The following is a 132,899-nucleotide window of genomic DNA, read 5'->3' as shown; positions in this document are numbered from 1 at the left end:
TTTTTTAAAAAATTAACAGCTTACATCACTATTTTCAGCATCAACATTTGTGTCATGGTCCACATTAGTCTGTGCCTCCATAGTTCTCTCTACAATTGGAGATCTCTGGGACGCCTATAATTAGCACTGAAAATTAGTACTTAAATAATGAGTGTTATGCTGGTAATGACTATATATTTATGCATGCATCACTTACAAAATCAACCTCAACATGTCCAAATGCTCCAAACTCCTTTATCTCAGCGACTAGTCGCCGCTTAATCAAATCATCAATCCATGCCAATGCTGGGGGCACTATAATGGGGACTTGGACTGAAGGAATTTGGAATTTAATGACATAATGCAGCTGCATAATAAATACAAACATCAACAAGCAAATGTTAGTTAGTTGTGCAATAAAATTATATAAAAAAATGGAAGACAAATACTGAATAAGTTCACTACCTGTAGAAATAAAACGCAGCCATGTACCCAAGAGGTGTTAGACTGTTGATATCGCCTAATTCCCTCAACCAGTTGGTCAAGCACAAACTGGGCCCAATTAACGTCATTTCGAAATCCATCCTCATGGATGGTATGCCACAAGTTACGACAACCATTGAGCCTAGACGTGGGGGCCAACAATATGGCACATGCGTAGAATATGAATGCTCTACGGAACTCCTCGCCTACAGGTAAGTTGAGGAGTTTCTCCTCGCATGCCCGAATAGTCCCAAATGGATGCTTTGATGATGTAAAGGTCACCTGCAGAATCCGCCCTTCTGTTGAGAGGCCGAAAATGAGGCCAACATTGGTGGCTATAACAGGATAGTGTTTTTGGGCTGAGAACTCTATCCGTCTAAATCCAACATTGAAATGTTGGATTAGAAAGATACAGATGTTGTGGTGCACCTCTGTGCAGTTTAATTTCAATAGACCTCCAAATTGGAGGTCTCTTATGGCTTGTATTTTTTCCTCTGGTAAACGGTTGTAGATTTTTTTAAATCTTGTAGTTGAACATCGTGTAAACATTGATGGGCCTTGCATGCAATGTTTGACAACATGGCCATGTTAGGAAAAACAACATCATTGCAGTTGGTAATGCAAAAAATAAGTGAAAAAGTAAATATGTCATTTCTCATAGTTACAAAGACTTGTCTGCTTGTATTTAGAAATAATATACAGTAGGGTAAGACATGAGATGGAATTGGGTGCTATTGACAGTGAGATATCCTGTAAGAGGGAGGATTGTCAATTTATGAATAAGCCTATATAGAATAGACAATAACAGTAAAATTGTACAGAATAGACTATAAAAGAACAAAAATAAATCTGGGAATATTACATGATATATAAAAGAAGGAAATCAAGTCAATTTATGGAAATAAATTGACTAATTCTATTAGAGAAAGAAACCGTCAACAAATCAATGAATAATCCTATTTAATTCCCATTTAGATTGTAAGACAACTTGATAGAACCAAAATCCTTGGTAATGAAATTGTGATCTTCAACAACAACGAACAAATGGAGTAAACAGAAAATGCTATGGAAAAACAGACTTCTTTCATTGCCTTAACATGGTTACAATAAAATGCTTAAGAATGTGGAAATAAAAGCTTACTAACTCAAAGGTTTTTTCTTCATATTCCCTCGCACACACTGGGTTTTGTGTCAAGAATCATCTTTACAATAATTGTATTCCCCCAAGTGTTTTCCACTATACCTAACAATATGTTGGCTGCTAAGGGCCTTGCACTCATGGATGTGAGCAAGGGAAAAAACTCAAAGAGATATCTTTGTTTTCCCTATTCTTTTCATTCTTCTGACTATTTAAAAGGGGTCCAACCTGCTCCTTTTGATACTTCTGACAGACACAAAATCTAGAGGAACTGCTAAAGCAAGCACTTTGCTACTGCCATTGAACATGGACAAGGTTTGGAATCCAAGCTTCTGTTGAGAGTATTCCCATCTGGTAATTACTATCATTCAAGAATTGTACACTATCTTTTGATACCATGAATCATGTGTTCGGTCGAAGTTCATTCATACCTAAGTTGTTAGATGAGTGAGGATCCATGGGAAAATAAATGAAAACTAGGACTCTTAATCTAAACTTGTGAAAGTTTTGAGGCCTGAATCTGATTCACTGGGCATAATAATCTAAAATTTTCAGAATAGAGGAAGTGATCATTTCAAATTAGGTACTGATACAGTATGAAATGCTACTACATAATTTTTTGTAGAATAGTAAAAAAAGAGTATCTTTCCCCTTGAAAACAAGAATAGATAAGGTGAATCCATGAGTCTTGGAGAATTAAATGAATGAAAAGGAGTTTGGAAACCGTGAACTCCAATTGGCAGATGTCCAATACAACAAGAACATCAACTAAGATAAGAAACATTAAGCATAGTTTCAAATAAAGGTTATGACACTGCTTGTTACACTTGAAACTTCATCAACAGTTCTCCTTCATTACCACAACAGTTTAAGTAGCATTAAGTTATGTTTTATGCCAATGCATCAGTCTTAAAACCAAAACATAGTTCACAATATACACTTATAACATCCTACTTAATTACAAGTTTTTTGTTTGCCTAAGAAATCAAAATTTTAATATCAGGCAGGACTCAACTAGAGTTTCAACAACTTGGCTGCATACCCATTTACAAATGCCAAATTATCAGATATTTGAGAATATTCTGAGGCTTTAATTTCAAGACTTAAACTTCAAGAATTACAAAAATCTTTAGAGATATAGGACTTCATTATTTGGACAATCTTTACAACAACAATAATAATCATCATCATCATGAAGATTGATGTTTCAATTCTAACGTTTCAGTCAGTTCATGCACCAAATCTTGTATCAGTTTCACATGGAGCCAACCTATTCATCCACATTCACATTTGGTTGAGCAGGATATTGGTCTAATGCATTAAAATACTGCCCTAAAAGAATAATTTCTGCCTTATCGCCCTGGAATCCCAATTATGTAATTGAATTTTTTTAAGGTACAAGTCAAGAAAACTTCTGTAAGGAATTACAATCATATGTGCCAGATTTTCACAGAGAGCACCATTTCATCTGTTTTAAAGGCTGGATATACAGTTGAGAGAATTAAAGTGCGTTTGGAAATGTTTTTTCTCAAAGTGTAATTAAATAAAAAGTTTTCCTTTCTCATAGATTAAAAACATAAAATATGAATTTTTTTATAAAATGGAAACCACTATTTGGGGTGGGTAAGAATAGCTTAGAGATTGTATGCAATAAAAATCATGAAGTTAGCTCAAAATGGGAATGAAATATTCATTCCATTCTAGAGTATTAAGTGTAACCAAATATTGAAATGAATCTTTATTAAGATTTTTTGGATACCATTCCATTCTCAGCAAAGGAACAGTCTTATTAATTCTAAAGTAAGTGTTAAGTACCTAGAGGAGAACAAAAATAATATAAAAGGAAAAAATTTTAAGAAAATAAATTGTAAACATTTATTTATCTTATTTTCCCTGATTTTCTTAGCAATAAAAAAAGAAACAATTTTATAAAGTCAGAAACATAAAATATGAAATTAATAAAATTGAAAACATTATTTAGAGGTGGAATGAGAAAAACTTAGAGATGTTGATGAAATAAAAATAATGAAATACATTAACATAAAATTGGAATGAAAGACTTAGTTCAACCTATTAAAGTGCAACAAAGATTAGAATGAATCTTCATTACCATTCTATAATTAGGAAACAAACACAAGACGAACTGAATCAAGCAACATCAACCATCCATTGCTTTGATTTCCAAAAACTAGAAATCTGAGATTCACCCAAGAAAGTGTAAGAAGTGATTTGAAGTAAATAGAAATCTTTAGTGCCAGTTAGAAGGTGAGGCTACTAGATTAGCAATAATCTCTATATCTGAGCAGCTCTTGACAGTGAATCGAAGTTGAGCGTAAAAAATAACTCTTGGTCCGTATAGAAAATCAAATTTCATTTTTCTCACTCAAATAAGTCAAACAAAGGCCAAAGAGGAAAATAAACACAATCAAATTTCATTTATTTAGAGATTAAAAATTTGGGGAAAAAGACTCACTTCCTAGGGTTATTTATCATTAGTCTCTGACATGCAATTCTGATTCGAGTATGGCAATGAGTTCGGTGAGCGAGTTGGTTGTTCATCAGCAATCTAGTTGTTGACTCAGCTCCTAAGGTTTTATGCCTTTGGAAAAAGAGTTCAATGGCCATCACTAGCAACGTCTCTCAACATTGAGGGTTGAGAAGAGTGAATAGAAGAAAAATGCCAAACAATTAGTAAGAAAACAAAATCACAAGTCATTTGAAGATTCTCACCAGTGGGTTCTCAACAGTTTGAAGTAAGGAAGTGGCTCTTAGTGGGTTATTGGCAGTCCGAAGTCAGCGGCAGAGGTAGTGGTTATACAGTAGCTCTATTGAGCCATTTATAATAGCAGCTCATTTCTTCTCCTAACTATAAGAGCTCTTATAGCAACAACCTATTTCTTCCCTCAATTATAAGACCTTTTATAGCAGTAGTTATTTCTTCCCCTAGCAATAATGTTGCTTTGGTTGTGGATTTTGCCCAATTAAAACTAAGTCATTATATCTTACATTTCTTATAGTGTAATATAGATCATTTATATATAGATCTAGGAATTAGATAAGTAAATCCTTGTGGAGACCACCTAACTGCTATTCATGTTCACTAGTTCTTTTTTAGTAAATTCACTTTTTATTTTGAGTGCTAAGGACTATGATCAGTTAAAAATCAAAGTAAAACCTGAAATTGAAGTGTAAAATTGATTTTTCAAACAAATTTCAAAAGTAAACCTTGAGCAAAGTGTTGTAATTGGAAATAGTAATCAAAACATTTGAAATTTTCTTCTAATTGTTGTGATAATTTCACTCAAAAACAAACCAAAAAAAAATAAAATTGGCATATTGCATGTGTCTTCTAAAGGGGGACAACTTGTCCTCATAATCTTGCTTTAAAAAATGGGTTGAATACCAGTGTAACAAAAAGCTAATCAAGGGATACTTAGATTGCTTCATAATAAAACATCATAGCAACTTAAAAGTCAAACAATTGTTTTCTTGGATGTTGTTTGATAGTTTAACAAACCATAAGAAAGTTGAAAAAAATATAGTAGTTTTTTTTTTTTTTGCTCTTTTCTTTGTGTCAAGTTGTAATTTAAGTGTAACCTAAGTAAAGAAATGGAAAACTAAAATTATTTGGTGAAGCATTACACTAGGTAAGGAAGTTCATTTTGACTTAAAACTTTTCTAGGTTTTATAAAATATGGTTTGAGGTGACACAACCGAACATACTTTGAGTATATCCATTAGCATTAATCCTATCCCCATCACCATTCCTACCACAACACCTCTCTTTATCCCTTCCTCTACTCTCATCCCTCCTCCTAGACAACATGGTTTTTACCTATCCCCGCAGTTGTATAGCGAAGACTATTAGATCCCTAAAGCATAATTTTATATGGTGTTAATGAACCACATTTTCCATATTACCAAATTGTACACAAATATTACCCGACAACTTACAAAGCTGATAGAATAATATTGAATAAATAAATGTTGAATTGTTAAAATATTATATTAGAAAACTTTCCAACATAACTGATATATGGTAACTATAACAAAGGAGATGAAGAAATCACTTAAATTTCATGCATAATATATATATATATATATATATATATATATATATATATATATATATATATATATATATATAAATGAAAATGAAAATTTCATAAAATGATTTCAGATTATATATAAATAAGGGAGTCTTTTGTTCACACCAATTCAAATATGTAAAATATCATAAAATGAAATTTTACCCATTTTGATACCAACATGCATTTTGATTTATGTTCTCATAATACATTAAAATTGCATGACTATAGATTATAAGTTCTTGTGGCACTCTACCAGAGAAGCCAAAACCTCTCAAATAGTATGTTGGCAACAGAAGAATGCAAAAAACAACAAAGATAAGCAAACATGATGAACCATACCGAGATTGGGAGTGAATTGGTAGCAGAACCATCTAGGCCATTACCAGCCATTGTTAATATTATAACTGCATCATTGGGCATAGAAAAGTAGAATGTTATGCACAGCTAAACTGACCAAGTGAATAACTAGACAGCAAGTATAGTACAATACTATGAAAGTTTAGCTAAGTGACATGAAAATGCACGCATCCAATGATGTGAGTAAGACATACTTAAAATAGGGAAGTGAAAGTATACATCAAGCTAAAGGATACCACATTGAAAGTGCAATTTCAAATTAAATTAGTAATGAAAGCAACTCCAAATAATGAAAATTAAAAAGTAGTGCATTGTGTCTATAATAAGGACAATACATAACATCCAAAAGCAAAAACCCCATGACCATAAAGCAAATAATGGAACAATGAGTGATCGTTGACTCATGCCCAATTGGTGTCTCAGCTGATTTGTGTTCAGCTGGTGCTCCTTGATTGAGGAAGTGATCAACAAAATTTATACCTATAACACCATACACTAGGGTAGCAAATACAAAGCTACTATAGTATAGTGGCTCTAGGATCGTTCACTGGGAATGATTAACAAGCAATCAAGGATACCAATTCCAAGTGAATTGGTCTTGTTTCATTTCACGGTTAACTTAAGAAATAAAACACAAAATTTGATTGGTAAAGGTTAAGACTTAAACTAACTAACTTAACAGAAGTTTGGAATAATTTAGGAAGAAAAGCATTCCTTGGAGATTTAGGTTCACTGGGGTGGTTCCTCATGCAAAAGACACGGCTCTGGTCAGATGGTTCATTTCCTCGCATTAGAGACTCAACTTATAGTCAATTCTCTAACCGGTGATGTACAGAGACTCCTTCAATTAGATTTCACTTTAATTCTCTCACTAATGCAACTTGCAATGGTTCATGCCTCTCACGAGCACTTACCATTCAAGGTGATCTTTAACCTTGGACTTCCCTTCACAAACTCGCAAGAGATAACTAATGGATGTCTCCTAGGAGTCCAAAAGCTTACCAAGTGTTGGTAATTCTAGAAAATCCTACCTTGAAGTCACCTACCAGAGGCTCGCAAGGGGTAAACTAGTGCATTTCCACGGTTGGAAATCACTTGCCTTACCAAGTGTTGGCCTAGGTGACTCCAACGTGTTTTAAGTTAACTAAAAACATTGAAATCACTAAAGGATTTCACTTCCTCTTCATTACTAGCTAAAACCACAGAGCTTTGCATTTTTGCACTTGGAACCTTCCCCGGCAACCTTAGCTCCAAGGAATTGGAGGTTTAGTTACTCATTCTCTGGGGAAAACTCCTCAGAGAATTCATAACTTAGAAATAAAATGAAAATACAAAGTGAGAAGGTAAGGCAGTAGAAAGAAAAGACCTTTACTTGCTTACCCAAATGTTTTACAGAAGGAACTCCTCTCCGAGAACAGGCTCCCGAGAGGTATATATATCAAACCAATATAAAACTAATTATTACATAGATATTTGGTCTTTTTACTAACTTAAAAACTAAGGAATCATGTAATTGGTGGTTTACAAGGAGTATTTTGGGATTTAGACAACAAAAATCTAATGGAAAATATCTCCCAATGTCAGTAGCAAGCTTCGGGAGGCTTCAGGAGCCATTTCGCAGGAGAAAAGTGGTGTCTGCGAAATTTCGCAGACACCCAAGAGGGCTGCGAAATATTTTCGCAACACCAAGCTATCTTCACCAGGCTGCAAAGTTGGCTTCCACCTTGAGGTTTCCAGCTCCCTTCTCGCGGCATGGTTCGTGCATCGTCAGAAGGAGAAACACCTTACTGTACAAAAGTGTTGCGAAATTCTCGCAACAAAAGGCTGATTCCGCAACACTTTAGAGTGACTGGCTTGTAATGGCTGCAACTTCTTCGTTTCAACTCCGAATCGCGCACCGTTTGAAACATTAGATTGTTGACTTCCTGAGATTTGAAATGGTATATAGCATGCATCATTTGGACTTCAGAAAGTGCTCCAAAAGTGGCTGCTACGACTGTCATCAAGAATAGGCTTTATGGCAGATTCTCTTTGCTTTTTCTCCTTGCAATCCGGATTCACTCTTGGCAATTGAATTCTAAGCTTTGCCCAAGATTCCTCATAGCTCTCCTCAGTCTTGACTTGCTTTGGTGATCAATATACTATCAAAAACACCAAAACTTACACAAAGTGATCAAAATTGCTTTAAATGATCCTTAACATGCCAATTGAGTTAAAAGGCCTAAACTACTACTCAAAAGTGATAAAAAGGATTAATTAAAGGCTATCAAATAGCACTTTTTGAGTAGTAATCAATCGTACACAAAATGAAAACCTTACAAGCAAAGAAATGAACATGTCACGACAATGGATTATTACATTTAGACCGATTGTGACCTATGTCATTACATCGAGAGCAATGAATAGCTCTCTTATGGCTAAATTATGACTCAATACGCCTTTGTCGAGGTCTTCCTGGAAGACGTCTCATTTGCGGGGGTTGGAGACTAGGAAATACGTTGCCTCGGCCATCTTGCAAAGTCCCAACCTCACAAACTTTAGGCATGTTGTGTGTTGATAATGGTTGAAACTGACCCGAGTAAATCAAATGTTAGGTGGAGACTTTAAAACATGGGTCGATATAGTCATACACATCGTGTCTTAATGTGCGGATCACAGCACATACATGTGGACATGGCAACCTGGACATTTTCCATGTTAGACATGTACACTTATGTTGCTGCATATCCATAACCAAATAAACCTCTCCAGTAAAAACCTTGAACGTCCCACCCAAATAGGGCATCACAGTAATCGGAGCAAACCTCATGATATTTGACATTAGTTTTTCCTCTGTTTTGGGTCCAACCACGCTCTTCCACTTATCTGTACCACGCATATGGGTGTCCAACATGGCTATAAGCTTATCCATGTGCATCAACAACAACGTATAAATTGTTTGGTGTCGTTCCTCTCTTAAGCATGCATTGAAGGACTCTGCAATATTAGTTTTCATTTTATCCCAACGTTTTTTAAGGAACTTTGACATCGCCCAATGCTCCGGACTATTCTCCGCAACCCACCTTGCTAGGTCGGCATTAAAACGCACAAGTTTTTCAAACGCCTCATTGTAGTCTATATCCAACCGAGCATATGCAATGTTGTCTAAAAGCAATAAAGCATCTTCTTTCCTTTTCTTTCCCCTAATGTTTTGCCTATTGAAAAAGCTAGAAAAGTTCTCTTTCACAAGTCGATAACAATAGGCATAATTTTCTACCCCAAACAACTCCAAAACACTACGCAATATCCCTTGATGTCTATCTGATATAATAATTACTTCTTGACCATCTAGGATCCCCTTCAATTTCTCCAAGAACCAATACCAGTCCTCATAATTTTCTGAACCAACCACACCCATGGCTAGAGGGAACATTCCATCATCTGCATCATATGCAATGGCAAACAAAAGAGCTCCTTTGTATGAACCATTTAGGTGGCAAGAATCAATAGCCAATACAAGTCGACACCCCATGGTGAACCCTTGAATTGAAAATGCATGGGCAATGAACAATTGCTTGAAGTGACCTTCATGAGAAGTGTACTCGACAATAGTTTCGGGGTTAATTTCCCTTAACCTATGGCATAACCAAGGCAAAAACACGTAGGACGCACGTGGAGATCCATATAAGCGCTCTTTTGCCTTCTCTTTAAGATGCCATGCTTGGTTATAAGTCAATTGAACTCCATGATCACGTTCAAAATCCTTGCAAATTTGTCGGGGAATGTATTCTTGAATTGTTCTAAACATATCTTCAACAACAACATCACCTCTCTTTGAAGAAACCCTCACCTTAGATGAACACTCATCTTGAGCTATATGATTATGATTAACTTGGTAAGTATACACTCGCAATATTTCATTTCCTTCAACAGCATGAGCTATTATTTTCCAAGGACAACCCTGAACCGAACATTTTACGGACATATGAGTAAGTGAATTTTTCTTGTACTTGTATTGAAACCTTCCAGCTAATGACATTTGGTATATTGCATTCCAAAACTCATCTGCATTTTTAAATGTATGTCTGGAACCTAATATTGCCTCACGAAACCGATTCAATTCCAAAGGGGTGTACTCACTATCTGCACAACGCGATGCAAAGCCTCTTGATAACATCATAGTATTAGGACTTGCATCGCATGATGCATTAGACGAAGGAAATGTAGGAGGTGGACCTCTGCATTTACATTCATAACCAAAATTAGACTACATAATGCGTAAAAATTGATATTCAGAAATTTTTAAATAGACATCCAAGTGAAAGCGCATTACCCAAATGCCAATTGTGTATTCGGTATATTTGCCTCAATGGCTTCCACACAGGGGTGACTCTACTATGTACACATTTGCAAAGTCATCACTGTGGGAAACCACGTTATCCAAGTCATCCTCATCTTTTAAATCTTGGATGATTCTAGGGTTAAACTTGAGGGTGTAGTGCATCCTCCTCATATGAAGGGAAATGTTGAATTTTTCTAAGACTTTGTGAGTGAATTCTTCAAATGTCATTCCTTTATAAATGTGAATACCTTTGCTTTTTCCACCAACATATTCCCAAAGGCCATCATTTTTTTGGACAAGTTTGCCTCCCACGAAAATATAACAGTATATTCTATTTGTGGCATCCATCAACCTATTGAAATAAAACACAAATTTATATTGTTGAACAAACAATAATGCATATTCAATGTGATCTTAAAAGTTTTTTCATCTCACGATATACTATGTTCCCATACGAAAAAGTTATATTTTTAAAAATGTATATACAAACAAATGTAACTTTAGCATGTCTTAAAGAATAATTTATGTTACTCCTTTTGATTATTCTAACCATTGTCAACAGTAATATTATTTTAAGATAGGCACTAATAAACAAACGGTGAGTTGAACTAAGATATGAAGACCCAACTTCTCTCTTCTCTTGGGGAGTGGTAAATACTACCTAACCTAAACAAAACTAAAAATAATAATAAAAATAAAAATAAAAAATTAGAAATGTAAAACTGAAATGGAAATTAAAATATTGAAATTAATAGATTAAAAAAAATCATTAAATTAAAAACTAAGAAAGGCTATAAAAGGAAAAAAAAAAATGAAAGATTACAACTAAAAACTATGTTACTTCTACTCCTACTTCTAAAAACAAATCTTTAACTTATTTTCCCTATCATTCTCCTTTACTTATATATTCATAGTTCACATTTTTATAAGCAAAAACCTCTCTCTCCAACTACTTTAGTGCTACCCAATTTGACACTATTGCTTACCTATGCTAATAATCTAATCGTGTCAGTACTTGGAACTTTAAGACAGAACATCACAACAATATCTAGTAAAGTAGGAGGATTTTGTGTCCAATTCGACATAATACTCCAGAACATATATATATACACCAAAAACATTGGAATTATGGAACTATAAGACATTCAATAGGAAATAATCCCCCACGTTTTATTAAGCTCTGACCTATACTTACACTAGGTAGAAAACAAATTCTCATTCTCACTCAAACCCTTAGACAATTTCTGTTGGCACTACTATATCAGACATGCCTACAAACTTATTCAAAGAGAATGGAGATATTTAAATATTGATTATAAAGCGTTGCTTTGCAAAATAATATGAAGAGATAATAGCCTAAAAAATGCAACAAATACAGAATTCTCTTCTAAACTATCATGTCCTACTTTAGATGATTCATACAAAACCATAAACAATAGTTTAACACATTTAAGGTTTAAGGGTAAAAAAAACTAATAGATAAAAAGAGATAAATCTGTTACTTGTGCCTACATCTCAAGCCAAGGCACCATAAGAAAACTTTAGGGGGTCTTTTAGGTTTTCCATTCCCCCTTTCCATTTTTCCTCTCTCAGTTTTCTAGCAACCAATTAAACAATTATAAATTTTTTTCAAGTATATATGACAATTTTTCACAAATATTTTTTGAATTTAAAATATACAAATAGCATGAAAAAAAATCTAAAAAAAATTACAAAAATAAAATCAAATCAATTAAGCCATGAATCATGAGTTGCAGGTAAAGTGCATTTTCTGTATTCTCAAGGCTTAAAGAAAAAATTATGATTCAAAAAATTTCCTTCTTTTTCTCATTATTTTCTCAGCATCCGAATAATGGTAGCAAACCAAGAAGTCAATTATTGAATGGGAACAGTAACTTGAACTCCAGAGATCAAGTTGAACACAGTTTAGAGATTTGGACTAAGAAAATCTAGGCCGAGATTTAGGCAATCCACTTAACCTCAAATATGCAACAAGAGACACCCAATTGAAATCGAGAGCTTATTCAAATTTTCGAGAAAGACGAATGCGAGAAAAAAATGAAAGAGGCGCAGAGATTGAGATGCAAGCGATGGAGGAACTCGGGAGGAAAAGAAGAAAACGACTTCTAGGCTTGAAATGCTGAAGAGATAGCAAAATTAGGGCAAAATTCCAACTTGGATTTTTTTGTTTATTATTTTTTTTTCATAATCAACAAAGGTTATTTTTGTAATTAATAAAAGTGCATATCCTTCTTTTTAATTTTGACACTTCCTATAGGTTTTCAGCTTAAATGGGTTAGTTATATGGACCTTCTCTTAATTTTTGGGCCCAGTTGGGCCCAAAACACAATTCTCCCATAATAAAATTGTTTTTCTTATTTTTTTTAAATTCTTTAATATTTTTTTCTTTATTGGTGCTTACTAGGAACCCAACATGGTTTTAGGAATTTATGAACTTTACCCTTCTTATTCAAAATTTAATTATCTAATCCTAATATTGCTAACCTTCTTTTCTATTTTTAGTAACACAAACCCCTAAATGTCATCCCAAAAAAATTTAAATTTTGAATGTGAAGAATAAAAAAAATTGAATTTTATCAAAGGACATAATGTAAAAATAAATTATTTTTATTTTTATTCTAATAAATAATTTTGATATAAAAATAAAATAGATTTATCATTCTCATTTTCTATTTTTAGTGTTTCAAATATATCCTCTAAGCATAAAAAATTTAAAATATAAATATGTCAATATAAAAAGCCCTTATATTTTGAACTATTTAGCATTTGACCCCTTAAATTCTAAAACTTAATAAATTTAGTTTCATTTTATTGCTATACAACATGATTCAATAATATTGAACTACCTAAATTTAGAAAATATGAATTTGAAAAAGAAAATTATAAATAGTTATTTTATGTTCAAAAATATTTTATCATTATAAAATATTAGAGAGAGTTCAATCTCATTGGTCAAATTTTACTAGAAGAATACTAACAAAATATCAATATCTTGAAAGATAATTTATTTATTTTTAGATCCTCATATTTTATATATATATCTTAATGTAAATCAATTTTTAATTGATTTTTTTTTTCATTTTCACTGCTTTTAACGCATGTAAAAAAAACAATATATTTTTTATAAAATAAATTATAAATTATTTTATTTTTAGTATAATTTAAATTTTAAAAAAGTTAAAAACATATATATTAAATGAGGTGGGCAAGTATAAGAATAGATAAATAAATGAGATGGGTCAACATGGGGTGGCCTATCATGAACCCCTCATTGTCAGCCTTAGTGGAACTGTCTCGGGCCATGGATTGCCTTAATTGTTGCATGCAAATGTCCGACGCGTCTTAATAGTTGTGCACTTTATCAACATGAATGCCCTTTCTTCGAATTGTCTTAAAACATAGAGAAGGAGTTTAACATGTATGTGAACAAGAGAGTAATAAAACTATAAGATGTATTTTAACGTCATGAAGACGGTGGATCCAAAATAAATAATATTTGCACAATATCGACGAATCATAATTGATAGTGTCAAAGTCAATTCTTAACTTAGACGGTGCAAAGTTGAGCACATTATGAGTTGTAGGGCAACGAGATTGTTATGCCCATTAAACTATTATCACCTTGATCATGACATACAAAACACATTATCCTGGTGTGTGTCGATTTATACATTCATGATGTTAGCCTATAAGCTCCCTCATTCAACCCATAACATGTGTACTAGTCACTTAGCTAGTGAGCCGCCCCTAATACACTTCTTAAAGTCGTAAAAATAATGAACCCAAAATTACATCATTTAACTAATTTCATATAAGTCATGAAAAGTGGTGTTAAAGTCAATCTTCAATTGGATCAATCAAATTTCTTAACATATCCACCTATTTTTGTTATTTTAAATAAACTTTACATATGAAAATACCCAAATAATCATTTTCTTCAATATCTACTAACTCACCATCCAAAACCCTAACCCTATTTCTTCTTGTTTTCAATTTTTTTTTCCTTCATTTACCTTCACTTCATGTTCCTTTTCAATTTTGTGTCTCGTTGGTTTTTTTTTTTTTTTTTTCACTTTAAAATGAAAAAAGGTCTAGGTAGAGAAATGAAGGAAAAGAAAAAAAATAGGATTAAGATTTTAGGTAAAAAGATGGTATTTTGGGTATTTCACTTATAAATATGTATTTTTTAAACTCACTTATAAAGTTTATTTTAAGAAAAGAAAAAAGGATATATTTAAAGAGATTTGGTGGATACATTAAAAATTTCTTTTATTATTGAAAGCGATGGTATTTTGGGTATTTCACTTATAAATTTATTTATTTATTTTAAAAACCAAGTAATAACTCATGAAGTTTATTTAAAAAAAGGCCAAAAAATGTGGATATATTAAAAGAGATTTGGAGGATCCATTAAAAAAATATTTTATTAATATTATTATTATTATTATTATTATTATTATTAATTTTTTAATTACATGTTGGATTTTGCTGCTTCCACAAAATACTGGAGCGGTAAGCTTCACCGCCTTGCTCTCACGCTACTTGGTCCCTGCAATTTTTTAGGGTTTATGAGAGTTTCTGTAAAACCCTAAGTGCCCAATTCTAAACTTAATTCTCCAAATTCACCTTGTTCCATGACCTCTTTGTCTTCCTCATAAAACCCTAACCCTAATTGTTACCTCGCAATGACGAAGGTGTACGGAACCGGCGCTTACGACTTCAAGCGCCACAGAGTCGCCGAGTACCCAGTTGACTCAACCACCCAAGTCACGGACCCCAAAACTGGCTCAGCTCTCCCCAACTCCATCACTCTTCTCGAAATCCAGCGTGATAGACTCACCAAGATAGCAGAAGCCAACTGGTCCAAAGCCGGCGACGGCTCGAAGCCCATAAAGCCGTTCGACCCTAATCTGGTGAAGGAGATTTACGAGACGGAGCTGGTGGTCTTAGGCGGACGCAAAACAGTGCCATTGCAGAGGGTTATGATTTTGGAAGTGAGTCAGTATCTGGAGAATTATTTGTGGCCTAATTTTGATCCTGAAACGGTGTCGTTTGAGCATGTGATGTCTATGATACTCATGGTGAACGAGAAGGTACGGACTTTGCTCTGGTTTCGAAATTTTTAGGTCTGTTTAGTTGCTACGAAAGGTAGGAAAACATGATAAGATGGAGGTTGTGAATTTATATGCTTGGTTCTTTCAAACAAACAAAACCAGCAATCTTTTAAGGCTTTTTTTTTTTTGTTTTGTTTTTAATTTTTGGTTGGGACGTGTCATTGTTTGGTTTCTGAGAAAATGTGGAGAAAGGAATACGGGGAAGTAAAGATATTGGAATATTTGCTCTGACGGTGATGGAAAATGAAAAATGTTGCTATAAGAGGGAAGTAGTTCTTTTAGGTTATTTTTGTTAGGGAGAAAACAGAGGGGAAGAAATAGGAAATAACGATTAGAGCATTAGGTTTTTTCTTAGGTACTTACTGAGAATATGGAATATGAAAAATGAAAAACTAGAAGTGGAATATTGTGGGTACTTTTCTTATGTTGGTTTAATTATGCTCTGCTTGGTTTTTGAGAAACTAGAAATATGCAATTTATGAATTGCTTCCCTTTAATTTGCAGTTTCGAGAGAATGTAGCTGCTTGGGTTTGCTTTTATGATAGGAAGGATGTGTTCAAGGCGTTCATTGAGAAGGTTCTTCGGCTCAAGGAGCAGGTTTGTCTCCTGTTTCTTTGGTTTACTTATTAGTTAGAGGAAACAGTTTCTTCTTTTGTTTCAACAGTACTGGAATTACTACATTGCTGCAAATAATTGCCAAAACTGAGTGACAGTGCAGTGTAACACTAACTAATAGGAAGTCTTCTGTTGATGTGTACTTTACAACTAAAACAGAATTTCCCTGGTAACAGTAGTGCGAAAGACATTAATGTTGTATTAAAACACAGCAACATTAGTGCTCTTGTTAGGTTAAATCATTCAGAGAATTGACCCATTTGTGAATTTGGCTTTTCCTTGTTGGTTTTTTTTTTCTTCTTGTTTTTTTTTTTGTGCCTAAGTTGTGTCACCTGACTACTTAATGAAACTTAATCAAGCAAAGCACCTTGTCATGATCCCCTTGAGGCTTGGCTGAAGCGGTGAAGGGTTGGGGGGGTTTGTGGGAGATTCCAGATTCAAGTTCAAATGGGGAAAAAACATTGTCATGATGCTTTTCTTTTGTAAACTGGTAATTCTGGCTCCTTAATGTACTTATCTTGTTGTTATACCAATCGATTTATGCTTTTATCATAGATGCACTCAAAATAGACTTTTCAAATTTGTTGTCACACCAGTATTTTTCTATGATTAGTGTAGCCATCTTCACATTCCTATGCCCTCTAGAATTTCCATTTTGATTTGCTAATTTTAAGATTAACTCTAGATAGCCTTAATCTTATATATAGTCATGCAACTTTTGGTTTAAATCTGTAATCATTTATAAGATTGCCACTACACCATCATTTACGGACTTCTATTTACTGTTAATGGTGCAATCCTATATGAGTTTTGCAAGGTGAAAATTTTCTCTGAAAGCACTAAGGCTCAGACCAGTAAACATTGCATGTGGAAAGAAGGATGTATGATGTATCATTTAAATTCCTAAATAATTTTGAGTTCCTTAAATAGCTGAAAACATAGATCCTCAAAGGGACAATTTCTTCATCAATGATACTCTAAAGAGCAATTCTTGACCTTATTGTACAAACCTAGAATACTCTTGGGTGATAGCTTTCCATGGAGAGCAATAAGTAAATCTTAAGTGACCCCGACCTGTGTTTGGTATTAAATTCTGAATGAAAAAAAATGTAATTAACTGGAATTGAAGTGAAAGAGATCAAATTTCATTTCCTTCATCTTGTTTGACATGATAGAATTGAGATGAAATGAAAATAACTCACTTCCCCTTGTTTGGTATGTAACAGAAATGAAATGAAAATAACTCACTTCCCTTGTATAGTGCGGCTCTCTGTGATAGGTTATCACATTTGAATTTCACATGTCTCATTGATCTAAAATGCACAATATCTTATTCTTATTTGGAATAAATAATTGAATTATGTATAATGTCACAAAATCGAGTCTATAAATCATATGAAGAAGATTCTTTAAAAAAAAAAAAAAATCATGTGAAGAAGATCATCAATTGAACTTTTCCTTTTTTGCCACTAAAATAGATGTCCTGGGTGTGTTCAATGGTCTGCAATATTATATGGGACTTATTTATTTATTTATTTTTTGCATATAAAGTGACAAAGCTCCATAAATGATGGAACACTTGCATAATATACGTATTCACGCTGTTTGTCTCTCTTTCTCCATCTCTCTCTCTATTTATCGATATTTCTTGCTCTTATATCCCCTATGGGAAATGTAGGATATTTTTTTCAATTTCTTAGGATGGCTAGAGAGCTTCTTGTATGATGGTATGGTAGAGGTTTTGAAAAGTGCATTGAAATGTGATGAAAATAAGACATGGCCCTTTTGTCTATATTGATACATTTAAAGGGAGTGCAATAGAAGAATTTTTAGACAGGAGTTTCTTTGTTTTGATTTTGCCTTTTGGTGCCCTTGTATGCAACCCTTGTACCTTGGTGCACTTTTTGATAGGCGGTTCATATATCATTTTTGCTTTCTTATGAGAGAAAAATTCATTTAGAGAGGAGTTATCCAACTAGTTGTAGAAAGAGTTTTTCCTAAAAGCTTTTATGATCGATTGTGATTTGATGAGGGCTTGATCTTTCCTTTTTTTTTTTTTTTTCTTTTTATTTATTTATTTAGACTTTTGGGGTTTTATTCCTTTGTTTGTTTGTTTTTTCTATACACCTTCTCTACAAAAAGGGAGAAAAATCTTGTTACTATTCCAACCATATTGCCTGATGAAATGGTTTGGTGCTTATTTAATATTTGAAGCGGAAGTGGTATATTACTAAATTTCCTATCTTGTGGGTTGTTAGGGAAGGAGCTTAAGGATAGCAGAGAAGACCAATTACTTGCTTTTCATGATTAATGCCTTTCAGGTATGGTGAAAGAGGTTTAGTGGATGTATTTAGTTATTAGTATCACATATTTATTGTATGTTTTGTCTATATCAATTATTTGATTGCTAGGTCCATCCATATAAAATTTGATGATTATATTCAAATGTTTTTTTGATAGGTGAAAATGGTTGTATTACAAGCGCCTTACAAAGGGCGTGCAAAAGTAAACATGATGTATACAAGGCACCTAAGGCAAAACAAATAGGAAAACGTGTTCGACAACTAGAAGATAAAAAACAATTTTCTATTCTTAAAAACATAAAATAAGGTGTTTTCAGAGAACATTATTAATTGTTTTCGGTTGTTTTTACTTGTTTTTGATGATTGTTTTAAAAAATAATTATACAAATATGGAGAATGATTAAAAATAAAGTACTGCATATAAAGTTATTTTTAAAGCATATTTAAAAACATAAAAAACGAGTTAAAAATATTTCAGGTTTCCAAACATACATTTGTTCAACTAAATGTCAAAGAATAATTTTTAAAAACTGTTCTAAGAAATCATTTTTTAGAACGGTTTTTGAAAACAGATTCCAAAATGGCCCTTAAACGTCTACTTGAGAAGCATATTCTTCATGGTAGCTAGAATCACCCATCTTTGACCAAAGATTGATAAAAGAAACGATCATAGCTCCCATACCCTTGCATGGTGAATCAAAAAGTGGTCAACAAACTCTTCACTTGATTTACATAGATTACAACTATTAACCATTGTCCACCCCCTCATCATCAACAAGTCTATAGTTGAGATCTTCCCTCATACGGATTCCCAATTGGAAAAACAAGATCTCATACGAGCTTGCAAATCAAAATTGTTGACAATGAAGGCTAATAAATTAGGTAAAGAAAGACTTACCCAATAATCCTAAAGGGCTTTGATATCAATAGATTCGAATTGACTTTCTTTGTATTCATTGAGAAACATAGTTTTACAATATATATAGACTGCAGCATCTGAGGTAGGTTACTAGAAAACAAAACTACAATAATATGCAACTGATATCTAAAAGGAAAGTTAACTAAGTAAAAGAAATAGTGAATGATACAGTTAGGAGACAAACAAAATCCACAAAATCAGCTTATGATAAGAACAGAAAACATTTGACTTTCTAAATATGATCCACAAAATCTGTGTTACATGTAGATGAATTTGACTTTCTCAACAATTTTTATTTTATTTTGTTCTTCCTGATGGTCAGCTAATTTTGGCGAAGTACGTGAGATCTTCTTTTTTGTTAGTTCATTATTTCATTTTTAAATTGAAAACTTTTTGTAACAGAGTTTGGAAGATGAGATTGTGAGTGAGACTGTCCTGAGCTTAGCAAGTTTGCAGTCCTGGCTTAGTCTGTCATATGGTCGGTTTCAGGTAGGGTCTTTATGCTTGTTTTTTTTTTTCTCTGCCTTCAAAGTAGAAGAAATTATTTTTAGACATTTTCTTTTGAATGGTGTATGATTTGCTTGTCTTATTTGTAGATGGAGCTTTGTCTTAATACAGATTTGATCAAGAAATGGAAAAGGATGATTAAAAGAGAGGCTAAAGAGGTCATGAAACGAGGAGAGCCTTTTGACCCCTCAACTATGCTTGAAGCAAAGTTTTTGAGAAACATCATTGAAGAGTTTCTGGAGGTACCTTTCTTGCTAAACTAAAAGGGAGTTGTTTGGGCTATTATCTTAAGTACACTAGATTTCAAAAAGTTGTTCCATCATGTTTTCTTATGTTACCAGGTATTAGATTCCAAGGTTTTTTCCTATAGCCATGGTGATGATGAAGATAATGAACTTGTTGATGCTAATGGTTTTGAAAAAGTTAATGATGCCTGCATTCTGTACTGTGAGAGATTTATGGAATTTCTTATTGATTTGCTGAGCCAATTGCCGACAAGAAGGTATAATTGTGTGCCCAAATTTTGATCTTCTATTCTAGCTTTTCTAGTTGGCAAATTCTATTTTTATTTAATTTCAGTCAAATCCATTGGCATGGATGGTAAGTTTGGTTTTAATTGGATATAAGCCTATAGTATGAAAAAAACGGTAACACCTTGTCTTTTTCCTTTTTTCCCTTTTCTTTTCTTTCCTATAACATTGTGTAGCCCAGATGCTTAGTTTTCAAATTTGTAGTAGAAGTAGAAATAATAGGTGCTATGTTGCTTTGTTATACAATTTGTGATCTTAAATTCATGTCAGGAATTGGCTTTTTGCCTCTGTACAATATCCTTTTTACCAGGAAATGAATACATTAAATCTTATCCAATTTACCCATTTTGACTAAAGGCCATTAACTCTAAAACTGAAAACAGGAAATGCTAAACTAATAATCATAGGCCTTGTCAATGTCCAAGGTAGAAATCACACTGGACCTCAAACTTTTGACTTTTCAGGCAAATTGCCCATTGCCAAGGAGTATGGTTCGCATAATTTGCGTACCCTTCAAAAAGCTTTTTGGTACTCAGAAGTCACATTGTGTACAACTTTTTTGAGCTTATATTCCAGAATCTTTGCCAATAGCTTGAACAAACTGTCAACAAACTGATAAATCTAAAATATTTAATTGTTTCCTACCACCTTTCTTAGTGATCAGCACCAGGAATGTTGTGTTCAAACTCCTCTTAGAAGTACCATGAGAGTAGAACTCATGCAAAAAATCCGGAATATGTCTGAACAACACCCCAACAGTTTTGTCAAATAGCTTGGGTAAATCCATCTGTGCATGGAGCTTTGTCCCCAATGAACTCATCAAGTGCCTTCAAACTTTATCTTTACAGAATGGCTTTTCCAAACCACTGCTGTCCTCTCCCCCCAGCAACTTGAACCCCCCTCTCAATTCCAATCCTCTTCCTTGGCTCAAAAGAAAGCCACTTGAAGATATAAACAGTTACCTTCTTCAACTTGGCCTCATCAGAACACCAAGAGCCCTCAATCCTCATTTGGCCCATGAAGTTGAATTTTCTATGGAGCATGGACCTCCCTCTAAAAAAATCGGGTGTTTCTACTTACTTCCCTCAGATAAAGGGCATGAGATTTTTGTCTCCAAGATGTTTCTTCCATCACAGCCGGCCTGTTGTGTTTTTGGATTCTTGAATTTCTGGTTTCCTGCTTATGAAGAGATAATCCACCCTTTCTTTCTTTTGCGTCTCATGTTCTTATGGAGTCCAAAGCACCAACGTTGTGGGTAGCAATATTACCAAATACTTCCTTGTTCATTGCATCATATCCTTTTTAAGAGCTTCCAGGCCACTCTCTCCAGGTTTGCTTGCAAAGCATGCATCATGGCATGAGCTGCGACATGATATCATGGTATAGGCTATGGCACGAGTCATGGCACAAATTATGACATGGGCTATCGCACAAGTCATGGACAAGTTGTGGCATGTGTCACACATCACGACAAGGGTCATGAGTGTTTTAAAAGACTATCGAGGCTTACGCCTTGAGGCGAGGCTCTACAAATTAGCCTTGAGGTCATGCTCTATGAATTAGGCTTGAGGCTATAGCCTTAGTTAGGGTAATTGAGGCTTAAGCCTCACCTTGTCGAGGCTTACAACTTCAAGGCTATAGCCTCAAGGTTGTTGAGGCCTAAACCTTTTGTGGGGTTTTATTAGACATTTTTATTAAAGGTTTAAACCTTGATATTCAATGAATTTTAACGGGTTCTATCATCTATACTTTTGTGGGCTTTTGATATACATTTCATGAATTCTGTATTCTCAACTTGCTGAAACCTTTAATGAAACAAGGGCTTAATTGATTTCCTATATACCCTTGTCTAATCTCATAAATAATTATTATCTTATCATTGATAGATAGATAAGAAAAATTACCATTGCAATTGGTGGGTGAAAAATAATGGGTGAATATTGACACTAATGGGGACCTTAGAGGATCCTACTAGACAGTAATGTTGAAAATTTATTTGATGAAACCATGAGAACTAAATTTTATAAAAGAGAAACATGAACTAAATTAGAAACTATAAATAATGACAATAATTAATTTTATCATTATAAAGTTTATGCCTTTTTTATTATTCAATTTTCTTTTGACTTTATGATTATTTTTTTGTTTTGATTTTTTGATAATTTTATTAGTTGAGACCTCATTCTGCTTTGAGGCTTACATCTTGTCTCATTTTGGCAAAACTCCTCAAGACTGCCTTTAGCCTTTTAAAATCATTAGTCACACATTATGACATGAGTGGTGGCACCCATCATGGTATATGGCAGACTCCCTAGGTCATAGCTACACTACCAATCAGCAACTAACTCCTTGAACCCTTCCTCCTTAAGCTGTATGTTCTCAAATCTGAAGGGACCTTTTCCTTCTCTCAAGCCTCCAGCATCAAGAGGATAGGGTAATGAGCCTTGGCAGAATGCCCTGACTCACATTGGAAACTGATCTTCCAAATCTAAAGAAAGAAGCAAACGATCAAGACGAGACAGAACTTGACCATCTTGGCCACCATTCTAGGTAAATACCCTGCCAACCAAGTGGGAGATCAATCAAATTGCAATCCTCAATGAAGTTATTTTGAAGACAGGGTGCCACCATTATTGTGGTCATGGGGGAACGTGCTTCTTATTAAAGTGCCCTCCAATGCACGATGGTCATCCCACAGCCTTCTAATAGCTCTTTAACTCTTAAAAGAGATAGAACTTTCTTTCAGAATCCTGGTCATAAACACCTGAAAAAAAACCCAACAAACACCATCTTCACAGTTTCTGAACCTTCATGTAGAGAGAAAACCCCTGTTTCCGTCTCCAACATCTCCAAAAGAAAGCCTCTGTTTCCATCTCCAACATCTCCAAAATTCTGCTCCCAGAAAACTGCTAGACTTTCTGATGCCCCCTTGCATCAACAGCTCCACTTCACCAACACACTCCCAACTTCTGATCACCTCAGTTGACATGAACTCTTTAGTTTCTTTCTATTGAAATTGAAATTTTGTAGGGGTTCCTTTTCCATCTTTCAAAATTTCTAGTTTCTTTCTCCATGAAACTGCTTATCCAATTTCATTTTTCACCATGTGTTTCTATCCCTGAGCAGCATCTATTAGACAAAAGTCTGAAAGAATTTGATGTTTGTTTGAGATTAGACCATTAAAATGTGATTTATTTTATTTTATTTTATTTTCTGTCTTATTTGATATGTAATCTTTTTTGATACATAACATGGGGCTTCCACCTTCCCACTGCAATCCCTTGCTGCTTGAGCCAAGAGTTGTTATTTTGGTTCTTTTTCTTTGTTTCTTCAATTAAAATTGATATTGATACTATGTGAGCCTGTTAGAGAATGATATTGATGAATGTCATTATCTTTTAACTACTTTTTGCAATAGACATGCATTTCACATTTCTATGCTTATGGTCTTTATCTATATATTTCTCAATATGTGAAAAAGCATGTGATACGTGATATGATACATAAAGGATCTCTTTAACACTGTTTGCGCATTGTCATGAGGTTTGGGGAAAATTTATTGTGTCCATCCAGTTAGCCGAAAAAATTTCCATTAGAAATATATTTTGTGAAAACAAAGATGCATGCATAAGACAAATTTTAGATGAATCACCTGAAATTGTGAAGGGATGGTTGCTGTCCCTTTTCTCCCTTCCTTTTGGAAATGGTAAACATTCCTGAGGATTCATTTGTGATTTGATTGATTTAGTTGTTGCCACAAGTTATTAAATGCTTTCATACTAACAAAAAATGGGATGTTTCCTGTATGCAATGATCAAGGGATGCTTACTGTCCTTCTTCTCCCTTCTCTCTCTTAATATTCAGGTTTCTTTTGGTTTTTTATTCCTTTTTCTCATTTTCATACAGATATCTGAGACCTATTGTATCGGATGTGGCTGTGGTTGCCAAATGCCATTTGAGTGCTCTTTATACTCATGAAAAGGGGAAACTCTTTGCACAATTGGTTGACTTGCTTCAGTTCTATGAAGGTTTTGAGATTAATGATCATGTAGGAACACAACTGAATGATGATGAGGTGCTTCAGTCTCATTATGATCGTCTCCAGTCTTTCCAGTTACTTGCGTTTAAGAAGATTCCCAAGGTATGTTCATTATTAGGAGTTATTTACAAAGATATTCACTTGAAAAGAGCTGCTCCTTGATTAATATATATATATATATATATATATATTTTCATTTTAATTTGTGTCTCAATAGCCATTTCTCATTGGTCCTTGTAGTTGCGAGAACTTGCACTGGCCAATATTGGTGGAATTCACAGGCGTGCTGATCTCTCAAAGAGGTTGTCTGTACTTTCTCCTGAAGAGTTAAAAGACTTGGTCTGCTGTAAGGTCTGTAAACTGACTGATTGACTGGTTTGATTTAAAGTGCTAACAGTTTGGAATCAGATCCTTCTGTTTTGCTGTAATAGATCCTTTATTGTTCATTAATATAGGTGTTTTTTAGCTATGATTCAAAATTGATTTTTATTAACCTTGCTATGCTTGTATTTTCTAGCATTTTTTTCTTGATTATTTCATTCTGAGGTCCTCATTTATGTGCAGTGTGTAACTATTGCAAATGTATTCTATTGCTGAATGATTACTCTTTCAAGAATTGATTCTCTTCTCTCTTAAACTAATTATGGGCATGGTATCCATGTTATTAAAAAATATAGGGGGCGTGTACTCTCATGCTTGTATTCTCGTACCTAAACATATATAAACCTTGTCCAGTCGCTCAATATGTTCCATTATCGAAAGACTAAACAACTTGTAAAAGCACAATGGTAAGTAGGTACACAATGTAGTTTTCTTGCAAGTGGTGTATGGACAACTTTGTCCGGAGTGCATGGTTTTGTTTGGTGATTGACATACTAGGAAGGGTGTATGAGTCACCAGAATCTAGTTTACTCTTTTGTCATCTATGTTATTGGTTGGTTCCAAGAATTTGATTTTGGGATTTAAGTGGTGGTCTAAGTTCTAATATTGGGACTCTTTCTTGGAAGGGCATTGGGTTATTCATACCCCAGTTTTTGCACTTTGAGAAGATAAGATGTTTGTTTGATAATTGATAGTGGGTAGGACTTCCTTAAAAATGTGCTTAGAGAATCTCCAATGTTTTTTTTTTTTTTAATTTAGCAGTGTGATCTCCAAGTTATAGAATACTTTTGTAGAGGGTAGACAAACTCTAAATGCGGTACTAATAGCAAATGAGACCATAGATTCTATGCTGAAGAGCAATGCATGTGGAGTCTGTGTAAGTTAGGCATTGAAAAGGCGTATGACCTGTTAATTAGAATTTCTTGATCTCAGTTCTTGAAAAGATGAATTTTGGTTGGAAATGGGTAGGATGGAATAAAAGGTGCTATCCTTTGCAAGGTTTTCAATGATTGTTAATAGCACCCCTTAGGGTTTCTTCCAAAGCTCTAGAGGTTTGAGACAAGGGAACCCTTTGTCTCCCTATTTATTTGTTGTTATAATGGAGGACCTTAGATGTCTCCTTAAGAGAGCTAAGGGGGGTGGTTATCTTACGAGAGTTAGGGTGAGGAAGACAGGTGGTAGAGGGGAAGAGGTGTCCCATTTGTTGTTTACAGATGAAATTCTTGTTTTTTGTGAGGCTTCCTAAGATCAAATGGTTCATTTAATGTGGTTGCTCATGTGGTTTGAAGCTTTATTGTGGTTGAAAATTAATCGGGATAAGTGTGAGCCGATTCCAATTGGTAGAGTAGATCATGGTGAGGAGTTGGTCTTGGAGTTAGGGTGTAAAGAAGGCAAACTTCCATCTACTTACCTAGGTTTGTCTCTGGGTGCTCCCTTTAGATCAATGGCAATCTAGAATGGGGTGGAAGAAAGGTTTTGTAAAAGACTCAATGTGGAAAAAGCAATACATCTCTAAATGGGGGAGGCTTAAGTTGATCAAAAGTACTTCCTATATATATATATATTTATCTTTAATAGTATTCCAAGGAAAGTCAAATTGAGGCTAGAGAAAATTCAAAAGGATTTCCTTTAGGGAGGTGGTGCATTGGAGAAAAAGATGCATCTTGTGAAGTGGTTGATAGTGTCCATGGAGAAGAGTAAAAAGAAGGAAAAAAAAGAGGGGGAGGGTGCGCAGTTAGGGGTTAGACGCCTTTCTTTGTTGAACAAGGCGCTTTTGTGTAAATGGAATTGGCGATATCCAACTAAAAGAGAAGCTTTTTGGAATCAAGTCATTAATGGAAAATATGGGGGAGGAAGAGGAAGGAGGATGGTCTTGTGAAGTGAGAGTTGGGTATGGGGTTAGGCTTTGGAAATCTATTAGTAAAGAGTGGAATAGCTTCTACTATAGTTTTTCATTTGTGGTGGCCTATGGGTGGAGAGTGAAGTTTTGGAAGGATAAATGGTGTAGGGATAAATCTTTGTATGTTTCATTTCCTTCTTTATATGCCTTAGTTGTTTCAAAGATGCATGGGTTGTGGATCTATGGGTTTAGACAGGGGAGAGAGGTCATTGGAATCCTTATTTTTCTAGATCTTTAAATGATTGAGAATTGGATAATGTAGAAGATTTATTTTCAAGGTTACAAGGAGAGATGGTTGATAGCGTGGGGGAAGACAAGGTGGTGTGGATGAACTTCAGAAACAACAAGTTCTCAGTTAAGTATTTATATATCACATTGGAACCAAGGGATCGATTTCCCTTCCAATGAATGTAATTTGGAACTCTCTAGTGCCTTCTAAAGTAACATTTTTTTTTTTTACATGAGAGGCTAGTTTGGGAAAGGTTTTGACAATAGACCAGCTTCAGAAAAGAGGGTGGTCTTTGGTCAATAAATGTTTTCTTTATAATGACGAGTAAGAATCCAAAGATCACATCCTCCTCCACTGTGTCAAGGCCAAGGTCCTTTGGCTGTTGTTATTTGCTCTTTGTGGTATTTATTAGGTGCAAGATGCTACTATTAAAGAGACTCTTTGAGGGTGGCATGGTCCCTTTGTGGGTAAAAGACGCAAGATTTAGAGAGCAGCTCCTTTGTGCATCTTTTGGACTGTATGGATAGAAAGGAATCAAAGGTCATTTTCTAATGAGGAGCATTTAGATTAGGATTTTATTTTATTTTTGATAGATAAACACCCAAGGATAAATTAGATAAAGGGTGCTTGAAAGGCGACTCAGAGCATACAAGGAGTATACAAGCGTCGCCTAAAAACAGGAAACAAAAGGGACAAGCACTCACCGGCCCTCAACAAGAGATTAGGATTTGAAGAACTCTTTTCTTAGAAATGTTTATTCATGGGTGAAGATGTACATAGATGTAGGTTCTATGCCTTTATTCAATTTTATAGATTGGTTGGGTTTTTGCAAAGGGGAGGGAGATGTTTTTTGTGTTCTCTCTTATTCAATGTTCTTTTAGGTGCTATTTGTATATGTCCTATGTACTTTGCTGCGTTATCTTTTGGCCTTTTTTTTTTTTAATAAATATATTTGCATTATTTGCTTATAAAAGAAAGGTCTAGTTATGAATTGTGTCACAAAATCTTCTGTGAAATTGCTGGCTATCATGATTTGTTTTTTAATTTTTCCTTTTGCTTTTCTTCCTCCCCCCACCTTCTCATCTCTGCCTCCTTCTGTCCCTTTGTTCTTATGTTCATGTATGTGAATTTATAGTTGTAACATATGAACTCAGCATATTTAAATTCTCTTGGTTGACACTTTTCCCTTCTTTCAGCTAAAATTGGTGTCAAGGGAAGATCCCTGGTCAGAAAGGGTTGATTTTCTTATTGAAGTCATGGTATCCTTTTTCGAGAAGCAACAGTCTCAAAAAGAAGCTATAAATGCTCTTCCACTCTATCCGAATGAGCAGATCATGTGGGATGAAAGCCTTGTACCAAGTATCAACTACTCTGGGGAAGGGTGTCTGGCTCTCCCAAAACTTAATCTACAATTTCTAACGCTTCACGATTATCTTCTGAGAAATTTCAATCTCTTCCGCCTTGAATCAACATATGAGATTCGTGAAGATATTCAGGAGGCTGTACCCCATCTCCTTGCCTACATCAATCATGAAGGAGAAACCGCTTTTCGTGGTTGGTCAAGGATGGCTGTGCCAATTAGAGAATTTAAAATTACTGAAGTTAAGCAACCAAACATTGGAGAAGTCAAGCCATCATCTGTGACTGCAGAAGTTACTTTCAGTATTTCCAGTTATAAAGCACGAATAAGATCAGAATGGAATGCCCTTAAAGAGCATGATGTTTTGTTTTTACTCTCCATTCGTCCTTCCTTTGAACCATTAAGTGCGGAAGAAGCTGCAAAGGCTAGTGTGCCCCAAAGGCTTGGTCTTCAATTTGTACGTGGATGTGAAGTTATTGAGATCCGTGATGAGGAAGGAACTCTTATGAATGATTTCTCTGGGAGAATTAAACGGGATGAATGGAAGCCTCCAAAAGGTGAACTGAGAACTGTGACTGTTGCTTTAGATACAGCACAATATCACATGGATGTCAGTGATATTGCAGAGAAAGATGCAGAAGACGTGTATGGGACATTCAATATATTGATGAGGAGGAAACCCAAGGAAAACAATTTCAAAGCCATTTTGGAATCTATAAGAGATCTTATGAATGAAACTTGTATTGTTCCTGATTGGTTGCACAACATATTTCTCGGTTATGGCAATCCTTCTGCAGCTCAGTGGACTAATATGCCCGATCTTCTTGAGACAGTGGATTTCAAAGATACTTTTCTTGATGTGGACCATCTGAGAGAGTGTTTTTCAGATTATCAGGTTGATATTATTTTGACATCTTTATTTTGTAAAATTACTTATATTTGTTTATATCTTCCACAGTTTCATGAACTGTAAATGGTAATCTTATACCTTTTTACTGTATTTCTTTAGGTTCAATTCATAAATTCAGATGGTACTGAAAATTTGCATCCAAGGCCCCCTTTTCGAATTAGGCTCCCCAGAATGCTGAAAGGAAACATCCATGCTCTTCCAGGGAATAAGAAGTCCTCTACAGCTTCAATGAATGATGTCAGTAAGGCAGATGATGGTTCTGAGCGAGAAAAGCTAATTGTTGAGGCATATATTCCTCCTGACCCAGGTCCTTATCCTCAAGATCAGCCCAAACAGAACTCTGTCAGATTTACGCCCACACAGGTGCAAGACTACTCTTTTATCCATGATATTTGCTTCATATATTTTGAAGGGATTTTATTTTCCGTGTATATTTGTGTTTTGTTATTTTTTGGTGTCTTTCCTTGCACATTTCTTGTAGTTGGTTGGAATTAGCTTTAAATTTTAATCTACTCAAATCAGTGATGCCTTCAACTATTTGGGTTAGCATCTGCAGTTTCTATTTTGAATCTTGTTAAACTTTAGTCATTTATTAGGAATTTCCTCATTCTGTATAATACCATAATTCCCATACAGTATTCTTGTTTTCTAAAGTGAATATTCTGCACATTGTATTTTTGTACCCTCTATATGATTAGAGGTACAAAAATTCTGCACTAGAGTTAGAGTTTGCTTGTTTTTACTTTGTATTTTCTTGTATTTGATTCCTTGTAGTTTTGTTTTTCTTTGGTGGGAGGATTCCTCATCCTTCTCTTGTACTTCCTTTTTATCAATACATCCCTTTGTCGTTTCCTATCAAAAAAAAAATAAAAATGATTAGAATTCATAAAATTTTTTTGTTCTTACCAAAAGAGGGAGAGGAAAAAAATAAAAATGCCATGCTATGGTTTCTTTTAAATGAATTAAAATCACACTTTTATTTTATTTTATTGTAGGTATCTGACTGTTCTTGTTTTGGCTTTGCTTCTAGTAAATAGTAGAGTTTATTGAAGTTGGAGAGGGAAAGAGGGTGTGAAGCAACCCCATGGCTGCTACACCAGAACAACTCAGATAGTAAACTGGAAACCACCATGACAGTCAAATTAGGGCCTAGAAATACAAACCAGCTCCTTATGAGAGACAGCTAAACTGACCAAAAAGTGCTATCTTCTCAATCATGATAAACTCCTGCTAACTCCTCAAAAAGACTAAACATAAAAACCTATCAAACATGAGAAAAAAATTATATTTGAAGATAAGTGCGTTATAATTTCTGTTAAGACAATCTGCTAATTATTCCTTATCTAAAGTCTGATTGGTTATTTACTTATAAGGTTTAAAAGAAGTTGTTCTGGACTCTGGTCACTTTCTTCAGGTCTGTCCTCTGTATGATCGAACCCACAGGTACTGTATTGGGATTTCTTTGAAGAATAGGACCTAAATCATTAGTCCTCTTGTGTGTTAAATTAGTCTTTTACAATGTAAGGAACTAAAGAAAGAACTTTTCAGTGTGTTACCAGAGGGAATTTTTTTTTTTATTCTTTTTTTGTTTTCAATATTACTGAATAAGGTTGCTGGATGATATTGTGGTTTAAACATTTTGATTAGATTGTACTTGATTGTCTATTATATGTAGAAACAGTTGCAAATGGGTGATGATATATTGCACAAATATATATTTTTTGATAGGCAAATAATAAAATTGTTTTTTTTTTTTTTTATAGGTAAATAAATGCATGTATTAGAAATGCCTAGATATGGCGAAAACAGTATACACGACGTATGCACTAAACGCCCAAAAAAAGGGGCAGTCAAAAGACAAAAGAGCCAATCCCTTGCTTAACAAACAACCAATCTATAAAGTCAACCTAAGACAAAGTGTAACCCTCTATATACACCCTAGCCCAATTCACAAAATTATACAAAAAAGAATATTTGATAGCTTGTTCGGCCCGTTCGACATCGTTGAGCGCTCTCCCATTCCTTTTCCTCCATAAAGTCCACATTAGGCATAAAAGGGGCAGCCCTCCACGCCTTCTACCTTTTTTTTACCCCTAGAAGCTCCATTCCACCCAAGCAAGTTCCCCCTCATGGTGGTATGTGAAACCCAATGTAGACAGAAAAGGGAGGTGGTGTGTACTCAAAAGGAGAAAGGGGGTCTAGGTATACGGAAGATTGATCTCCTTAACAAGGCCTTGTTGGGTAAGTGGATCTGGAGGTTTGCCTTTGAAAAGGATATTCTTTGGAAGAAAGTGATCGGGGTGAAGTATGGCCAAGAGGGCTTTGGTTGGCGGACTAATGAAGCTCGCAGGGCGTTTGGAGTGGGAGTGTGGAAGGAGATTTTGAAGGAGGCAGATTGGTGCTGGGATAACATGATGTTTAAGGTGGGTAAGGGGACTAAGGTCAAGTTCTGGACTGATCATTGGTGTGGTAACGCGACGCTGTCCCGAAATTTCCCTTAGTTATTTGCCTTGGTGGTCCATAGGAATGCAATGGTTAACGATGTGTGGGACTCTACCCTTGGTCAAAGGGGTTGGAATCTCAGATTTGCTAGAGATTCTAATGATTGGGAGCTGGATCTAATAGGAGCTATGTTTAATATGCTGAGGGACTTCAAGATCTCCCAAGAAGAGGACCCAGTGCTATGGAAAGGTGGGGGTCAAGGCACTTTTGGGGTTAGGGATGCTTACAGCCTGTTGGGTCCTCCCAATGCCCTCGCCTTCCCGAATAAATACATTTGGGTGGACAAGGTCCCAATTAAAGCTGATTTTTTTGCTTGGGAGGTTACGTGGGGGAAGATTCTCACCTTGGATAGACTTAAAAAATGAGGGTGACAGTTTCCTAATTGCTGTTTTTTGTGTGGCTGTGAAGAGGAAAATGTAAATCACATTCTTTTACACTGTATAGTGGTCAGGGTTCTCTGGGAAATTGTTCTTGCATTGTTTGGGGTTCATTGGGTGTTTCCAGAGATAGTCAAAGAGGTGTTACTTAGTTAGAGGGGCCCTTTTGTGGGGAGAAAGAGGAAAAAAATCTGGTATTCCATCCCGTTGTGTATTTTTTGGACGGTATAGAAGGAAAGAAATAGATTAGCTTTTAGGAGGGGTTCTTTAGATATACAAAAACTCAAAAATTCTTTTGTTTGTAACTTGTGGAGTTGGGCTAGGGTGTATATGGGAGAGGAGTCCTCTTCGCTTTTAGTCTTTTTGGAGTGGCTTGCGGCTACTTAAGGGCTGGTGAGGCTGCTTGTTTTTTTGTTTTTGGGTTAGGCTGCGTTGTATACTCCTTGTATGCTTTATGACTTTTTGCCCTTTAATATAATTTGTGCTCATTTATTAAAAAAAAAATGTAGACAGAAAAGGGAGAAGATTAGATTCCACAACATTCTAGCCTTGTTACAAAATAGAAAATGATGGTCATTGGTTTCCTTATCTTCTTTACACAAGAAACATCTATTTGGCAAATAATAAAATTGTATAAACAATCGCTAAAGGAACAATGTACCAAAGTACACAAAACATATATAATGTACGCCAGAAGACAACCAAAAAAGAGAACACAAAAAAACTCCCTCCCTTGGAGAGAATGCAACAAATCAACAAAATTGATTAGTGTACAACTTCACCCACACGAAAAAAATAACTAAAAGAACTTTCAAACCCTTATTTGAGTGCTCCTCATGATGAAACAAAGAAGGATGTAATCAACGGATTGTTCTTCAATTTTACAAAAAAAACATCTATTAGCCAACAACTATCCTCTCCTGAAGTTTATCTAGGGTCAACACCTTTCCTCAACTAGCTTCCAACATGAAGAAACTTGCTTTAAATGGTACCTATGGATGCCAAATTACACCCATCAAGAAGGGAATCGAAGCCCCTTGTTCCAAGATAACATATAACGATTTTTCAGAAAAATTATCATTCCTTGAATCCATTCATGCCACCTTTTCCTCCCCTCACTATTCATTGACATTTTTTGAAACTTGGAAAATAATTCTTTTACAATGTCTAACTCCCAATCATTCAAATGTTTAGAAAAACAAGAGTTTCAATGACCCTCTTGTGCGGTCCCATAAATTTGCCACCCAAGCTTCTTTTGATGTTGGCTAAGGCATATAAAGATGAGAAAGATATTAACAAGGACTCATATCCACACCATTTAGCTTTCCAAAACTTTGCCCTCCTTCCATTACTCTCAAAAAGGAAGTTCTACTATAAAAAGTATCTCAATCCTTCCTAATAACTTTCCATAGCATGATCCCATACCCATCTCTTACTTCACAAGACCGTCACCCTCCATCTTTTTCCCTTGCTTCCCACCCAAAAGAATCGATCACTAGTTATGACCTGTTTCCAAAAAGCTTCCCTTTTACTTGCGTATTGCGAACTCCACTTGCAAAAAAGAACTTTATTAAGTGAAAAAAGACATCTCATGCCTAATCCTCCCCTACCATTCTTTGTGCAGACAATCAACCACTTTTCGAGGTGCAATTTTTTTTCCAGAGCCTCGCCTTCTAAGGAGAAATCTCTTTAAATCTTTTCAAGCCTCAATCTAACTTTCCTTGGAATGCTAAACAAAGCCAAGTGTGTGGGTTGATTGGATGATGTGCTTCTGCTTAACATAAGCTTTCTCCTTTATGGATATCTTGTCTTTTTCACATTGACAACCTTTTGTGAAACCACTCTTCCATCACATCCTAGGCTGCTACTGATCTAAAAGGTGCACTTAAGGAATGGCCCATGTAAGTAGACAGAAGCTCTCCTACTCTACACCCTAGTTCCAAGGCCAACTTCACTACATTCTTCACCCTTTCAATTGGAATCAACTTGATCTTTTCTAAGTTCATTTTTAGCCCTAACATGGTTTTAGACAACATTAGCCACCGACTTAACTAGACTATTTAATCTTGGGAAGCCTAAAAAACGAGAGTATCATCAGCAAGCAACAAATGAGACACCTCTTCCCTTTCACCATTTCTCCCCCTCATCCTTACTCTCAAGAGGTAACTTCCCTTTCTGGTCCTCTTAAGGAGACAATTAAGGGCCTCCATTGCCACTACAAATACATAGGGAGATAGAAGGTCCCCTTGCCTGACCCTTTGATTTTGGAACAAACTAAAAAGGCTGTAATTAACAATCACATAAAACTTTGCAAAAGTTGTGCACCATTTAATCCAACCTATCCATTTTTTTAAATCAAACTTCATCTTTTTAAGAACTGATAGCAAGAACTTCCAGTTGACATGATCATAAATATATTGCATAAATATTGATGAAATCATACTTATATTAGTGGTAAATTTCTACTTTTGTATGATCTTGATATCCTTTCACTTGGAAGTCGGCAACACTTTAGCCTGAAAGAAAGTGTCATGGAATTGGAAGTTTGTGCGATTATTGCAAAGGAAGTACCACAACACTAGATGTCCTGTGACGAATTTCTTTGTAAACATTGGAAACAAGGGGATGTTTTAGTTAAAACTGTTTTAATTCTATTTCTGATTTCTATTCAACATAGATGTTGGTGTTTGTGTGAATATAGCTAGCCAGCTAGCATGTCTTTTTTTTTTTTTTTGATAGATGAAGACAACTTGAATTGATAAGATGCCAAAACAGGGGGCGCACCCTACGTATACAGGCAGTATACAAAGAGAGCCAAAACAAGGCTATAAAAAGAAAGAAAAAACCTAGAGAGGTAAAAAGCTAGCCAACATATCAATCACCCAAAAAATTCAGAAAAAAGAGAGTCTAAATCCAAAAATTGTTGAGACCACTTTAGAAGAGATTGGAAAAAGAGGTTTCTCGAGCAAGGATCTGACATCCCTTCCTCTTGGAACGTTTTTCGGTTTCATTCTCCCCAAATACACCAAAAAAGACAAATAGACGCCAATCTCCAAACTGCTCTCCTCTTCTTCTCTAGTCCCTTAACTTTCCATTCCAGAAGCAGATTTCTCACTGAGGCCGGGAATACCCACACTAGACCAAAAGAAGATAGTAACAAAGTCCATAACTCCTTTGTCTTACCACAATGAATCAGAATGTGGTCCACCGATTCCTCATTGTCTTTACGAAGGTTGCACCTGTTGACCATGGGCCAACCCCTCTTCATTAACATGTCTACTATTAAAATTTTTCCCCAAATTGCTTCCCATGCAAAAAAACGAGTTCTAAGAGGGGCATACAAACCCCAAATCTCTTTGGCTGAAAATAAAAGGCTATTCTCAGCCCTTAAAGACCTATAATACAATTTGACATTAAGCTTTCCCCTCCTCTCAATCTTCCAAACTAAGGAATCCTCCCCTTCTTGAACCTTTACTGCAGAAATATGTTCCAAAAAATGAGTAACCTCCTCCAATTCCCAATCTTGGAAAGATCTTCTACAGTGCGCCTCCCAACCCCCGCCTCCACCTCCTTGTCTCCCCCAAAGGTCAGCTACTGCAGCAGAATTATGGGTTGCAATTCTAAGCGGCAAAGGGAAAAGATCCTTCAGCTTAGAATCCCCACCCAAATGTCCCACCAAAATCTCGTGAGTCTAGCATGTCTTGTGGACCACAGTTTATAGATTGTGAAAGCTACATTTTTTAATGGGAGGGAAAATGTTCATTGCTATTGACTCTGTCTTTTTGACTATTTACCTTAATGTCTCTGCTATGCAGATTGGAGCAATCAGTTCAGGTATTCAGCCAGGCTTAACAATGGTTGTGGGTCCACCTGGTACAGGAAAGACTGACACTGCTGTGCAGATCTTGAATGTTCTTTATCACAATTGCCCTTCTCAGAGAACATTAATAATCACTCATTCAAATCAGGCTTTGAATGATCTTTTTGAGAAGATAATGCAGGTATGAGGCATGAAGTTTAATTACTTGAATATGATATTGTTTTTTTTTACAATTGAAGAAGAAACTTTTAATGCTCCTCCAGTTACAATCAAGTTCCTGAAGCATTTATATGTTTACTATGTCAGAGGGATGTGCCCGCTCGCTATCTTCTTCGACTGGGCCAAGGAGAACAAGAACTTGCAACTGATCTTGACTTCAGCCGTCAAGGACGTGTTAATGCTATGCTTGTTCGACGGTTGGAACTACTTAGTGAAGTAGAAAGGCTTGCAAGATCTCTCCAGCTTCCTGAGGATGTAGGTTATACTTGTGAAACTGCTGGATATTTTTGGTTGCTTCATGTCTATTCACACTGGGAACAGTTCCTTGCTGCTTGTTCTGGTAATGAGGACAAACCAACATTTGTTCAAGATCGTTTTCCCTTCAAGGAGTTCTTTTCCAACACTCCTCAGCCAGTTTTCACGGGTGAATCCTTTGAGAAAGACATGCGTGCAGCAAAGGGTTGCTTTCGCCATCTTAAAACCATGTTCCAAGAACTTGAAGAGTGTAGGGCATTTGAATTGCTCAAGTCAACAGCTGATCGAGCAAATTATCTAATGACGAAGCAAGCAAAAATTGTGGCGATGACTTGCACCCATGCTGCTTTGAAGAGAAAAGATTTTCTTCAGTTAGGGTTCAAGTATGACAACTTGTTGATGGAAGAAAGTGCACAAATATTAGAGATTGAAACTTTCATTCCAATGTTGCTTCAAAGACAGGAAGATGGGTATGCACGGCTTAAACGCTGCATATTGATTGGTGATCATCACCAGTTGCCTCCTGTTGTCAAGAATATGGCTTTCCAAAAGTATAGTCACATGGATCAAAGTCTGTTTACCAGGTTTGTCCGTCTAGGTATTCCATATATTGAGCTTAATGCCCAGGGTAGAGCCAGGCCAAGTATTGCTCAACTTTACAATTGGAGGTACAGAGAACTGGGGGACCTTCCATATGTAAAGGAGGCGGATATTTTCCATAAAGCAAATGCTGGATTCTCCTATGATTATCAGTTAGTGGATGTCCCTGATTACCTTGGGAAAGGTGAAACTGCCCCTTCTCCTTGGTTCTATCAAAATGAGGGAGAGGCTGAATATGTTGTCAGTGTCTATATGTATATGCGGTTACTAGGGTACCCTGCAAGTAAGATATCCATCCTGACAACTTACAATGGCCAGAAACTGCTGATACGTGATGTTATCAACAGACGATGCGTTCCATATGATTTCATAGGTCCTCCCAGTAAGGTAAATTATTGAGATGGGTGTACACTTTCTAAATTTAAATTTGTAGTAATCATCAATTTCGTGGCTTAGGCTATTCACTCATTCAGGTTTTGCGACATATGCTTTTTTAATGAATGGCAGAATTGTAGTTGGAATTGCCAATTGAAAATCCCACTTATGAGATCTCCTTGTTTGCACAACTGCAAACCTGATTGAATTAGCCTACCCATCCATGTTGAATTACTTTCTGCTCATCATTAAATATTTGACTACCTTATGGTGGGTTCTTCTGCACAGTTTGAAGAAAGGCCAAGATGAGCTTTGTTGGGTTCCACTGATGGTGTTCTGACTTTATTTAGCTTGTGTACAGTACTAGGGCAGTAGAATCTGCTGGCACCATTTCCTGTGCATTCCTTTATTTTCAATAAGGGCATGTGTCATGGCTATAATCACAGATCACTTATTTGATTGTTTTTTTCTTTACAGGTTACTACAGTAGATAAGTTTCAAGGTCAGCAAAATGATTTTATCTTACTGTCTCTTGTTCGTACTCGCTTCGTGGGTCACCTTCGTGATGTTAGAAGACTGGTTGTTGCCATGTCCCGTGCTCGACTTGGTCTCTATGTGTTTTGCCGTCGCTTTCTGTTTGAACAATGCTATGAACTGCAGCCTACATTTCAACTTCTGCTTCAAAGACCAGACCATCTTGCCCTAAATTTGAATGAAACCACATCATTTACAGATCGTCATGTTGCAGATCCTGGATTAGTCCAGCTTGTCAGTAGTGTTGAAGAGATGAGTGGCATTGTTAATTTCAAAATGCATCAGGTGTATCAGGTATGCCTTTCTTGACTTCATGGTTATTGAATAAGTTTGGAATTTGGGCATGTTGGGAGCAAAGTTTGTTTGAAAGTTCACCTGCTAGTAAGATTAAGTTTAGCTTAGCTTTTTTGGTGGGTAGCAGTATGTTGAAAATCACATTCCATTTTGGGCTAGAAATTTGAAAGGCTTCAGAGGGATCATTGTCCAAGGTAAATGCAAGGAAGCTCAACCTTGAGGCCTAAATTTGAGGCTACCCCTAGGTGTACAGTTCTTGTTAGCTATGTGCCTCAAACCTTTGAACTTGCCTTGTGATTGAACGTATGTGCGGGCTACTAAAAGTCTTCGATGAATTGACATTTTGAATGAGTTTCATGTTGACTTTGTGGCTTTCAAAAAGTTCTTGGAGATTCAAATGGATAATTTGTTTATTGAGCTTAGATTGAATTGTTGAGGTTGAGGAAACATAATGTGGTAGAAAATGCACTCAGTACACTCAGTACATAGATCCTACTTTATATTTTCCTCTGGGTACCCTTTCATTTCCTATATTTCTGATTTTATGCTTAAATAAATTGGATAAATTATGATACTGATATAGTGATATGTTTTATTGCTTTATGCCTTGCCTCACATGCCAAAAAGTTTTCTCACTTGTCTTTAAAAATTCTGAGTTGAAGTGAGGCCTATAGTCATGTGCTTCAACAACAGAGGATTGTTCTTAAAAATTGTGTTGCTTATAAGGTTTCCTTATGCCCCAAATGTAAGGCAGGCCTTGCCTCATGTATTAATCAGGTCTCGGGGGTGGTTTGAGTTTTAGTCTTCTGGTTCCTTCATTTTATACTACGAGGATCTCTGACTGGTGAATTAAAACATCTTACCCATGAAATATAATCCATTCCTGCATCCTGGAGTTGATCCATCCTAGGAGAAACTTCTCAGCTCCCTTCTCAAGTGAAATATGATTTTGCTTTTGATGTCTTGTATCTTTCTTTAGTCTGAACTTCCTTTTATCAGAAGGCTTTGAATTTCATTTGTCTGGTTTCAAATGCCTTTCTATTCTTCATCACTCTGAAAGCACAAGGCAATGCTTGCTTTTGTACAATGTATCAGTTGTTGATGGGAACACGTGTCAATAAGTATAATCTTATAATCTTCCATGCTTGTTGTTTACTTTCCAATCTGTTTGTTTCGTTTGTCTTCTTTTTTTGTTTTCATTTTTCACTTTTTTCAAGTGAATCTATCATTCTTATTTTGGTTTTAGCTGAATTTAGAACTATTGTTTTAACCATATCTTGCATGAAAACTTCAAAATATAAATGTTTTGTAGGATTTTGGTTTGGATTGATCATGGTTTTTTATGTGTTAATGGCATTCACCAAAATAAAATCTGACGTGGATTTCTTTTGGTTATGAATACAACATTGTCAAATCTTTGTCTATTTGTGAATGATGTGATTAGAACTTCTCTATACTCTTATTAGCCTCTAGTAATAAATGGATACAAATGTGGGAGTGAAGCTAATCCCATTCTTTAGAGGAAGCCAATCCAAGCTTTGTCTAACTTTCATTCATATTAGATCAGGCTACAGGCCAAGGTTATTGAGAATTTATAGAATTTATGCTCAATTTAGATGCCTTATGGGTGCCTGTGCCTAATGGATGGCCTTATACCTTGTAATATTTTTTGTTACCTTTATTATTTACTGAATCTCTGAAGTTATACAACTGGTCTTTCCTTGATCCTAGGCACGGGTAATGGGCCATCAATTTGATCAGTTTTCAGCTTATTCTGGACAAGTAGCACCATCCCTGGGTGGATGGGAGGAGCAAAAAAGCCAGCGGGATTCAACATCCCAACACCAGCCCATGGGCACCGATATGCCTGCCAATTCACATGATGCAAATGGCATCTTGCCTCCTGAAAGCAAACCAGAGGAAGCTACAGAAATGGAAGTCCTTGAAAACGGTCAGGATGGGGATTTATCACCAGAGAACAATTTGAAGGAAAACACAGATATGGATGGCGACAGAGGTGCACCACTCCAAAACAGGTCGATTGATGAGAACAAAATGGAGTAGAATGGGTTGAGCTCGGGAGAACAATTATTTTCACAATGTGTAATTGTTCAGGATTTTGGGCCCCAATGCATCTAGTTATTGGATGATGCTAATTAATGCATCTAGTCTTTGAACTACTTAGGTGGTAAACGAGAACAGACAGTCCTTTCCAATCGTCGGTTGAAGGCATCAGGGCCGAGAGTTTTGAAGGTAGTTTCCAATTTCATCTTGTGGGAAAGCAAAGAAAAGGGAAGCGTCATTTATACATGTTATGGCTGTGCTTAAAGAATGACAAATGGAAGATCAACATTCATCTTCATGAAAGAGATGAAAGTTAGCAGCCATGTTACTGATCCATTACGAGAAATCTTGTAATATTAGAACTCTGACTGAACTTTTTGCAAGTTGGAGTTAAAAGCAGCCTCCTTATTTTATAACCCATAACAGAATTGCTAGGGGAATGTACATGCGAGCATCATATTCAGTATGTATTTTCTTCTCTTTTGTGCAATTCAGGAAAACTGATTGCTGAATCTTTGCTTTGGCAGATCAGAAGATGTTTGAATGTAGAATTCTGGCTATTCTACTCTTGTTAAAAATACTCATCCAAGAATTTTTAAGGCTTTCATTGGGCACTGACTTGTTAATGTAACTGGTTCTTGATTAATTGGAATAGCAGTAATGGCTGTTGTTGCCTCAATGCAGCCGGATCTTTTCAATGTGATCCATCTCTTTAAAATGAAAATTCAATCATTGGTTCTGAGAAGACGGGATTAACAGTCAAATCTGTATCAATTTGACAGGGAGAGAGAACAAAATTGGAAAAATAAACAATAAACTATCTGAATCAATTTGAGGGAGAAGAAAAAAAAAAAAAAAAAATTCCCAATGAACAAAACGTACGGCTCCCATCACCAAGTAACAGAACAACATCGTTTTGTTTGAATTTGGTGATATTGTGATACATAATTTCTCCCAAGAGGATGTCGGGGTCTTTCTTTGTCAAGTGGTTCGAGTGATGGAGGCACATTTGATCTGAGCGTGTTTCAGTTGCAACTGGACCCAGGCAAGCTCACCAATAGACGAAAAGATAGCCCTCACAAAATTGATCTAGCAATAAGAGTTGAATTCGGTTGATCTGTAAGAATTAAAATGAGGAAATGAAACACAAGGTTTGCAGCTGCTATCCTCATAAAAACATAATGAGACAGAAGGTGTGAAATTCACCTACAGTTTGATTCAATCCCCAAGAAACTTCCGTTTCTTTGTCGTGTTCATGTATGGTCTGATGACCCATTCAATCTGGGCTTCACTCTGATCCATTGTTCCCAACTTAATCTGCAGCATCATGAACATTTTATGAGAGAAACCAAAGATAGTCAAATGTTCTAGCACTAAGATCCTCCATATAGTAGCCAAGTTATCAAACCACAAAGGAAAAACGTTTGTGACAGAACTCATCATTAGACACTAACCTTGATTAGTGCAGGGCCACTAACCTAATTTTGGGCTTTTGAAGAAGATATTGACTTCTCCGACCAAGCTATAGCTTCCACATTACAGTTACTCACATGGTGCACAAAACTATCCTCAGAAATATTCAAGCCAAGATATAAATTCACTTTCAAGTGCAATTTAGTCTGACTAATCATTGTATTAGGCATTAAAAGAATGGAACTCCATCATAAAGTTGACCTACAAATGACATCTGCACACTTGAACCAAGTTGATAAGACAACATCCTTCAAGGTAGAACATTTTAGCCTGACCATACCTATGGGCCGAAGATAATCCATCCACAAAAACCATCTGACACCTAAAAGAAAACATTTACTACAAATTGAAACCAAATCCCCTAAAGATGGGATCTATGGGGATGCCTTCAGGCCCTATAGCAACTGATCCCCAGAACATCCTGGAAATTGTTCTTTTATTTCATTTACTAAAGTGAAGCCAAGAGATTGATTCTATTCCTGATGTTCCCAGGATCCTCTAAGAACTTACAATCTTGCCCAATTGATGCAACAAATGATTGTGAAAAAGGCAGACCTCCAGCACATATACTGCTCCAATGTTTTAAAAGGGTTTTGTCTTATGAAAAGCATTTAATTCCACTCAATTTTTACTACTATATGCTAATCACATGGTTTATTAGCTTCAGCATTAAATTTCTGAAGAAAACTATAAAAAATACAGCAAAGGGAATATTTAACATCAAGGTTTCTACGATGTTCTTAAAATGAAAATTGATGGCATGAATTTGGTAGGAACTGATAGACACAAACCGAAGTAATACATGAATATATCACAGGTAGCTTTTATTGGAAAGTAATGAGGGGATTAAGGAAAAGAAAATTCATTTGATCAATATCATGTAACCAAACATAGGGTGAATTTGTAATACCAAAAAGCAAAACTAGTTTCACCTAATAAGAGGGCATATCTCTTGACAACAATACCAAAGAATAAATCAAGCAACAGTGCAAAATGAACTAAACATCCTGTTACCTGATAAAGCCGCAATTCAAAACGAGGACCAACCTCCTTCAGCTCAATCGACTTGGGACCTCCACGTTTTTCATAGACATGATGCCTGCACACTCACAAAATGTTAATACATGATAAAGATAGACATGTAAATTTGTTCAGAAAAGAGTAGGATGCACATGGAGCAATTTATTTATTTATTTTTAATTATCATTAGCATAAAAGAAATGTCATGTGCAATTGTTCTGGTTCATTAGACAATATGGTATCCTCTAGAAATTTGGCTAGTTTAAATAACTTTTATATTGTTTGACCGCTACAAAATACAAGTACCTTGAGAACAATTTTTTTTGAACCTACAGGTGGGAGGTTAGGGAAAAAGGAAAATACAGAGGATATCTTAAGTAAAAGTATCTGGATGGTGGTACATTGTATGGATCAAGGTTATAAAATGTGGAAAGGATTGTTAAAAAGAAGTCTACAGTACTTCATCCGGATCCTTTTTTCTTGAATGATGAATTAAAAAGAGAAAAGGGCCAAAGGTAAATAGCATACAACACAAGCATCTATAAAAGAATTCAACAATGAACTGACCTGAATGAGACATAATCAGACTGATTCGCAAATGTGATGATCCGTTTGGTGTCTGGCTTGGGCACTGGAAAGAGATGCTTTAAAATGTTTGCTGTCCTTTCACCAAGCTATCAAACCAAAAATTAAATCTAAAATGGTCAATGTATAACCAACTATTGATAAATCAAGATCACAACATGAACATGAAAGGAAATCAATAAATAATGTTAAATGCATGAATTGCATGAATATAATTTACATTTCAGAAAGAATGGTGAAGACTCACATGATATATAATATTATACATACATACATACATATATATACATATATTTATTTATTTATTTATTTAAAAAAAGGAGAAGAATATGATCCCTCATCCATAGCTATCACTACCCACTGATATTGCCACTGATCATGTAGGAAATGAGCTAAGAACTTCCAATTCAGAGAAGGAAATAGAATTATGAACTTTACCTTGGTTGAGAAGTTGTTTAGAATCAAGTGTGGGTAAGCCTCGGACATTTTTCCAATGGCTTTCTTGTCCTTAATGTCATGTCTTGTAACCTAGATGTAAACAATGAGCTTTAAATTTGTGTCTATGACAAGGAAAAGGTTGAAAAGACACCATATGGAATCAAACTACTTACCACATTGAGCAAACCAAAGTAAGCAGTTGGACCAAAAGGTAGGTGGCTTATAATTATCCCATCGGGCACACCACGATGCTCATGAACCAACACAACATCTGTAAAATCATGTGCCCTGCAAGTTTCAATAATTTCAGAAATAACCTGCAAAGGAAGAGAATTCAGAAACATCATTCCACAATAATCATTCAACTCCAGCTCAAAATACACTTTTATCAATAACCATTTAAACAAATGCTGCCATTGATCAGCATATTTTTTTACCTTTTTTCTTCAGTAACCAGCCCATCAAGGCAATCTTAATATTGCTTGTTACCTTTTAGAGTTAAAAATGAGAACAGAAGTATAGTTTATATTGAATAGTTAAAACTAGAACTTATATCATATAACAAATATGTTCTTTCAAGATGTTCAAGGATTGCACACTGAAAACAGGATCATCCTTTGTTCGTCTTCACTTGTTGGTATGACTACTCTTTTCATGTTTGGCATCCGAATTTGGATCTTCTCTGTCTAAAAATCAAAAGGCTAGAACTGCTGTATTCCTTTAAATCTTATAGCAACTCATCATACATATGCTATGTTTAAGTTTAAGTCAGAGAGAGTGGATCATTGCTTTGGAGAGACATCTGTGAACCCATTTAGACAATGTTGGTCAATGGAGGGTAGGGGAGCCAGTGGCATCAGGATTTTTTTGCTTTTATTTTACATTTTTATAAGTGAAAGTGGATGCTCTTTCATTGTGAGTCAGCAAATGATTTGTTTAGTTGGCGAAGAATTACAGAGCTTTTTTCTCCATGTTTATGTGCTTCCAAGAAAAAAAAAAACAAGAGACAAATTCAGTGGTTTGGCTTGACAATAACAAACATCTCATTGTCAATTTTTTCTCACTATTACTTCACAGGTTTGGAGGGATCACCTTGCTCAGATTATATTTCTACAAGCAAAATATATACCTAGGAAGACTTAGGACAGCTAAAAATTTAACAACACAAGGATGCAAAATTGTAAAAGCACCTGGTTTTTGGGATCAAACTGCATTTAATTCTCTAGCCAGATTAATAGAAGAATTAATAAAAATGTCTACTGGCCTAAAATTTTGTGAAAATATTAAAATCATGACCCAGTTTTTGAATTTAGACCAACTTTGTCAAATAAGTTCCTCCACATTCCATTTAAGATGCTGGTTTCAGTGATACTACTACTTGTTAGCCATAAGTAGTAGAATTTCAAAGCCACAGCCAGGGTTATGAGTAGGTTTATCAAGTCAAAATTTTCATAGGTTTTTTTTTTTAAAAAAAATACAAACATTGGATTTAGAAAATATGCAAATTTCAAATTTGTAGATCAAAATGCACACATCTAGAAATCTAAACCTCAATTCTGTATAAGATTTACGAAAAAGGAAAAAGCTGGATAAGTAGGTAACAGGAATGAAATACACACTTGAGAATTAGTCAGTTGCACAAATAGCTAAAAGGGCCTAAGCCAAAGAACAAAGAGAAGAAAAAAAAAAGAACAAAAGAGCCACCTGACCACCACGATTCATTCGTTGCGCATTAGGAAATACGAACTTAAGTTCCTGCAACAATTCGTTATATGGATGTAAGCATAACTAACTAAAGGGTGCATCCATAAGAAAAGAGAACTAAGCAGGTGGGTCAACCTTTACAAATTGTGTAAGAGGAGCACTTGGATTCCTGGATGTGGTCAGCAAGATTTTAGGATCTTTTTCTGTTGCATTTGCATATTCATCGTCTATATGCGACCTTGGTACTAAATCCCAAAGAAACAAACATTATGAGCAACAAATAAATAAATAAATAAATAAATAAATAATGAAGAAGAAAAAAACATATAAGACTTGAGTCTTGTAGAAGAAGATTTAAGGGAAAAGCCCAGAATGCTTAATATCACTAGATATTATTTATTAATTGGTCAAATTGGCCAAAATCCCAAAAAAATAAAATAAAATAAAAGAATACAATCTGTTCCAGCAGAACCCAAGTGGTTTTTACATAAAACCTAGTTTCAGCAATTCTCAATTCTCAAATCAATTTAAATTGGCTTTCCAACTGTGTATTGAAATTACAAACACTCCCCAAATTGACGCAATTTAAACTTGCGAAACCAATGAATAACCCTCAACCTCCTAATACTTGGAATCTTCCACCTCCAAATTTTCCGTTCAGCAATTTTCCCAGCTGGCAAACAGAGTTGGGAAAAACATAAAAATAAAACAAAGACATACCAGCTGTTTGTTCGTCTTCGAGGTCAATTTCTTGGCGAAGCGCGGCCTCTTCATTCCTGAGCTCAGTGGGAATCGGTTTCCCCTCTGGCACAAAACAAAGACACGTGAATTGAATGAGAAAATTGCGAATAAGAATGGATTTAATGAAAAAACCGAAATCTTTCTTTCTATTAACCTTCTAAGGCTTCTTTGATTTTTCGTTTTTTCTCGTAAAGCAAACGCTCTTTGCCCTCCAAGCTTTTTCTGTAGATGTACTCTCTTCTCAATCTAATGTTCCTGCGCAACATCTTCCCAGAACCCTAAACCTTTGCTAAAACCCTAACCCTAAACCCCTAAATCCCACAAAAGCGAAAAGAAGAAATCGGTTTTAGGTTAAAGATACTGGGTCGGGTCAAAGATCCTAATATCATTGATCCGGCCTTGAACGGAAAGACCGGCGGTTGGATTGGCCTTTTTCCGACTGAGTAGAAGCCCAACCCACCATTGATGGTTGGTGGGGGAAAGCCCGGACCCCAACATGAGGCTTAGTTCAGGCCCTGCCTTCGGTCCCCTTCCATAAGTATTGAAAAATCCATAAACTATAACCTGTAATATGACCACCTTGCTACTGATGGTTGCTATCTCGAAGTTGCAAACTAAAAATCAAATAATAATTCTTTTAATTTTTTAAAAGTAAAATAATGTAATATAAGTAAAATAAATTATAAATAAAAGAATTTTCTTCTATTTTAATTTATTTTTTCATATTAAAATATTATACATATTTTATTTATTCATAATTTAAGTTTAAAAATATCAAAGATGAAAAATAAATATTATGATTTTTAATTTCTTAATATATATATTAAAATATTATATTTATTTTAAATTTTAATAATATATAAATGATATATTTATGATATCATCAGTTCGACTACGATTCAACTATTGATATAACTATTTAACTATGAATTGATAATTTTTATAGTCCAATGATTAGTTTGATTATATAAATATTACCAATTATAAATTATCAAATTCAGACTTCAATATGTTTTTATGTTTTATTTTTAAAAACTAAAATTAAAATTACCAAACATACATAGGTCAGAAAATTATAAAAATGAAATTTGATTAAAGATTTTGTGTACCCTTTTTCAAAGCCAGTGTGAAATAATAATGAAATTTTTGGAAAGAAGTTAAATGATTATGCCAATAATATAAGAAATCATAATTTTCTTTTTCCATGTCCTTCCAACCTCCCCAATAAACATATTACAAGCATTAATTAGAAATTAAGTAATAGTATCACGATACATTTCAAATAAAATACAAGAAGAAACACATAACTTGGACTAGATTATTTTTTAAATTTTCTCTTATTGTATAAACATGAGGAAATGCCACTCATATAATTCCATAATAACACTAACATGGGATAGATTTTTTTGCTATACCAAGTTCAACCTATCCTTGTTAGGATAGGTTCCGTAAAATCTAAACAAGGTAAAAGGGGTTTCCAAAAGCCAAAGAAGCACCTTATAGCCAGTGTTGCAGTTTTGCTTTGAAATGGTAAAGCACTTAGCAACATAGGCAATGAATGAGCGAGGTAGTCATAGGATGAGTCGTTTTGCTTGTTCTATTGCTCTTTCTTCTAGCCCTTCTGATGGGTCCAAGCTTCAAAATGTTCTAGACAATCTCAACTAGCTACACCTTTGGGTTGCTACCCTCTTTGATTGGGTATCAATTGCACGGATGCCCCCATTTGCTCTTTTCATACTCATGTGGATCAATGGTTTGATGAGCTTTACCATCGAGCTCAACACATAAATGGTCGGTCGATATCCATCTCAAATCGGATTGGTTTACAAGCCAATTCCAGTTTTACTCCCTAGCCACCTACCAATCTTGGTTTTTAAACATTTTTTAGTTATTTTGTGGATAATTTCTAGTGTAGTGGTGTTTGGTTATTGAAGTTGTGTTGGCTTAATTTTTCTATTGTTGCTTTGGTCTAGATTTATTTTGATTTTATTTATACTCAGATACCATTCATTACTTATGAATATCTTTGCTTTATTCTATCCCTTATGAATTTATTACATCTATTTTATTCTTTGTCATTTTTGCGACAAAAAAGGGAGACATGTTTGCATGATTGGCATTATTTTCTTCTTGATATGATAGATCATGATCATATACATCTATGGTTATGTTCTTTTTCTCACACAATGCTTTACTTGGGTATTTGTTTTGTATGTGTTTGCAGATCATAGTGTTGTTCATTTTTAGATGTTGTATGGTCATTGCTTTCGAGTTTGTGGATGTTTAGTTTAGACGAGTGCCATTGAGGGATTTTCTATACTTTATTTGAGAGGATTGAGGAGTTTATGTAATTTGTATTTTGTCACAAAATTGTCAAAATGGAAGATTGTTAATGTATCAGGCTACTTAGTTTAAACTTGGCTTAGGACTTTTCTAGATTATCATGTCTTAGTCTCTATTGAAGATTCAAAGTTGTTGAATGATCAAACGAAATGACACAAAGTATAGAGAGGTCCTAGAAAGGCTAATTGAGATTGATCATGGCATAAAGTGGAAGTTAAACATTAATTAAGCAAAAAATGTTTTTAAAATTGATTTTAGAGATTGCACGAACACTCAAGCATTCCTCCTAGCATTCAACCGCATCTTGGAGTGCTTAAGTGCTTCTTAGAGCACTCAAGTGCTTGAGCTAGAATTCTAATTCCATATTTTTTAAAGTTGTTTTTTTTTTTTTTTTTTTGAAAACTTCTAGATTTTGTCCACGACGATTTTTCCTTATAAATACCATGCTAAAAAGGGTTTTGCTCTTTGATGCAAATTAACTTTGAAAAAACCAAAGTACTAACCTTCCAAAATTATTAGAAGTTGGTTTTCTCATTCCTTGAGTTTGTGAGAGAGATATATATCCCCTTAGTCATTGAGGTAGTCTACTATGTGCATGTATGGTGTTGTATCGCAAACATGAAGACTAGTATATTTGTATACTTTTCATTCAATAGTGATTTATATTTTGTGATCTCTTATCTCATGATTTTTACATTGGTCTAGTCTCCAAGAGGCTATGTTAGTGGTTTTTCACATAAAAATCATGGTGTTTTGTGCAACCGGTTTCTCTTCCACTTCCCTAAATATTAAAGTGGAATTAAAAATAAAAATTTGAGTTAAAAAGAAGTAAATACTAATTTAAGCCCTCTAGGTATTTCATAATTAAGGTCTATAAACTTCATTTTTAATTATATTTTATTAACTTTCATATGTTTACAATAAAATCAAATATGAGAAAAATTATTTTTCATATTTTATTTTATTTTATTTTTAACATTTTCTCATAATCAAATATAATGCTAGTAAACAACATGAAAAAAAATTAATTTCCAAGTCATCCATGACAATGGCTCCACCTACTACATTTGAGTCAAATGAATTTAAAACTAAAAATGTTAAATTTCATTTGCTAACTCATTTTATTCACATGAAAATTGGTTACCAAATATTTCAATTGACTCAATCATTTTATGCCTTCTTAATGAATTGACATAAGTTCAAATGTATAAAAAGCCCAATGTCATGGGTTGGAATCTGATTATAGAACTCATAAAAAATATTGCCCTAGAAAGGTAGGTTTATTTAAAACTAAAATAAAATAAAAAAAGAAGAAATGCACTCATCATGCAATTGCTAAGATTTCTATGCCTCTCCAAAAATGGATGTTATTTTATTAGATGTCAAGGCTATGTTCGGTTATTGAAAATTTTGAAAGAAAATAAAAATAAAATAAAAAGAAGATTTTAAAATATTATATTGTATAAATATTTTATAATTTAAAAAAAATATATTATTTAAATAAAAAATCCCGGTAATCTTTTAGGTTTTAATGCAAAGCCCAGCCCAAGAGGTCTCTTAGTGAATTATGCCCCGGATCCACACGCTGCAATGGAACACGTGGACATGTCAGAGATTTGTCGCCCTCTTTATTCTTATGTTCGCCCGAAGTAGGATTCATGATATTAATTTTTAAGAAAAATTTCATAACAGAAAACTCATCTAAAGGACTTCAACTTTGGACTTCCAAGACAAGACATGGCATAGGGCCTTTACAAACAAAAGTATTTTTATTTTCAAATATAAATAGTATTGATTTTTAATTTATTTATTTATATATATTTTAAACTTTTTATAATTATTTTTAATTTAATAATATATAAACTATATAATTATGATATCACTTATTTGATCATCATTCAAACATTGGTTCCATTATTTCAAACACCAATTCCATTATTGAATCATGAAACAACCCATTGGGTAGCCCAATTGGTCAAGACGAACATTAGAAAGTGTGGTGTCAATAAGCGACACATGATCTTGGATTTGAATTCTGTCATAGATAATTGTTATGGTCAGCATCCTAAGATTTGAATCCCCCGTAGAGAGTTTTAAGGGTTCGGCCATGAAAGGTTTCTTGGTTATTAATTGAAACAACAACTTTTCCAATTCAATTAGTAGTGGTACACATTTCTAATTTCAAACTTTATTTATTCTCATCTCCACATGATTTTTCCCTAATGGAGATCAGGCATTGTGATTTCTGGGGAAAAATACCTGAAAATTTTGTGCTATGAACATATCAATCCTAGTAACAATTTAGGCTTAGTTTAATTAAGTTGGTGTTAGGAAGATTTTCCCTGAAAGAGGGTTAGCATCTCACAAGCAGTTGGAAGTCATTTTCAATGAGAAAAATATCTGTGAGTTCAAGAACTGACTGGTTCTAATTCAAAATCGACATGGAGAAACTATCAGTGTCACCATCAATACAATAATGTGATAGGCATTGGCTTTTTATGCAGTTATCAAAGAAAATCAGTGGCCAAACCAACTAGAACAATAAATCAGCTCACAAGTAAATACAGAGATTCTCAGCTACACCTACCTGCTAGTTTTAAGGGAATCGAAACTCCTGTTCTTTGGGGTGGTCATAGAATTAAAGCTCTAAAACCTACAGTGGATTTCCAGATCATTAAAAATGACACAATCCAATGAGAAAAAGAACATATAAATTTATCCCACAGCAAAACTATCATAATTCAATTTAACATCCAAATGATGAAATACTCAGCTCCGGTATAAGTAGTTATATAAGCAATGTGTGTGTCTGATTCTTCCATCAGTTGCTTTCAACAGCCTTTATGGGGTTATATAAACAACACAAATCCATGCAAGAATGAAAAATAGTTTACCTCAACAATGTTATCATCCAAATGGTCAGACTATTGAACTCAACAATGCCCATTTTTCGGATTTCATGAAGTGTCATTTTCAGTGCCTTGTCTTTGCTGTGCACAGAGCTTCTAGTGTGAATATGAACACCATTAGATAGATTTTCTTCACTTTTTTAGTGGGGTTTATCCCTAAACTTCCAGTCTTTGAACAATAGTGGAAAAGGGTATATATTCTGATCACCTGGTTTAGAGTTCTACATTCCTTTCCTAGTATTAAAATTCCATGTGTTCTTTATCTTATCTTGGTTTTCTCCATAGAAGCACCCAACTAAAAGGCAACAACCAGCAGTATTCTTCTCTTTTACTGAGTCTTAACTGTTCAATACAAAGTCTACAACTTTTTTTTCTCATACAAGCTCAAGATCAAATACTTTCACCAGGTGTTCTGGATCTAGAAATAATTGAGATTGTTGAGTTTTTATTTGTTTTATTTTTGGTGAGATCAGAACAACAGCAAAGCTCATTATGAAATTTCCGAAACAAAGAAAAGAAAAAGAAACAGACCTCTCATATGACAAATAGTAAAAGAAAAAACACTTCCCAGAAACCAGGGACAGTTTTTGACAAAACATGCCATTAAGGTTTTTTTATTTGCTCTTATCATAGCCAGGGAATATCTCAGGATTCAAGCTTGCAAGTCAAAAATGAAAGTTATAAACCTCCAATCAACTAACAGAACTATTTTCCAATCAAACAATATTTAGAATCAAAGCATCAGAACAACAATTACTGAACTCAAGTGCTTAGATCCTTTTGTCCTAGCAAGCTAATCAACATCCTAATTGATCTTTTGTGCCTCTTAAGCCACTAGATACCATGGCAAAGTACTACTCTTTTTTTAATCAAGGAATCCATTTTATGAGCCATCATGTTTGCCATAATGAGCTTATATTCTGATTCTAAGGTGTGTAGCAAATGAAGAGAAGCTGGCTCAAGCATGAGCCAACACAAATCAACCAGAAAGAAAAACTATATACTGGAATTCCTTCATCCAATTGCATGTGTATATGTGTACACAAAAGGGCAAAGAGATTGTCAATAGCGTGGGAAGATATAGCTAAAAGGAGCTTCTGAAAGACAAAGAAGAAGTACCTTTAGAGCCAGTGCTCTTGCTTTCAAATGACCAAGAAGTTAGTGACACAGGCAAAGGCTGAGACTGCCACCAAAGTTTCGCCACCTGAAACAAACCCAGAGACAGGGGAAACAGGTATCTCTCCCTCCATATGCAGGCAGAATAAATAATTTCTTAATTTTAATCGAGTGTTTGAACTCAATTCAACCTTACTTACAGCATCTGGAACAGGAATGAAGAACTGTTGTCCACATAAATCAAAGAAAGGACAGTGAGGCTTCATTGAAGGATGGTACATCTGTTTTCTTCACTGATAATCTTCTTGTTGTCACTATTATTTTTCAATCCCCATAGGGTCTGTTTCCAATAAATTTGATGCAGCATAAGTAAACAAATAATTCTTTCTTTATTTCTTTTGTTCTGGCCCTCATCATTGTCCATTTTCCTACCAAGTCCTATGAAAAAGCTATCTTTCACATAATCCAATTATTTCAGACAGCATTATATTGTTTTTAGGGTGTTTATTTAAAAGTTGTAAATCATGTCACTGTTGCAGCCTCTTCACTTTGTGTTGCTGTTGGCTCTGTGAAGCTTGCTTTTAATGGAACCAGATGACAGCGACAAGAAGGCAGCAGTTCCATTCAAAGGCCTCAACTTACACTTTCAACCACTTGCTATGTCATTTCTCCACTGTTGATTTTCTAATGTTAAATTTTGTATGTGATCTATAATTCTACAAGTAGTATGCGAATTTTTTTTTGTTATTTTTTTAGCTCTTTTTTATCTCAAATTTCTGTTTAGTTTGATAATAAGCTTACATTCATCCAATGTTCTCACTTCTCAAATCAATTCTACAAAGATGATAGGAGAAAACACACACATAGATAACTATTCAAAGTACAATAACCACACACACACACACATGTATACAACACATAGATAGCTAGTCAAAGTACAATAACCCAATTTCACTTACATCACACTTCACATACATGTATACAACACATAGATAGCTAGTCAAAGTACAATAACCCAATTTCACTAATGTCACACTTCAGCCAACCTCAAAGATAGTCCCAATCATGCTAGGACAATATGCATATTATAGGGTTTATACTCACAAAATGAGAAAGTCAATCTATTTACCCTTTGAAAGAATGCGAAAAAATAAGGCAGGGAACATTTCATGAAACTCCATACAGCATAAACTATTGCTTAGTCATAAGGGCAAGTCATTTTATATTATTTTTACAGTTCAGTTAGATTCAACTTATCGAGAAAAAGAGAAATTTCCAGTAAATATAAAGAAAGAAAAACAAAAATTAAAAACATAAAAAAATAACATTGTTACTTACAGACGTAAAATTTTAAAAGAACAGCAGTACAGCATAACCTCCACCCTGGTTATCTGTTTTCTCTTTGAAATTACAGTGCACACAATCAATGGAAAGTTACCTTACACAGGTGAAAATTCACCCAAAAAAACAAGAGGCATAAGGTGGATGGGGACATGGGGGTTTGTGCGTTGTGGCGATGCTGTGTGGGGATGATTTACATGCCAATGGCTAGCCTTGTCACAGTCAAATCTAAAATATGGCTCTACTCAATTTGTGATTGATATACCAGGAATTTGAGGAAGAAGAATTCTTCATCACGATCTTCATCTTCCATTCTTTATTCTTACAATATCAAAACCACTTCATGTGCATCCATATTATTGTTTCTTTTATACACATCAGGTGTTGTGGATTCTCATGGCTCATCCACTAAATCACACAATACAAACAGAGGAACGGAAAAAACGTATATCAAAAGGTATCTGAAAAACAATGTAAGTATTACATGCACAAGGTTGCTTACTTGATATGAACTGTCTCAAAAGTAACTAGATTGGGCTTGCAAGAGCTCAAGTTGTGCCAGTAACTTAGCAATTGTTGATTTCAATTTGGGATCACCCTTCTGTGCCAGATCAATGAGCACTACCTGAGCAGATTCACCATACTGTACCCTGTGAGCCTCAACCCTAAAAATCCTCTCTAGTATCCATAGTGCCTTTTCTTGAGCTTTGACAGTCCCCAATTCCAAAACCTTTATAATAGGCTGAGTGCCTGATATTTTGGTAATGCGATTGATTCCATGTTCCCAAATTTCATCCTGGGCAAGAGTTGCAAGAGCATTGAGAGCAGCTTCATCTGCTTCTCTCTCATCACCTTCCAAGATTTGGACCAAGGGAGAAATAGCACCTGCCTTAAGTAAACAAAATGTACTTTTGACAAAGCAGAAACCATCATGAATTTCACAATATGCATCGACAGAAGGAGGAACACAAAACCATCTCGATGATCTGGACTTCCGAAGAGATAATGAATTCTGTGACAGCTGAGCTAGTGAAGTTGCAGCTCTACATTTAGCAACTGGTGATCCACTTGAAAGCAACTTCACAAGCAAAGGTATTACTCCATGTTCTGCTGAAAAAATTTGCAATTTCTTATCAGAAGGAACTGTAAACCGAATGAATACACCTGCAATGCTCTCCACTAACCAGCAGGTTGTGGGTGTGGAAGTTGCAGGGAAGGAACTCATTATGGAGACCAAAATTGGCAACAAATTTGCCCTCTTAAGAGTATCTGTTGCTTTTTTGTCATTAACTGGGAGATTGCTCAGTATGCCAACAGCAGCAGCCTTTTCACTATCAGAAGTTGATAATGAGATAATATTTACAATAATATTGAGATGGGTCTCACTGAGCTGCTCTGTGAACTCTGCTGGTAAATATTTGGAGAGAGTGTATAGTAAATTCAAAGCACCAGTTCTGGTCTTAGTGTTGGTTTCACTCAGGAAAGGGAGGAGAAGCTGAATTGCACCATTTTCCTTCATTTTATTTCTGACTTTGGACGCACTGGAATGAGCAGCGATGCTATTCAGTGCCTGTAAGAGGTGATATTGAATTACAGGACTGGACAGGTTTAGAAGTGAGAGCATTTGTTGAGCCACGTCTTGGTTGACAAGAATAGATTCGGACTGAGCTATCCTTGCCAGAATAGCAGATGCTGGCTCCCGAAGTGTCATGAGCACAGATGTGACAGAGAAAAGGAGCTGAAGCAAAGTAACTACAATCCCTGAACTGATCAAACGTTGGATGTTCTCAGTCAACATGGACAAATTTTGCAATGCGCTTAAAGCAGATAACTTGGATTCAAGCTTCCCAGCATTAAACATTTTCACAAGGGGTTCAATTGCCCCATCTTTGCCAAGGGAACCTCTGCTTTGATCTGTGAGCTCCATTCTTGAAAGTGCTGTTGCCATGAGAATTTTACTCATGTCAGAACCTGCAGACATGGTAAAGGAAAATTTAATCACACTTGACAATAAGAATTTCCTGAGTTCAGAACACCGTGAGACCTTTTAGATTAGAGTGCCACTAGAGGGTCAAATTGTTAAAATCAAATTGCTAAAGGTGAAAGATAGAGAAATCAAAATAACATATACCTAATCGGCCTTGAAAACGACTACACATCTTTAATAAAGATTTGTGGTTTATTAATTAAAATCACTACATATTTACAAACACTTTCTCTGGTTATGTAAAATCACACAAGCTAAAAAAAAGGCAATATGCTATCAAATCTACCAGTCAAGCTCCAACTTCATCACCATGATCAGCAAAACACATCAAGTCAAATAGTTTTCTGTGAGCATACAACCTCTCAATCTATTGAGTCTGTGCTTTTGCCACTGTTTGCTTTCCTTCTTGGTTTCAAACAAAAATAAAATAAAATAAAATGAATGAAATACCACTTAAAAAAAAATAAAAAATAAAAAAAAATTGAAGAAAGGAATAAGGGCTCATTTTCTTAGGTCATCCACACCTTAAGATCAAAGATACACCATGCTCGGTACATCGACCCCACCATATATTGTGGTTCAATCAACAGAGAATAGACACCAACCACTAATCCCAAATGTCGTGAATTTTGAGGTTTATATGCAATATCAAAGTTTCATGTAACTAAATCCACAAATTCATTTGCAATGACAAACTAGGACACTAAATTGGCAATGGAATCATAAAATAATTAATACACATCAAAAGGAGGGGAAAAAAAAGGCAAAAGTAAAGGAAAAAGAGATTCAGTCATTATAGTCACCTTCCTTTAAGTAATGCACTAATGGCTTAAAGTATCCAGCCTCAGCCATATGAAGAGCATTCTGAGTATTACTAGATAATGCGCTTAACAACTTCCCTGCATCACGTGAAGCAACTGGATCTTCTCCATTAAGAATCGCAACCAACATGACAATACACCCTTGAATTCTACCAATCCGCCTATGAACTGCAGGAAGGTCTGAGAGGTCAAGCAACAGTCCCACAGCCTCCCTCCGCTCCTCGACATCCCGAGTCAAAGATTTCACAATGGTTGACAATGAATTTGGGTCTGCCAACTTCTCCTACACATTACCTGAAAATGTAAGATCAACAACAACATTGGAAATATAATCATCAGAATTGGAATGTCATATACCTTGTTTTTAGCATTCTCCACAAGGTTGCGCAACATTTGAATTATAGTCAACCTATTGTTTGGCTTGCTCGAACCCAATCTATTGGATAGGATTAGAATAACCCCTTCATCGTTAATCCATTCATCATCCACCATTTGGTCCCTAATGAGTGACCTCAATCCCGAAAGTGCGAATTTGAATTCGTCATCATTACCATACTTCAATTGTAGCACAACATCATCGATGTCAAGATTGATAATCTCCTCCTTTATCTCTTCTATCTCCTCCACCTCCGCCACCTCCTCCACTATCTCGTCTTCTACTCCGAACTCATTTACAGATTCTGTTTCGCGATCATACTCAGATTCTTCGCGGTCGGGGCTCGAGCTCGTATCAAATTTTGCATTCATCTCCTCCACCATCTCGTCTTCTACTCCGAACTCATTTACAAATTCTTTTTCGCGATCAAACTCAGGTTCTTCACGATCGGGGATGGAGCTCGTATCAAATTTTGCCTTCATCATTTCCTTATGCAATGCTCCAATCTTTTCTTTAACATCTACTGACAAAAAATCAAGACTAGCAGACAGAACGAGGCCCAGAGATCGCCCCAGACCTCGAGTCAATTCCTCGATTTGCTTAACCGATATTTTGGGGTTAAGGCTTTTCATCAAACCCCTAGCTCGACCAAGCTCTTTCTCCAGCGACTCCACCGCTTCTCTAATCGAAGGCGTGTCCATGACCTTGTTCTCCCTCAAATCATCGAGAATCGGTCCGAATTTCGCGACCAGAGATGCAAATTCAGCCAAAATTTCCTGCTCCGTCTCAGAGTCCTTTGACAGAGACGCAACCTCGCCGGCCGACGCCTGTCGCTCCGCCAACAGCTCCGAGAACGTCTTAGTTCTACTCCCCATGCTGTGAAGATTACAAGCTTTACTTTCTCACAAAACACCAAGAACCGAACCACAGAGAGACGAAATTTGCAGCCGTGGAAGCAGCACTAAAGACCAAGAAAAAAAGAAGAAGAAAAATGAGAAGTCAACAAAGAAGAAGAAAAATGAGGTGAAAGACGACCGAAGTTGAGTATTTTTCTCGGGAACCAAACAGACAAAAACGAGAATAAATCTAGACAGAAGACTGAGGGAAAGTGGGAGCCAATATTTTCTTCTTGGTTTAAAGACTTTGAAGATAGGTTGGGTTGAATTTGAAGAGAATGGGAGTATGATAGATTCTAGGGGCATTTCGGGGGATTTGTCGTGTTTCTGCGTTCTTTCTTTCGTTCTCATTCTTCTCTGTGGAGAAGACGAAGTCAAAGCTCACACGCTTGTTTATATCCGCCTCTTTTATATTCATTTATTTTTATTTATTTAGTTTTATTTATCGGCTCTCTCTTTCAAGCGTCGGCTTTGAAAGTGATTTGGGGACGGCTCCTGCCTGTTTGAGTCAACGCTATTTAAATTATTATTATAAGCTTTTTAATCCTTTTAAAAAATATTTTAATTTATTGAGATGTTTGCATGTTTTATGTGTTTTATTTTCACAATAAACCAAAATTAAAGTTAAAATTGTTAAACCTTGAAGAGAGATAAATTTTGAGGTTGAGAAGTTTGACGAAAGAAACGATCTTCATTTATAAAGTGTTAAGATGTTATCTTGTTGCTTCGATGGGGCTTATATGAAGCACAAAAATATAAAGAGGTTCGATCAGTAATGATGTCTTAAGAATAGAATCATGAACTTATGAGCATACAAAAAAAAGCTATTTTGTTATGCTCGGATAATAAATAAGGTACTTCATGAAATTGTAAAAAATGGATATAACTACCACAAAGCTAGAAAATCTATAGATGATCATGGTTGTTTAATCTCTTTATGAAATAAGATGGTCTATCCCTTGAAGGCCACCTTATCCGTTCAATAGACTGATTATAAATTTAAAAAATATTAATGTTAGAATTTATAATAAGAACAAGTTATAACATTGATGTGGTATTGTCAAATTCTTATTGTTACTTTATGAATGACAAGATATATTCTAGAGATTCTTTTTTCATGGCGGATATTAAGGCAACCCTAAAGTCAAAGACGAGGAAATAAAATGAAGTTACAAATAGAAAAGAAAGCTTGAATACAGATTTGGCAACTAGAGGAGAAACATGATAGGAAAAAATGAAAAGAAAGGTTGATCTAGATCTGAATCAAAATCCAAGGGAAACAAGTGTTTCAATATCACAAAGAAAAACATTATGTAAGAAATTGTTCAAAATATAAAGAAAAAGAAAAAGAAAAAAGCTTCTACTATTGGTAATGCAATAGTCGTCAAGGAAAATTTCGATACTACAAATGTTCTTTTAGTTACTATCAATACTCGGATGATGGGTGGATCCTTGATTTAGGGTAATCTTATAATCATATGCCTCCCAACACAAATTGGTTTAGTACTTACAAACTTATAGATAATGATCAAAAGATTTTTATGAGAGAAACAATATTGCTTACAAGGTCATTGGGATAGACACAAATAGATGGCATTGTGAAGACATTGATTAATATAAGACATGCTCTAGAGTTGAAGAAAAAATTGATTTCTTTAGGTATACATGACTCCAGTGGATCCATGCACATATAAAATTGTTGAGAAGTTATGAGTATTAATGTTAGCCTTAGAAAGCAAGGTTAGACTAAAAATATTTATCATTATTAATAAAATATAAATTTTTTCCACACATTATTATTTTGATGTTTACTTATTTTAACTATTGATATTATGAGTATTTGCTCAATCAAGTTGTATTGTACATAGTCTGGGTGTATGAATGGTTATACACAAGATACAAATAACAAGTTTCCCATGACTTGATAAGTAGTTCATGGTTGTTCATGAGTTTGGACAATTTCGTAGAAGTCGTAGTATATTACCCTTTTAATTGAAGCACTTATCTTGGGCATTAGAATTGCATTCCAAGGTGAATATGCTACTAGATATTGGTTGTTAATTCAACAATGGGTTATAGACATTTTTCTTCGTAAACACCATGATATCTTTATACCGAAAAAGTTGTATCTCTTCAAATAATTCAAAGGTTAATGATCATATTTAAATCATGACCATAACAATTTCATTAAGTTGAAATATGACATTTATCCTTTTGGATATGATATCAAGTGACCATACAAAAGGTAGACTTCACTCGAGGAGAATTAAGATGTAATCTAAGTAGTTTATGATAATATTTAATTTAGATTATGAATATTAGTTCATGGAAAACATCATACAATGACATAGTAGGTCATGAACTATGATTTATACTTTAATTATCATAGTCCAATTAATCTTCTTTAGTCAGTTTTTTTGTCGTAACCCTAGCCTCTATATAAGTACTTTTGTGCTTTAAATTAGAGGGAACACATGAGAGCACTCTCAAGGTTATATTTAGTTCCCGAAAAATATTAAAGAAAGAAAAAAAATATCGAAAAAAATGATTTTATCATACTCGGTTGTCTTACAAAAAATACCAGCGAAAATTAAATATGATTAAAACTAGTTAGAAAGTTGTGTGTTTTCAATTATTTAATTTTTTAATCAATGAGTTAAAATAAATCAATCAAAATTTATAATTATTCTCCTTTTATTTATAATTATTTTTAATTTCTAATAAATCAATCAAAATTTTCATATTTTATTATAAAATACCTATTAAAAGTAGTTTGGCCTTTTCATTGTCATTGTAATAAAATTTTATACCCTGTCCCTTGATTAATTTCCTCATTCGACCGTTAATTAAATTATTATTATTATTATTATTATTATAATGCATGCAGCCAAAGGCGGTTACGCAGGGCAAGGGCAACAGTGCCACGTTCCCACCAAGGGTGGCAACCCCTCCCTCACTCTCTCTCCATCTGCTTCTTCTTTTTCTTCCCCTTCGTCTTCTTTTAACTTCTTCGCAGGGATGAACGCCCAAAGCTTATTCGCCTCAGCGGCTATCAACATAGGATTAGCATTGATCACCATCTTCCTCTTCTCCATACTGAAGAAACAGCCCTCTAACGCCCCCATCTACTACTCTCGCCGCCTCTCCCACCGCCACCCCATCCCCTCCCACCACCACCACCACAACTGGTGCTGCTCCACTCTTCTCCGCTTTCTTCCCTCGGTTTCTTGGATTCCCCAAGCCTTCCGGGTGTCGGAAGATGAGATTCTTCACACCAGTGGACTCGATGCTCTCGTCGTCATCAGACTCTTCAAATTCGGGTCTTTCTTTCTTTTATTACTTTTGTTATTATAATCGGCTCTTGTTTTTGATGATCTTTTTTTCTTTTTTGATATGAATTGGGATTGCTTTGGAATGGGAATTTTTTTGTTCTGGGTTTTTTTCGTTGGTGGCTTTGAAATGTGAAAGTAGAGAGAGATACTTATGGAAATATAGGGAAAAGGCCAAGTTAAGAGATGGTTTTGATTTGGGTGTTTGGTGGATTCGACACTGCAGAGATTTTCTGTTTTTTTTTTTTTTTTTTTTTTTTTTTTTTCTAAAAAAAAAAAAGAATTGCAAAAATCACTACCCTCCTTACAACCCATGTCAATTTACAAATCCTAACTATGTCTAAAAATTGATGGAAAAATCATAGGATACTTTTTTGTGGGCATCAACATCAGTTTTCATATGCTATATCCATTGTTTGTACATGGTCAACCTGTCCGCATACTCGAAAATTGGGGCGTAATTTATGGTTGACTTTTTTAACAGAAGTTTAGGATTGAAAGTGCACAGGTGATTTCCTAATTTACAAATAATAATAATAATAAATAAATAAAATGAAAATGAGACAATAAAATGAAATAAAATGTGTTTTTTCTTGGGCAACTTTGACTTCAAAAAATGAGTTTTGGAATTAAGGTTTAGAAAATGTTGGACCTGTTTGGAAACGATAGTTTTTTGTTCTCTAAAATAAAAAATATAGAAAACATATTTAATAACTAAAAACTGTTGTTTTCTATTTTTTGTTCTTAAGAACAAAAAAACATGATATTTTCAGATAATTTCTTTTAATTGTTTTTTATTGTATATTAATATGTAGAATGATTAAAAATAAAACACTAGATATAAAAATTATTTTTAAAACATATTTAAAAATATTAAAAATAAATTAAAAACATTTTATGTTTTTAAACAAACTTTTATTTTACAAAAATTAGAGAGTAGTTTTCAATAACTATTTTTTAGAATTGTTATTGAAAATTGTTACCAAATTATTCTTCTACTAAGTGGAATTTATTGGAAGAAATATTATATCCATTAGGAATGACAAACAGTGAGAAGAATTCATTTGAAGCATTCATGCTAATTTTGGGAAGGCCTTTTTATATTTTTAGTTAGGGTTTCACCTAAATAACCAATGGGCTAGCGATGGATTAGTAATCTCTAAAACTTAAATTTTCATTGGTTTTTTGTTGAGCCATTTCTAAGTTCTCGATTCTTTTGATATACTTCTTAACTTGTATATAAAATATTATAACTCTTACATAAAAGTGTTATCAAAATTAGTGTAGACTTATCGAATAGGAGGATTAGGAAGTTTAAACTTTTGAAGTATTAAAAAACTTTTAAGACCTCAATTTTTTAAGGTAAGTCTTAATATTTTACATAGAAGTTATGATCATTTTTTTATTTTTTAAAAACAGAAAACAAAAAATGTATCTAATCGAAACCCAAACTTTTTGTTTAATATGTTGCATAGCACGTCATGACTTCTATAGGTCTTGAGTTTGTCTATTTGTTCTCCACTTATTTCTTTGTGATCCGCAGTTTATTTTTTGTCTCTCCTTGCTAAGCTTTTGTGTTAAATTGATAGCTTTGTAACGGGACACTGTTAGAAAGATGTCTTTTAAGTATGCTTTTTCCTAAAAATTGAGTTTTGTTCTTTTCCCTTCTATATCTTAGGAGGCCACACTGCTACAGAGGAGAGATGACTCCATTTAGTTCCTAAGAAATGGAATGATACCCTTGTCATGATCATATAGTAGAGTTAATGAGCACACAAACAATTTGCAATACATTGTGCACTGGTTTGTGAATAATGCTCTTAAAAGTTTTTCATTCATTTTGCAGCATCAATTTCTTTGTGGCATGTTCTCTTGTGGGATTGCTGGTTCTTCTCCCACTCAATTATACCAGTCCTGGTGGACCATATAAGAGTTCACATTCCATGGATTCTTTTACAATATCTAATATCAGTAGAGGCTCTAACCGGTAAGGCAATCTCATTTTCCATGAGGAATTTCAAGTGTAATATCAAAACATTATGTGCAGCATGTGACTTACCATATGTTCCAGTTCTTTCCACTTAAGTTTTTAATGACCATCCTGTTTAAGAGTAGTGGTATGGGCATCACAATTTTATCTAGCTGTTGATTATAATCTAGGGATATAAAAATGTTGTGTATGTTATTTCTATGTCTAAAGAAAGGGTATGTAAAATATTTTCGATCCACACTGATTTCTATGAACTTTTGAAATTTTTAGGATATGAAAGTTTAGACTGTTGTAGGGTTGAATTAAATCAATGAAGGATTATAAGCTCGATCTATTGTCATGCTATCTCTTCTGAAATGACTCATTTTATTGCTTCTTGTACTTATTTTCACAGTTGAGAGGTTCAATAGTGATTGTTTTCTTAGGGAGTTGGCCTAACAAAGGCAAACTCCATATATTGCAGGAGTGAAGCCTTGGTTCTGAAGAGAGGGGTCCTTGTAGCCATTTGATAGTTGCAGCTCATGTTACCAACACTGATAACATTTCCAGACCAACATCAATAATGTTTCCAATACCATCACCCTCTCCTCCATGCCCTATCCTGTTGTTTCCAGTGTTGGTAGGTCTCCATCACTGACGAGGATTTTCATTTTTACAGAATTTTGAGGATTGTCGGTTCAATAGAATGTCGAATTAGTTCATCCTGTGGTGGTCCATTAATACAAACATTCTGCCAAATCCTTAGATGAGCATGCTTACTATCTTTCCCTTTCTTAATTCACCTACATAAAAGAATGTAGATGAGTCTCACTGTTTTTGTTTGGCCAATTACCATTTAGAAGAACATACTTGAAGTGATTAACTGCCCTGGAATTATCATTTATCTGTTTTCAATCCCTTAATTTTACTGCATTTTGTGGAGATCGATGTTGCACCAGATTATGTTTGGAAAGCAAGTGATAAATTACTTCTTCAGGAACTTGTGGCAATGGAATAATATCTTAGGTTACTTCCCCATCATTTATCTAGAATGAGGATGGTCTAAATAGTGGTATACAAACTGCAAGCAATATATCCAAAAAGATAAGGCCTCCTTTCGTATGCTATCTTGCCTTAAACAGAAATCTGAGTGGTGGTTTATAATCATGCTGTATATCATGCACATATACATGCATATAAATATGCAAGATGGTACATGTTTATCAGATTATGATGATATTTTCTTCTTTGATTGAGCTCATGAAATGCCTGTTGTATTCTAATTTATTCTTGTCTTAAACCCAGAAAGCCTATCAACTCAAGAGTACTTACCATGTTTTTTCCTGCTCCACAGGCTTTGGGTTCATTTTTCATGCCTATGCTTGATATCATTCTATGGATTGTACCTGCTATATAAGGTATTTTGCACTCAATTCTTTCCGGTACACAAAAATTTCAAGAAGCATTTATGACATATTTTCTTGTCTGTTTAAATACACAAACAGATCATCAATGTAATGTTGGGTTACTGAAATTCACATTTATGCAACTGTTTCACTACAAACTACATGGTGAATTAAACAAGGATGAAATCTATTGTGGTTCTAGTTATACATTGTGATACAGATAGAAGATATTGAAGAATCTAGAATCCTAGATGCTGTCATTCACTTATTTGATCTGCTCTCAAGCTTGTTTTCTTACTGTTACTCCTAGCCTTTTAAACCAAATCATCGTGTGTCTGCAATATGATAATTTCTCAACTCCAGTCTGCAAAAGATCATATCTATCTTACATGGATTCATTATGATGCACAGCAGTCATCTCTGAATGATACACTATGTTCTGTTCCATTACAGCACCAAGAATTTGATTTTCAGACATTGATATAATCTAATGGTTTGGTCATTTTAATTGAATTCTATTACACAAAAATATATTTCATATGTGGTTTTTTCGAAAATTATGCTAAAGATGTGCATATGATAAGTATGCTGTATGAAAGGGAAGAAAGTTTCCTGGTTTGCAGAAGTGAAGGAATATGACCTTACTATAAAGATTGTCAGTGTGGGAAGACTGAAGTACTTTTTCCTCTGTAATCATTTCTGGTTTGAAATATGAGCCAGCATATTTTTCTGCAATATGGGAACAATGGAACACAGCTTCAGTGTGCCACAGAACCATGGAACTGTGAGAGAAATAATATCAATCAACTCCCTGTATTCTTTTCTCTATATTATCTGTATATTATCTTTGAATGGCTTAGTTAAAACAGAGTAGAAGTATCGAGTTCTTAGACTTCGCATCTTCTTAATATTCTCTTTGCTATTCCATTGCACTTCAGTCATTGCAAGATGCAACCATTTGATCTGCAGGAATACAATGAGATATTGGCGAAAAGAACTCAACAACTTCAAAACATTAGGCATCAACCTGCTCAGTTCACTGTTCTGGTTCGAGAAATTCCCCTCTGCAGTGAGCACAAAACTAGTGGGTGTTCTGTAGATCATTTCTTCTCTAAACACTATCCATATGCATATCACTCTTATCAAATGTTATATGATGCGACAGACCTCGAGCAATTGTTGGTAAGGATCTACTGAGCCAGAATTCGCTGGTACCCCAATATATGCATTAGAGTTTCATTACTTTTGTGTGAAAATTATTTTTATGGTTTCACTCTGTTAAAATTATTTCCTTGTACATGCATCTTATGTCACTTTCACAGGCAAAAATATATTGGTAAAAAATTCAAGAATGTATAAAACTAAAAAATTCTTTTATCAACACATGTCACATAAAGATGTAACCTTCCTGGATCTTAGTGGAATTGAAAATGTTGTTTGGGGAAACAGGAGTAGAAAAGAGATATTTTAAAATGATTTTGGATTGATCATTTCTTCTGCTTCTTTTGGCAAAATCGTTATGAAGGCAACTATTTTATTGCTGATGCTATGATGCCCATATATATTTGGAATTGTGGCTTCTCCAGATCATTGATATTTTTTACCATCTCAGACTATAGCCATATGGATACCTGTTAAGTGAACGACAGTGTTTCCTTTTGTTTATCTTAAAATTTCCATGGACCCCATGAATTCTTCTATTAGCATATACAGAAAGAACTGGATCAAATTTTATCTAATTTGCAGGGAAGGCTCAGAGTCTGTGCTAAGTAGCGATGTCAATGCCTTAATGCTAAGATGTGGATCATGCATGGCACATGTTATGAACTTGATCAATATATTTAACATCTCATACCGATGGAACAAGCTAAGTTAAAACCAATAATCTTCTACATCAAGTTAACTACCGATATTATGTTTAGATTTGGCTTCCAATTATATCTTCTATCCACAGAATCCATGTGGGTATTTGCCTTTCTATTTTTACTGGTCGGAAAATCAAGACTAATATGATTGTGCCATGCTTTAGTAGACATACACTCTGCCTCACATCATATTCATCTTTCTTTTGGCTTTCTTACGGCTATTTGGGGTAACTTCTGATTAGTTGGAATGCTCTCTGCTTCACATCATATTCTTATGTCATATGGCTATTTGGGGTAACATCTGGTTATACTTTTTTTTTTTCTTTCTCTATTTTTTTTTCATCTTTTTAGGAGTTGCCTGTTGCTTTTGTTACTTTCAAGTCCCGATGGGGTGCTGCACTAGCAGCACAGAGTCAGCAGCACCCACATCCACTATTGTGGATCACAGAAATGGCTCCAGAGCCAAGGGATGTCTTATGGAAGAACTTGGCTACTTCATACAGATATCTGCCACTTCAGAACCTTCTTGTTTTTATTGCTGCATCACTTCTTACAATATTCTTTGCTATCCCAGTCACTGCAGTTCAAGGAATAGCAAAATTTGAAAAGTTAAGGAAATGGTTTCCTCCTGCCATGGCCTTACAGTTGATGTAAGGATTAACTTTTCTCGTTCATATTGTAAATTTTTAGGTATTGTGTATATTTTGGAATCTGTCTTGTTTTTAGCACCAAAACTTTAATTTCTTTTTCCTACGGTTGATTCATTAGCAATTGATCACTATACTACATGGGTGATATCTCATTAGGTTGACATAATCAGATGCCACTGATTTTGGTATTTACAGGATGGGGCTGTACTGATAAGGAGCCAAAGCCTAATATGCAGCTCTATCATTGATTTAGGATGAGATTTCTTCTAAATGCCTGTCTTTTTGTTTTCTGTATATGAGCATACTGATGAATTCATTATAACTTATTGCCATTTTCTTTCTAGAAATAAGCATTTTACCAAATAAAAAATGAGGGAAGAGAAACCAATTTAGATTATTTACAAAGACAGAGACAAGTACAAAACCAAGATCCAACACCCTTAGAATCTAACATCCAAAACAAACCCAATATGCACTTCCTTGAGACTGAGATGCTACAAAAAGCTAAGTAAAGAGAAGGCATCACTTGCTTTATGTATTTTTTTCTTTTCTACTTTTATCTTTCTTTAGACAAGGTGCTTCAATTTCCAGTGGTATATATTCTTTGAACCGAGTACTCAAGATGTTCTCTCAGTTTTTAGAGGAAAATGTTTACACAATTATCATAACTTGAAGCCTCAAAGTTGTATGAATTTATTTTGGTGCTTAGGTTTTGATGTATGCATTTGTCCTTTTCTTAATGATGCATCTTATGGTTCCCTTGGTTTTTGTCTGACATATCAACTGTCCTACAGACCAGGATTGCGCTCTGTTGTGACAGGATATCTTCCAAGTGCAGTTCTCAAAGGATTTATATATATTGTGCCCTTTGCCATGCTTGGAATGGCTAAGCTAGCAGGCTGTGTCTCGGGGAGCAAGCAGGAGATAAAATGTTGCAGCATGGTTTTCTATTTTTTGGTGGGAAATGTATTCTTCTTGAGCTTGTTATCAGGGTCTTTACTTGATGAAATTGGAGAATCTTTCTCTAATCCTAAGAATTTTCCTAGTCATCTTGCAAGTGCTGTCTCGGCTCAAGTAAGCTTGGTTCATATTTCTCAATTCTCCTGAAAAATTATCAGTTTTTTATTGCATGTATCATTTGAAAAGAAATTTATCCCTGCTGACAAAAGATTTTCATTTAGAAAAGGGCCTTACAGATCTTAATGATATTTGTTTGTTAGGCAGATTTCTTTATGACATACATCTTGACAGATGGGCTGTCAGGATTTTCTTTGGAGGTTCTTCAACCTGGCTTACTCATTTGGGATTTCATCAAATCACACACATACTCCCGTGGGAAGGAGAAAGTTCCTTATCTTTATTCAATGCCCTACTTCCGAGTTATTCCATTCGTCTCTCTCTCAATACTGATTGGCATGGTATATGCAGTAGTTGCACCATTGCTGCTACCATTTCTTATTGGCTACTTCTTTTTTGGCTATGCCGTGTACGTCAACCAGGTTTACACTCTCAACTTTGTCCTATCAAATGAAAATGTTGCACAAGATTTCTTTTATAGCATTATTGTTGTGAATGCATATTATTAAGTGCAATCAAAATGATTTCAGAGGAAGCAATATGAGTTTTGGCTGGGGGGTTGAGGTGGGAAAAAGAATCCTTTTTTTTTTTTCTTTTTTTTTCTTTTTTCATTTTTTTTTTCTTTTTCCTGCCTTTATTCTTCATCTGTGAACTTGAACTTATTAAAACTGGGAAATCCCTATTGGCCTAGTTTCTGTATGAGGATGGACTCCTTGTATACCCGAAAAATTGAGTAATTAACTAAACTAAATTTTGTTGTTTTAGTGTTTTTCTTGATTAACAATATGAGCTTCTTGGCTTTGATATTTAAAAACAGTTATGTAGTGGATGAGAATTCTAGTTTGCTCTATATCGAGAACCGTTTTTATGTTGGACAGTTAAAAGGAAAGGAAAGGAAAGGACAATGCTTAATTTTACTTAAAAATGGATTCCTTGCTCAAGATGTTTTAGGCGTTGTTTTTTCCTTTTTCCTTTGCCCCTTTCTTTATGAACTTGAAACAGAGTAGAAATATCTTCAGTGAGACTCACCCTGAGAATGAGGTCCCATAAAACTGATCAAGAAGTAGATGTTCATTAAGGAATGTTCTCAAATCCAGTCTTGTAGAAATTCATTATATCAGTGAAAACCATATTAAGGGGCTTGGAGGAGGAATACTGTCTGCCTCAATTGATGTCCTAAAATTTTCTGCTGTCACAAATTCTGTCATAAGGCTCCATTGCATTTGGAACTAGCAGAGACCATTTCAATGCTGTTAAAAAGATACTAATTTTTCCTTGTTTAAAATCTGAAAACTGCCTTTTTGAACCTGTGAAAAGTCATCCCCTTCTTGAGAGGATCCTAGTTATTGTCTAAGCCTTAAGTTAGATGAAATAGATCTACATTTGTGTGTTTTAACTTTTAAAGGAACTCGATTGATATAAAATTTTCATTTATTTCTTTGACATACAATGTACAGATTAAGTCATATATTGAACTTATAGATAGTTTCATGAAAACCGTTCTTTTTTAGTGCTTAGGATGCATATACACCTCAGAATCAATTAAACTATCTACTAAATGACCTTTATTTGCGAAGTTCAAAAGATTTTTGCATGTGGACAGCAGATTCTTCCATTTTATTGATAATCTGCATACTAACTACTTTTTGATAAGTAAAAATGTATTAAAACAACTAACAAAATAATGTATAGTGAGACAAATTGTTTACCAAGTAGCAAGTTCTCGGGTTGATCCCTCATAGAATTGCATACTTCCTATTGCTATAGCATCCTCTTTAATTTACTAGTTCTGTGTTCTTTCATTTTCATTAACACATTTTCTTTCACATACTACCTTGCAGATTCAAGATGTATATGAGACTGTTTACGAGTCGTGTGGACAATATTGGCCATACATTCATCACTATATTCTTGTTGCAATCGTCCTTATGCAAATAACAATGATTGGTCTCTTTGGGTTGAAGTCAAAACCGGCTGCAGCCATTTCCACAATACCACTCCTCTTGTTTACTATATTGTTCAATGAGTACTGCAAGATCCGTTTCCTTCCTACATTTTACCGTTGCTCTATCCAGGTAGATTTTGATTCATGCACTTTTTATTTGATCAATGGATTAGGATGCGAGGTATATATTAAAATTGCATCATAAAGGAAAAGAAATTATCACTTTGTTATGGATCAAATATTTGCTTCTGCTTTCTTTTGTGCTTTTGATGCCATTCATGTATTTCCATTTGCCTATCAGACTGCAGTTTCAACACAAGATTATATCCATTGAGCCTCACAGACCACATATGGATTATTTCTACTCAGTCTGTGTGAACTTTACTTCTCTAATCCACTTTTCTCTGTGTGTGTTTCTCACAGTTGGTCCCAGGCAGGGAGAAAGGGGTAGGATTATAGTATCATGGTCAAACCTCGCATGGACATGGACATGGACCCTAAAGCTCTAATCCTGTGTTTGTGGCATGTCTTAGAAGCAGGGTGTTGCATCAACCCCCAAGTGGAGTGAGAAATTAGCAAGAATTAGAGCATTTATCAGGAACATACATGGTTATGGGGAGAAACAGAAAAGGATTCCCATAATACAGGCAAGGACAGGCAAAAAAGCTAGTGAAAAAGAGTAGGCTTCCTTGGCAACTTGTAACATAGGACATCGATAAATAAAAGGGATACAGTTGGAAGATGCAGTAATTAGGAGAATTGACAGGGTTTATCGATATAACACACAATATGTGATTAGTGATACTGAATGAAAGAACATATTTGGAAATTGAAAGAAAGCTAGGTGCTATCCGAATGACACTTAAGCAATCAGGCATCCAAGAATTGGGAGTTGAAACCCAATGGAAGAACCATGAAGGAATAAAAGGAAAATAGTGTTTTGATAATGAAAGTGTTCTTGAAAGGAGATGGGATTTATGTTGAGCTGTTAGTTGGAGGTGGTCAACTATGGAGGATGCAACTGTGTCCAAATTTAAGGGAGAATGGAGTGGAGTGAAAGATAGGAGGGGATTTGAGAGAGTGGTAGGGCATCTTGTATGTAAAGCTTACTTGTGAGATATTCTCAAATTTAGAGAGGATCTTGAGAACCTGGGAGAACGTTTCTTTCCATTCTTCCTTTTTTCTCTGGTAGGAAATGGAATTTTTTGCATGGCTCCAAATAGGTAACTCCCTCCCATGTTGATTATCATATAGTGATATGGAAGCTTCTAGTGATGACATTTATCCCATAGGTACTACTATGCCTTCCTCTCATTCCCTCCAAAATAGGCTTGTCAATTCCCTTGCAACACTGAAGACCAAGACCCTCAAATCAGTCACAAAGTACTAGATGGTGGCAAGTTTAGTCCTCGGTTAGCCTCGTGATTTCTCTCCTTCTCTCGGTCTTCGAGTTTTATATTATTATTGATCGTAGTGTATCCAATGTACCACCCTGTTCTATATCTTCTATGTGATTCCTTTTCCTTCTTCAAAATGTGAATTAGATATCTCAAATTTGAGCTACTCACATTATTTCCAAAACATTAGTTATTATATGGTGGGCTACATGTGTTACAATTTGCTGGCATCCAAATCTCTAGGGTTTGTGTGATATCATGTTATGCCTTTATTTCTTTGCTAACAATTATGCATGACAGGATCACTTCTCTGTATTGCTATTTTCTTTTCATGTCTTCCTTTTTGTATGACAATCGGTTATCTGTTATTCATGTAACCGAATCCTACTCTGAATCTTCTTCCCTTGAAATATCATCCTCATTTGATGATCGAAAAAGAATTTGGAGTACTATCATATTTGCCCATTTAGTGGTCCCATATCCTCCATTGAACACTTTTGATAAATCACCTAGCCTGCCAAACCGTGTAAATAGTATCAATTTGGGGATTTATAGTCTTTGGATGACCTTAGACCTTTTACCCCTCTCCGATTATACTAATTAAACAGTGTTTTGTTTCCTCCTTTTTGTTTTCCGAATGAACACCTCAATGCAAAGAGTCTTATCCACGTTATTGAAGTGCTTTTCTAAAAAGCACTATAAGTGATTTTTAAACTTTTTAAAAGTATTTTTTAAATTTTACTCGATACTTGATTTTTTTTTTTTTTTTAAATATTATGTTAGAAGTACTTTCTAAAAGCATTGTCAAACAAACTCTTAGAATCAGTCTGGTTCATACTCGAGAATTTAATGCCATGTGCTGTGTTTTTACTTACAGCCTTGTTTGGATTACTTTTGTGTGGTCAGAATGCTATGGAAAATGATGAACTTGATGAGAAGAATGGGCTGCTGGAAGTAAACTATGAGAATGCGCATAATGCATACTGCAGATCCTTCTTGCAGCCGCAGGTGAGCTCCCCACCAGAATCAAGCTCCATGCAGCCATTGGTCTCTTCAACATGATTTTTCAGCTCAGGATCATCTAAGTTTCACTTTCCATTTTATTCTTTTGAAGATTTAGTTATAATCTTGCTGTAAAATATACCATTAACATTCCTTAATTTCCACGCAGCTCTTTAGTGAAAAGGTCTGTTAGGAGAAAGGATTAAGCCATATTAGCCAATATTCAATCTACAATCCTATTTATATCATGATCTGGAAAATTTGTTGTAGAATTTCTTATTTCATGTTCATTGGACCATCACTGGATGGTAGAAAGAACGAAGAAATTTCGGAATCTTAGATAATCCATGTGATACTGTCTCGTCTTCACGGATGTTACAAGTGAGACAATGTAAAAGACATTCATAAACTTAAGAAGTATCTTAAGCGGTACGAGAGTGTTAAGTATAATAAATGCCACCACATTAATTATAATAAATGTTAATTAAGTATTATTTATGATTTCTATTAATACTTATTAATGGAAATCATTAATGTTATTTATGAGTTCCATTAATATCTATTAATGAGAATATTAATGGAAGTCATTTGGAAAGCTTATAAAAGGGTTTTCCATCCTGTAATATGTATCCCTAAGCAAGAAAAAAATTTCTCTCTTTCTTTCATTCTCTTTGTCTTTCATTTTCTCAACTCTCTTCTATGATTCCTTCTTCTCATTATATATATATTGTTAAAGTAAGATATATTTTATCTTTACTACTTTGATTTACATTACATTTATCCTTGTTTTACAATACTTTTAGATTTTATATTGTTTGTTTTTCTACTTTATCATGACTTATTATAAATTTTTTGTTGAATTAAAAAAAATAGTTAAAAAAGAGTTTAAATAATTAAATATTATCAAACATGTTTTTCATGTTTGAGGAAAAAAAAGAATGCAAAAAAAAAATGACTTTTTCATATTTGGTTTTTTATAAAAAAAAAATATAAAAAAAATAGATATAATTAAAACTAGGTAAAAATTTATGTATTTTTAAATTATTTAATCTTTATATTGATGAATTAAAATAAGTAAATTGAGTTTGAAGTAATAAATAAAAATAATTTATCGATTTTTATTTATTTATTATTTTTTCTTTATATTTTCCTTCATTTACATTTTCCCTCAAATTTTATAGGAACCAAATATAGCTTTAGATTATTTGTAGTCAAAATAAATGCATCGTGACACTCTTTAGCAATTTTGAACTTCAAATTATTAAATTTAGAATATAATTAAGAAAGCAAAAGAACAAAAATTTTGAAAGAAAACACCAAAAATAAAAATGAAAATAAAGAAAAAAATAAAGTCATTAAATTATTTTTATATGTCAATTAAAATTCATTTTATTTATTTTAACTTTTTATATAAAATCTGATAATATAAAATATTTAATTATATTTTATTTTCTTTCATATTTTTTATAATGAAATCAAATTCGAGTCCCAATCAAACATAATATAAACATTTTGAAAGTAAGATACATTCAACTCAACCACTTGTAGAAATAACAGATTCCATTATTGATAGTGAAAAAATGTTATAAAATCCAAAAATTCAGCATTGGTTGTGGGCTTGTGGTTCAAAATCTTTTGGTCTCAATGCTATTTTTAGAACACAAAAGACGATATAAAGAGACACCCTTCAACCTCCATCCTCACCAAGGTAATCTTCATCCTTCCTCTTTCTAATTTTCAGGGAAGGATGGAAGAAAATACCTTCGTGTCGTTGTTTCTTTCTCTTGTGCTTCTTCAGCTCTGTATAAAATCTCAATCTCAGCTTGTACCTGCCCTTCATATATTCGGAGACTCCGCGGTTGATGTCGGCAATAGTATTTACTTGAACACGTCCTTCCGAGCCGATTTTGCTCCCTACGGCATCGATTTCGTTGTTGGGCAAACTGGGCGATTCTCAAATGGTGTCTCGATCACCGATGTCTTAGGTAAAGATAAAGACGTAGCAGAAGTCGAGAACTCTTTTTTAATCTCAATAAGATTAGATTGAACATCTGAATGACAAATTCTTAAATATGTGCAGGTACGGCACTTGGGGTAGACCTTGCGTATCCCATTGTCAATGGCACCAACACGATTAATTTCCTCTATAACAAAAACCAAGCTTTCAATTATGCTTATGGAACAGCAGGCATTCTTCCCGAGACAGGAGAGGCAACGGTAAGAAAAATTACTCTGGCATGACATTGTTGTCATTAGGACAAAATAGGAATAATAATATGGACGTACATTTTCATGCAGGGAGAGACATTGAGCTTGGGGCAACAAGTTGGATTGTTCAAGCAGACAGTAGAGATCTACTTGCCTCAACAATTCAAGAGCTCACAAGAAATCTCACGGTACATTTCCAACTCCTTGTTCGTGGTCTTCACCGGCAGCAACGATTACATCCACAATTATCTTCAACCCAGTCAGTACAACAGCAGTCGCCAATACAATGACGAAAAATTCGCTGATCTCCTGGTAACAGAATATGGAAATCAGCTGTCGGTAAGCAATTCTATCCGCCACCTTCACCATGACTAATTAACAGACGTTTCTCCCATCCTCATTAAACCCAAATACTTTCTTTCAAACCTAAGGCTATGTTTGCTCCACCGAAAAGTTGAAGGAAAATGAAAATAAAGAAGAAAGATAAAATAATAAGAAAATACATACATTTTTAATTAATTTTAATTTTTTTAAATATTTTTTACAGTAAAATCACGAGAAAATCATTTTTTTAACCTTTTTTTTATAGTATTTTTTGAAACAAAACATAGTCTAATACTTTTTTCGATCTTTACTAACCCTAAGAGTATGTTTGGTTCTCCAAAAAATTGAGGGAAAATGGTAGGAAAAGAAAATAAAGAGGAAAAATTAAATAATATGAAAATGCATAAATTTCTAATTAATTTTAATTATAATTAATTTTTTTTGATATTTTTCATAATAAAATCAAATATGAGAAAATCATTTTCTTTTAACTTTTTTTTTTATAATACTTTCTAAAACAAAATATAGCCTAATACTTTCTCCGATTTTCACTAAACCCTAAGGCTCTATTTGGTTCTTCGAAAAATTAAGGGAGAATGGCAGGAAAAGAAAATAGGAAGGAAAGATTAAATAATATGACAATCCATAAATTTCTAATTAATTTTAATTATATTTGATTTTCTTTAATATTTTTCATAGTAAAATCAAACAATTTTCCTTTCACTTCTTTTTTTTTTTCTTTATAGTACTTTCCAAAACAAAACACAACCTAATACTTTCTTCGATCTTCACTAAACCCTAAGATTATGTTTGGTTCTTTGAAAAATTGAGGGAAAATGGTAGGAAAAGAAAATAGGGAGAAAAGATTAAATAATATGAATGCACAAGTTTTTAATTAATTTTAATTATATTTTATTTCCTTTTATATTTTTCATGGTAAAATCAAATATGAACAAATAATTTTTTTTAACATAATTTTTTTAGTTTATATTATTTTTTGAAACAAAACATAACCTAATACTTTCTCCAATCTTCACTAAACCCTAATACCGGCTTCAGGAATTACACACTTTGGGGGCAAGAAGAATGGTCGTGTTCGAGATTCCTCCGCTCGGCTGCTACCCCATTGTGCTTGAACGCATCAAATCCAACACCAGATGCGTGGAAAACGTTAATAACATGGTAACCATTTTCAATGACAAGCTGGGAGCTAAGGTGAAAGAGCTGAGCTCCACATTGAAAGATACAACTATTATTCTTGCCAAAACCTATGAACTTGTCTACGATATGATCAACAATTCTTCCACCTACGGTAATACATCCATCTCTATATCCTTCTTTTGCTTTCTATAGTGAAAAATTCCCACAAACAGTCAGTAATGGGATGGTGTTTTTGTTATGAAAAAGGGTTGGAGGAGGCAGCAAAGCCATGCTGTGTAGTTGGGAAAGATGGAAGTGGGCTGTGTGTTCCCGAGAAGACTCCATGTGAGAAGAGAAACACAACTTTGTTTTGGGATCAAGCCCACATCAGTGAAGCAGCGAATACGATTATTGCTGTCAAAGCTTTCAATGGTTCGGGCCTCAGCACGCCAGCAAACATTGTTGATGCTATTAAGTCTGCTAAATCTACTCCTACTGCACACAATGGGACTGGCCCAAACTCTGTGTCATATTTGAACATCTTGCTAGTTTTGGCCTTCTTTGTTGTATTATCATATTTGTAACAAGTTCATGGTTCTGGCAATAAATAAACATTCCATTGGAGTCTCCTAATTAAATTGCTCTTTGCAACCTAAGTTTGAAATTCATATCAAACATAGTTGTATCGTGGCTATATCTTCGGTTTGAATTTCGTATTTTTGCTTAGGAAAATCCTTAACTTAGATACTGGCATATAGCAACAGAATCATTGATTTCATAATGTTCTTTATGGTAACACAACACTCAATACACAAGTACAAGAACACAAGAGATGATGAAAAAGAAAAACCCCCACAAAAAAAAAGGACAAGAAAAGGATTCATCAAAACCAACTTTGGGTCACTTAATTATTTCCTTACTTTTCACTCTCCTCTTGCAATCAAAGTAAGCAAGAAATCCTTATAGTTCCCATTGACTGCATCTTCAATCTTCTTTGACAGTGAAACTCCATACTTCTTTTGGTACTCTTCTTTGATTTCCTTCATATCATCATCAGCTCGAGTCACAATTACTCGAGTAAGAGCTTCTTTAGCATGCTCATCAGCGTCATTTTGAAAGGCCGCACCCAAAACCTGAGAAAAATCGATATAGGGACAAGTAAATAAACAAAGGAAGTCATCTAAGAGCTTGGAGGTATATCTTTGTAACCCCATTAAGCAGTTCATCTTACCTTAGAGAAGTAGGTTTGGGGAGTACATAGGCATTGCATGGTCTCATCCAAGCTTAACTCATCATCAAGATCCTAAAGAAAACCTTGGTTCGTTAAACTTAGGAAGTAAAGGTATGACTTCATTCTATTGTTTGTTATTCCATTTTGATCTCATACCTCATCAATGTTCTTGCCATTGATCTCTTTGTAGTGTTTGAATATGGCCTTGAGATGGGGCTTGCTCCTTGTTGTTAGTATCCTCACTACCTCTTCATCTTCAATGGGATTCTTTTTATCAGCATTTTTTATGGCAGCAAAAAGTGTTTTGGCCTCGGATTTTGCAATCTCTTCGTTAACCTTTGGCCCTTCATATCGATATGAGCTCACCAATCCTACCAAGAGCTGTTCAATGCACAAGACAATCTTTGTTAGACGCTATTTCTTGCTTATAACATGGAATTAAGGAATTGATTAGTTTTAATTTGTGACATCCTACATTATCTAAGAGAGAAGTTCTTGACACTTGCAAGATTGACTCAATCAATTTATGTAGATGCATTTATTTGCCCAGAAGGTTAACAACTCAAAGCAAATAATATCTTCATACAGAATGAAAATGATGTCTCATATAGAATGGCAACGGGACGGGTTTGGGACTGGTCGCCCCCATCCTAATCCCGCCCCATTGGATTTCTATGCTGGGTCTTTGAATGGGCTTTGTACTGCAATAGGTTCTTGAGCCCGTAAGTGTTAGGCTTGACCAAACGTTTAAAACTATGATGTCCCAACTCCAAACAGGTAAATTAGGTTGGGCCTAACGTTATGACCCATAAGATGATTGGCAATGCAATTTTGTGGCCCAACCCATCATGATTTTAGTAAAAAGGAAAAAAATGCTGACCTTACGACAAGAGTCGTTGATATGGTAGGCAACATCTTCCTCAATGGAGTGATCAAAGAGGGAGTGGTAGGCCCGACGAGCACCTAATAATTGTTCAGATGATCTGGTGCTTGCGACCTCTATGATAACAGCATAGGCCTGCGGGCCCTTCACCAATGCTTCCTTCATCAAGCGAGCATCTCTTTCCCAAGGATGCATGGTCCATAGCACCACCGCATTCTGATCATCATATATTTCACTCTCAACAATCATTAGATATCATATTAAATTTTAAATTTCAACCCCTTAATATGTATGATTAAATCTCAATTATTAAATAAAAATATAAAGAAATAAAATTATTTGTGGATCCTATCATAGTAGGAAAGGTATAAAAAAATGAATTATTTATGACCCGTATCATATTCCCGAAAGATACTTTTAATATGTATTAAAATATTATTATCAATTAGATGACGTCTCGTACATATTTTTAGGTCACATAGATTTATATCTAAGTTTCATTTATTTATATTTTTTATATTTTGATCTCATTTTTTATATCATTATTTCGATAGAAAAAAAATTGAGGCTATCGACTCAGATAATATGAAAAAAAATTAAGATAAAACCTAATAATAAAAAAAAACCCATGTAAAAGCTATTAATCTTTATAATGATTTTTGCATATAAATCTACTAATTTTCATATTTACCATACTAAAAAAAATCTAAGAAAATAAACATTATTTGGAATAATTCAATATTCCACTTTTGTAAATACCAATAAATGTACAAAATTTAGAAGAAGAAGAAAGAAAGGACAACTATACCTTAAGACGTAGGAATTCATGCTTTAAAAAAGCAACATGGCGATCATCCCACTTCTCAAAAAGGCGATCATCTTGTGTGAAAAATTGAGGACACCCCTTTCTATATGATTTTCTATCATCTTGGTGCCATTTTCCCAATATTGATATCATTGATTTCTCATCCACTCCAAATCCTATAAAATAATAATAATTAAATACAATTTTATATTTAAAGAAACTTTAAAAAAATAAAAAATAAAATTTGAGAGAGAAAACTTATATAATTATATAAATTATTAACTGGCAAAAAACTTTAAAAAGAAATAATATTTTCAGCATGATGATATTAAAAGGAATGGAGATGAGAAAATAGCTGGGAAATTAGGGAAGGAAGAGGGTTTTGAAGGGAGGATTTTTTTATAAAAAAAAAAAAAAAGAAAAGAAGAAGAAGAAGAAGAAATATATTGAATTGTGGAAATTATTAATTGAAATAATTTTTTTAAAAAATATTATTTGTAAAATGGTGAGATTAAAAGAAGTGAAAATGATAGAAAAGAAAATGCAGGAAAATGGGGAAGAAAAAGGGACTTTTTTTTTCTTTTTCTTTTTTTTAACAAAAACAGCTACATTAATTTTTTGTGGAGTATATTAACCAAAAAAAGGTGAAATAATAAAAATTTGGGAAAAATCAAATTGAGCTGAACAAAGAATTACTAATTATAAAAATTCAGAAAATAAAATAATAAAAAAATTATTAGAAAAAATAAAAAGTGAAGAGATAGAACCTGAAAAAGACTTTGTGAGAGCTTGGAACTCATGAGAGAGAGCCATGATTTTTCTGTTCTGTGCTGAAGAGAGAGATGAGAAGGACAGGCCTTCTCTGATGTTCAATATTTATATGAATCCATGGGGATGTGTTTGTCATTTAAAAAGTCAAGGGGGTATTTTTGGCAATTTAAATAGGTATAATCAGTTAAAATGACACTTTCACCCTTTTGGATATTAATATGATTTCCTTTCCACAAAGATTTTAAAAATATAAAATGTAACATCCACATCAATAATTATAAATAATTAAAATAAATAATGCTACCTTCATTGTTAAAGAATAAAACATTTCAATATAAATGTAAATGTGTCGAGTAAAGGTACATAACATCAAAAATAAATTAATAAAACCTACCGATCTGAGGTTGGTCACGTTCATTTCTTTGTATTTAAACATACATTAGATTATACGTTTTTTCTAATAGTAATTACTTTTAAAAGAATTGGTAGATTTTCTAAAACCATTTAAGAAATAAGACTTATCTTAATAATGTTATATTTTAGTTTTAAAATATTATCTCAATCATAATAGATAATTAAAATGGGATTTCTTCTTAGATTTTTTTACACTATTTTCGGGTTTTTGGAAAATTTAAGAGAAAATGTAAGAAAAATAAAAGACAATTAAAAATATGTTTAAAAGTATTTTTTTGTATTATTTTAAATTTATTTAATTTATTTTAGCTTTTTGTATGAAACTTAAATATTTAAAAAAACTATAAATTTTTAACCAACAACTAATTATTAGTTACATGAAAAAATATGTATTATTTTTATAAATAAAAACTTTTATTGTAAATTTTGTATTTTGATTAAACATATGAATAATTAATATTGATTATTTCTAAATTCATTAATGTAACTTTAATTATTATTATTACTAGGGCAAGATAATTCAAGAAATAATTATAAGGGAGTTATAAATAATGAAAAATAATAAAATAAGTCAATTAAAATAAATTAACGTTTTTATTAATAATAAATTTTCATATTAATAAAATTGAGTAGAGTTCAGTTAGTGGTGATTTTAAAAAACGTTTTTAATATTTTTAATACTAAATTTTTTTTTTTTATTTTTCATATATTACCAAACGCAGTACATTAATTAACAAATAAGTTAAAGGAAAGATGGTTTAAAGGCCAAATTTATTTATGAGTAGTTATTATACCATTTATTTCAAAGAAGTCCATACATCTTAGCTTATTTGCATCAATTCCCCTCTTTTATCTTATTTTATGCTCATTCCCTCACTTGTGTTTTTCATCCATATGCCCCACATGACAAAGCAATATAAAATCTTATCCAATTCGAAGATTGAATTTACCAAAATGCCCATATGACAATCAAAGAGAAAAGATAGGAGGAATATGACATAATTTTATTCTCACGCGCGTGAAAAATGTGATGCCTATAATATATGATTGAATTAGACATCATGAAGGGCTCTAGCCAGCTCTAATATTTAATTTGGACCAACTATATGAAAAAAAAAAAAAAAAAATTCACACCAAGAGATCTTGCTCCTTGTGATTTGGATTAGTTGAAACCCATCTATGATTTCAGATTATTAAATAAGTTTAAAATTGATAATATATATATAATATTCGATAATTATTTTTCACAGGATACATGTTATTGTAATATATCGATGGAGTGTTTATAATCGTAGTCAATACAAATTTAATAATAATGTTCACCGATATTACTTTCTTAGGAAGATGATGAGAATATATTTAGAGAAATCAATGACTCGTCTCAAACCCTTCTCATTCACATTATAGCATGTGTATAAATATAATTTATTTAATACAATTCATAAGAGGGAACCCTTTTTTTTTTCCACCTAACTTACTTCCTTGGGAAGATGATGATAATATATTTGGAGAAATTATTGACTCTCATTCAAATCCTACTTGTTCACATTATAGCTTATACATAAAAAATTTATTTATTTATTTAATACAAATTATAAGAGGGAATCCAATTTTTTTTTCACCAACCTTACTTCCTCTAGAAGATGATGAAAATATATTTAGAGAAATTAGTGGCTTATTTCAAATCCTTCTCGTCCACATTATATCGCATATATAAAATTTAAATTATTTATTTATAAATTATATTTATTTAATACAATTCATAAGAGGGAGTCCATTTTTTTTCACCTACCTTACTTAGGAAGATGATGAGAATATATTTAAAGAAATTAATAACTCATCTCAAGGCCTTTTCATTTACATTATAACACATTTAGTAAAAATATCGATAATTTGTTCCTAATGTGTTCCAAAAATCTTATTATTAAGAAAAAACATATATTAACCTTACATTATATTGGAAAATCATGAGAATATATTTATATTATAGTGATAAAACGAAAATAAAAATGGCTTGTCTCAAATCCTTAGAGACAAACATGACACATCTCAAATTTGTCTCATCATATTATAACACATTTAGTATTTAACAAAATAATAATAATTACCGAATCACAATACATCAAATTTCAATTTTGATGAAGTATGCTTGATTCTATCTTTTAAATGAACATATTTCAACTTTTAAGACACATTTTTATTATCTAACATCACATAAATTTAATAAAAATAAATTTAAATAAATCCATTTCCTATTCATGTGGCATGACTTAGAACATGCACGACACACTATGCCCTATCAATTATATTTTAGTTTGGGCTTTTATAAGGTATCAAGCTCGTGTAACATGTTTCACATTATTTGATGTATTTAAATTAAGGGAAAACATTAAGGTAGATGCTGATAATAATGAATATTTTGGATAAAGAGTAGGTGTCGTCAACTCTTGACTTCAATATTCTTTACCCTTGATTAGACAACATTATAATAAAATGTTTGAATACTTTTCTTCCTTTTTCATGATGAGTTAGAATATCATTCCAAATAAAAAATAAAATTGCTATAAGTTATTTTTCATATTGAAAACATAAATGTTGTATTCATATGTATTTATGATAAATGATAAATTTTCCTTATGAAATAAATCATAACATCTAATATCTCTTATGTTAATGAAGGCTCTGATACCATAAACTCTATTAGTGAAAATTATAATATCATGTATTAATGTAATAATAATAAAAATAAAAAAGAATTTGCATAAAATAATAAAAATACTAATTATGGGCAAATTGGAGGTTGGTTGTGTCCATCGACTCTCCTTATATTTGAATGTCGTGGACTCTCACATGAATACACTATAAAGTTAAAATATGTCTCTTTTCTGACAGTAATTGTTTTAAAAGAATTGATAGTATTTGAGGTCCCACAGTAGTATTAGAGTTAAGATCAAAAGTTTGAATTCCAATGTGTCGTTTAGGGGGGAAATTATTGACAGATCAGAGGTTGGTGCATCCATCAACTCCCCCTTGAAGTCCTAATATTAGATGTGTTTTTAAGTTTCACATATTATTATGAAATATTACAGATTTTATGACAAATATATCATTCTTTTCAATATGCTTATTATAGTTTATATTATCATTTTCTAAGTTATTTATTTTATATATTTATGAATTTTGATTGATTGTTATTTGAATGATAATTTTTTATGAGAGATTTCTTGATATTTTTGTAAAATCCAACCACCAATATTTTATTTATTTTTTGATCTTTTAATCCTTCTTTCAAAATTCAAGAATTATAACTTTTTTTTTTGTATTTTTTTCCCTAAATGTAGGTACAACCACATCAAATATTTTTGAGTGTTTTCTTGGTACAAAATTCTTCCCCACCACAAAATGGGGTGCAAGGTGACTTGAGAGGTTGGCAAGGTGGAACCAAGTGTTGGGTCAATTATTAGTATTAGAGATGAGTCCAACTAATATGTGCCAAACAAAATCAATAAATGTTCTTTAAAGTAGGGGAAGAAATTGTAGTTTTCTTCATATCTATAAACAAAGACATGCCTTGTGGGGTATACCCTTAATTATTTCAATATATCTTCATATGGTACCATGCTCCATTATTAATGGGATCAGTCCAAGCTAGTAGTTGAATTTACAGCTCATGTCTTTATATCCTTAATTATTATTATTATTATTATTATTTTTCTTGATGTGAATCATGTGATTCTTCCTTCGGAGAAGATATATACAAACATGACCAGCCACATGATGAGAGCCTGGTTCAGATTCATGACTTTTTTTTTTTATTTTTTACCCATCTTTTTGGGGACTTTTGTGTTTCACATGTTGGTTGGAAGGGCCTGAGGGGGGTCTGCAGTCTGAAAAGGCATCTTTGTGTCCTATCACCTTATCCTACTATTATGACAACTTTGAAACAAAAAAAAAAAAAAAAAAATCAACAGTGGGTGTATTAAAAAAAAATCTCTCTGGCATAAAGAAGTGTTTTTCAGAATTTTCCTAATCATTAAAAACAGTTTTTGAAAAATATTTATTTTGGAAAACAATTTTTAAGAAAATTTTGTAAAATAAAGTTTGTTTTGTTTTTAATATATTTTAAAAATATTTTTATATGTAATTCTTTATTTTTAATCGATCTTGATATTTACATAATTATTTTTTAAAATAATTTTTATAAAATAATTAAAATAACTAAAAGATATTATCTGAATTTTTTATATTCTTAAAAATAAAAAATTATTTTCTATTTTCTTATTGTTAAACATGTTTTCTGTTTTTTTTTTTTCTCCGAAAAACATAAAACTGTTTTAAAAAACAGTTATCAAATAATGCTTCAAATTTTTTTTCTTACATTAAAATTAATAAAATGAGAAGTTTCAAAGTTTTGACATGATACATAGCATTTCCCATACCATTAATTAAACTATTTATTAACAATTAATTTTAGAAAACAAAAAGAAATTTGTTCTAAAACATTGAGCATTGAATATAACTTCATAAGTACTTAAACCCTAAAAATGTAAATGTCTTGAGATGGCTTATGAAATTACCTTTTATTAAGCTTTTTTACTTATTAATGATATACTAAATTTGTTCTAAATCTGAATAAAAATCACTAAAAAAATATCTTCAAAGTTTGGATAAAATAATTTTTTTATTTTTTATTTTTGTTGAGACAAGATTTTTTAAAATAAGACTTAATTTAAATCATGAATAATATTGAAACATCTCAAGCCTGAACTTTGGAGAAAAAAACAAATATGACTTAAACATGGTCAAATAACTTAGTCGAAGAGTATATTTTGATAATGATTTTAGAAAGTATTTTTCGTCTTTTTAATATTTAAAATTTTTTATATTTTAAATATTAAAAAAGACTAAAAACATTTTTTAAAATTACGAAACAAACTCTAAAAATCATAACCTCAAGAGTCCACATTAATATGTGGTTTTAAAAGATGAAATTATTATATTAAACAAATTAAGAGAAAGTACCGGGGAAGGCTAATGACATTTAAGAAACCAACTTGGTGCCAAATAATATTACAGAAAGTATGGGGGCAGATTTTATAATATCTACAACTTGTTGAAAAATAACCAAAAAATAAATAAATGAAGTACTTGGAAGGAATTGAAATCTAGAGCAGGGGCATTTTGGTCCAAATTGAGAGAGGTTGGATTACAATTTCTCAATCCCCCATGCATGGGGAGGAAAAACAGCAGCCAGCAAATAGCACTCCATCATACAGCAGTTGACAAATTTTTTTTTTTTATTTTTTTTTTTATGCTTATTTTTTGAAGATTTAAACATAGATTTCCTTTAAATTGAATCTCAGTTTTACTGGGTATCGTTTGTTTCCTGAGAAAATTCTGAGAGAAAATGAGCACACTCAGAGTACCAGATGCTGTGCCTCCTCCAGCCCAAGACTGTGAAAAGCTCCAAAAAGCCTTCCAAGGTCTCCTCTCTCTCCTTCTCTCTCATTTCTTTCTGGGTTTTTCCTTCGTCTGATTCTTGAAGGTGATTGAGATTGAATCATTACTACATTAAATATTTATTTTTGGTTTTATCAGAATATTTGTGTGAATTCTGTTGATGATTTTTGGGTTATTTTGGTGGGTGTAGGGTGGGGAACAGACGAGAAGGCAATAATATGGGTATTGGGACACAGAAATGCAAGCCAAAGGAGGATTATCAGAGACACCTATCAACATCTTTACAATGAATCCCTCATTGATCGCCTCCAGTCTGAGCTCTCTGGTGATTTCAGGGTATTCTTCTCTTTGCTCTTCTCTGTTTACAATCCCTCATTATTATTTTTTTCTAATTTAATAAATCAACTCTCGAATTTAAGGAATTTCCCCAAAATATTAGAATAATCCCATTGTTATTATTGCTGCTGCTTTACTAATTTTGTTCATCCCTTGCTGTTTTTGGATCATTGAAAATTAAATTAGGCTTTTTTTTTTTGAAATTTCTTTGTTTTCTTTTTATGAATTTGTGGGTTGAGAATAGGAAGATGTGTTATGTATATGAGCAAGAAAATATTTTTTATTTGTGTATTAGTTGTATGGATTATTGAGTGTTTGGTTGGGGAGAAACTTTTTGATGTATTTTTTTTTCATAGTACGAGAAGTTCCATGGCTTTTCTGCGAAGCATTCCGGATCCAACAGTAATAAAATTGAAAAAAATGATATGAAACAGAGTTTATTGTAGCCAATTTTGTGTTAAAATGCAATTTTACTTACCATTTTTGGGTTTATTTCTAATTTTCATGGCTACTGATGCAGTCCTATTAACTTTGCTGGTTCCCCATGGAAAGTAACGAATTTGATATCGAAAATTAAATTTGGATTGAGGGATGAATCTGTACTTGGGTTGAATTTTTGCGGAACTGTATTAGTTGTATGGACTATTGAGTGTTTGGTTGGGGAGAAACTTTTTGATGTATTTTTTTTTCATAGTACGAGAAGTTCCATGGCTTTTCTGCAAAGCATTCCGGATCCAACAGTAATAAAATTGAAAAAAAAATGATATGAAACAGAGTTTATTGTAGCCAATTTTGTGTTAAAATGCAATTTTACATATCATTTTTGGGTTTATTTCTAATTTTCATGGCTACTGATGCAGTCCTATTAACTTTGCTGGTTCCCCATAGAAAGTAACGAATTTGATATCGAAAATTAAATTTGGATTGAGGGATGGATCTGTACTTGGGTTGAATTTTTGCGGAACTTTGAATTGAAGTTCTGATGATACTGTGACGGAAATTTAAATCTGCAGCGATTTACCCTTTTGATATGTGACAGAATGCGGTGGTCCTGTGGACATATGACCCTCCAGAAAGGGATGCAAGACTGGCAAAGGAAGCCTTGAAAGCGAGGAAGAAGGGCATCAATCACCTGCAAGTGATAGTTGAGATAGCATGTGCATCATCTCCTCATCATTTGATGTCAGTTAGGCAGGCCTACTGTTCTCTCTTTGAGAGCTCACTTGAAGAAGACATCACAGCTAATGTCTCCTTGCCGCTCAAGAAGGTAAAAAAACTTGTTCAAAATGTAAGGTACCAATTTCGGGTAATGTCTAGTCAATGAACCATAATCTGCCTATGATGGTGAATGATATAGTTCTAACACTGAAATGAGTTCACTCAGCTCAGTGTCGTGTAATTTGCATTCAAGAAAAGGTTTGAAAGGTGAATGTGAAAGATTAGGACCTCCAGAGGTAGTGGTCTTCTTCAGTTCTCTATTGGTAAACTGGTAACCATTCCCATCGAGGCATGAACCCTGAGGATGACCCCTTGAGCTGTCAAATTGAAAAACTTGCTAACATGCCAAATTGTTAAAAGCTTTCAACCCAGTAAAACTTACTTCATTTATAATCTTGGGAATTCTAAAACATGTAAATTACTAAAAGTGTCCGTTCTTCACAGCTGCTAGTGGGGTTGGTGAGCTCCTACAGGTATGATAAGGAAATGGTGGACTTAAATGTTGCAAAGTTGGAGGCAGCTAAGCTTCATGAAGCCATCAAGAAGAAGCAATTAGATCATGATGATGTTGTGTGGATACTCAGCACCAGGAATGTCTTTCAACTACAAGCAACATTTGAGTTCTATAAGCAAAACTATGGAAATTCCATTGACCAGGTTTGGCCTCTACAGAGATTTAATCGATTGCAGTACTCTGGTTTATTTTTTCTGGGCATTCATTGAGATGATCATGTTGACAGGATATTAAAAGTTTCGGCATTGGTGATTTGGCATCTTTATTGAGAGTGATAATTTGGTGCATTGACTCCCCAGAGAAACACTTTGCTGAGGTGATTGCAAACACTGGATTTCTAAATTTTATGAGAATTCTATTGTTTCTCATTTTTGACTTCATATAAATTGGATGCAACTGCCCAAAGAAGGCCTTTTTATTAACTTCTAGAAGAAAAGCGATAGTGGAGCTTTTATATTTGGAGTCATTACCAAACTGTGCCAAAAGCTTTAATATTTTCTTTTTGTTACATTTTAATACCTTCTAACTCTTAAGTGTGATGGACCTTTAGAAGAATATACTGTGTCAGCTCTCTATGATAAAAGCCAAAAAGGCAATTTTGGAGGTTTGAGGAGGCATCTTGTTGAATTTGAGTGGACAAGGCTCTGCATTTTCATTTTCATTTTCATTTTCATATTGAAATGGACAAGCCAAAACCAACTTATAAAACAACATGTTGTAATTCATTTTGCAGCCATTAGAACTTTGTTCTTCCTTGAAGTAGCTTCTACGTATAATGCCTTTCAATGCATTTCAAGCAAGTAGAAAAATGGTCTTGATATACAAAGTGAACTGTTTGGATGACAGGGCAACTTAAGACAGCACTGCCCTGGCCCTGTTTAAACCCGGGTTTTTGAAATTAAATTCTGTCAAAACCTAGTTTTCATGTCAAGCAAAACCATTAATATGTGATCCAGGTAGGCGGTGTATTTCAGTTCAGTGTACTGTTTAGGATAGAAATATGAGTTTGCATAATAGTGCTTAGTCATGTAGCTTCAATTGAATCTCTCCATTTATCCTTGCAAAGGCCTTTTATATTTTTGTGAATGTTGGCTTCATTTCAGAATGAGTTCACAATTTAATTTCTTCAGAATTATTAAGCTATAGTATGCATATTCTCTAGATGTATGAAAGTTTGGTAGGCAAGTGACTTGTTACAAACCAGTCATTCTTTGTCTAAGCTGCTTCAAATATTACCTAAACTGTTCTCTCAGACAGTGACTCTTTCAGCTTGCTGTTTCTTGTTGCTTGAGAAATCACCAGGTCATCAGAGCTTCCATTGTTGGGCTTGGGACAGACGAAGATTCCTTAACCCGAGCCATTGTTACTCGAGCAGAAATTGACATGATGAAGATCAGAGGGGAGTATTTCAACACAAACAAGACCAGCCTGGACAATGCAGTTAGTGGTGATACCTCGGGAGACTACAAGGACTTCTTGATGACCTTGCTTGGAGCAAGAATATGATTGTACTCTCTTCAGTCTAAGCCCCTGATTGAATTTCATCGTTGTTTTCGGAAAAAAATGCTTCTTAAGTATGTTTCTTTGCTTCCAGAGTTGATTGTTTGTAAATAAAAGTTTGATCATTGATTTGTCTTTCAAAGAAAAAATGGGAAATACTTTCCGAATAAGTATGTTGGATGTCTATGCTCTGTTTGCTTTGGAACAAACGTAATGCACATGCCATCTATAGGAAAATTCGTTTAATCACAACAGACTACTTCCATGTCAACATAGCTTGGAGCAAGATATATTTTCCTTCCATATTCGACAGTTGATACTCTACTTTGATGTATTTCTGAGTTAGAGACTGCTTTGAAAATCGGCTTTTTTTCCCTTTGGACTATAGCAGCATATTGGAGATCCTATCATGAAGGCTTGGTTGAATGTTGGTTCCAAGTTCACCTGAGCTTGCAAGAAGTTCCTTCTTCTGAGCAACTATAAGATTAACTTTAAGGTTGAACTGTAAGCTGTATTTGATAGAATTTTTCATTTCAGAGACAGAGACCAGAAGAAATGATAGCCAGCTTCTTAAAATGGCTGAAAATCTGCAATTAGATGATAGAGCGTGAATCTAACAGGAAACAAGACTTTCTTGCAAGAGTAAAGAAACAACAGTAACAAATGATCTAGCTTTATTGAAAAACATCAATAGTTACAGAAATAATAAACAAAAAGAAAAGAAATTAAAACTTTCTCTGTTGCTTAAAGGCCAGACAAAATGCCATCTACAGCCTCAAAGATGAGGGATGATAAGCTCTCATTAGAAGCACTGATAATAGTACTGTTTTCTCGGACTTCTATCAGTGCCTTGTTAGGCTCATAGACATGTACAACACGTGCATTTTCCGAGTCAGTATCGCTATTGCCTTGTTCTACAGATCCTCTAATGCCCATCTTCTCTAAAACTGCCAGAAGCCTTTCCAGATCGAGTGAACCCCAATGCAGCAATGGTGGCCTACTCTGTGAAGAGTCTGCCTGCTCACTTCCAGAATGTAGCTGATGTTTACCATGAGTTACAGAGAAGTCTCCCTTCAATCTTCCAATGCCTATGCTTTCTGCTGTTAATCTTCTGCAATGGATCAGGGAGACCAAGTCTGCTGCAATCTCTAATTCTGAACTGTTTTTCAAGCTTGGCACAGGCAATGTTTCATTTTCACAGTAGTAAAAGAATGCGTGAGAGTTTGTGTCTGAATAACTAACCAGCTGTCTCAAATCCTCAGGAAACTATGTTGAGCAGAAAATAGGAAAACGAAAATGAGTTAATTGCAGAAATTATTTTAGACATAGAATAAGATCTCATACAGAAATCTTAAAAAATAAAAAATGAAGAAGAAGAAAGACAAACCCAAAAGCACACTACTAGAATGTGATTACCAGAACAAACTTTGGCTGCAATATCTTCAGCAAAGGTTGAACTTTTTGCAACCTGAAACCAAGAGAAAAATTCAAATTAGGCACCCAGAGAAACATTCTCTTAATATCAACTCTCAGCACTTCTGAAGCCCAGGTTCTTAAGCATCTTCGATGTAAAAATCACTCATCTTACAGGGGTCCAGGAAACATTAGATGCCTCATGTTTAAACTGTGGTCAATGCCAAAATATTGTGAATGCAGATCATCCAATCTGAATACCTCCTTCATTTAACAAAAAGGAAAACTAATGCCTACTAAGAATAAATAAAAAATATTGAGCATTTACACCTTACAACCCAAAATTTTCATTAGGGTTAATTTCATTCCCCTCCCCTGAGGTTTTGGCTAAATACATTTAGCCTCCATAGGTTCGAAATTTCATCATACACTTCCCTTATTTTGAGTGGGAGGGAAGGTGAGTGAAAATACGAAATAAAAATGATAGATGAGGTATTTGATGAAATTTTAAACCTATGGGGATTAGATATATTTAATCAAAACCTTAGGGGAGGTAAATGAAATTAACCTATTTTCATTAACTGGAGCTCTTGCGTAAAAATCGTCACTATATTGCTCCGGTTTTATTAGATGTCTCCAAAAAGAACCTACACATCACCCACAATTCTCACCCTAGATGGACCTGGTATATCAAATCCCATCCATATTGCTGCCAAGATTAACCCATCCCATTGCAAGTCCTAGACAGTAGGCATATATAAGTAATCAAAATGCACCTTACTTTATTCCTGAAAGAAATGAGCATTGAAGAACCTTCATTGCCATTGGCTTGAAAGGTAAGAGAGCTAGATCCGCATCTACTCCTTCCTGAAAATTGAACATTCCTTTTCCATTAAGAGTAATGCCAAAAATATCATGTCAGGCTTATTTACAATTCAAACATGTGAATAAGATGCTTCTGTGAAATTTAATCATAATGCAAGCATGCTTCATGAGTTAGACAAAAAAAAAAATTATATGATGAAAAATTACCTCCATTATAAGTAAAGAGTTTTCATCTCCAGACCACCGTCGAAGCAAATGAACAACAGGACCAAGCCGCAGGCTCCAGTGTGGAGAAAATGCAATGCACGGTTCCTGCCAAATTTTTCTATCTACAGAGTGTTAGTTTCTAGGAGAGAAAAAAGAAAGCACCAATAACACAACTACAGACATGTGGACAGCAACTCCCAAGTGACCACAGACCACTTCAGGTGTCTTGATGCACTTCTTTTTAATGCATTACAACACAAATATTGTCTAGTAATCTTCTTTAATGATGTTTAGTTGAAGACGAAAAAAATGGCAACAAGCATCTCAAAAAGGCTTGTCAATAAAGTTTGGCCTTTATTGGCAGGGGATTCACCCGCCTCAACTTTCCTTACTATTACAAAAGAAAGCAGAAAATGTGTCTTAACAATCTTGGGGAAAAAATCTTCCCTAAAAAAAGTGATCTCAAACAACATTGATATATTCCATTTTGAATTGAAGGCAAACAGTGCATTTAAGCAAGCATCCAAAAATGTTCCCCAGTTTTAGTTTTATATCAGTCCAAGCAAGAGTTCAGGGAAAAATATTTAATATGTACCAACAGTCATACAAACACATTAGCTTGTTGTTGCTTTTAACTATGCCAAGAGAAGTGGGACTATAGATTTACTAGCCAATTTCATAATTATTAATACATATTTGGTTGCAACTAGAAGGAGAGGAATTTATTGAAAAGTGGGGAGGAAATTTAAGGATAAGAGAAAAGAGAGCAGATTTTTATGACAAGCTATATTTATTAATGACAAATAGTTTGTATACAAGTTCTGACACAAAACTTTAACTAGCAAGAATTGCTATTAAAATTTACAAAATAACAAATGTGTCAATAAAAATTTTGAAATTTCCAAAAATAACAAGGAATATGCAATTTTTATGTTACTTCTCCTTCACATTTGACAGTAATATAAATTAGCATTAGTAAAATTCAATATGATAGATACAACCAAAGAATAAAGTAGATGTAGCTCTAAATAAGATGTCCTGATTTGTAATCATATAAGTATTTAAATTTTCAGTCATGCTCAAGTACCCATACTGCAATTGAGATTCCTTCACTCCAGTTCTTGCATCCTAAAATTTGGGAACTCAAAGGATTAGCACCAGGCACATGCCCATACCTGAACCCATGTAATGTAATTCAACTATTGAGCAAAAATAGATAAAAAAATGAAAATATAATACCAGGGTGATAGTGAAAGCTCCAAATCCAACTGTGGAATCTATTTTAAGATTCTTAACACTATGCATAGGACATACCCTATCAGTACTAAGATAAAATACAAATCAAAGGCAATATATAAAGAAGTGTCTTGACATTTTGCCTTTCACATAAATGCATCTTCAGCCAAATATATTGACATATTGAAATAGGGGCATATCTTACAATAGATTAGGTGAATGAACTGCAGGAAATACATGAAGCTTTTTCTCCTTTATGAGCTGTGTATGTGCAAAAAATGGTTCACCAGAAAATAGCTGTCGCACCAAACAAAAGATAGTATGGCATCTTGATTAGTTTTATCCTGCCATAAATCTAGTGAAAAATCTGCACCAAGTTTAATTAATAAGCTTCAGAGAGTATGTACCTTTTCTTGTCGCTGCTTGCATAACCATTCAGGTATGATATTTGTGAATGCCAATAATTCTTCTGCTACAGAAGATATAATAAATATGGGAACCTACAGCATGGAGAAAAAGTTTAATAATAACTCTTTTAAGTTAGAAAGATTACTCACAAATGAATAAACCCAACTGGAAGGATCAACAATATGAACTGCTTCAATTTCAGTAAGCATATTCTACAAGAAGGCAGGCAACAATAATGAAATATTACCCGAAAAAATCTTAATTTTGTGAGTAATAGATGTCCTTCTATATCTATTTCTACGGCATCTTGAAAGTAAAAGGGGGAAAAAATAAAAAAAATACCTTCAAACTTGAAGCTTCAAGAGAAAGTGATATCAGCTCCAAAAGCTGCAGAATGATACCTAGCCGACCAATGGGAATAAGAACAGAACCTCCAGCTTTAACAGAATCTATAATGCAGGAACATATGAAATTTAGTTTCTCCATCTCCTCTAAACTCTCACTGGTACTAAGCAACAATTCAGCAGATGCTTCCTGATCATTATCAGCACTGCCACATATACACAATTTTGGAATTAGAAAGAAGTATGATTGGGGAAAATACCATAAATAAATAAATTCTAATAAAACTGCAGTAAGACTTCGATCCAAAAAAAATGTAAAGAACTTCACTTCAAATACCATCAAGACAATGTAAAGCAAAATACCTGAGAGTTGAGGATTTCTGACTAGTTGGTGCAGAGTAACAGCTGTTGTCCTTGACATCTTCCAAGACAGGGGATGAAAGATCTGAATATATGATTAGATCATTACCTCGAAGAGCATGATAATCAAAGTTCATAGCATGAGAAGAATTGAAGATAGAGCTTGAAAGACATGCAATATTTCTTTTTGGACCATTTATAGTCCAATTACATGTGCCTATTTCTAAGCCAGAGCTGACTGCCTTTATGATCAATGTGCCATTATAGCAGACTTCTTGAGCATATTTAAGCGTATGAACCTTCTGCATGCAACCTTTAACATCATCTGCACTGAGAAACATCCCTTATTACATTCTCAAATACAAATTTCACCATCAATAAATCGTGCATAATATAATAAATGAGCCTTGTAAGAAAAAAAATTCAAGAAGAAACTCTAGTTTGCTCTTTTGTCATTTGTCTACTGCACAAATCCTTTAAAAAGGATTTATGAGAAATAAGGAGTTCTGCAGAGTCTTACATTTTGAGGTTAGATGAGGGCATAGGGTTCCTTTTTGGATGAACATGCAGTGGAGATAGAGATTTGGGAAGTCGCTTTCTAGAGTTGTACATGTTACATAGGATAAGAAGGCATGGGTGGCAAACCACTTAAAATGGATGGGGAAATATGCCAAGGTAGTCCAAGAATCATTAGCATTTTCAGAATTAAGAGGTGGAGGACATTGAGCACTTTTTGGAGATGCTTTAGAGAATTAGGCAAGTGAGAGAAGGCAAAGAAGGGCACTTGTCTAGTTAAATCTCATTTAAAACTCTTATGGGTAAAGTAAGGCATATGTTCCTGCTGGAAGAGATGATGAAGAGTTGGGGGAACATTTTCTTTGTCATCTTTTTTTCCTTCTTTCGTGGACGTTTATTTATATACTTTGTAATGCTTCCGTTAACATGTTCTAGTGAATGTACTTAGCTATCATCATAAAATAAAAGGGAAATTTAGGCTATTTTTGAAAACAGTTATGAAAAAAAAAATTGAAAATTGTTTTTTGATATTTTGTAAAACAAAAGTCTATTTGGAAACTTAAAATGTTCTTAACTTGTTTTATATATTTTTCAAATATGCTTTAAAAAATAACTTTTATCTATAATGTTTTATTTTTAATCATTCTCCATATTTGTATAATTATTTTTTAAATCAACCCTAAAAAAAAAAAAAAACAACCAAAACCAGCTAAAAGATGTTTTTTGAAAATACACTATTTTCTGTTTTCTCATTACCAAACTTGATTTCCTATTTTTTTTTGTTTTAGAGAACAAAAAATTGTTTTAACAAATAGTTACCAAACAGACCTCATCCTTTTTCTTGAATCTATTTGTCCATTTATGTCGTTTTAACAGTTGCAAAAAGGGGAAGGATATCAATATTCTAAGTTTCCATGTCTCTACATCTCTACCATCATCAAGAGCATTTACACCATAGCCTTGGTTATTGTGTAGATGTGATGGAGGAAAAAAATCACTAATTAATCATATATTTCAGTCTTGAAATGTCAAATGCATCCTAAATTTGAAATTTTCAAAATATCTTCTTCTTTTTTTTCTGTTTTGTTTTATAGGAAAATGAGCAATCAATTTAAAAGGCAACAAAAAGGCCACACATGGTACACGGGAAGTAAAATTTCAAAATATCTTCAATCCCTAGTACCTTATTCCATTCCAATCATGAAAATTTCCATTCATTTCACACATTTGAAAATCAAAATATAACAACCTAATACCCAATCCAAGGGAAAAAAACCAAACTGATTATATGAAGAAAAAAAAAAGTGCAGCATAGCTTACCTATACAAGGGCATCCAACCACCAAGCTCCACCCCATCCTCACCCAAAACTATCTCCCTAAACAATGAAGGAAGCGACTCAAGCTTCTCCCAGTTCATCCATTGTGGCAAACCAGACTCCTCACACCCATAAAACTGCCTAAATTCCTTATTCATCAAAACAAGATCCTCCATCAGCAGCTGCCCAATTCTTGCTGTAACCTCAGTAACGTATATCTGAACAAAAAAATAATCAAAACTGATTTCAATTAATTCAATTCCAACTAGACAAAGACAATAGCACTCTTTATACATATATATTGGGCAAATTGAAATGGGTTTTGATCTTTAGTTTGTTGTTTATAATTTTTTTTTTTTAATAAACACAAAATAAAGATCAAAACCACCCATTTCAATCTACCTCATTCCCAACAAAGCCAAACCACAAGGAGGAAAAAAAAAGGAAAAGAAAAACACTCCTCTTCTACATTTACCTTAGCACGAAAGCCATTAACTCTACTCAAAAACGGCAGTCCAAGCATACCCATTGGGCTGGAAATCAAAACAACATCGATGAAAGGAACATTCCACAAATGCAAGGAGGTTACAGTTTTGAACCAAGGCTGTGCACGAATTAACTCGCTTGAATCAATGGGTCTTTCGTGCTTCTGCCTTTTCTGGTCCACAGAATCCGGACTCGGAAGTTCAGGGTTCGAAAAAGCATGTGTGGGAATAGGAGAGAATATCATGAGGGAAGAGAGGTCCAAGGGGCAATCGAGGAGGATCCGAAACCCAGATACAGTGATGATATGGCACGGTGGGAAGTAGAAATTCCCACCTTTGCTGAGACATGTCTGCAAGAGAAAACCCGAATCAGGAGGTTTCATACGCTTGTGCGAATTGAGAAAGAGGAAGAAAAGAAACTCACAAACTTCATATACACAGAGGGCAGAGAACGTGTGCTGCGAGGTCGTTCTACGCGCCTCTGTATCAAGGGTGATGTAGAGCTGCGTATGGGAGAGAGAAAGGGTTTTAGAGGAGTAATAAAACAGAGTGTACCAAAGGGTTTTAGGGAAAGCGGAAGTGAAATGATAACAATAAGGATTTAAAAAAAAAAAAAAAAACTTGCAATATTTTCACAGCTGCTCAAAGATAAACCTTAGAAGTCCAGAAATAGATTTTCCAAGTTATAAAGCACACAGAGTGAATCCAACCATCTGTTTGGTTATCAAGAAAATGAAAAAAAAAAAAAACTTAAAAATAAATAAATAACCTGAGATGAAAGGATCATATGAGTTTTAGGTAAAGTGCCGTTTTATGCATTCCCAAGCCCTAGATGGTGAAAAATTTACTATTCGAAATTTTCTTTCAATATTTCATTATTTTCTCAGCACCCTAGAAGCATTTTCTAGGCATCCAAACAACTGTATCTAACCTAGAAGTTGATTGAATCGGTTCGGAATAGAGAGGGGTAGTACCTTGAACTCAGAATCGGTCCACGCAGAGTTTGGATAAGTGGTGTAAACAGAGATCGCAGCAGCCTGCAGGTGATAATGGGCTGGTCTGGGCCTGGACCAGGGCCAAGCCCAGATTTTGAACAGTTCGGCTGTGAGTGGGCTGATTTCCTGCCATAAGCCCCTGCTCCAGCCATGGTTCCATCTGGATCAAACCTCCGTTAAGGTTGAGAGTTAATTTCACTCCCCACGTTATATTTGGACTAAATACATCTTACCATCGTTAATTTGAAATCTCGTCATTCTTTTCATTTATTATTTATTTATTTTTACTAATTTTTTATTTGATTCAAAGAAAGAGAAATATCAATTAAAATTTCAAAATTTTGATGACTAAATATGGTTAATATAAAGCTAAAGGTCGATTGTGAAGAGAATTAGCATAACTAACTCATTTTTTTTTATTGATGAGTAATTGATAGAATTACGAATGGGGTTGGTGTTACGAGTTTTTTTGTAGTAGCAAATATCAAATATGTAAGGTGGGGTGCATGCTATTTTTTTAAGTGTAATTCAACCTCGATTCATTGGATAATGTTTAGAAATATCGATACCAAAGTGCAACATAACCCTGTACATTTCATTAAATATTGTAAATATTAACATCACTTTAATACAATTATCCTTGTACATTGTTTCGAAAAAAAAATGAATATGAGATGAGAATAAAAAAAATTTGATGAAGGGTAGTTTTGTCTACAAAAATTGTATTTCATGTTTTTAAATTATGGAAGTTCTTCTCCTACAATAAGAATTAAATTTGTGATAATTTTTTTTTAAAAAAATTATTCATCCTATAATTTTATGAAAATTAAATTAACAACTTTATATAATTTTAAAGTCAAAGGCCTATTTGACAACTGTTTTCAATAACATTTTTTTATCTTTTCAGAATAAAAAAAATTGGAAAACTTGTTTGACAACTAGAAATTGCTTTCTACTTTCTGTTTTTAGAACAAAAAATTGAGTGTTTTTTAGATAACATGTTTTAGTTGTTTTCTCTTATTTTTTTAGAATTGTTTTAAAAAATAATTATACAAACATATATGATTAAAAATGAGATAATTTTTTTATAAAAAAATATTAAAAATATTTTAAGTTCCTAAACATACTTTTATTCTATAAAGCATCATAGAAAACAATTTTCAATAACAGTTATTAAAAACTATTTTTCAAAACTGTTTTAAAAACTACCTACCAAACAATGCCTAAATATTTTCATATTTTTACAACACAAATTTTCACAAGACACACCTCTCATAGTCAGTGACATATATACAATTAACTAATCACCATGGCCTACACTCATTCTCATTCCACTGACTTAAAAAATTAAAACAAAACATTAACACCCTTCCATGCTTGCCATGCATTCAGCTTATATTTACATCTCATACGAACACCAACCCCCGACATCCCTATCAGTTGATTTTTAAAGTTCAACAAAAGCCATTAACAAAGACTTTCCATGGCCAACCAACCATTGTTCGTTGTCGCATCAGTTTATTCTTTTTAGGGAAACTTGTGTTTTGATGGGCCAATTTGTGAAATATATGGTTTTTAGTTTATGAAATATGAAAAACAGCTTTTAATGTGGAAAGTTATATGTGTTTCATGCACTCTAAGTTGGCTAGCTTTTTTGTGCCAAGATTGCCCATCCAGGTATCCAAGTCAGCATTATTCGCAAGTCATGCGAGCACGGGCCGAAATTGAACCGGTGAAAAACACAACAACACTTCTAATGTCCTACATCTGGGACTTTCCTTATCTCTCATTTGATACCCATTTCTCTCATCACTCTTCACTCCATCACCGAGGTGAAGCAAAGAATCTGTATATTTTTCAACAATTTCTCTCATTTCATTTTAGAAGCTTTTAATCCCAAACTCCAATCTACAGTTTTCTATCTTCAACATTTTCTCCTCTCAAAATCCTAACCATTTGAACCCGATCATCCCAATTTCTTCACCCCTCCGAATCGAAGACATTGTAAACTCCAATCTACAGTTTTCTATCTTCAGCCCCTTCTCATCTCGAAGTCCTAACCATTTGAACCCAATCATCCCAATTTGCTCACCCCTCTGGATTGAAGACGGTGTCAAAATTTCACACATTTGAAATTGTAAACCTTTAATCGAAAACCTCAATCTAAATTTTTGTTGCTTATGGAAATTGTGAAGAACCAAATGGAGCACTTCATCGAAACAACGTCCAATTAAGAAGACGGATTGAGGAGGGTGCGTTTTGATTGAAATTCTAGTTTAGGATAGCGAACCCGAATGGAAACGATAACTGTGATATATTAGCTTCATGAAGAAGAAATCTCGTCTTCGTCTCATTGGATGGCATTTTGCTCTAACCCTCACATAAAATGTGAAGGTAATTAATTTGTATTTAGGGTTGTTTTTTTGGAAATTTATGTGTTTCATGCACTCTAAGCCGACTGGCTTTTTTGTGCCGAGATTGCCCATTCGGGTATCTAGGTTAGCAGCATTCGCAGGCCATGTTAGTACGGGCTGAAACTGAACCGGTTGAAACAAAATTTGAGCTTCCCACAAAAACACCCTTGTTGACAGTTCTTTCTTCCCTCTCTCTCATTTGATACCCATTCCTCTCATTTTTCTTCACTCTATCACCGAGGCGATTTGAGCTTCCCACAAAACACCCTAGCCGATGATTCTTTCTTCCCTCTCTCTCATTTGATACCTATTCCTCTCATATTTCTTCATTTCGTCACCGAGGCGAAGCAGAGAACCGTGTAGAGTTTTAAAAAATTTCTGTCATTTCAGTTCAAAAGCCCTTAGTCCCATTTGTCTCATCTCAAATTTTCTTTCTCGAGGTAACCCATTCCTTCTTTGTTTTGCATTTGCATTCACATTTACGAAAATCTGTTGTTTGTCTGGGTTTTTTCTTAACTAGGTGTGGCTCAAATTTTGGCATTTAGGAGTTTGTAATGAGTTTTTAAATTTGTTTGTAATGAATCATCATTCGTTTTTCCAATTCCATGCGTTTTTATGAGTTTCTACGATTTTATTTGGATTGGAAAATTCTCAAAACTATGTTGTTTTGATATCAAATGAAGACAAGAATATGGGTTGGGAATCGTTTTGCTGAAAAACCCATTTGTTTTGGTTGTGGTTTTGAACTAGGAAAAACAGATTTTGAATTGATTTGCCAAAAAGGAACCTTTTTTTATTTTTCCTTTGTGTTTTTGGGTGTTGGGAAACAATGCATTTTTAGTGAAACCCATTTATTGGATTGTGTTTTTGGATTGGGCTTTGCAGCGAATTACCAAAATGGAACATTTTTTTGGGAGGATGTATTTCTTTTGAGAGCAAAATAAGTGCTTCTGAAATGGTGATTTTTAGATCCCAAATTACTCAGGTTTTTGGGTTTTTTGTGATATTGATGGTTGATGAGTGCTAAAGTTTTCGTTGTTTTTATTTATTTATTTATGTGTATAGTTTAAATTCACGTCCCATTTCTTCAAATATTTTTGGTTAGTATATGTTACTCTTCTTGTTGATTAGTAATTGATATTGATTTAGAGATCCCTTTTAAAAAATGGAAATATGAAAGGCTATATAGGAATTGTTGGTATCCATGCAATGGTTTAATTTTCTTCATGACATTTTTGGAACTAGGGAATGCAAGTAGAATGGATGAAATGCATATTGATCTAAATATTTTTTGTTTTGTTTGTTTGTGACCGCTCCCATTTAGTACAAAATGACATAGATTTGATAATTTTATCAGTTTGATTTTCATATATTTATATAAAATTACCTTAACCATTAAGCAGTTATTATAAATGCTTAGAAAAAAAAATACGGGTTTTCAGCAGTCAAAATTATTTGGTCAAATTTATATTTTATATATATAGGTAATAATTGTAACCCTTCAAATGAAAGAACTAAATTTTCAATGACATAAATTAAGAAATGATAATTTTATGACACTCTAGTTTTCAAATAGATGGTCCTTTATGAATAAATAATGTGGAGAGGAGCCAGATCTCCATGGTTGACCATAAACCTATTTCGATTCCGTTGGTTTTTGTATTTACCGTAACAATACAAACTTCCAATCCTGATGAAGATCTTGTAAACAAATAAGTTGAGCTAACAAAATCTTGCTTGTCATTATGGCTGACCAAATTTTTTGTAGTGGTGTGCTGGTTAGAAAATGTTCACTTCTCATATTATGCTTAATAAGGTACGACTGTAGTATCCTCACTCTTAAGCTCATGGAATTTTAGAATGGGGTGACTATAAGTACTTCATTGGTAGAGATTAGAGCTGGTTTACACCCTAATTTGTATTGCTTATCTTTTTATTTTTTCCCACAACATGAAATCAGTTTTTCCCATTTATGTAGGACAAACTGCACATGTACAGACTCCGACTAGTTGTGCAATTACTGCTCAATGAACAGAACAGTGTGAAAGATAAAATTGTGGTCTCTTTCAATTGTGACTTCATGGTTGATGATAAGTTTTTTCCTATTTGATGCTACTAACCCTATAAAGTAATGCTTGATTGTAGTTTGTCCAGAAATGATTGAATGGTTATCCTGTTGTGTGCTGATGTGGTTTTGTTCCAATTATAAAACCATTATTTTTGTTCTATATCTGTTGTATCTTATTAAGTATTTGACTAACCATTGTAATAGTGGGAGTTTGGTGATGTTGAATGTTAGGAGTTTATGTACAATAATGGGCAACGCGTAAGGAAAAGAAGACTGCTTGGTGATGCTACTGCTATAGCCTATGGGAGGGAGTAATATCATATTGGGTCATATGTTATTTTCCTTCTTCAAATTGTATCAAGCAAACTCGTTTTTTCATATGATCAAAATTAGGACACGAATAAATCAATTATTCAATCCTTTTCAAATGAGGATATTCATCACTGTCATAGGGTTGTTCATTAATGTGAAATATGGTATAGGAAAGAGAAGAAGAACATGGAGAAAAGTCAATATTTGTTAATTTTTGATGTTGATGAAAGGTGTTGGTACGTGGTGCATTGATGACTGCTTCGACAACATTTGTGTTTGTAACTTATGATCCAAAGTGAGAGGCTTTTTTTGGGCCATGTTACTAATTTCATAGGAAAACAACAAACAAAGATTGGAAATTATTGTTCTTACCTTGATCATCTTTCAATTTATCCTTCTATACTCACTTTAGTAAATCGTTTGTCGGGTTTCCTTTCATAATTAGTTAGTGTGTAAGCTTTTACATAGCATCTTCTGTCAATGGTCTAGGTAGGTTGGAGGTTTATTTGGTTTGTTGACTATATTATAATCATTTTGCTGATATAAAAATTCCATGGACTATGTTTGTCTTTTGTTTTATTAAGGAAATCCTAATGGAGGTTAGGCTTTTGTTAGATATCATTTCCATTTTTTCCTGTTCCATGCCAATGGCCTCTCCAACTATAGTTAAAAAATAACGATCCTGTGTAAAAACTGAATGCTACAAGCCATGGTGACAAATTCAGGTCTCATGGATGATGGTGAAGCCATGGGATGGTATTAGTAAGGAAGCATTCAAGACTATTGGAACTAGTGATTTTTTGACATTGTCATGTGCTGAGATGGCCTTAAGCATGTCGATGAAATTCCTCTTCCATATATCACGAGTTTTTTTTTAATAAAAATCTTATGAAATCATCTCACGAAAAATAAAGAGAAATTTTAAGGTTTAATATCAGAGATTGGGTGTAACATGGGTTGTGTGGTGACATATTAATGTGGCAACTTTACCCGGATATGATGAGAATGCACTACCCACAAAATGTCAACTATCCATTTTGCTCATCATTTTGTGGGGCTTTTTAAAAACTGCATTGATTATCAACAAAGTTATTAAAAAAAATAATATTAACAATAATAATAATAATAATAATAATAATAATAATAATAATAATAATAATATTAATAATAATAAGCAATGTGATATATTTGAATTGCTTGTTATGAATTGGATTTCATTTAAGAAGCAGTCATCAAGTAACCTTCCAACTAAGAGAATCCGAAGTACTATTAGTTGTGAACTCAAGACACTAATAATAGAGAATGTTTTAAATCATTGAACATAATCGTAAAAATAATGCCAAATTTGAACCATCCATGAATTTGTTGTCTTCATGCTAACTATTTCTTCTAATGCCAAACATGGTAGACATGAATGTGCAGCCAAAATGACTGGATTCAACCCTAGTCAAATCATGTATTCAACCAAATACCACTCATTTCGTTCTCTCTCCCTATTCCTCTCTGGTGACCTTGAAATCCTGATCTATCATGGTTAAGCCCTATTGAGTGGATAGACATATTTATTTTATGATATGGTCTTTTCTCATGTTCTTAATTTTTGGCTAAGTTCCTAGTCATGAAGAAAATTTCTCTTGATCCTCCGGGCCCCAACTTAACATCATTAGGGAAATGAGAATCTTGATGTTCATTTTATAGGGCTGCCACTCGCTCTCCTAAAGGAAGAGCATCCTCATTTGCAAGGGCTATACAGGGTTCCAAAATGCTTCTGCATGTCGCTCATCTTTTACTTCATACAATATACAGGTTGTGATACAAAAATAAATGTGTTAGAAAAAAAATAAAATTTTACTTCACATGATCACCTTCCATATCCAACCACAACCCTTCAAAATCTAGATAAACACAAAAATGAGAAAACAATTGTTTGATTAAATAAATAGTTACAACAAAATATTGATAAAAGAGCAACATTTCTCGAATATGCATTAAGGTAGTACTTGAAGTACCTTAAGGTAGTACCTTAGGGTCATTAAGGTAGTACCTAAGGTGCTTTAAGGTAGTACCTTAAATTTTTTATGATTACATAAGCTATCGATGGAGTAATAAATAAGAATATAACAATGTCATGCTATAAATTGTAATGCAATGAACTAATTATGGCTTAAGTCACATAATAGCAACATTTCTCGAATATGCATTAAGGTAGTACCTGAGGTACATTAAGATAGTACCTCAGGGCCATTAAGGTAGTACCTTAAATTTGTGATGATTGCATAAGCTACTGATGGAGTAACCAATAAGAACATAACAATGCCATGCTACAATATGTAATGCAATGAATTAATTGTGGCTTAAGTCACAAAAGAGCAACATTTCTCGAATATGCATTAAGGTAGTACCTGAAGTATATTAAGGTATTACCTCAGGGTCATTAAGGTACTACCTGAGGTGCATTAAGGTAGTACCTTAAATTTGTGATGATTACATAAGCTACCAATGTAGTAACCAATAAGAACATAACAATGTCATGCTACAATATGTAATGCAATGAACTAATTATGGCTTAAGTCATAGAAGAGCAACATTTCTTGAATATGCATTAAAGTAGTACCTGAGGTGCATTAAGGTATTACCTTAAATTTGTTATGATTACATAAGCTACTAATGGAGTAACCAATAAGAACATAACAATGTCATGCTGCAATTTGTAATGCAATGAACTAATTGTGGCTTAAGTCACAAAAGAGCAATATTTCTCGAATATGCATTAAAGTAGTACCTAAGGTACATTAAGGTAGTACCTAAGGTACATTAAGGTAGTACCTTAGGGTCATTAAGGTGGTATCTGAGGTGCATTAAGGTAATACCTTAAATTTGTTATGATTACATAAGCTACCGATGGAGTAAACAATAAGAACATAACAATGTCATGCTGTAATCTGTAATGCAATGAACTAATTGTGTCTTCAGTCACACAAGAGCAACATTTCTCAAATATGCATTAAGGTAGTACCTCAAGTACATTAAGGTTGTTTCTCAAGGTCATTAAGGTAGTACCTGAGGTGCATTAAGGTAGTACCTTAAATTTGTTATGATTACATAAGCTACCAATGGAGTAACCAATAAGAACATAATAATATCATGCTACAATTTGTAATGCAATGAACTAATTATGACTTAAGTCACACAAGAGCAACATTTCTCAAATATGCATTAAGGTAGTACATGAGGTACATTAAGGTAGTACCTCAAGATCATTAAGATAATACTTGAGGTGCATGAAGGTAATACCTTAAATTTGTTATGATTACATAAGCTACCGATGGAATAACCAATAAGAACATAACAATGTCATGCTGCAATCTGTAATGCAATGAATTAATTGTGTCTTAAGTCACAGAATAACAACATTTCTCGAATATGCATTAAGGTAGTACTTGAGGTACATTAAGGTAGTACCTCAGGGTCATTAAGGTAGTACTTGAGGTGCATTAAGGTAGTACCTTAAATTTGTTATGATTACTTAAGCTACCAATGGAGTAACCAATAAGAACATAATAATGTCATGCTGCAATTTGTATTGCAATGAACTAATTGTGGCTTAAGTCACAGAAGATCAACATTTCTCGAATATGCATTAAGGTAGTACTTGAGGTACATTAAGATAGTACCTTAGGGTCATTAAGGTAGTACCTTAGGGTCATTAAGGTAGTACCTGAGGTGCATTAAGGTAATACCTTAAATTGTTATGATTACATAAGTTACCAATGGAGTAACCAATAAGAACATAACAATGTCATGCTGCAATATGTAGTGCAATGAACTAATTGTGTCTTCAGTCACACAAGAGCAACATTTCTCAAATATTGTAACGCCCAAGCATTTTTTTTTAAGGGTAATTTAGGAAATTGTTATTAATAATTAAATTAGTTAATTAATTAATTTAATAAAAAAAAGGGGTAAAAGAGTAATTTTACGAATAAATACCCTAGGTATAAATTAGAAATTTTATTCTTTCCCTTCTTTTCTGAATAGAGTTCCTGTTCGTAGAATTCCAGAAAACGTAAGGTTGGAGTCAGATTTCAGGGTTGAAGAACAGATCTCTATAGGTAAGATTCTAACCCCTAATTTAATATTTTAGATTCATTGATTAATTTCAAACACATTAGATATATTTTTTTGGAAAACCCCAAATCTAGATTAGGGTTAGATTATTTTTTTAATTCGTTTTAATATCAAATAGTGAAAATTTAATATTTTGATTTTAGTATTGGAATTTGGGAGATCTTAAGTTTTATTAAAAAAAAAAAAAAAAAAATGGGGGGCGTACGTGTAATAATGGTCTTTTTTTTTTTAATAAATAGAATGAGAGATTTAGCAAAAAATATATATATATATATAGAATTTTATAATGAAATAAAATTGTAATTTAATTAAATTAGTAATGTGTTATTAGAAACAAATTGGGAATTTATTAATTATAATTAAATAAGGAATAGAGTAATTAAATTATTACTTTGTTAATAAAAAATATTAATCTTAACATTTAGAAATTTTAGGATTATCAGATTTATATTTTGAGGTAAATAGTAATAGTGGTCTTTTTATTGTGTTAGGTGAGGAGTAGACTTTTCAGGGTTATTTTTCCTTCAAGGTCTTTGCATATTTTGAGGTAAGGGAAGTTAATGCAATATTTATAAAATTAAATTATTTTATATGTTATTTTGAATTGTGGAAAAGAAAATGATATTTTGTTACCATGCATGGATCAAATTGTTTTGCACTAAATAATATGTTTGAATATTTTGTTTTACTTATGACACAAAATGTGGAGATATTATGTTGTGTAAATTTGAATACTCGAACAAAAACATCACTCTGGTTTATTTGGCCCTTGTCAACGGGATATAATAGTTGACTATTCGGCCCTGTCAACGGGATATAATAGTTAACCTTTACATTTCATGGTGGGAATGTAATTGATTTGGACCCCAACCTCTAGGGGTTTGGTTAGAGGTTACTAGTACTAGTAGTGTTTGGTTCCGTCCACCAGGAACAATTTGAGGCTAGCCACCCATTTGAAAAGTCCCACCTAACTGGGCATTTGATATTTGATAACCAAAGTAATGAAAAATTGAATGGATTTGATTGAGTCTGATGTGAAAGTGTTTGAATTTGATATGAAATTGGTTGGTTGAATTTTGAATATATTGGCATTTTTGAAACTCTGATATTTGATGAAAAAAAAAATAAAATTGATATCTCCTATTTGAAATGAAAATATTTGATCCATGAATTGCATTAATATTCCTTATTGGGTTATGAGCTCATTCCCAATTGTTGAAAATTTTTCAGGTACTCTTAGTTCGGGTGAGGAGTGATGGCTAGGCTGAGGAATGGTCATCATTAGGATTTGACTTAGGATTTTATGTTGAATTTTGTTTAACTATTAGTTATGTTCATTTGGATCATTTGATATTTGGAAGTTATTTGGAAATTGAATTTTGAGGATTTTAGATTTTGTTTCGCTACTCTGAACAGGTATTTGGCAATTGGTAACATCCAGTTACAATATGATTGTTTGGGTCAGATTATACTTTAAGCCTTCGGGTTTGAGGTGTGAAATGACCATCACGCCCTTGGAGTGGGTCTTGGGGCGTGACAAATATGCACTAAGGTAGTACCTCAAGTACATTAAGGTTGTTCCTCATGTTCATTAAGGTAGTACCTTAGGTGCATTAAAGTAGTACTTTAAATTTGTTATGATTACATAAGCTACACGTTGAGTAACCAATAACAACAAAATAATGTCATGCTCCAATCTATAATGCAATGAAAGAATTGTGTCTTCATTGACGAAAGATGTACATTCAAAATCCAACAAACATTACAAATTCACAAACACTACCAACAATTTCTACTAACCAGCACATAATTTATGCATTTTACTTATTATTATATTATTATTATTTTTATTCTCAACAAATATGATTTAACTATCAAGTTTTTTGCCAAAAGATGATCTTGCCTAATTATAATCATCAATAATTACTATCACTACAAGAAAAAAGTCTTTCGTTGACAGTTTTTCACCATCAAGGTAGGGTATATCTATCAAGGTATGTTACTATTTATATATGTCATCTATGCCAGTGTCAAGAAAAGTTTAAATCTACCTTGACGTTTACATATGTCAAGGTTTTTTATATTTCTACCAATGATCAAATCTTTGTTACTATGACATATGTCAATGTTTCTTTCACTTTTGTCAAGGTTCTCGGACTGAAATACCATTTTTCCAAACTCCAAATCCAATCTCCACTATTAGAAAGAAGATCAATGCGTCCTAAACGTGCTCCTAAAATTGCAACTCAATCGGACCACGAATTGACCTCGATTAAAGCTAATGATCAAAACATTTCGGAGAGAAAAGCCCACCAAAACAAAGGTTCTATTTTTGGCCGAAAGATGACTTTCCAAAACTCTAAATCTGATCTTCACCGTTCAAATTGAAAATTAATGAGTTGTGAACCTCTCCTCCAAATTTTAGCTCGATCAAACCATGGACAAAGTGGCATCGTACCTTTGATGAAATCTGGGCATGATGTAAAAAACCTGCGTTTTTCTCTCTTCTCCTCTTTCTCTCTAATGACTGTACGAAACTTCAAATCCAATCTCCACCATTTATATTGAAGATACATGAGCCACGAACCTCTCCTCCAAATTTCAACTCGATCCGACCACGGACGAAGCGGGATCGGACATTTGATGAAATATGGGTATGATGAGAAAAACCTGCGTTTTTCTCTCTTCTCCTCTTTCTTTCTAATGACTTTCCAAAACTCCAAATCCGATCCTCACCGTTCAGATTGAAGATGAATGAGTCATGAAACTTTCCTCCAAATTTTAGCTCGATCGGACCACACACGAAGTGGGATCAGACCTTTGATGTAATCTGGGCAAGATGAAAAAAAACCTACATTTTTCTCTTCTCTTCTTTCTCTCTAAGAACGGTGGCTCTCTCCCTTCTTTCTCCCTTTTTTCTTGTCTTCCAAAAGTTAGGGTTTTCAATGGAGAGTGAAAATTTAGGGTTTTCAGTAAAGAAAATGGTAAAGGCTTGTTGAAGTATGAAATATGTCTTTCCGTCCCTTCCTTTCTCTTTTTATAGGACTTTATAACAAATTCCAAAATACCACGCATGTCCTTTTTCAATAAATTTAAAATAGTATTCTTTATTTCATCTTCCAATAATAATTTTTATATATTAAACTCATAATGAAAATTGATATTAACATTACTAAAAAAATTTATTAAATATTAACTTCCTTAATCAAAATTGATTGTTGTCACTTCAATTTATAATACTTAGTAAGTAAATTAGATATACACATATCAAACAAATTATTATCATTATTGCTTTTATTTAAGTACCTTGAATACATTGACTTATAAATTATCTGTCAAGATTCTATTATATAAGTCATGAAAGAATTCAACAAATTTTATATATGTCATTATTGGTTTAAAGAAGTTGTATATGTCATAGTTGTTCATTAAAATAAGCAACATTGACACATATCACCTTAAGTCAAGATAATATATGTCAACAATGACCTTTTTTCTTGTAGTATATCAATATAAAAATCTCAAAAAATACATAGGTATTCCACCCAATTTCTATATATCTCCACAACATTCTTTTCAAAATTAAAAATAAATTACCACTTCCATTTTTTCATTTCATGAGTCTACAATCCATAAAAAGATTGAGATTGAACATCCAATCATGCGCTCCAAAATCCACATGCACCTCAAGCTATGGCCTTACCAATGCACAAAAAATTCGGAATACAATAACCACTCGAAAATTGCTCTTGTGCTCCATTTAAAAAAAAAAAAAAAAAAAAAACAACCCTAAATACAAATTAATTACCTTCACATTTTATGTGAGGGTTAGAGCAAAATGCCATCCAATGAGACGAAGACGAGATTTCTTCTTCATGAAGCTAATATATCACAGTTATCGTTTCCATTCGGGTTCGCTATCCTAAACTAGAATTTCAATCAAAACGCACCCTCCTCAATCCGTCTTCTTAATTGGACGTTGTTTCGATGAAGTGCTCCATTTGGTTCTTCACAATTTCCATAAGCAACAAAAATTTAGATTGAGGTTTTCGATTAAAGGTTTACAATTTCAAATGTGTGAAATTTTGACACCGTCTTCAATCCAGAGGGGTGAGCAAATTGGGATGATTGGGTTCAAATGGTTAGGACTTCGAGATGAGAAGGGGCTGAAGATAGAAAACTGTAGATTGGAGTTTACAATGTCTTCGATTCGGAGGGGTGAAGAAATTGGGATGATCGGGTTCAAATGGTTAGGATTTTGAGAGGAGAAAATGTTGAAGATAGAAAACTGTAGATTGGAGTTTGGGATTAAAAGCTTCTAAAATGAAATGAGAGAAATTGTTGAAAAATATACAGATTCTTTGCTTCACCTCGGTGATGGAGTGAAGAGTGATGAGAGAAATGGGTATCAAATGAGAGATAAGGAAAGTCCCAGATGTAGGACATTAGAAGTGTTGTTGTGTTTTTCACCGATTCAATTTCGGCCCGTGCTCGCATGACTTGCGAATAATGCTGACTTGGATACCTGGATGGGCAATCTTGGCACAAAAAAGCTAGCCAACTTAGAGTGCATGAAACACATATAACTTTCCACATTAAAAGCTGTTTTTCATATTTCATAAACCAAAAACCATATATTTCACAAATTGGCCCATCAAAACACAAGTTTCCCTTCTTTTTGAATTGAACATAACATCTAACTAACATCCAATTCCATGATCCAATATGTGTCCAAGCTATTGATTTTTTATTCAAATAGAAACAAGGCCATCATAACTCACTTTTGGATTTTGTTCCGATGATGATCCGCAGATTAAATGGACAATGTCGGGATGTAGAAATGCAATTCCAAGTCTTCTATTGAGCAAGTGATCCTCCTCTTATGGTGATGTCGATAAGATGAACTTGGGAACGACATGTAGACTCATCCCTACACTACAAGAAAAAACACCTTTGTTGATGGTGTCAATGTTGATACGAAGTGAAATTGAGTCCACATAGCAATATTAATAATAAGGAAGAGCTAGCTAGATGATGGTCTTTTAAAATAGTGTCAACATAACCTTCTATATATATTTTAAAAAAAATAAAACTCTATACATCTAGTATTGGAAAGATACATTAATAGTATTTTAAAATGTTGTCAACATAACATCGAATATATATATTTTTAAGGGAGAATTATCTTTTGGGGATAGATGAACCCCCAAATTAACAAAAGGTCCATGTAACTCTTCAAATTAAGTTGAAGGATACGAAATAGTAACGGACAAATATACCTTTTAAGAACATATATAAAATATTTTATAAAATTAAGTTAAATATATTTTTTTTTCAAAAATACTAAATTAAATAAAAGTAGTTTTCAAAAATATTAAATTAAATAATTTTTTTTCAAAAATATTAAATTAAATTTTTTTTTTCAAAAATATTAAATTAATTTTTTTTTTTTCAAAAATATTAAATTAAATTTTTTTTCAAAAATATTAAATTAAATTAAAGTATTTAAAAAAATATTAAATTAAATAAAATTTTTAAATATTAAATTAAATAAATTTATTTAAAAAAAATATTAAATTAAATAAATTTATTTTAAAAAAATATTAAATTAAATAAAAGTATTTTAAAAAATATTAAATTACATAAAAGTATTTTTTTAAAATATTAAATTAAATAAAAAATATTAAATTAAATAAAAGTATTTTTCAAAAATATTAATTTTTTTTCTCAAAATCAACAAAGGGCATTTTTGGAAATACTGAAGGATAATATCCTTCAACTCAATTTTCATACTTTCATTGGGTCTTGGGCTCAATTTGAAGAGTTACATAAACCTTTTGTTAATTTGGGGGCCCATCTACCCCCAAAACATAATTCTCCCTATTTTTAATACAGAACTTTATCCTTAGGTCAGTTTCTCTTCAATTTCAAACCCTAAATATGCATCTTCTTGTATTCTTTCTCACAATCCTTTTGCACTACAAGTCAATTGACACACCCTAAATCATTGAATGTTGAAGAAGAAGGGCAATTTTTCGGAGAAACATAACATGTTATTCTCATCCCTAATTATTTTCTTATATTAGTTTCAAGTCCTTTATCTTTTATAATTTCTATAACAGTTATTCTCTATAATTTTTTTTCATAGATTTTTATTTTATTATTTTCTATATTTAAAATATTTTTAGGAGGTGTTTGGTACATGGGAATGAAAAGTGGGAATAGAGCTCTCATTCATTCCCTCCTTCATTCACATGTTTGGATAAATTTTATGAAGGTAAAAATGGAATAAAAAATGATTCTGACAAAAATCTAATCCCATTTATAAGTGGGATTTCAATTCATCGCAAGTAGATGAAATTCTGATTCATCATCCCATCAGAAAATATAAAATAGTCTAAAATTATTATTTTACCTTTGATTTCATTCATCAAATCCCAATGCCTCCTTATCCCATGATAAAACTATTTTTTAAAATGAAAATAAAAAATTATTTTAAACTATGTATAAGGATATAAACTATGTATATATAATTTTCATATAAAAAAAAAATTGGTTTAGAAGATACTCATCTTCAATTTATTTTTCATTATTTTGAATTTTACAACTAATGTTGCTATTTTGGGAGAGGATTAAGCAAAACAAGGAAAAATTCTACTTAAACAAACTCTGTTATTTACCATCTAAAATATATACTATCTATGATATATATATAAAAAAAAATAGAATTATTGAGATTAAGATGATAAAATAAATATATAATCAATAATAAAAATAAACAAAAAATGAAATAAAATATTTATTTATGTTTAAAAATCATGATTCTAAAAATATAAAAATTAAAATTATAAAAATAAATTAAAATGATAAAAAAAATGTTAGTTGCTACTCTCAATCTATTATTATGTTATTATCTATATATATATATTTTATCCATATAACTTTTTATAAAATTGGTTTTTATTTCTATTTTTAATTTTACATATTTTCTTATCTTATTTTTTTTTTAATTTCAAAATTGTTAATGGAGTTTGAGTTGATTTCTGATGTTGAAATGATTAAATCATTTAAAAAAAAAAAAGAAATAAAGTTAAATTAAAGATATAAAGATAGCCAAATTAAAATAAGAAAATAAGATAAATGTGCTATAAATTTTATTACAAGAAATATAAATTCTAAAAAATTTGGTTTTATTGCTATTTTTAATTTTAAATATCTTCTTACCTTAATTTTATTTTTATGCCAAAATAATTAATGATACCTCAGTTCAATTTTTTATTTAAAAGAAAAAAAAAAGTTAAAAATAGTATTAAATGAATTGAATTTTAAAAATGAAAATTAACAATTTCATCTTAAATAAAAAATTAAAAGAAAAAAATAGATAAATGGGATATAAAATTTATTAAAAGAAACATAACTTCTAAAAATTTTGGTTTTTATTTATTTTTAATTTTAAATATATATATATATATATATATATATATATATATATATATATATAAAGGTTTAATAATTAATGAAGTTTTAGTTGAATTCTAATACTATAAGATAAGATCATTTGGAAAATTAAAAAATCAATTTTTATTTAAAAGAAAGAGAAAGAAAGTTAAATTAAAGATGGTATTAATTGGATGTAGGTGCCCAACTTTGATGCATGATGATCCTTCTCAATTACCGCAAAATGGAGAACACATGATGGTTTAAAATGAAAGTTCCTTTTGACTCAAGTACTCTCATGGAAAGAAAGAAACCATGTATAAGTAATTAAACAAGCAAATCATTTTCTATTTAAAAGATTATCTCATGAAAGAAAATAAGACTATAATCAATGTACATGCAACACACAAAAAAATTTAGAAACTAATCCCAAGCCACTAGAAAACTACGAAAAACAAAATTATGTAATACATGCGAACAAAATTAATCCCATATCTGAAAGATGCAAAAATTGAAACTCATTAAATTAGGAATCAAAGTGTCATCCACATGCAATTAAATATTGGAAATGTCAATCTTGTGCGATCGAGATTAAAATGTCAAAACTCACCTAATCCTAAAACCAAGCAATGAGAAAATAACACAAGTCTAAATGCATTGGAAATCAATCAAAGTCAAGCTAAACAGAACCGTAAGCTAAAAAAATTAGAGGTCATTGATCATCACACTAAGGATCCCTTGAAAGTTCTCCAAGATATCTTTAAAGAAAGTCCAAAGATGGTGATCGAAAAAGTCTCATTGGACCACCAATGAGGACTCAAATGAGGATACTAAGTATGGAATTAGGTAGCAGAGGATGAATGAGGGCAACTCTGGATAACATGTACCAAGTGAATAAAATGGAGGGTCTATAGTGTACCTCTAGCTTTCTTAAAATGCACGTGTTCTTTTTTCCTGTGTTCGTTGTAAAGAAAATCTATGTATTAGTAGCCATAAGGCAAATCACACACTAACAAGAATTAAAATTCATTTCATGTAAAAAAATAAATCTAAGGTTAGTTCTTAGGCAAAATTTGAATACATTAGCATGCAATTCAAAATCAAAAATAAATTTTATGTAGCAAAAAAAAAATAAAATCAAAATTATGTAGTAACAATAAAAATATCAACTCAATATAATTAAATACCACAATTTCCATATCATATACACAAAAGTCAAAATATCCACCACAAGCCATTCAATATCAAAATGGCCTACACACAATAAAAAATCAAGATCGATCCAAACTCACCTAATCCTAAAACTATGTCATAGAAAAATAGAGTCAAATCTTAATACACTAAAAGAGGCCCCATCAAATAAAATCTTAAAAAATCAGAGGTCACTAACAAATCATAATAAAGATCTCTAAAGAGTCCCCCAAGATATATTTAAAGAAAGTCCAAAGATAGTGATCTAAAGAAACTAAAAAAAAGAACCCTAATATCACAACTAGGTTACCAAGGATGAATTAGGGTAGTCCTTGAATCGGATGTGCCAAGAGGATAAAATGAAGAGTCTACAAGTGTGCTATGATATCCCATATTGATAAAAAATGATAAAAAGTTTTTGGAATTACATATAAATATAGTAAAGTCCTTTTAGTTGTATAGACATGTTTTAAAACCATGAAAGTTTATTAAATCTAGAGTGAATACTATTTACATAGGAGAGAATAAATCACTACAAATAGCATCCTAGTTATTTTTTAACCTTGATGTGAGATTTTGAGTAATAGGGTGTTTGGTAAAACTTAATATTTATTACTTAATAACTTAAGTTGATTTTAAGTTAAATTATACTTAAGTTGCCCACTTAAAACTTATTATTTAATTCTTGTTTTAAGTATTAAGGCTGTTTAATAAAATTAACTTAAAATTTGTTCTAAATCATCAGATTGATATATTTATTATCATAAATTATAATTAGGGCATAAGAATTCGAGTAACAATGAAGGTCGTAAAGTAGTAAAAGAGATCGTGAAGATAATTAGGAAAAATAAAAGTACAAATGTAAAATAAAGATGTGAATTTAAGAATAAGTTAATTGTTTTTACTTATTACTTAAAGTTGCTTTTGACTTTAAGTAATACTATTAAGTTATTTTACTAAACATATTTAATTTACTTAATGACTTAAATTAAATTATTAAATCACTTTAAGTCATTAAGTTGGTGTACCAAAAACCCACTAAGTATTATTTTGACCGATCTTATAATCCCATGAAATACAATAAAAATGACACACTGATCTTATGATCCCATGGAACACAATGAAAATGACATACTTGTATGGAAGAGTAATTGTAATATCCTCCAACATTTGGGGAGAGAATTCTTAATACTATATATATAATAAGATCATCTTAATCAAGTAAATACATTTGAAACTTGTGAGGGCTTATTAGGTCCAAAAAGGATCATATCCACCTTGATGTGAAAATCTGAGTAGGGATGACAATGGGGCAGGTTTTTTTTGGTACCCGCCTTGCCCCATCCCTAATGGGATGAGTTTCAATTTTAACTAAACAAGTTTGGGGCGGGTTTGAGAATTTTTTTTAAAACCCAGGGTGGGTTTTGGTGTTGCCTTGTCTTGTTCCACTCCAATTATATATAAAATTAATTTTTAAAATTAAATTAATATAATTTTTATTTTACTATTTTTAATATATAGATAATAATATAATATTTTTGAATAAAATAAGTTATAAAATTATAATAATTTAATTATTTATAAAATATGTCTATTTAATGTAATTAAAAAAATTTAAAAACAATTTAAAAAAATTCAAAAAAAAGTTAAACCAAGCGGCCCATCCCGTCCAGTCCCATTTTATTTTTTAAATAGGACATGAATGAGAATTATTTTGAATAAATAAGGCAAGGTTAGGATGAGGGTGACCTGTCCTGAACCTGCCCCATTATTGTAGGTGAGCCTTTTGGAAATATTGTTACAAGGATGCAAATCCTAACACTACTATGTTTTTGAGATTGCACTCTTCGAAAATCAATGCCTCAATTAGAAAATCACCTAAAAAAGGATACATGAAGAGAGTGTTTTCAAGAAGTTCAAAATCAACTCTATTATTTATATTAATTAAAAAAACATAACAAAAGAAAGAGACATTTGAAATGTTATCACTATTGAATTTAAAATGAGTCAAAACTATGTTTCTTATTTAAATAAATGAATATTATTCAAATAAACAGTTTTAACAATCACCTTTTTTTTCCATAATAAATAAATACAAATTTTTCTAAACATTTTTTCGTTGCCAAGTAGGGATGGCAATAAGCCGGGTTCTTTCGGATACCCGCCTCGCCTCGCCCCTAATGGGATGAGATTCAAGTTTAATAAATGGGTTTGAGATTTTTTTTTTAAAACCGGGGACGGGTTCGAGGGGGGTTCGGGTATTGCCTTGTCCCATCCCACCTCGCCCCAATTATATATAAAATTAATTTAATTTTTATTTTACTATTTTTAATATATAGATAATAATAAAATATTTTTAATAAAATAAGTTATAAAAATATAATAATTTAATTATTTATAAAATATTTTTATTTTAATGTAATTAAAAATTTTAAAATTATTATTATTTTTTAAAATTTAAAATTAAAAAAAAAAGTTAAAACGGAGCGAGTATAAGAATTTATCATACCCATCCTGTCCCACCCCGCCCCGTTTATTTTTTTAAATGGGATTATGGTGAGAATTATTTTGAATAAATGAGACGGGATTGCGATGGGAGCAACCCGTCTTGAACTCGTTCCATTGTTATCCTTATTGGTAAGGTTACCTTTGAAAAGACCTTGAATAAGAATCTTGTTTTACTCCCCTCAATCTTCACTTCATTCCGTACCAATTTCTTATAATATGTTGATAGATAGCGATTGATTTGATATTTTAAGACTCGTTTAGGTGTGAACATCATCCACAATCTAGTCATAGATAACAATCCATTCTATAATTTTTTTCATTACCTCTCATGATAAAAGAATCCGACAAAACGGGCAATTATACAATCATGAATTAACATAATAAAAATTCAATTATTTCATTTTAATTTATTTGAAAATGAAAAAAAAATTAATATCTACCCTTAAAATATTTATCGGCACCATCAACCCATTTTATCCAATAGAGATAAGATGTGTCCTTTTAATTACTTCCATTAATTTGATTAAATTTACTTATTTTCCCTCATTTAATTTTGTCCACTCTATTTCGACACAATCATTTGGCCCCATTCCAATTCAGAATAATAGAGTTAAGATTGCAAATGAAATGATTTAATAATGATTTCCTTGTTATTTTAGAGTAATTTTTGTTTCTTACTACCACTTGGGCATAATAAATTTGAAAAATCTACGTCTCGTGCGCATATTCATAGTCTTCCACCTCGGCCACGCCATCACATTCATTTCCTGCACCATTCGCAGCGTCTTTTGAAAAGAAAGGCGATCGCACTCCCCAGAAGGCGCCGTCTCATTCCTAATGGCCCTGTTAGCGAGAGTGGCCGTGATCGGAGCAGGCGTCGCTGGCCTCGCTGCCGCCCGCGAGCTCCATCGGGAAGGCCACCGCGTCGTCGTCCTCGAAAAACGACACAGTCTCGGCGGAACCTGGCTATACAACTCACGAGTCGACTCCGATCCGCTCAGCCTCGATCCTGCCCGCGCCGTCGTCGGCACCAGCCTATACCACTCTCTCCGCACCAACCTCCCCCGCCAAATCATGGGCTTTCTCGATTATCCATTTGCCAAGCGTATCCATGGGGACCAAAGAACCTTTCCAGGTCACGAGGAGGTGCTTTGGTTTCTAAACGAGTTCGCCGACGAGTTCCAACTCCGTGAGTTGATTCGGTTCTGCACCGAGGTCGTCCGAGCGGAGCGAGCTGAGGGGAGGAACGACGAGTGGGTGGTTGAGTCGAGGAGTCGTGGGTCTGAGTCGGCAAAGGTGGTGAGGGAAGTGTATGACGCTGTGGTCGTTTGTAACGGACACTACACTGAGCCCCATCTCGTCGAGGTTCCAGGTACGGTTCTTTCTGGTGCGGTGAGTGCAGTTCTACGGTTCTTTTTTGGTGCGGTGAGTGCAGTTCCGGTGTTTTGATACGGTGTAGCGCGTCTCACAGTAATTCACTATGCTTGATACTTTGATGACCGCACATTTATCTATATGCCATTGTGATCCAGATCTAGTGGGCCTGGGCCATGATAGAAAATCAATTGTATGCTAAAGATACATTGGACAAAAGAGCTATATTATTTTACGGCCAATGATTTAATTTTTAATATTTTATATGGGTGAGCACTTCTTTTTCTTTATTAAACATGTTTTGAAAATGATCAGTGATAATAGTTCGAAGTGGTCCCAAGTATTGGACCCCTCTAATCTCGTTCAGAATATTGGATCGACTTTGAACCGTTGGTTAGACCGTCGAACCTTTTTAATGAATCGGTCAACTATTGATTAAAAATCATTTAATTTTTAATATTTTATATTGGTGAATACTCCTTTTTGTCTTTATTAGACATGTTTTGAAAATAACTGACGATCTTTTTTATCGGGTCCGGAGTATCAGACAGATTGCACTGTCAAACCTAGGATTTGTGATTATATGTGTAAAGAACTATTCTACTACTTGTCAACTTTGATATATAATTGCTAAAGATCTAAATTATATACATGGTTGTTTTAAATTTTTATCATATAACACACTAAACATATATAAATATTTCTACCAAATTTATTTTATAATAATTATTAATGATAAATATGAAAATAATATAAATTAATTAATATAATAATGTTTAAAATAACAAAATATATAGATATATAATTAAATTAAATATTATAATTTTCTTTTCACCTTCATATTTAAATATTATACCTATTCCATTTAATAAATTCTAATATATTGGTACATTTATATTTATCTTTATTATTTAATTTGATATATCAAATATAACAATTGAAATATTATTAAGAATTTTAATTTTATATAAATTTCTTATAATTATTTTTAATTTTAATAAAATATAAATTGTATATTTATGATGTTACTGTTTCGACTATTTTTCGATCATCGGTTTGACCAGTGAACCGTGAATTAGCAATTTTTCTGGTTCAATATCAGGTTTGGTTATGAAAATATTGTTTATTAGCTTTTATGGTTTCAAAGTTTGAAATTCTTGTCTTACCGGTTAACTCTTTTTTTTTTGTCCTTGTATCCATTGCTTCAATCACATGATTGGAAAAATTCAAAATGTTATCAAAATAAATGATTGTCAGTTAGATTTCACTTTCTATTTTTTATATTTAAAATTAGAAACTTGTACATAAAATTAAAACATTTTTATGGATTTACCTTGTATTTTTTTAAAAAAATTAAAATTTAAGAAAGTAACCTCTAAATTTTAATCATTTTTTAAATTATTACTTTTTTAATGTAATAGCTATTGTATCTTATATAAAAGTCATTGTTATTTTCTAATTTTAAAAATAAAGAATAAAAAGTGCATCCAAACAAATATTAAATGTATCCTTGATGTTTATTTTTGGTTATTAATATGTGACAGGTATTGAAAAATGGCGTGGATATCAAATACATAGCCACAATTATCGCATTCCTAAACCATTCACGGGTCAGGTATTTATTCATTTGCCACAATTGATTGGTTGTTATTGATTACAAAGCTAAATGCAATATTTTCAATAGGTCTAATATTCGAGTTTATGAAAGTTATCAAGTTAGTGATTGTTTTCTATTTTTTAAGTAAGAATATGATAGTAACTCATATGTAAAGTGTAAGAACTTTTAAATTTATCTTAAAAAATAATATCTTTTAAAATCTATTTAAAAATAATAAGGTACTAAAATTTTTTTTTATTATATCAAATTTTAAAAATAATTTTTAAGAATATAAAGTAAGTTTAACTATACTTTTTAATATAAGAGATACTAGATTTTATATAGAAGTTATTACTATTTTTCATTTTTAGAATAAAAAAATAAGAAGTGTATCAATGAGCTAGCACTTAAGTTGTTGTCTACGTCTCTCCGGAAAAGAAATTGTTTTATTTTATTTTCACTACAGGGACGAGCTCATTTTAATATTTCATATGATTCTCATGGAATTACAAAAAGGCCCTTGCTTTCAAATATTTATATTTTTTTCCTTGTATTTTTGCATTGCCGAGATGCGTAGTTGCCATTTAAAACCAAAACTTTACCAGTCGAACAATGTAGTCTAACAATATACACAAGCAATAGAATACAAAGCATCACATTTGTTATAAGGGAAAACCTCTAACTTGGATTAACTATCAAGTAATATATACTAATAATATATACTAAAATGGCCAAGGCCTTTTTGAACAAGACTCGCACAACTTTGTATTGACATCAACTACATCCACATCAAGTCTTTAATGTGCCAATAGTTTCTTGCTTGGGCTTTTCCTGACGCTAATGTGCCACAGCCTTATGCCTCTAAGTGTCATGTTTTTATTGTCCAACAACCATTGCTTGGTTTTTTTATTAATCTTTAACTGTTGCACCATATTGAGCCCACTTGTGCTACTCGTTGCTGATGTATGTATAGGTAACCTAATGTGCGCCAAAGTCCCTCTTAGCTTACATCTTTCCTGCAACATGGCTCATATGCCTAAGCTTCCTTCTCAGTCCACGGTCTACATCTGTTGAACTATCGACTCATGCATGACAACATTGCTTATTACTTCCTTTTGAGGCATGCATAACCTGTGCTGTGTAAAATAGTATTGCACCCATTTTTTACATGTTAGCAAGGCTCACCATCATGTGTAGATCAAATCAAGGTTAGAGGAGCATGCCCTCTTCTATTTTTTTAAAAATAAAAAAATTCTTGTGTATACTGCCCCCTCCCCCCATCATTTTTTGTTATAAAAGGAATTCTTATGTATAGTTAGCCACTTTAAAAATTAAAATGAACCTTTAAAAATATAAATTTCATTTCATTTTTTTAAAATAAAAATAATTATATTTTAAATACTATGGATTTAAATAAAATAAATTTATAAATTTTAAATAAACTAAAAAGAAATATTTACTTTAAACAATTAATTTTATTTATCTTCCTTGAACATTGAGAGATAACTCAATTGGTCTGATTTTTGGATTTTGGATTTGCTCTCCAATGGTTACTGGTTCAAGTCCCCTCAGGGCCATTGGAGGATTTACCCAATTCTTAACTTTAGGGTTGACACCATCTTAACTTATTCTTATAATTTTATTTTATTTTTGAATAAAATTAAGTGTCTGATCATTTTATATTTGACATTTTATTAAATAAATTTTGATTGTATATTCTCTTTGATCCATTTCCATATGAAAATTTTAAATGTATTTATATTAATTGAGTTTATATTTAGTCTTAGCTATTGAAGAACACATGACGAATAAAATATTTTGAACTATAGACAATAATATCTATTAAATTCTTAGGAACTACTTAAATTTTGATATATGAATCTATTAAAACTCTAAATATCAAGACCTTAATATCTTAGCAAATGTGTCACCCTCATATGACCATATGATAGATAATTTTAAAGTAACTGATTTCATTACTTTCAATTGATTTTACACATATATGTTGATTTGAAAAAATCTCAAAAAAGAAATTATACAAAATTTTGAAGAAGTTTTAAAGATTTTTAAAGAAAAATTATTGATAATTGTCTACTTAGATTTTTAATCATTTTTAACTTTTTTTTTTTGAAAAATTCTTTTAATTTAATTTATTTTATTTTATAAAATCTAATAATTTTTGCTAATATTTTTGTTAAGTTGGTGATTTAATTTAATAATTTTATTTACTTTTATTTATATATGAGTGCCTAAATTACTTAATTACTTAGTTTGTTGAATGATAAGAAGGATATTATTAACTATTTTTCAATTTGTTGAATGATAAGGAGGATGTCATTAACCATCTTTCAAATTTATGAACAACTTATTATCATATATATATATTTAAATTACTTGATTACTTTGTTAGTTGAGTGATAAGGAGGATATTATTAACTATTTTTCAATTTGTTGAATGATAAGGAGGATGTCATTAACTAATTTTCAAATTTATGAACAACTTATTATCATATATATATATATACACTTTTGCCCCCCTCAAATCAAACTTTTTGGCTAAATCACTATTTCCCATCACACCTTGATCATGTCTGAGGCTCTATGTTGTGCTTTTAGAGTGACATGTCCATCGTAAGTCATGTTCCATCACCACCCTTGAAGAGAGTCATTCCCTTCTTCCTTAATAAGTTTTAAACATTTCTTATTTAGACACATAAGGATATTATTGGTGTTTCTACTTGCATAATGGATTTTCTTTATTTATAGAAAACATCAAAAAGTTTTTCTCCACTTGAAAACCCCTTCTATAAGGCATCTCCTTTGGAAGGAAAATCGTAGCTCAACAGAATCTTACACTTAAATTTTTATAAGTTGAGCCACCAATGGTTGCTTTGCATGTGCATTTATGCATGTTACAACTACAAGTTTCCACATCCAAGCCAACGCTTGCACCCATAATAGTTATCCCTTTGCATTAATATGCTTCTTAGCCTTGTAAACACTCTAACTTTTCATCTTGTCTTCAACATGGCATGCCAGCCCCCACGTTATACCACTCACGGTTACAAGGTGCCACCACATGAAGTTTTGGTTCCATATCATTGTAGTTAAGATGCTGAAAAACCACCACACCAAGTGGAGTTTGCACCTTCATTGACTTAGCTTGCATATACTCTTGTACTACCTTTTCATACTGTCGTAAGGTTGTATACCTCTCCCACCTAACTTCATTTTCAAGAGTCCCCTTTTAATGGATTGGGTAATCAATCTTTCTATTCTTTTTACTTAGCTCCATAGTTCGATGATCCAAGATCTTATAGGCTTCTCACTTAAACTACTTTTGGATAGTCTAAGGTGCATGCTTTTCTATATCTCAGTGGGATCTTGATTGTTAAGAAAGGGCTTAAAGAAAGTAATATGAAAAGAATGATGAATTTTTAGTGTATATGAAAGTTTTAACCTATATGTAATTGCACCAATCTTTTTTATTACTTCAAAGGCACCATCATACTTGGGGTTGAAACCCCTCAATACTTTCTGGGTGTTGATGTTCTTCCAAATTTGTGGTGTAAGTTTCAATGATACTCTATTGCCAACTTGAAACTCTAAGGGTTTCCTCTTTTTATTAGTACACTTTTTCATTCATTTGTTGTCTTTTTCCAAACTTTCTTTTGCTTTTTCATGCATTTCCTAACAAGATTCCATGAATCAAAAGGCTACATGACTATGTGATGCTCAACTTATATCCAAACCAACGTATCTAAAGGCATGTGATTAGGCTGTTGCCTAATTGCCATCTTGAATGGGCACAATCCTATAGAAGAAATCTTGTGTAGATTATAACAACACCGAGTCACTTCTAGAAATTCCAAAAAATTATGTTGTCTAGCAATCATGTAGTGCTTCAAATACTTTTATTGCATTTGCATCCATTTTTTTAAAAGTCTAATTATCTATTTGACGGTGATTTTAGTTGAAAATTTTGGTTTTGATCCTAACATCTTGAAGAGCTCAACTCAAAACTTACTCATGAAGTGAGAATCTTTGTCACTCACTATGATGATGACAATGATAATGATAAAAGGAGCAACAATAGTGGTGATCGACTATCTGAAAGTGAAGGTGGTGATTATATTAGTTAAGCAAATTCAAACATGTCATGGGTACAAGGAGATAAAATTTACTATGCCACATAAGATACATATCATATAATGATTTAGAAAGACTAACTACATTTTCCAATAATGATGATTATTCTAGTAGACAATATTATCCTAGACTTAATTATCAAGGTATTGATGAGCATATGTAGACTTTGCGTGTAAGATGACAATATTTTAAAGGAGTAGATGATAAATCACATCATAGCTTTAGACAATGTTATAGTACGTACCACTACTTCTAGTAGAAACTATTTTGATCTATTTCTAAGGATGCATCCAGAGGAGTAATCAAATACTAGAACATGAGCTAATGATTACTATGCATATGATCAATCTTATTTTAGTAGCAACATTGGGTATTGAGGTTTTGGGTACTATCACCATAGGTTCCGATCACCTATCATCAAGCTAGTCATCTCAACTAACCTATTTGAACTATAGATAACTCTTTTAACCATATCCTTATCATGGGAACTACCACCCCAATTTATATACTCGTTATAGGACAAATGATGATGATTTTGAGCTCCCACGTCGTTCAATGCATAATTCATATTTAATTGTATGTCTTTTTAGCAAACTATTATTATATTTAAAATAAAATAATTTTTAATTCTTAACATTATTATAAATAACTTTGAGTACATATTTTTATAACTATTTAAACAATGTTAAAAGTTATACATGTTTTTTATTAATTTTTTAACTTATTTGATTATACCAATAGTTATGATAATTTTCATAATTTTTTAAACTTTTTAGTGAACTTATTTTTTGTATGGCTTGATACCAAGCTGAGATTGATATGCCTCAACACCTCTTGAGTCAATGACCCAAACTATGACTTTGAACTAGGTTAGGGTGATATACCATTGCCGTCCATGTTCTATCACCATAGTTTTGGAGAGTCACCTCCCTCACCTTAAAGAGTTTTTAAAGCATTTATTTTTATTTTTTTATTATCAAGTGAAATCTCACACTTGAATTTTTGTCAAGTTGAACCACCCACATGGTGCCTTGCTTGTGCACCAAAGGTGTTGCCACTCCCAAGTCACCACCAAGCGAATGCCTAGCACCCATAACTCTAATATCCACACACTGACACGCTACTCAGCCTGTTAAGCATCCTACTTTTCACTGACACGCTACTCAGTCAATGTGTTGAAACTTGTCCCCAAGTTTAGTGGTCATGGAACAAAGACATGTTTGTTGGAGTTGTGGAGTGTTGTATATGGGCCGGCGGTAGGAGCATCTATTTTGGGTGATGCGGTCCTTGTGTTTTCAGGGTTTTTAGAAGAGAACACATTTCCCTTTTAACATCTATAATGGCCCCCGTCAACTTCTCTTGGGAAGCAGGTCGGTTTATGAACTGAAATTTCAATATAAATCTTTGCCATATGGCAGAAGTCCGGATAGCATCAAATTATGTTCTTTAATCTTAGGATTCTAATCTCAAAGCAGTTCACTGTTTATTAATTAGCACTCTTTATGGGGTTAGTTTAATATAGTCCCATTGTTTCTTTTATTAAATTGGATTAATTTACTCTTTTGTTTGCCAGTTCTTGAATATTTACAAATATACTGTACCCGACAGGTGGTGGTTCTCATTGGATTTGGACCTAGTGCTTTTGATATCTCTAGAGATGTGGCGACAGTAGCCAAGGAAGTTCACATCGCAACAAGAGCCCCTAATGTAACAGTTGGAAAATTAGACAACCATAAAAACATATGGCAGCATGAAATGGTAACCTTCCTCTTTTTTCTTTTTCATATCTCAAATTATCTATCATATTCATTTGAAAATGTGGGGTTGTTGGAGCCACATGCGGTCTGACCCCAAGTTGGAAATTGTGATTAGTTCTCCAAATCCAAGCTTCGAGCAATTGTAAGATGTTTTGTAAAACTTAATATCTACTATTTAATGATTTAATTTCACTTCAAATTAAAATTAGTTTTAAATTATTAATTTAAAACTTATTACTTTTTTATTTTAAGTTGTTTAGTAAAATTAACTTAAAATTTATTTTAAATCATTGAATTGACATACTTATCTTCATTAATTTTAATTCATATTTATTTTAATTGATTTTAACTAATATTTATTTTCACTAATTTTAAATAATAAATTTATTTGTTAAATATATATATTTAAAGTATTTTAAATACATAAAATAACAAAAAAAATACTTATTATAAAAAATAAGTCACAAATGTTGAGTTATAGTTGTAAAATGTACCATTACTAGATGTAGGCAAATGAGGTCAAAGGATTTGAAATTTAGAGCAAGGTCTAAAATATCTCGATATATCTAATATCTGTGGATCCCGATACGAAATTCAGAAAGATATATCCATCAACGAATATTTTCAAATATTTTATTGATATTTTAACTATTTTTTTTTATTTTTTTCTCATTGCAAGCGATATTTCGCCGATATTTCCAAATATTTTTACCAATATTTTGATTTTTTATTATTAAATAAATTAATTCTAAGTATTTTATTTTTACATTTGATTTAATTTATTACCAAAAATATAAAAACATAATTTTCCTAATAGGTCTTTTTATATAATCTATATATTTATTAAATATAAAAATATAAATATTAAACAAATTGTACATATATTATTATTTATTTGATATCATTGAATACATTTAAATTAAAATGAATCATAATTTTGATATTAAATATATTTTAAAATTAGATATGTTATCGTAATATTATTGTAAAATAATATATGATGCAACTTAATAATAAATGTACATTTATAAAATTTATATTTTTTATCGACGTAGAGGTTATTATTATCAAATATGAAAAATTATAGATATAATTTTTTTTCAAAAAAAAATAACTTTAAAATGTCCATTTTTTATTTCTTATATAAATTTTTAGAGTTTTTCTTGATATTTTCATTAATTTTTACATCACCGATATTTTGTATCAAAATATTCTTTAATATATCTCGATATATTCATAAAATCAAAGTACTAATATATGCGTGATTATCAATATTTTTATTTTTAATTAAGAATAAGTTAATTATTTTGATTTAATATTTAAAATTAATTTTAAAGTTGTTGTATTAAGTTATTTTATTAAATGTGCTTATTCTATTTAGTGACTTAATTTAAGTACTTCTTAAGTCATATTAAATTATTAAGTTAATTATTGAAACACCCTCTAAATCCAGACTTAAAGGGTGCTTTCGGTTTGCATTTCAATCAAAACTGTCATATTGAAGGTTTCATTTTTTGGTTGAACAGTAAGCTAACAAAGTGTATTTCAAGGTGTGAGGTACTCATTCTCAATCCTATCTTTACAGATAGAATTTGTTGATGAAGATGGTAAGGTTGTCTTTCAAGATGGATCCTCAGTTCATGCAGATACCATTTTTTACTGTACTGGGTATGAATCAAATGCTTCACTTTTCATTGTTTTTTCCTCAGTAGCCCTTCACATTTTATCTTCCTATCCTCCCTTCATTGCTCCTCCTGCTGGTTCTCTCAGTGAATGACTTGTTGATGAGCTTTAGCATATTCCTTTTGTCATTCAAGTTCTGAATGATATCTTTTGCAGGTACAAATACCATTTTCCATTTATTGAAACAAATGGAATTGTAACCATTGACGACAACCGTGTTGGGCCACTGTATAAACATGTCTTCCCTCCGCGCTTAGCTCCTTGGCTCTCTTTCATTGGAATGCCTAAGCAGGTCTGTTGTTTCAACCACATATTCCCACATAATGGTGTGCTAAATTTGAAAAGGAAAATAGTTTTGTTCATTTTGTAGAACTCATGAAATACCCGGCCACTAAACATTAATTAGATATGAACTATAAATTTTCTGGCCTAAGCATACCAAATGGATCTTGCTATAAAATTCATTAATGTGATTAAAATAGCATACCACAAGAAAAGATGTTCCTCTTTCCTTGATTCTATTTTCTGTATGTTAATGCACATTTGATTGATTCTATAGTCTGTTGTAGATTAACTTTCTGTTGACTAACCAGACTACTTAAGATTTGGGCAATTGACAATGGAATTTTTTCTTTTGCAATCAGGGTACCCCATTTATGACAGCCGAGTTACAATCCAAGTGGTTGGCACATGTTTTATCTGGTAAGGCATTGCTGCCAACAAAAGAGGAGATGATGTCTGATATCGAAAAATACTATCATCATATGGAGGAAACTGGAGTGCCCAAGCGCTTCACCCATGTCCTTCCCCCCAATGAGGTGCTCCATCTATTTGCTTATCTTTCATATTTAATCTTCTTAAGGACTTATCATTGGATAAAGCCATTTCTTATCAAATATTTGTAGCTCTTTAGATAATCTGTATGGTAATAAGAATCTCGACTTCTATGGAGAACGTTTCCATTTGTTTCCATTATCGTGAAAATGACTCCCTTTTTTTTGTGGATGGTTTGATGTCAGATTGAGTACATGAATTGGCTACTTGCTCAGGTGGGAATGCCACCATTGAAGGAGTGGACAGGAAGGATGTACAAGGAGTGTGCCATGTTAGCAAAAGCCAAGCGAGATGGGTACAAGGATCAATGGGATGATGACTATTGGGATGCAGTCATCGCATCACAGGTTGATTCCATAGTCCCAAAAAACTTGATATCTTAGTTTTGCACTAATGTGTTCTCTCTCTCTCTCTCTCTCTCTTGTTGACTACGAATGAGATTGGTAAATTATTGTATAATTTCTTTGATCATGAAAAATATGTATATACATATATAAAAAATAGGAATCCGAAAAGTTCCCTAATTACCTAAATTATAACTTAGAATATAATTAATTTACAATCAATAGGTTATTTATAAAAGGAAACAAATTAGTGATTGAAAGAGAATATAATAACTTCCTTTATTATGCCCTGCAAGATTGAGCTCCACATGGAGAGTCCAATCTTGAACATGAGAGAATCAAAACGGGTGTGTGGAAGTGGTTTGGTGAGAGCATTCGCTAGTTGATCTTTATAAGATACATAAGCAACGCGAAGAGCATCGTTATGTACTTGATCATGAATGAAATGAAAAACAATGGCCACATGCTTCATATGTGAATGAAAAACTAGATTGGAGCAAAAATGAGTAGCACCAACATTGTTGCAATAAATCACATGTGCTTGTGGAAGCTAAATGTCAAGTTTAGTAAGAAAAGAGCACATCCAACATAGTTCAATAGTTGTAGTAGCAATCGACCTATATTCGGCTTCTATAGAGAAGTGGGCAATAGTATGTTGCTTCTTGGAACTTCATGAGATGAGATTGTGGTCAAGATAAACAATATAAGCACTTGTTGAAGTGAAGTCATCCTTATTGTCGACCCAATCTACATCAGAGAAAGGATGGAGCAACATGGGAGAGTCACGATGGAAGAAGAGTCCATGGTTAGAAGTACCGCATAAATAATGTAGTAGGCGCTTCACAATAGCCCATTGATCGGTGGTGGGGTGATGCATAAATTGAAAGAGTGTATTCACCGCAAAGGATCTATTATGTACTCCTAATAATGGGTCGATGTTCTATGGGATCAATGAGAGTAGATCCATAATGGAGTGTAAGTGTTGGGTTGGTGGGAAGAGGTGTGACAACTGGTTTGGCACTAGTCATTTTGGTACAAACAAGTAAATCCTCAATGTATTGATGTTAGGAGAGAAGGAGCCCATGTTCATGTGGAACAACCTCCACACCAAGAAAGTAGGCAAGAGGTCCAAGGTCCTTGAGAGAAAACCCTTAGGCACTAGTAGGACCTCAAAGCATTGTATTGCATCAATACTGCTTCTTGTAATAATAATGTCGTCAACATAAATGAGGAGATAGATAGTATGACTACCTATGTTGAGAGCAAACAATGAGGTGTCGGCATGAGAATTTTTAAAGTCAGAGGCATCAAGGAATTGGTGAAGCTCGTGTACCAAGCACGTGAAGCTTACTTGAGCCCATAGATGACCTTACGAAATTTACACACATAAGAGGGATAGTCAAAGTCAACAAAATCCTGTGGTTGTGCCATATATATATTCTTAGCAAGATGACCTTGCAAGAAAGCATTATTAACATCAAGTTGACAAAAAAATCACCCACAACTAACTGATATACTGAGAACAAGGTGCACAATGGTAGGTTTAACCATTGATTGAATGTATCATGATAATTTACTCTTGGTCGTTGGTGAAAATCCTTCACAACTAGACAAACTTTAAACTTATTGATAGAATCATTAGAGTAATGTTTAGTATGAAAAAACCCATTTGCAATAAACAAAGTTTTGTGTGGGGTAGGTGGAACTAACTCCCATGTCCCATTTTGAACAATAAGGGTTTTTTTTTTCAAAAAAAAAAAACCTTGCAATATTTTCACAACCACTTGAAGAGAAACCCTAAAAGTTCAGAAATAGATTTTTTAAGTTATAAAGCACACAAAGTGAATCCAACCGTCTGTTTGGTTATCAAGAAAATGAATATATATATAAACCATATTTTGACTCCTATGTTATCTCTCTCACTTTCTTTATTGTGAAAAAAAAAATCCGAAAAAGAAAAAAAACTTAAAAATAAATAAAAACCGAGATGAAATGGTCATATGAGTTTTAGGTAAAGTGCCGTTTTCTGGATTCCCAAAAAATATCCCATTATTTTCTCAGCATCCTAGAAGCAATATTTTCTCGGTATTCAAACAACTGTATCTAACCTAGAGGTTGATTGATTGACTTCGGAATAGATAGTTGCAGCACCTTGAACTCAGAATTGATCCAATCGTAGCGTTTGGAGAAGAAGTTGTGTAAACAGCCTGCAGGTGATAATGGGCTGGACTGAGCCAGGGCCAGCCCAGTTTTTGAACAATTCGGCTGTGAGTGGGTTGCTTTCTTGTCATAAGCCCTTGCTCTACCCATGGTTCCATCTGGATCAAACCTCCGTTAAGATTGAGGGTTAATTTCACTCCCCACGTTATATTTGGACTAAATATATCTTACCATCCTCAATTTGAAATTCTGACAAATATTTTTTATATCCTTTTCATTTATTATTTTTACTCATTTCTTTTTTGATTCAAAATTAGAGAAATATCTATTGAAATTTCAAAATTTTGATGACTAAATATATTTAGTACAAAGTTGAAGGACGATTGTGAAATTTTCACATATAGTTTTGATTAAACAATGTATGCGGAATCATATAAAGGCGAGAAATTCTCTTAGCCTACAACTATAAAGAACCATATAAATATAATAAATTTTCATAGCCCGAAACTATTATCGTATAAATTTAAAATTCATTTAAGTTGTTCCATCAATTTTTGGACCCTTTTGGAACTCTTCTTAATTTCTCTATAGTTCTTGGGAATAATATCTACATCTAAAAATTTTAGAAAAAAAGTGTTAACATTTCCATGTTTCTCAATGGGGTTTTATGCATCCAAACAAGTAAAAATTCTAATTTTGTGTAATATAATCAAATGAAAAAAAAATAAAAATTTATTCACATTATACATTAATAGAAACTTTAATCATACAAAAAATTAAATTAACTAGGTTTGTCAATTTTCTATTATAATAATATATATCATTAAATATTCCAATTTTTTTTGCATAAAATAAACTCTTCAATTTATCATCTAACAATTTATTCAAATATACATTTGATATCATTCTATCATTATATATAAATCTTCGATCCAAATATATATATGATGCAAATGTTTATAAATAATTAAATAATACATTGTTGTTCTTGAGCTTTCATGTATTTGTACTCAAGTACTCTCTCATTGGGAGTCTCCTTACGGTAAATTAGTGTCTTTCACATTGAGGATTTCTTTCCTTTCTTAATTCATCTTGTTGGGATATCTCATTTTCTTTTCTTTTTTCATTCTTTTTCACAAATTACCCTCTTTAGGTTTTTATTTATTTATTTACTTTCATTTTCAATTCATGCAACTATTTTCTTTCTTTCTTTCCATACATCCTTGGGCGTGAACAAATGCAACAACATGCTATTGTTAGGATTAAAACACTCTGATCTTATTTTCCAAAAGCGATGATAAACCAATACGAAAAACAAAGTACAAAAAAAAAAAAAAAAAAAAAGCCACATGAGATTTATAGTGGTTCACACTTAATGTGAAAGTTACATCCACTTGTAGTTATTG

At 33.1% G+C, this 132,899-nt stretch overlaps 9 protein-coding genes and 1 long non-coding RNA gene across 17 annotated transcripts; 6 read left to right on the top strand and 4 right to left on the bottom strand.

Annotated features, from left to right (window-relative positions):
• The first annotated feature begins 14,875 nt into the window (after positions 1–14,875).
• On the top strand, positions 14,876–40,940 carry LOC100243162 (uncharacterized). The gene is made up of 14 exons (XM_002265441.5): positions 14,876–15,483; positions 16,009–16,101; positions 18,378–18,440; positions 19,744–19,830; positions 19,938–20,090; positions 20,190–20,350; positions 24,285–24,519; positions 24,658–24,768; positions 28,124–29,182; positions 29,297–29,560; positions 35,892–36,077; positions 36,203–37,357; positions 37,823–38,173; positions 39,905–40,940. Exons 1-14 carry the CDS (start codon positions 15,076–15,078, stop codon positions 40,235–40,237), a joined length of 4,659 nt encoding a protein of 1,552 aa, XP_002265477.1. The 5' UTR covers positions 14,876–15,075; the 3' UTR covers positions 40,238–40,940.
• Positions 40,941–40,948: 8 nt separating this feature from the next.
• LOC100248284 (uncharacterized) lies at positions 40,949–46,726 on the bottom strand. Of its 4 annotated transcripts, none has more exons than XM_010647377.3 (10): positions 46,353–46,726; positions 46,178–46,261; positions 45,593–45,702; positions 45,458–45,508; positions 43,927–44,070; positions 43,754–43,843; positions 43,298–43,404; positions 42,725–42,809; positions 41,444–41,554; positions 40,949–41,354 (listed from the first exon to the last, which is right to left on the bottom strand). In XM_010647377.3, exons 1-9 carry the CDS (start codon positions 46,462–46,464, stop codon positions 41,456–41,458), a joined length of 882 nt encoding a protein of 293 aa, XP_010645679.1. In that variant the 5' UTR covers positions 46,465–46,726; the 3' UTR covers positions 40,949–41,354; positions 41,444–41,455. The 4 variants fall into 4 exon arrangements, with proteins under 4 accessions (XP_010645679.1, XP_010645680.1, XP_010645678.1 ...); XM_010647378.3 differs by having other exon boundaries at positions 40,949–41,326; XM_010647376.3 differs by having other exon boundaries at positions 41,448–41,554.
• A 5,790-nt stretch (positions 46,727–52,516) lies between these two features.
• Positions 52,517–53,313, top strand: LOC104877914 (uncharacterized). Its single transcript, XR_002029259.2, has 3 exons — positions 52,517–52,684; positions 52,769–52,841; positions 53,106–53,313. It is a non-coding gene; the product is annotated as an uncharacterized LOC104877914 (long non-coding RNA).
• An 856-nt stretch (positions 53,314–54,169) lies between these two features.
• Positions 54,170–58,372, bottom strand: LOC100241329 (U-box domain-containing protein 44). Of its 2 annotated transcripts, XM_010647375.3 has the most exons (4): positions 57,073–58,372; positions 56,698–56,998; positions 54,410–55,878; positions 54,170–54,315 (listed from the first exon to the last, which is right to left on the bottom strand). In XM_010647375.3, exons 1-3 carry the CDS (start codon positions 57,964–57,966, stop codon positions 54,425–54,427), a joined length of 2,649 nt encoding a protein of 882 aa, XP_010645677.1. In that variant the 5' UTR covers positions 57,967–58,372; the 3' UTR covers positions 54,170–54,315; positions 54,410–54,424. The 2 variants fall into 2 exon arrangements, with proteins under 2 accessions (XP_010645677.1, XP_002265237.1); XM_002265201.5 differs by having other exon boundaries at positions 54,170–55,878.
• Positions 58,373–60,877: 2,505 nt separating this feature from the next.
• LOC100246458 (CSC1-like protein At3g54510) lies at positions 60,878–72,892 on the top strand. Its single transcript, XM_002265161.4, has 9 exons — positions 60,878–61,307; positions 63,163–63,303; positions 64,640–64,703; positions 65,661–65,873; positions 66,908–67,206; positions 68,001–68,280; positions 68,427–68,705; positions 70,125–70,358; positions 72,532–72,892. The coding sequence occupies exons 1-9, from the start codon at positions 61,006–61,008 to the stop codon at positions 72,685–72,687; spliced, it is 1,968 nt and encodes a 655-aa protein (XP_002265197.1). The 5' UTR covers positions 60,878–61,005; the 3' UTR covers positions 72,688–72,892.
• A 1,430-nt stretch (positions 72,893–74,322) lies between these two features.
• Positions 74,323–76,932, top strand: LOC100251602 (GDSL esterase/lipase 7). The gene is made up of 5 exons (XM_002265120.5): positions 74,323–74,612; positions 74,708–74,844; positions 74,926–75,174; positions 76,219–76,471; positions 76,567–76,932. The coding sequence occupies exons 1-5, from the start codon at positions 74,375–74,377 to the stop codon at positions 76,881–76,883; spliced, it is 1,194 nt and encodes a 397-aa protein (XP_002265156.1). The 5' UTR covers positions 74,323–74,374; the 3' UTR covers positions 76,884–76,932.
• A 120-nt stretch (positions 76,933–77,052) lies between these two features.
• On the bottom strand, positions 77,053–80,079 carry LOC100253408 (annexin D4-like). The gene is made up of 6 exons (XM_002264964.4): positions 79,986–80,079; positions 79,222–79,394; positions 78,411–78,629; positions 77,687–77,911; positions 77,531–77,602; positions 77,053–77,432 (listed from the first exon to the last, which is right to left on the bottom strand). The coding sequence occupies exons 1-6, from the start codon at positions 80,029–80,031 to the stop codon at positions 77,223–77,225; spliced, it is 945 nt and encodes a 314-aa protein (XP_002265000.1). The 5' UTR covers positions 80,032–80,079; the 3' UTR covers positions 77,053–77,222.
• Positions 80,080–85,592: 5,513 nt separating this feature from the next.
• On the top strand, positions 85,593–89,601 carry LOC100256917 (annexin D3). 2 transcript variants are annotated; one of them, XM_059741628.1, is made up of 6 exons: positions 85,593–85,886; positions 86,054–86,199; positions 87,239–87,466; positions 87,862–88,074; positions 88,158–88,247; positions 89,201–89,601. In XM_059741628.1, the coding sequence occupies exons 1-6, from the start codon at positions 85,811–85,813 to the stop codon at positions 89,435–89,437; spliced, it is 990 nt and encodes a 329-aa protein (XP_059597611.1). In that variant the 5' UTR covers positions 85,593–85,810; the 3' UTR covers positions 89,438–89,601. The 2 variants fall into 2 exon arrangements, with proteins under 2 accessions (XP_059597611.1, XP_059597612.1); XM_059741629.1 differs by having other exon boundaries at positions 85,595–85,886; positions 89,234–89,601.
• A 479-nt stretch (positions 89,602–90,080) lies between these two features.
• On the bottom strand, positions 90,081–97,636 carry LOC100262013 (uncharacterized). Of its 3 annotated transcripts, none has more exons than XM_002265045.5 (12): positions 97,517–97,636; positions 96,967–97,045; positions 96,533–96,892; positions 96,061–96,275; positions 94,228–94,554; positions 93,863–94,070; positions 93,520–93,612; positions 93,318–93,409; positions 91,877–91,994; positions 91,626–91,711; positions 90,848–90,899; positions 90,081–90,697 (listed from the first exon to the last, which is right to left on the bottom strand). In XM_002265045.5, exons 2-12 carry the CDS (start codon positions 96,973–96,975, stop codon positions 90,176–90,178), a joined length of 2,082 nt encoding a protein of 693 aa, XP_002265081.3. In that variant the 5' UTR covers positions 96,976–97,045; positions 97,517–97,636; the 3' UTR covers positions 90,081–90,175. The 3 variants fall into 3 exon arrangements, with proteins under 3 accessions (XP_002265081.3, XP_019073368.1, XP_019073367.1); XM_019217823.2 differs by having other exon boundaries at positions 97,474–97,543; XM_019217822.2 differs by lacking the exon at positions 97,517–97,636 and adding an exon at positions 97,312–97,486.
• A 20,706-nt stretch (positions 97,637–118,342) lies between these two features.
• LOC100267184 (flavin-containing monooxygenase FMO GS-OX-like 3) lies at positions 118,343–129,372 on the top strand. Its single transcript, XM_059742005.1, has 7 exons — positions 118,343–119,042; positions 120,514–120,584; positions 126,324–126,473; positions 128,058–128,140; positions 128,312–128,447; positions 128,800–128,973; positions 129,175–129,372. The coding sequence occupies exons 1-7, from the start codon at positions 118,433–118,435 to the stop codon at positions 129,370–129,372; spliced, it is 1,422 nt and encodes a 473-aa protein (XP_059597988.1). The 5' UTR covers positions 118,343–118,432.
• The last annotated feature ends 3,527 nt before the right edge of the window (positions 129,373–132,899 follow it).

This window comes from Vitis vinifera, chromosome 13 (genome assembly GCF_030704535.1).
Source record: "Vitis vinifera cultivar Pinot Noir 40024 chromosome 13, ASM3070453v1".
NCBI classification, from domain to species: Eukaryota; Viridiplantae; Streptophyta; class Magnoliopsida; order Vitales; family Vitaceae; genus Vitis; species Vitis vinifera.
The sequence above is the reverse complement of the archived record's forward strand: the minus strand, read 5'-3'. Positions and strand labels throughout refer to the sequence as shown.

Bases quoted from the DNA above. Each gene is read 5' to 3' on its own strand.
- LOC100243162 (XM_002265441.5), top strand. From the start codon at position 15,076: ATGACGAAGGTGTACGGAACCGGCGCTTACGACTTCAAGCGCCACAGA. The intron at 20,091-20,189 runs GTACCTTTCTTG...TTATGTTACCAG, and splicing joins TCATTGAAGAGTTTCTGGAG to GTATTAGATTCCAAGGTTTT. The intron at 36,078-36,202 runs GTATGAGGCATG...TTACTATGTCAG, and splicing joins TTTTTGAGAAGATAATGCAG to AGGGATGTGCCCGCTCGCTA.
- LOC100248284 (XM_010647377.3), bottom strand. From the start codon at position 46,464: ATGTTGCGCAGGAACATTAGATTGAGAAGAGAGTACATCTACAGAAAA. The intron at 46,262-46,352 runs GTTAATAGAAAG...GTTTTGTGCCAG, and splicing joins AATCAAAGAAGCCTTAGAAG to AGGGGAAACCGATTCCCACT. The intron at 42,810-43,297 runs GTCAGTTCATTG...GTGAGTGTGCAG, and splicing joins TCTGATTATGTCTCATTCAG to GCATCATGTCTATGAAAAAC.
- LOC100241329 (XM_002265201.5), bottom strand. From the start codon at position 57,966: ATGGGGAGTAGAACTAAGACGTTCTCGGAGCTGTTGGCGGAGCGACAG. The intron at 56,999-57,072 runs GTATATGACATT...GGTAATGTGTAG, and splicing joins TGGAGAATGCTAAAAACAAG to GAGAAGTTGGCAGACCCAAA. The intron at 55,879-56,697 runs GTGACTATAATG...CCATGTCTGCAG, and splicing joins AGTGCATTACTTAAAGGAAG to GTTCTGACATGAGTAAAATT.
- LOC100246458 (XM_002265161.4), top strand. From the start codon at position 61,006: ATGAACGCCCAAAGCTTATTCGCCTCAGCGGCTATCAACATAGGATTA. The intron at 61,308-63,162 runs GTCTTTCTTTCT...TTCATTTTGCAG, and splicing joins ATCAGACTCTTCAAATTCGG to CATCAATTTCTTTGTGGCAT. The intron at 64,704-65,660 runs GTATTTTGCACT...TTTGATCTGCAG, and splicing joins GATTGTACCTGCTATATAAG to GAATACAATGAGATATTGGC.
- LOC100251602 (XM_002265120.5), top strand. From the start codon at position 74,375: ATGGAAGAAAATACCTTCGTGTCGTTGTTTCTTTCTCTTGTGCTTCTT. The intron at 74,613-74,707 runs GTAAAGATAAAG...AAATATGTGCAG, and splicing joins CTCGATCACCGATGTCTTAG to GTACGGCACTTGGGGTAGAC. The intron at 75,175-76,218 runs GTAAGCAATTCT...TACCGGCTTCAG, and splicing joins AATATGGAAATCAGCTGTCG to GAATTACACACTTTGGGGGC.
- LOC100253408 (XM_002264964.4), bottom strand. From the start codon at position 80,031: ATGGCTCTCTCTCATGAGTTCCAAGCTCTCACAAAGTCTTTTTCAG. The intron at 77,912-78,410 runs GTCAGCATTTTT...TGCATTGAACAG, and splicing joins TCAACGACTCTTGTCGTAAG to CTCTTGGTAGGATTGGTGAG. The intron at 77,603-77,686 runs GTATGAGATCAA...GGTTTTCTTTAG, and splicing joins ATGGCAAGAACATTGATGAG to GATCTTGATGATGAGTTAAG.
- LOC100256917 (XM_059741628.1), top strand. From the start codon at position 85,811: ATGAGCACACTCAGAGTACCAGATGCTGTGCCTCCTCCAGCCCAAGAC. The intron at 85,887-86,053 runs GTCTCCTCTCTC...TGGTGGGTGTAG, and splicing joins GCTCCAAAAAGCCTTCCAAG to GGTGGGGAACAGACGAGAAG. The intron at 88,248-89,200 runs GTGATTGCAAAC...TGACTCTTTCAG, and splicing joins CAGAGAAACACTTTGCTGAG to CTTGCTGTTTCTTGTTGCTT.
- LOC100262013 (XM_002265045.5), bottom strand. The intron at 94,555-96,060 runs GTAAGCTATGCT...GATGTTTCTCAG, and splicing joins GGTTGGATGCCCTTGTATAG to TGCAGATGATGTTAAAGGTT. The intron at 93,410-93,519 runs GTACATACTCTC...TTGGTGCGACAG, and splicing joins GCAAGCAGCGACAAGAAAAG to CTATTTTCTGGTGAACCATT.
- LOC100267184 (XM_059742005.1), top strand. From the start codon at position 118,433: ATGGCCCTGTTAGCGAGAGTGGCCGTGATCGGAGCAGGCGTCGCTGGC. The intron at 120,585-126,323 runs GTATTTATTCAT...TGTACCCGACAG, and splicing joins CTAAACCATTCACGGGTCAG to GTGGTGGTTCTCATTGGATT. The intron at 128,141-128,311 runs GTATGAATCAAA...TATCTTTTGCAG, and splicing joins ACCATTTTTTACTGTACTGG to GTACAAATACCATTTTCCAT.